At 43.7% G+C, this 144,179-nt stretch overlaps 1 protein-coding gene across 3 annotated transcripts; it reads left to right on the forward strand.

Moving 5' to 3' along the window:
• Positions 1 to 2,874: 2,874 nt before the first annotated feature.
• Positions 2,875 to 103,482, forward strand: aspg (asparaginase homolog (S. cerevisiae)). Of its 3 annotated transcripts, XM_068039019.1 has the most exons (17): positions 2,875 to 3,181; positions 12,024 to 12,153; positions 13,321 to 13,432; positions 14,370 to 14,495; positions 45,172 to 45,255; positions 45,370 to 45,496; positions 53,871 to 53,983; positions 58,920 to 59,105; positions 60,604 to 60,717; positions 67,246 to 67,365; positions 67,989 to 68,084; positions 73,500 to 73,663; positions 83,923 to 84,009; positions 93,594 to 93,693; positions 93,921 to 93,986; positions 98,866 to 98,920; positions 99,463 to 103,482. In XM_068039019.1, exons 1-16 carry the CDS (start codon positions 2,899 to 2,901, stop codon positions 98,890 to 98,892), a joined length of 1,935 nt encoding a protein of 644 aa, XP_067895120.1. In that variant the 5' UTR covers positions 2,875 to 2,898; the 3' UTR covers positions 98,893 to 98,920; positions 99,463 to 103,482. The 3 variants fall into 3 exon arrangements, with proteins under 3 accessions (XP_067895120.1, XP_067895121.1, XP_067895122.1); XM_068039020.1 differs by lacking the exon at positions 98,866 to 98,920; XM_068039021.1 differs by lacking the exons at positions 93,921 to 93,986; positions 98,866 to 98,920.
• Positions 103,483 to 144,179: the final 40,697 nt, after the last annotated feature.

Genomic DNA, 144,179 nt, shown 5'->3' on the forward strand with positions numbered 1-144,179 from the left:
ACTTGAAGGAAGCTCTGAGTGAAGAAGGGCAAGAACGTTCTCTGATCAGAACCGCCCAGCTCCAGATCTCATCACAGCCTTGAACTAGATGTGAACATAGAGCTGAATGACAGAGGAGAGGTGAGAATAGCTGCCCTTAATGTTAAGGCAATATGTAACCATGTAGAGGACCAAGGAGTCCAGATAAAATGGGACAAAGGCAAAAACCTCCAGTGGGTAGTTATACCTAATACAAATGTTAGTTTTTAAGGTTGCCAATTTGTTAATTTAAGCACAATTTGTTGATTGATTAATCAGGATTGACTGCAACCAATGTGGTGGGTATGTTGAGTTTAATTAGAGTTTGAGGGAGCCAAGCCTGGGAGGGCAGCAGGAGAGCAGAGTGATTGGGGTGTGCTAAAGGGTTGGGATACGGATTTGGAAGGGTAGACTATCCAAGAGGAGAGAAATGAAAGAAAGTGTGATGAAAGAGAGGTGTCTAGGAGGGGTAAATCAAAAAGGAGATAAAAATGGAAACACAAATGATGGGCTTGGGTCAACAGCAGCAGCCAAAACGTGCACATGGAAACATGACGTTACATGGGCCTGGTAATATAGCAAGATTAGAATACATATAACCTGGTAATAATCAGGCAATAGAAAGACAATTGGAAGGAGCCCAGAGCTAAAGTCAGAGGTCCCATAACGCAGTCATCATTGAGCATCGCCAAACTGATGTCCAAGTTTGGAGACAGGTGTGTAGACTGATTCAGAAGCTATTTTGAAAGGAGGATGCACTGCTGGAGGTATATCTGTGGGACTTAAGAGCTAGGTCGTGTGCAGAAACGATCGCAGGGCAGAAAGGTAGTGGTGAAGTTAAAGGTCACCATAAGATCCAGAGATGGTGAAGTAATGGACATTGGGCTGGGAAAGTAAACTTCTAGCCAGGAAACTGGACTGTCGCTGATAAAAAAAAAAAAGTAGACCAGGATCAGCCTGTAATAGTGGGGGGCTGGTTGTGCTGTGAATTACACCAACTTACTTTCAAATTTTAGCAACTGAGCAGCAGTTCAGAAAAACAAAGCTGAGTCTTGGGGTGCTTTCTTTTTTTGGCCTCCCTGTCTCGAGACAATGGGTAAGCGCCTGGAGGTGGTCAGTGGTTTGTGAAGCAGCGTCTTGAGTGGCTGTAAAGGCAAATTCTAGAGTGACAGACTCTTCCACAGGCACTGCCGATAAAATTGGTTGTCGGGGCTGTTACACAGTTGGCTCTCTCCTTGCGCTTCTGTCTTTTTTTCCTGCCAACAGCTAAGTCTCTTCGACTTGCCACTGTTTAGCCGTGCTTTTATGGCTGTCCGCTAGCTCTGGCGATCACTGGCAACTGACTCCCACGACTTGTGATCAATGTCACAGGACTTCATGTCGCGTTTGCAGACGTCTTTAAAGCGGAGACATGGACGGCCGGTGGGTCAGATACCAGTGACGAGCTCGCTGTGCAATGTGTCCTTGGGGGTCCTGCCATCTTCCATGCGGCTCACACGACCAAGCCATCTCAAGCGCCGTTGGCTCAGTAGGGTGTATATGCTGGGGATGTTGGCCACCTCGAGGACTTCTGCGTTGGAGATACGGTCCTGCCACCTGATGCCAAGGATTCTCCGGAGGCAGCGAAGATGGAATGAATTGAGACGTCACTCTTGGCTGATGTACGTTGTCCAGGCCTTACTGCCGTAGGGCAAGTTTGAAACACTCAGACTTTTGTGTTCCGTGTCAGTGCGCCATTTTCCCACACTCTCTTGGCCAGTCTGGACATCGCAGCAGATGCCTTTCCGCATTGAGAGACAGGTTACTGGTGATAGTTGAGCCTAGGTAGGTGAACTCTTGAACCACTTCCTGAGCGTGGTCGCCGATATTGATGGCTGGAGCATTTCTGACGTCCTGTCCCATGATGTTCGTTTTCTTGAGGCTGATGGTTAGACCAAATTCGTTGCAGGCAGCCGCAATCCTGTCAATGAGTCTCTGCAGACACTTCAGTGTGGGATGTTAAAGCAGCATCGTCAGCAAAGAAGAGTTCCCTGATGAGGATCTTCCGTACTTTGGTCTGCGCTCTAAGACGGGCAAGGTTGAACAACGTGCCATCTGATCTTGTGTGGAGGAAAATTCCTTCTTAAGAGTTGAACGCATGTGAGAGCAGCAGTTAGAAGAAGATCCCAAACAGTGCAGGTGCGAGAACACAGCCCTGTTTCACGCCACTCAGGATAGGAAAGGGGTCTGATGAGGCACAGCAATGCTGAATTGTCCCTTTCATATTGTCATGAGGTGATGATACTTGGTAGCTTTGGTGGACATCCAATCTTTGCTAGTAGTTTGAAGGGACCACATCTGCTGATGAGGTCAAAGGCTTTGGTGAGATCTATGAAAGCAACGTAGAGGGGCATCTGTTGATCGCAGCATTTCTCCTGAAGCTGGCAAAGGGAGAACAGCATGTCAATGGTGGATCTCTCTGCTCGAAAGCCACACTGTGCCTCAGGGTAGACGCACTCAACCAGCTGCTGGAGTCTGTAAAAGCATAAAGGTTGTACGTAATGAATTGAATGCACCGTTCATATTAGAGAGGAGGGTATACAATGGATTATTGAACCCAGGGTGCATATTTGAGGTGTATAATGGAGAATTGATAGCAGTGTATATTAGAGAGGAGGGTATACAATGCAGATTTGAATGCACCCAGTATATTAGGGGTAGCATACTGAAGATTTGAAGAGTATATTAGAGAGGGATGTGTAGAGTGAAGACTTGAATGCACGGTGTATATGAGAGAAGGCGTGTTATTGAATGTATATTGACGTCAGACTCTGGTCTGATTGGTTCTGCCCACACCGCCTCCTTTTGCTTCTCCTCGTTCCTCAGTCTGCCCTTATTCTGATGGCGGAGAAATTCACTATCCCGAGTTCCGGCTCCAGTTGCAGCATTTCGTCGCTCTCCAGCGCGCTGTCCAACACCAGGCTCGACCTGCTGGACTCGGAGAATTCTGCTGCCCGCAATGGGTCGCATGTGCCCCGACCAGCCGCCAGCGTTCAAGCACAGAGACGCCGACTCCGCCGTCGCTCAAGCAGTTACAGCGTGGAGTCGACGGACAGCCCAAGTGAGGTTCGAGTCCTGGTGATAAATACTGGAGGGACTATCGGCATGGTGTACCGAGATAACGGTGAGTGAGGCGCCTGCAGTCCGGGAGTATCGGTTAGGTGTGCTGAGATAACAGTGAGTGAGAAGTCGGCAGTCAGTCATGGTGCACAAGACCCATCCAGCACACGATAAGTAAACATAGTATGTCAATCATCCTTCAGGGGCTTATTCTCATTATAATGTGGCCAAGTGGTATTTGAGGGGGTTATTCCCGTTTTAACTTGCCGACGCCTTCCTTCGAGGAAGAACCTGAGATATGAGGAAGTTAATAATCCTGTATTCGATATGAAATCCAGAGTTAGACCTGGTTTAATGGCATTTTTAATGGGACCAGTCAGGTTGGAGATGATGGACACCATTAAATTAATTGTGGGCCCTGGAACCAAGTCTTTCTGTACCATACCGTTAGGTGGTGTACTAGGGTCTATTTCACTCACTGTTCACCTTACATTGTTGTCGGGCAGTAATGTACTGTGGGCTAGTTAAATTCACTCAAATCCTAAGAGCCAAGATTGAGTGACGTATCAATTAATTGCCAACCTTGAGACATATTCTTTTGAAATAATCAACAGTACCTGTTAAATAGCAGATATAGAAAATTAAAATTCGTACTTTAGTCGGAATTCAGATCAGGGCATTATTTCACATTCATGCTGTCACGTTTCAAAGCACTGTGTACGTGGTTATTTTGAATGTTATGGTGGCATAGACTAGACTACAAGACTAATAATCCACAGGCCTGGACTAATAATCTTGGGAATGAGAGTTCAAACCCCAACATGGCAGTTTGAGACAAATACTGCGAATGCAGCAAATCTGAAATAAAAACAGAAAATGCTGGAAATATACAGCAGTGTGGAGAGAGAAACAGTTAAGTTTCAGGTCTGTGACCTTTCATCGGAACTGAGAAAAGCTAGAAATGTAATAGACTTTTCACTTGCTCAAAACCTATGACATTTCTAACTTTTCCCAGTTCTGATGAAAGGTCACAGGCCTGAAAAATTAATCTGTTTCTCTCTGCAGATGCTGCCAGACCTGCTGTGTATTTCCAGCAATTTCTGTTTTCATTATGGCAGTTTGATAATTTGAATTCAATGGAAGAAAAAGGCTGATATCAGTAAAAGTGGCGATGAAGTTGTTGGATTCTCTAATCTCCTTTAAAGAATGAAAGCTGCTGTCTTTACCCAGTCTGGCCTATATATGACTCTCTCATCACCATGGTTTTACAGCTCTCTGAAGTGACCTAAAAAGCTATTCAGTTGTATCAAACTAATCGAACTTTCTGGCTCGGAAAATCCCTCACACCTCTATTACCATCAGTGAAGAGTACAGAAGATTATGTCTGGAGCAGAATCAAGTAGATCTGAATGTGAGGCTGCAAAGCATATGTTAAACAGCCCGCTATTGATGAAGCTGAACAATCTCACAGCCAATGGCCCAGGTCAAAGTTCTGCTGCAGTCTTGCTGCATCCAATTGTGAACGATGGCAGCCAGTTAAGCAACTAATGGAAGAGAAGGCTCCATGAACATCCCCAGCCTCAATGATGGGGCCCGGGATGCGACTACAAAAGACAACACTGAAATATTACGCAACCATTTCTGGCCGGACGGTCCAAGTGGATGATCATTTTCTGTTTTCTGCTCCATAGATGCTTGTTTTTATCTCATTTGATTCACTCCTACAGACATAAAGCAATGGCTAAGTGTACTGGACACAGGAGAAATTATGGCTCCAACAATATTCCAGCTTCAGAACTAGCTGTGCCCTTAGCTAAACTGTTGCAGTAAAGCCACAACACTGGTATCTACCCTATAATGTGGAAAATTACCTAATTATGTCCTGTTCGCAAACAGCAGAACAAATCCAACCCAGCCAATTACCATCCCATCAGCCTACTCCCAATCATTAGCAAAATGATAAAAGGAATCATCAACAGCGCTATCAAATGGCACTTACCAATTATCTGCTCACCGACGCTCAGTTTGGGTTCCTCCAGGTCTCAGTATAGCCCTGGTTCAAACATGGACAAAAGAGCTGAACTCGAGGTCAGATGAGAATGATTTTCCCTTGACAACAAGGCAGCATTTGAGTGTGGCACAAAGGAGCACTAGTAAAATTGAAGTCAGTGGGAATCAGGAAACTTTTCAGTGGCTAGTCATACCTGGCACAAAGGAAAGGTGATTGTGGTCTTTGGAGGCCTATCAGCACAGCCCAAGGTCATCACTGCTGCAGTTTCTGAGCAGCATCCTCAGCCCAACCATCTTCAGGTTAGAAGTGGGAATGTTCACTAATGATTGTAGTGGTCAGTTTCATTCACAATTCTTCAGGTAATAAAGCATTCCATGTTCTCATGCAGCAAGACCAAGACAACATCCAAATTTGTCTGATAAACATTCACACCACACAAGTATCAGACCATAGCCATCTCCAATAAGAGAAAGCATAAGCCTCACCATCAATATCCTGTGATCACTATTGACCAGAAACTGAACTGAACCAGCCGCATAAATGCCATGGCTACTGGAGGAGGCCAGAGGCTTGGTATTCTGCAGCGAGTGGCTCACCTTGACTCCCCAAAGCCTATCTAAGGGGTAGGCCATTTAAGACTGAGATGAGGAGGAATTTCTTCACTCAGAAGGTGGTGATTCTTTGGAATTCTCTACCACAGAGGGCTGTGGAAGCTCAATAATTGAGCTTGTTCAAAACAGAAATCAATAGATATCTGGATACTAATGAGATCAAAGGTAATGAGGAAAGCGCAAGAAAGTGGCATTGAGGTGGATGATCAGCTCCTGCTCCGCTACGTTCCTGTGTTCCTATCCACCTCTAAAGGCAGAAGTCATGAGTGTGATGGAATACTTCCACTCACTTGGTCGGGTGCACTTCCAACAACACTCGAAGCTCAGTACCATCCAGGACAAAGCACTTGATTGTCATCCCATCTGTTGGTTTAAACATCCACTCCCACCACTACTGGCTGTAGTGTTTGCTATCTACAAGGACGCACTGCAGAAAATAGCATTCTTGCGGTGCACTGGAACTGTAAGAAGGCATCTGCTTGTGATTATCCTGTTCTAAGCCATTGTCACGGCCTAGTTGCATTCCAGATGTAGGCTTGCACCCTGACTGGGCATGCTCTTACAAATTAGCAGCCAGAGGATTCTGAATGTTTCAGATAATTCAGAGAATGTCTCTGTCCCATTTTCCTCTTGCTGTGCCTGGGGAACTTTTTTTTTAGGGACAGTGAAGAGGAAAATCCAACTTACTTTAAGCTCCTCTCACATTCTCCAACAGTACATTGCTGCTTTTATGGCACACGTGAGACCGTCTCGTCTTCTGACAAGTTGGTGGAGATGTGTGCGGGTACACGAGCTGTGAACGGACTGATACATAATGCCCTACAGGGAGAGGCAATGTAATATTTTACATAAAGCATAAAAATAGCATTTCTTTCAACATTTTTATTTAAAATTGCGATATGATTTTATTTTTAAAACCATCCCGGAAAATAGGAAAAGCTCAGACCCTCTTCTCTATTCTTTCCCCAATTCTTGAATATGTCCTTTTGTTTTTTGGTGACCAGTACTGGACACCATATTCAAGGTTTGGTCTGACCAGAGCACTAAACTGTTCGATCACAAAACATTGATTTATATTCTACTATTCTGGCTTTCTAGTTCAATTTCTATTGACTTTGTAGGCAGCTGCCCTGCATTGACAGTGTCAAGTCCACTAAGACTCCTACATTTCTTTTAACTATGTTTAGTTTAACTTTCAAAGCCATTCATGAATTATATATGTTGCCCATTTTTCTTTACACATTGTCTTTATTATATTTCAAATGCCATTGCTCTGCCCACTTTAATTTTTTTGTCCAACTTAGTGTGTTATTTCTGGGCAGCTGCCTGATTCCAGTTGCCCTCCTAATTTAGTGTCATCTGCCAATATGATCAATTTATATAGATAAGGACCGATGCATTATGTGGTATAATGGAGACTGTGTTGTGTGCTATATAGAAAATATAATAAAATAAATGCAAGTAATGGGAAATTGCAATACATTCAAAGGTTTTTATATAGAGGCTTAGAGAAAATGGGAAATGAGTTTAAAATTAATCTGAAATATATAAAATTGCATTTTAACATGTATTTATATGTAACCTATATTGTATACATGTATATAAAATTTTGTAGAATCCTTTTGTACAAAATGTATAAAATTGAAAATTTGTAATGAATATAAATCATAAAATAAAAGTAGTTTGTGTGAACATTGGTATCTGTGCTGACTGGAATGTAAGTGTGAAATTGGATATGTGGCAGATGGCTGGGAGGGAGTTTGATTTGCACAGTGAGAAGGAAACAATGAAGTAAAGGAAAAGTTTTTGTGGTGATTAATCAAAATTCTGAGGGGTCTAGACAGAGTAGAGCGACGAAAAACTGTTCCTATTAGAGGAAGTATCGAGAAACAGAGGTCACAGATTCAAGGTGATTGTCAAAACAACCATTGGCAACCCGAGGAAAAACCTTTTTACGCAGCGAGTGGTGAAGATCTGGAATGCATTGCCTGAGAGTGTGGTGGAGGAAGATTCAATTGTGGCTTTCAAAAGGGAATTGGATAAGCACCTGAAGAGAGAAGATTTGCAGGGCTGCGGGGAAAAGGTGGGGTAGTGGGACTAGCTGAGTTGCTCTTGCAGAGAGCTGGCATGGACACAACGGACCGAATGGCCACCTCCTGTGATGTATCCATTCTATGATGGTAGATGGTAAAGATAGAAAGTGTTGAAAAGTTTGTGAAGGAAATTTAGGGATACCAATGTGTTTGTGAGCACAGAAGAGGTAAGTGGATTGAGTAGGAAAGGGAGTGAGAGAAGTTATGATGAAGAGAATAGTGAAGGAAGCAGGGGTGAAAGCTAAAACACCAGGAAGGAGAGTCTTGGGAGTTTTAAAGGTATGTGGACTTGGTTAGAAAAGAAGCATAAAACAGGGATCGGGGCCAAAAAGAGAAAGAAAGCTATTTTTAAAAAGGAACAAACACCAGGAGTAGTAGTAAAAAAAAACACTGGAGTGGGTCAAGATGAAAACAAACAGAAACAAATGGTGAGCGAGTTGAAAAGGAGTAGCACTAAGAAAATGCAAATACCTGGACCAACACTTAAGAAAAAGCTGCAAACATTGAGAGTGAGCTAAAAATGAACAGCAGAGTTGTACTTACAAAAGACCACCTGAAGTCGGAGGTAAAAAGAAACAGTAGAACTCTACTTTAAAAACAAATGGTGGGCTCCACACTAAAAAAAAATACACATATACCAGGGGGGAACAGGCTCGGAGAAAGCAGGCTGCATTAGTCAGGTTGAGGCAGAGAATTTCTCTTAGCTGTCTCTGCCTTGTTTGTATTGAGGGATATATACTGGCCAGGATACTGGGACGAGCTCCCCTGCTGTTCTTCAAATTGTGCTTTGGAGTCTTTTATGTTCACCTTAGAGAGCTCGTGGAGCCTCATATCGCATCTCATGAAAGTCGAGAACTCAAACATTGCAGCACTCCCTCAGTACTGCATTGAGGAATGAGCCCACGTTATGGGCTCAGGTCTCTAGATTGGAATGTAAGTCCAGAACCAACAGATTCAGAGGTAAAAGTTCTATCACTGAGCCAAGGCAGAAAGGGTTTTGGCATGGGGCATTTGTGACTCAGATCTAAAAATGGCTTTTGACTGCCAATTGCCTCATGGACAAGGAAAATACTGTGCTTTCTGACCTTTACAAGAGTTCAAATGTTTGATCAAAGCCACCTCACATTCACATCCCATATTAGATTACAGAAAACAACATCTTCTTGACCTAAAGAATTACTCAATACCTTCCATTTTATGAGGTGCACTACCTAGAAGAACTACACTGAACCAAACTCGGCCATCCATGTTGCATACTTTTTAAGATCCGAAGCAGAAACTGATTTGGAGATTTTCTTTAGAGACAGCTCAAAGTCCTCCATGGTTACAGGCATTTGCAACTCCTCTTTGGACAAGGCTTTGATTTCTTCTGGAGACGAGTCTTGAATTCAACGTCGCATTGCCTAATAAAGCTACATCAAAAAACAATTATGTTGTTAAGGGGATAAGGAAAGTAACATTATAGAATATCAGAAAATCTTATTCGCAGTTCTTGAATAAATTAATCTTTACTGAAAATCTAATTCTAAAACCAGTCATTTTGGCTCAAGAATTTAAATCTAAGTAGATAATATTTGTTAAGAAGATACTCATAAGATTAAGACAGTGAAGTTCTTCTGGTTATTGACTTACCATTTCGTACTGGCACTGAATATTTTGTAAATTTATCAACAGATAGAATTTGGCCCCCGAAATGTCTTTGTAGATAGCTGTGCCAAATGAGCTACATCCTAGAATTTTCAAGGAAATAAATGAGGCTTTGGTACATAAAAGAATGGATTTGAAAATCTGGAGAATAGCAGATGTTATCCCGGCCATCAAAGATTAGTGAGACATGAACCTAGAAATTCTGGATCATTTAGACTTTTATCTAAAGATGCTCTTAAGCATTGAAGAATGTGTCATTTACTTGCCTGAAGAATGCAGCATCGTTAGCATAGATTAAGAATCAGTAGGCTTTACCCCTATTAATATGCTTAAATTCTTTTAAGAGTTAGCACCATCGTAAGTAGATATCTTTAAAAGACACAAAATTTCACGTGTGCAACTTTGAAGGAAGGTTGAGGTTTATTGAATTCATGACCAAAATAATTATTTGGACTGAAATTATCTTGGCAATAGAAAGAATGACCTTGTGTTTATTTAGCACTTGTCATCCTGCAGGCTTTGCTGTTGATGAATTACTTTTAAAACACATTCACTGTTGTTTTGGAGGAAAACATAACAAACTAATTTGCACAGAGCAAGGCCACACAAACAAAAGTGCAAGAAATTACCAGTTAATCAACTGTCGATAGCATTGATAGAGGTTGCTGTCAGGTTGGTCAGGTTGCTGGCAGAGTTCCCATGTTCTTCAAATAATGCCATGGGATCTTTTACATCTCTGAGTAGGTAAATGGGACTTTGCTTTACCATCTCATTTGAAGACTATCCCTACAAATGCAGCACTCCTTCAGTACTGTAATGTTTGTTATGAAATAGTAGCAATACTTTAATATAGGTAAATGTAACATAATGCATACTGGAACAAGCATCTGCACTCTCTACTGCCCTGCAAAAAAATCAATTTTCTACCCAGGAGCACAGGTGTCATTGTATCTCATGATTGTGCTATTGGCTATATGGCATCTGCAAGTAGGGGGTTGAGATGTCTGCAGTTCCATAACTCACTTGAGATGTATATATCCCTTATTTAAAAAATCTTATGCCTCACTGGGGAATTAAAGATAGCATCTTTGGGTATATGTGAAAGTTATCTCATGAATTAATTGTGAGTACTAAAATGTTTCTATCCTTAAAAGCTATAAATAAGCAACCATAAAAAAGTGTAATGTGTGGTTATAAATTGAGAGTTACGGTCAGATATAAAATATGAACTATACTTAATTACTGCATTAAATCATGTTGTTTTATTCATGCAATCTGGTTATGGGGAAAAATATCTTGTAGATACTCCAGCAATAAATTTCCAATATATAAATTTCAGCTGTTTAATTGAAGTTTTTCATCATGATAAAGTTACTACTCTGAAATTGAAATTTTAGAAGGCATAAAGTAGCAAGCTGAGATCTATCATTAGCTAACTTAATTTCTGCTAGTTGCAATACAGGCATATAAAATGTACTGAGATTTTCAATGAACTGACTTTGCAATGATAAAGCTGATCAGCTGTCTCCTAGTTTTGACGTCAGAAACACATCTGTGGTCGTTTTGAACAAAAATTAATTCAAAATTACCTAGTGCAATAGCTCATTGCATGTTGTCCAGTTTTGGGGTTGGAGAACATAACTGCCATATGCTGTGTAATCCATTTACTTTGCAAAGGGACTAATAAGGATGTAACAGAGATCTTGGGGGCAATTTTAACCTAACCTGTTTGTCAGGCAATTGACAGGATCGGGCGCAAAGCTAATTTTACACCCAGCCTGATTTTACCCTCCATTGGAGCGTAATATTAGGCGGATGGAAAAACATCTGATCCTGTGGCTTTCCCACCCGGTGAGTTAGGTTAGATTTACCCCCATGGAGGCTTACCAGTGTGTTAGTGAATACAGGAACTCACCTTGTTAATCTATTTGCATTTCGCTGGTTTTATTGTGACATCCATGACTTTTACAGTAAATAGCAATGTTTTGTTCCAGTGCATACTGGTATGATGTATGTGCTAAGTTTTCAAGTTGTTAAGAGTTGGGTGAGACAATGTAGTTCCATCTCTGGGGCTTGGCTTCAAAAAGCCGTGAATATAATGTGTCAGTTTCTTCCTCATTCAAATGTTGCAAGTGTACTGTGCTTATATGATTTCTCTCTTGCTGATTTTGATATGCATATCCATAAATGGAATTGAAGAACAAGAGATTAACAGACAAGCTGGTGAAACAGAACACTGTAAAGTTAATGTGTAGGAAACAGAAAAAAAAGATGTACATAACATGTCCTTTTAAGGGAATTTTATTGTCTGGATTTTAATACTATTTGAATTGAAAGCTGCTTGAAAATTACATAACTTGGTCATTATTAGCACTTTATTTAATAGTCTTGTATACATTTCATAGTGTGGCAGTTTCAAAGCTAAACACCTCTGTGTGTATAGGTAGGTAAGTGTAACAACTATTACGATATTGCCAAAGATAAACGCATTGTGAAAGAAGCAATTTTGACCATTTATATTTGCTTCGTTTCCTTTGATTTTAGTACTTGCACCACAAGCGAATGCCCTAGTCAAAGCCCTTCGGAAAATGCCAAGCCTGCATGATGAAGATTATGCTCAAGGAACCAAGCTTTATGATTTTTGTGACTCACCAGAAAATACTTTGGTTCTTCCGTAAGTATTTATTTCTTTCCTGTCTTCTATCAAATTCATGAAATACTAAACTCCGGAAATGCTTAGATAACAAATCCAGATTCCAGGCAGGACAATGTTGAATTGGATTTCTATCTAGATCTGATTCATTTTCAGCAATGGGATACAGATATTATACTCAGTTTGGCTTGGTTCATAGCGCTCTTACTTCCCAATCAGAAGATGGCATGTTTAAGCCCTACATCAGGACTTCAATGCATAATTCCAGCTGACACTTCAGTGCAGTATTGTGGGTGTACTGCATGTTGGAGTTGGCATCCTTTGAACGAAACATTACATTTTAAGATGGTTAAAGATCCCTATCACTATTAAAAGCAGAGCAGGGAATTCTTTTGGTGTCATGGCCAATATTCTTCCTCTGCCAACATCCCCAAAAAGAGAACTTGTGTCGTTTGTTCCTCACTTCAGCCTAGCCACTGCTCATTTTGCTGATACAAGATGCATAACAAAAAATCCCTGGATTTACTGGATATTTTCCACACCATATATTTTCCAATTACATAAAGAATGAATTATTCACATGTTGAAGCTGACTTTTGATGTCACCAGACCTACCTACATTGGAAGGGACTAACTGATATGCAACCTTCAACCTTAGCAAATCCACTGAAACCACAGGCTTGAAAGTGAGGTGATGTGATGGAAGTTACCCAATGGGGCGGTTGATTTGTTCTTTTGGTTGGTGGTACTCTATCAAGATTTTTTCCACTGAGGGGCTCAATCAAGAGAATCGTTGTTCCTGTCAACAACTTTATAAACAATGAAGTGCTTGAATTTACTGTGTGTTGATCGTCTTGTTTTGAGGAATTATCACATTCACCAATAGCATGCAAACAGAATTAACATAGCAGTATTAACATTAATACTACTGACACAATCAAGTATTTAATAATTGATGAAATATTCAAAACTGACTGCTATTTAAGAGACAGGAGATGGCTAAAAAGAATTGTATGGCGTGCTAGTAAGCCGGGAGCATACTAGATTTTATTGGCACAGAAATTAGATAGCTTTTATATTTATTGTCAAGGATGGCATGCTGCATGCGCAAGACACAAGCAAAGTTTAGTTATTGACCTTTTTATTGGTGTTGAATAGGTGTTAACTTGCTTTTTATTCCGTTTACAGCCATTGTAGGTCGACCAAAAGGATTGTATACTCAATAATTGAGTATTCACCTTTGCTGGATTCCTGTAATATGACCACAGATGATTGGGCGAAAATTGCAGTTGATATACAGGTAAGCTGAGACTTAGGTCATGTAGCTCAGGTTAGCGATTTTTGCAGATGAGCTAAGTAGTCATGTAAACAAAATGATAAAGGACTGAAATTCCTGGCATGAGAGACTGTATCTCAGGCAGATCTTGCTGTCAGACAGGAATTTTGGGCAGAATCAGGATCCACTAGTTTCTGCCGGAATTAAACTCTTGGTTGAAATCCTGAATAGGTGAGTGAGTGGGCCTCTTCATCTTCCAGTCACTCTTCTATTGCAGTAGTAGTTTGGAGTCATGTTGGGGAGCGGTAGTGGATAGTGTTCTTGGTCTACTCTGGGAATTCCATTCCAGCACATCACTCTCGGGTCCAGTAAATCCCATGACTGCTAAGTGGAGGTATTTTAAATTATTTAAGTGCGATCCCCTTACAAAGGGAGTCAGTTCACTGTTGCTTTCGTTTTGAAAGGATGCTGGCAATACCCCTCACAGTCTCAATATCTCTCCACAGTCAGCCGCTCTTCATGTTGCGACATCATGCTGAAGGCAGTTGGACCGCCTATGTCCCCATAGCTGCTGTGTATGTTAAGCTGGCAAATCTTAGCAAGGTCAGCACCAGAGATCCCAAGTGAATACATCCCAGCACTTAAATCAGATGCAGCCTCCACAGATTTCAGGGCCAAAAAGTGCTATGTCATTTAAGATATAAATGGTACACAAAGCCTCAAATGGTTAAATACATAATATTATATTTGTGCTGGATTTTGTCAGCCCTCTTTTTTCTGCTTGAAGTGCCTGGTCTGCAGCATGAAAGATGAAACTGAAATTTTCTTAATGCTGAAGCAAAATTTGACCTGTGTTCTATTCCTAACAAGCCAACCTGCTGCTGGTAGATTTCTTTAGTAGATAGAAGACCATTCTGAGTGACCTACTGCTCTCTAAGCTTTATGTTATTCTTCTCCTCAGACTTACTACCAACAGTACAATGGTTTTGTGATCCTTCATGGCACAGATACTATGGCTTACACTGCTTCAGCCCTTTCATTCATGTGTGAGAACCAAGGAAAGCCCATCATCTTGACTGGCTCTCAGGTAAGTTGCAATGTTTTAAACAGAGATTTTACCCATAGCCCTATATTTGCAAAGGAAAGGATGCAGTAATTTAAATTTCACACAATACATATACGATATTGTACAACCACAGAATTTGTACATGTGTTGTGGGGGGAACCCATATAAATCATCAGTAAGACAAATAAAATTGATTTTGTTTTCAAGAGATCTCTTTGTTGCTTCTACCCAAGAGGAATGGCAGTGTAATGCTCTGCGTTGCGCACTTTACATTAACGTTTTTTCAACACCACTTGCTGTACAGTCCTGGGCCAGATCCAATATAGTTATGTCAGAGGATGCAAATATTTTACTTATTTGCAAGGATCAGTTTAAATAATGAATGAAATTATTGACAGTACCCAGTCCTCTGGCGGCACAGTGGCGCAGTGGTTAGCACCGCAGCCTCACAGCTCCAGGGACCCGGGTTAGATTCTGGGTACTGCCTGTACGGAGTTTGCAAGTTCTCCCTGTGTCTGCGTGGGTTTCCTCCGGGTGCTCCGGTTTCCTCCCACATGCCAAAGACTTGCAGGTTGATAGGTTAATTGGCCATTATAAATTGCCCCTAGTATAGGTAGGTAGTAGGGAAATATATAGGGACAGGTGGGGATGTGGTAGGAATATGGGATTAGTGTAGGATTAGTATAAATGGGTGGTTGATGGTCAGCACAGACTTGGTGGGCCGAAGGGCCTGTTTCAGTGCTGTATCTCTAAAACTAAAAAACCGCTGATGTTCCCTGTTTATTTCTAGTGCTATTTACTGATCTAATATTTATCTTTAGCACTAATATTTAAAACATGCTTTATGATCACCTTAAAATGTTAGAACTTGGGGGCACCAGAAAAATTTCAGTATTAAAACGAATAGTGCTGCATCAAAACTTTGTTATGATACAGCTATTTCATTGGTAGTGTTTTGGATTTCACCTCAAAGGTTGGGAAAAAGTATATTTTATGGGCAAGAGAAATTAAACTCACTATGGGATGCAAATTACCAGACACTGCTATGTATGTGCTTAGTAGAAGACTTGGGAAAATTTTGGTGGGGTTGTCCTATCTCCCGCCTTGATATCAGCAGATTGGAAAAGATCCTATTGTGCTGTTTCTGCTGCTTTCCACCAAAGTTACAGTGGGAGAGCAGGAGACCGCACAGGAATTCCAGGTGATAATCATCCACTGCTCTTGGTCTGAATAAGGTATGGTAGTGTTGGGTATTTTTACCCCTTTCCAATGATTATGATTCCAATGCAGTAGTGATATTTTATTATGTTTTGCACAAGGGTCAGTGCCTGTATGTACCTTAGCAGTAGTTTACAGTACAGAATAAGAATTATATCATGCTTGCCTTGCTGGATAAAGTGTACTCAGTTGTTAGAAGGAAGCTTCCACTCCGCCTGAGGTGTCTCTCTCTGTCTGTCAGCCGGCCCAACCCCAACTGGAGTTTCCTCTGTTCATTGGCCCTTGGCTCTACTCTGCCTGGGGTTCTCTTGGATTCAGATCCTCTTCTCGTGTGCCCACTATTGCCTGGTTCTCTTCCAGGGTTAGCCCTTGCACCTGTCCTGGTGGCTGGACAGCCTAACTCTTTTGTGCTGCTCTGGCTAGCAGGTATAGGGGTGATATTGACACTGGTGTTTAATTTATTGGGGTCTTTCCCTATTTTACCCTATGTTTACCCTATTGAGGCCTTTCCAAAGGATGTGATGGCCAATTGGATGTTGAGTATCTTCTATACAAAGAAAGAAGAATCAGCCAACCCATTGGGCTGCATTTTACATGTCGGTCGCCATTTTGAAAGGGCTTCGACCCCTTCCATTTAGTTTAAATATTTAAAGACATAGTGATTTAAAATTTATTCAAAAAATTCAATAAATGTTTCCAGCTCCTCTTCCACACCCCCAATAACCATACAATTCATTCCTTGCCCTTGTGCACCCCTCCCTCCCCGACAAAATACTTACATTGTGTACCTGACCTTCCTGCCCCCCCACACAGTTCATAAACTGTGGACTTTACCCTTTTCCACCATCCCTTGCACCATTCAGATGAGTTTGACCCCGCTCCCCCCATCCCCCGCACTGAAACACTTACCTACTCCCCCCTCCCCACCAGTGTTCCGCCTCGGATCCGCGGATGCAGTCTGAAGGTGCGGGTGTGCCAGCCACTGGCAGCAATACCGGGAAGGACAGCGTGAGTGGTAAGTATGTATTCATGTATTTAAATAAATTAACATATGCAAATTCTGCTCCCATTGCCGAGCAGTGTGGGGGTGCCATCACAAGGCCTTGCCACTGCCCGCAATATCTGGCTGGGCCTTCCAGTCGTCGAGGCCCATGGCGGGCATCTGCCAGAGGCATTTTCTGACCGCCCCCCCCACCCCCAGCCCCTCATCATGAACCCCAATGTCGGGGGGGCTGTAAAATTCAGCCCTTTATCTCCAACCTTTCAGGGCAAATCAGGGGTTGAAAGGAAGGGTTGAGTGGTCCTTAAGATCCATACCCCTTTGGTTGACCAACCATAATGGGAAGGGACTGTTTCCCATCTTATCTTGTGACACTTCTTTCAAGGTTTTAATCAGCAACTTTCAGCCTGCTATCTTACATTCCTGGTTTGGTCTCAGGCCTGTTATCTCATATTTTTGCTTGACCTCAGGCTAATAATTCTGATACCCTCACATCAGTAAGGCCTGTCCCTTAGCTTGTGGCAACTTGCAATGTGTTAGTGTGGCTATAGTTACTGCTGTGTTAGCAATTTCACATTTTGTAAATTGTATTGGGGCAGAATGCTTCTTTTATCCAACAGTTTAGTAAATCATAGTTTTGTGCAGGTTATTTACTTGTTTGATTAATACAAAAAGGTAGTCATATTAAAAGCATAGAAGTTATATATTCAGAAATGGGTGTTACAATGCATCAAGTTACAATACCTCCCATCTCTTAATAGTCATCTGATATATCTTTGGTTAATACAGAAATGATTACACCAAATACACATTTGATATAAATTTAACATGTCTTTCAGTAGGAGAACTTTATTTTCCTTTTGCTACCTGCTAGAACCTGGAACCAGTTTGTACTTTGTGAGGTATTAATCAAACAGTTTTTTTGTTCAGCTTTCACTCAAAAATATGCTGTGGTTTAGCAGAGACTAAACAAACTAAAGACCAAATGATGTGTAAACAGGTTGATCCTGTTGATGGAACGGATATGCTGCATCGGTACATTTGTACACTGTGCTCGTGCCCAATGTGCTCACTGTACTGAAAACAGATGAATTCTTCTCACCCACCAAGGAGCTCTCTGAATAGATTTGTTTGAATATTACGTAGGTTCAAACATAAACCTTAGTTGCAATGTACCTTTCACAGCAGTAAATGTACAATCTATTTATGTTTCCAACTACACTGAATTTCTTTGTTAAATATAACTAAAGCTAACACTTGGTAAATTAGTTGAAGAATTAAAGTAACTTCTTTTAATGTGATGCAGATTATGAAGACTCATGATGTTGCATTAATAAGTAGAAGGTGTTGAATCTTTAGGGGAGGGAGGAATTCTAATGCACAAATTGTAATCAGATGTTGCATCAAGATTTCTTGGAATATTTCATAATGGAAATATAAACCAGAGCGTTCACTCGGTATTTTGTGATAAACCTGTATTGGATCGGCCCAACAATAACAAACACATGGAACTTAACTTTACCTACTGACAAAGAGCTGAGTAGTTTTCCACGCTCAGAATTGTTATCTTTTAAGGAATTCAGGAAGGAACGAGTTAAAAATTTTACAGTTCCAGCATTTCGGAATGTTATTAGCTCCAGGTCTGAGAAACAATTAGAGTTGCTGTCGACTGATAGGAATGTAACATTGATATTGATGTCAAAATTAGCACTCAAGATAAAAATGCCTTAGGATATTTTACTACGTTAAAAGTGCTATATAAATGCAAGTTATTATTTAATTGATGGGATGGAATCGCCACATGAATATTACAGGGTCTGAATTGATTTTGCAGACTTCCAGCCAACCTACAACAGGCTAAAATTACCAGCCTTTGCTGATAGTTTGTACTCTGGTTTCCACAGTGGGCCACATTTCACTAGTGTGTCTGTCTGACCTAGAGGAAGTGGTAGTCAGATTTATGCCTCTTCTGCGAGGCCAACTAAGGAGCAGCATTATATTTAGATGAAATTAGGTCCTAAAGACTTCCAAAGAAGAGAAATTGGGTTACGTTATAAACTAAAGGATCACTGGCTGCTAAACGCAGAGCTGCTTGTGTTACTGACCCAAATAAAATCCTTCCTCTCTCTAAGGAGCCACTTACCAGTTTGGATTAGTTTTAGCAGAAACGGTATGTTTGAGGAACGTGTATATTGCTGTCATAAAAAATTATCTCAAGATGTTTTTACTCCTGATATTTTGTTCCCCAAGCTTCCTCCTGAAAGCTTTGTCCCTTTAGTATGTTGCATATCTACTGGTACCAATCACCAAATGGCGATTTATTATGTGTGTGCCATGAAAGTGGGAGCGTGAACTGGCTACTCAATCATGGGCAGCATCGTGGCCATCGAGAGAACGTGAGAAAATTAGAAGGGGGGAGAGGTCATTGATAAACTCTGAAGAGCCACATTATTAAAAAGCAAGGAGAAAATCAAGAACTAATTTAAATTGAGAAGTTAGCCAGAAAACATAAATTGTAGGTAAAACATAAATTTAATGATTTATTTTACTTTGAAATCAGTAGCATTAGCATGCTTGTGTTTTTCTGTTTCTTCTCCACATTGAAGAAATTTCCTGAACGTTTGCTTCTTCCTTTCTTTAAAATCCCATGATATTATCTCCTACAATTTTTCATCGAGCTTTGTTGAACTGACCTCCTAAACATTAAAAAAAACTGTCAGATTCCAGATGGATTTACTGATGGTCAGTTGGAAGTGGTGCTATTTGGAAAAAGAAGGCACTGAGGGAATGCTGTGGTGGTCATAAAAGAATTGAAAAGAAGTTTGAGAAACAGTCGAACAATTTTTTTTGATAGGCTCCTGGAAAATAAATGTTTTCATTATCCGCTTTGGGAAAATAAATAAATCGTGGAATATAATAGCAGTTGTTACATATGACAACAGCAGAGTTTAAAAAGTTACTGCTTTATATTGTTTTAGTTCCATTCCTCAACAGTTATCTTTTTTATTGGAACTCTTGGCTTGCATTGTGAATGCTCAGACTTGCTATCAATCACAAAGGAATTGCCCCACCCCACCCCCACACCAACCAGCTCCAAAGTCTGGCTACTTTCATTAGAGTCAGAAGGGAGCTAGCTCGAGTGCGTGCAGGGTGATGTTCCCATGGCCTTCTTACACAGAGTCACACTGGTTCATGCTGGACGTTGTCATCTGCCTGGAGTTTCCATTATTCAAGAAGGGTAGCAAGGATAAACCAGGTAATTACAGGCCAATGAGCCTAACATCAGTGGTTGGGAAGCTGTTGGAAAAGATTTTGAGGGACAGGATTAATCTCCACTTGGATAGGCAGGGATTAATCAAGGATAGCCAGCATGGCATTGTCAGGGGGAGATCTTGTCTAACAAATTTGATTGAATTTTTGGAGGAGATGACTAGGTGTGTAGATGAGGGTAAAGCAGTTGATGTAGTCTACATGGACTTCAGTAAGGCTTTTGAGAAGGTCCCGCATGGGAGATTGGTCAAGAAGGTAAGAGCCCCTGGGATCCAGGGCTATTTGGCAAATTGGATCCGAAATTGGCTTAGTGGCAGGAGGCGGTGGTGATGGTCGAGGGTTGCTTTTGTGATTGGACGCCTGTGACCAGTGGTGTACCGCAGGGATTGGTGCTGGGACCCTTGCTGTTTGTAGTGTACATTAATGATTTAGATGTGAATATAGGAGGTATGATCAGTAAGTTCGCAGATGACATGATAATTGGTGGTGTCATAAATAGTGAGGAGGATAGCCTTAGATTACATGACGATATAGATGGGCTAGTAAGATGGGCAGAGCCATGGCAAATGGAATTTAATCCTGAGAAGTGTGAGGTGATGCATTTTGGGAGGACTAACAAGGCAAGGGACTGTACAATGGATGGTAGGACCCTAGGAAGTACTGAGGGTCAAAGGGACCTTAGTGTACTTGTCCATAGATCACTGAAGGCAGCAGCACAGATAGATAAGGTGGTTAGGAAGGCATATGGGATACTTGCCTTTATTAGCTGAGTCATAGAATATAAGAGCAGGGAGGTTATGATGGAGCTGTATAAAACGCTAGTTAGGCCACAGCTGGAGTATTGTGTACAGTTCTGGGCACCACACTATAGGAAGGATGTGATTGCACTGGAGAGGGTGCAGAGGAGATTCACCAGGATGTTGCCTGGGCTGGAGCATTTCAGCTATGAAGAGAGACCGGATAGGCTAGGGTTGTTTCGGTAATGCTTGGGTATTAGGCTTGGAAGAAGCTAGAAGCAGCATGAGAGGTGCGCTGGCCAGATAGGTTTGTGGAGAGTGTAAATAGTTATATGTGTGTAATAATGAGTTATTCTTTAGCCTTATAAAGACTCCGAGACTTCTATAGACAACACTCAATCTATGCTACTACACTACACAACATGGAGGCAACAGTGAACAACCAAAGATTTTAAAGAAAAGTGCTTGCTGGTACAGTCGTGTCTGAAGACTGGAAAAAATTGTTTACCTGCAGAAGGGACTATGAGGCGCTTCATTATTGCTCTAACATGGACAGTCAGGGCGTCAGTGCACGGAAATACAGGCTGCACCACAGAAGCATAGTGGCGTGCAACAAGAATCCAGCAATCGGGTGAGTCACAGTGCTGATGGCCGGGGAGCGGGTGAGAAGCCTTTGAAAAGGTTGCAGCAATTGTGCATTGTGCATAGAAAAAAAAACAGATAAACCAAATCCTGCACTCGAGGAACACCAGGGCAAAGAACGGAAAAACCCCGATAAAGTACAGGAGATGCCAAAGAGTGGGAAACCCCTGAAAAAGTGTAGGCATCTCCATTGAAGCAAGCAAGCCTAAAAAGGAAAAAAAATTCTTAGAGACAACCACCCTGAAAAAAAATTAAAGTTAAGCAAAGAATGGATTTGAAACATGTGCCTGAAAGCTTCCAGAATTGGGAAGGACCCAATCAGATATAGAATTGGTCAGTGTGGAGAAAAAGATTTCTCAGGTTTAGAATAGCTTCTCAACTATACACTAAAACAGAGGCTGAGCAAGTTAATACTCTTTTATACTCGGCCAGTGCCATTGCTGATGTCTTGTGATCACGGCAAGGCATAAATGAAGCTTCAGACAAATTTGAAGACATGTTACAAGCATTCAACAAATGTTTTAATTTGAGAAGTAGTAAGATCCTGGAAAGAGCAAAATTTAATGAGAGTTCAGAAGATAAGCGAATCCGTGGATGCTTTCATTAATGATTTGTACAGATTAGCTGAGGGCTGCGAGCACGGAGAACTGAAGTCTGAGTTGATCAGGGAGCATATAGCAGTTGGAATAGCTGACGAGTCCTTATCAGACCCCTTGCAGTCCAAAGATGATCTCACACTCGAGAAAGTGATTCAAATGGTGCGACAGGCAGAGGTCCGAAGCCAAAACGGAGCCATTTCGTCTACTGAAGAGAGGCCTTGGATCAGAAAAAAATCCAATGGTAGTCCAGTTCCTGAAACCCAGATGAAAAAGCAATTCCTGGATAAGAAGGTACTCACAGGTGAGAAGGGTGCAAGACACCATGAAACCGAGCCAGGCAGATGCACAGATGTGATCAGTGTCCTGCTAATAAAGCAGAATGCAAAATGACAGGCCACTTCAGAAAGATTTGCCAGAGCAAGACCTCTTCTCTCAAATTTACAAACCAAAAAGCTTTCACACATCGAGCAGTGAATGAGGTGGAACAACATCCAATGGAAGATAAACCAGGAGACTTTCTAGGGGAAATTAACGACACCAATCAAGGATTTTGGATGGCAGACAGACCCCTCGATACATTGCCCACCTGGTCATAACAGAAATTGGGTGCTAGCGTCCGGATTGTTACCCACAGATGAATGAGTGAAATTTGAAGTCGGAAGCCAAATTGTTCCTAATCAATACAGGTTTTCTTGTGGTTGTGTGTGATTGAATACTAAAATGTCTGCAACTGAAGTGAGTAGCTCTCCAATCCAGGGTGAAGTAACTTGGGATAAGTTGAAAGCAGTGTCTATGGAGGAGTTGAGAAAAATGGCTGAGCAGTGGGGGATCAGTGTACGTGGCAAGGCTAGGAAGTCTGAACTCTTAAGGCTAGTGGTCAACCATTTTTCCCTTGAATCTGAAGAAGCAGGGTTAGAGGCAGAATCCGATAGGGTATTGTTAGCAAAGATACAATTGGAATAAAGGAAACTTGAATTAGAAAACAGGGAACGAGAGAGAGAGAGGGTGGCACAGTGGCGCAGTGGTTAGCACCGCAGCCTCACAGTTCCAGCGACCCGGGTTCGGTTCTGGGTACTGCCTGTGCGGAGTTTGCAAGTTCTCCCTGTGACCGTGTGGGTTTCCTCCAGGTGCTCCAGTTTCCTCCCATATGCCAAAGACTTGCAGGTTGATGGGTAAATTGGCCATTGTAAAAAAAATTGTCCCTAGTATAGGTAGGTGGTAGGAGAATTGAGGGAAGGTGGGGATGTGAGAGGGGAAAATGGGATTAATATAGGATTAGTATAAATGGGTAGTTGATGGTCGGCACGTGAACAAGGTTTACGAAGAATACTGGGCCCCAACGAAACGCAATACCATATCTTCAATCAAGGACTACAGCAAGCTACGTGGTTGAAGAAGAACAAAGATCTTCTGACTGCATTGATTAACTGCCGATCTACTGCATTGTTGTGAGGACTATCACCTTCTGAGCTCTTGACGGGGAGGAAGATAAAAACCCAACTTCCCATTTTGCCTAGAAAACTACTTCCGGGGCTAAATGTCAAAGACTACCAAAAAGTTCAAGATAGAGAGAAGTGCTACAGGAAACAACAAGCTCACAACTACAATAAAGGATTTCGTACTAGAAACTTAGCTCAGCTCAAGGAAGGCACGAAGGTAGGGATACGAGACCTAGAACGGGAAGGTGTTGTCATCCAAAAAGATGAAAATTGTCAGACATTGTATCTAGTATGCACGGCAGAGAGTACGATACGATGAAATAAGAGAAACATTATCCCTATTCCACAGAAGCAACAATCAATCATTTATCTGGACAAACCAGATGATGATCAAGAAACCCAGAGAGAACAGGATACTACAAACATTGGGCGCAAGGCCATCCAAGCCGTCCAAAAAGACTTTCAAGCAAGATTACTGTTCTTCAGACCCCAAAACGAACACAATCAGGGAGAGTCAGGAAGCTTCCTGATAGGCTAAATTTGTAATGGACAGAGACTTGGCGGGAGATGAGTAGTATGTTAACTCAGAATGAATGAATGTATGTACAACAAAAATAGAGAGGGACAAAGATTTGGGGGGAGATGTATAAGGGTCTGAAGGGGTAAATGTTTGAGACAGTGAGAGTAAACCCCTCGCATTGAATTGATGGATAATAGTCACTTGGGTAATAGGCTTGGAAGAAGCTAGAAGCGGCACGAGGTGTGCTGGCTAGATAGGCTTGTGGAGAGTGTTAATAGTTATCTGTATATAGTAAATGAGTTATTCTTTAGTCCTATAAAGACTCCAAGACTTCTGTAAACAACACTCTATCTACGCTACCGCGATACACAACACATGGTACTTTGAGATTTTCAGTGGTACTTTGGAGATTAAATACTGCACCTGCTCATTTATCTGCGAAAGCTCTAATTCAGTAGCCTTGATAATTCTTACATTCATATATCCCTTTTGGTCTTCTATCTATGTATTCAATTTTTATCCTTTTTTTAAAACTGAGAATATACCAGAAGTTGTTATGGAATATGTGTGCAAGGATGGATAAAGGTACATCATGTGCATTGGCAGTAGGATCGTCTTGACATTCAGCAACTTGGTATGGGGGTGCTAGGGTTTGGCAGCGTGGGTGATGTCTGGGGTTTGTTAGAACTAGGCAACGAGTGGAATGTGTGGTTTGGATTATTATTGCTATTTCTATTAGATTTCTACCAATTGTTGGATTTCAGGATCATAAATACATATTTTAAATGTGAATATTTGCAGAGTAATGTGATTTGGTAGCATTATGCACTTTTCTAGATTATGATTCAAATATGAAAGCTGAAAAAGTAGTGTAATTGGCAGAGTCTGTCACTTGAATTAGGACACGCACACATTTGTAAAAAAATAATAATTTTAAAAACCCCAATATAAACCTTAGCTGAGATTGGCCCTTCAGCTTTACTCTGGTAGCTGTGAGTGCACTGTGTGAAATTGCAAAATGTTAATTACAGAACTTAAGTTGAGTAAAGCTGTGAGTGAATGCCCTTCTTCAAAAATTCCACTTTAACGGCTGTGTCAAAGACCTTGACCTTATTAACTTTAAATGCACAGTTCTAACCCCCAAATGTACTGAACTCCATAAGGATCTCACTGTGCATACCTGCAACTGCTTGTATTGCATCACAGTACAAAAAGCTATTGATAGTTTGTGGAGTCCAGTAACAATTCTTTTTGAAGATTCTACCACCTTAGTCAGCCCGCATTTAAAATTGTGTCTGTCCAAATGACGCGATCAGACCAACTTTTTGGTGTTTAAATTAGGTCCTCTCTTGTCCGGCATGGGCACCATTCCCGAAGCAGAAAAGTGGCCAGTTAAAATAACAACCAACATAAATGGTTTGAGCGGACAGGGTTAAAATCGATAATTAAGATTAAAGTAGATACGAACATAAAAATGTCTGTTTTGAAAACCTGCAATAAGTCCTGAAAATTTAAATATGGAGGGAATTTTGTGGGGCCTACAAGAACGGGAAACGTGGGGTGACTTCATCAGGCAGGAATCGAAATTTATTTTCCAGACAGCAGTTTGAGCATCTGAGATTAAATCAGTGGTGTCTTTGTGGCGGGTCAGGCTTCACACTGTCCCATGGTGGGTTTCAACTTTAAATACAGTTGCATGCAATGAATACTCATTTGCTTAGAATTAATTGCAATTAAGTCCTACCTTCCGGATTAATTGAGCGTATGGAAATCTTGTGGCACCTGCTTCACGTTCATTTCAAGGTGGCGTTCAACAGTCACCTTTGTGCAGTTGTGTCTCAGGTCAGCGATTAGTTTATTGAACTCAGCGGCACAAGAAAGGACAACAGGAGAGTGGCAGTTTGGCTGGAGTTACGGGAACGATAAGGATGGGGGGGTGGTTGGAGGTGAACAGAGGAGCGGCAGAGAGATTCAAGGGAGGACAAAGCGAGGGGTTGGGTTAACGGAAGAGTGGCAGAGGGATTCAAAGGAGGACCGAAGGAGGGGTTGGGTGAATGTAGGAGTGAAGTGGGAAGGGCCTGGTGTCCTGGGTGTGCTGTGGTGCGGGGGCGAGGGCTGTGGGTACAGTCAGTTAAGGTAAGGGAAATGCGGGCCTTAAATGGAGGGGTCAGTATGCTGGCGGAGAGAGGGAACGATCACAGTCACAGGGGGAAGTTCAGTTCGGTAGGGGGGCAGGTCCAATCCGATAAGCATGACCCGAGCTTCCGGTTGCTTGCCAGTTCAACACACCATCCTGCTTTCATGCCCACATTTCTGTCCTTGGCCTGCTGCAGTGTTCCGGTGCATAGCAACGCAAACTGAAAGAGCAGCTGCAGCTCTTTCGATTAGGCACTCTACAGCCTTGTGGACTCAACATTGAGTTGAACAATTTCAGACCATGATTGGCCTTTTTTTACCTTTTAGTAAATTAAATTTTATTTTTTAACCATGCGCCTGTTTTTCATGATGTGCTTTTGGACCGAGCTGCTCATTATTCTGCCATTAACACTGTCTCTGGACAAATGCTTTGTCTTTCATCACAAGCATTAACACTCTCTTTGCCTTTTGTCCCATGACAGCTTTGTTATTTAATCTCCTGCCCTCTGCCCGATCACACACCTTCCCTTTTGTTCTCATGCCCACCACCACCACCCCCTTCACTTGCTTGAAACCCCATACTTTTCTTACCTTTGCCAGTTCTGATGAAAAGTCACAGACGTTAACATTGTGAGTTCCACATTAAATGCAATATCTGTACCTCCTCTGTAAGCATCAAAGTGCCAACCATGAGGCATTCCATTACATTTAACTCTCCAACTAAACTCGTCCAAACAAAATGAAGTTAATGCACACTTGAGCAATTTTAAACAGATGTATTGTGAAGTATTTACATGTGAGAAAAATAGTTGAGGGACACCCGTGCCACCTTCGTGCTCTCAGTAACTCGCATGTTTACATTTACGATCACTACATCGTGGTGCAAGCCCAACATCAGCAGCTGAGATGGAGGCCGTCTGCTCTGTGCACTGCCCTGTTGCTTTTGATGACTGTGATCTATCTGGCTACCCATGGCAGTCGCCAACCTCTCCATGGACGATGCCATGCACTCGCATGCCTGAGACATGGCAGAACTCATGGCTTACTTGGACTACTCCCTCATTCACGCCAAGCTGCACATGACCTCCGGCATCTTGAGGTATGTTCCCCTACCTTTTGTTGCGTGCCCAGCAGCCTCCTTGTGATCACTACCAGAGGCCCATCATCAGCATGGGTCTCAGCAGTGGCCTGGTCCCCAGCAGTCGTCCAAGGGTCAGGGGGATCCAGCTGTCAGTCTCCGTCTGCTGCTGCAACGTGTCTGTGTTGTGATCACCAGATTGTGATCCCAATTTTAAATGCAACCCCTCTGTGACCTGTGTGGATGTAACTGCACTGGTAGAGGTTGATGAAGAGGCAGGCGACAGTGTATCCTCTGGGACGTTGGATGGCCGCTTTAAGGAAATAAACTTACAGGGTTATGGGGATCGAGTGGGGAAGTGGAATTGACTTGATAGCTCTGTGGCGAGCCAGCATGGACCTGAAGGCCGAATGGCCTCCTTTTGTGTTGCAAATGACTCTCTGATTCTATGACATTGGTTTCATCGTCCCCAGAGGTGGTGTCGTCAGGTTCTTCTCGCGGTTGCGGCCAGAAACTGGGACTGGAATTGTGATTAACTGCAGTAGAGAGCAAACAGAACCACATTAAGGCTCATCACAATATGCGAGCGAAACATCTCTTAGTATATGGCACACAGGTGGAACACAATCACCAGGTTGAATGCATTTCAACATTTCAAAATGGAGGGGTCCTCTCTCCAACTCTTTTACACTTAAAATAAAAAAATGTCCTTTCCAGCCTCACCATCTGCTGCAGCTCTTCCTCCGTCCTCTCCTGCGAGCTGCAGGGTCTCTTCCTCAGCAGGCGTGAGAAGCCTCAGCTCTGGGACACCACCTCCTGTCTTAGATCTTTCTCTCGCTTTGTGTCTCTGTTTGTCCTGCATGACAAATGCAGAGTTATTTATACCTCAAATGATACCTTACCCTGTTGTCTGCATGCATTCCCATCACACCTGCTGTCGCATCAGTCACAAGTTGCATCCAAGCGTTCACATCTGCCAGACTTTCACTCCATTTGACCTCAATTGCCATGCGACACTGAGGCTGACTATCCATTCCAATGCCTGGCATACCTGCCCATTCGCAAATTTACATTGTTGTCAACCCCACGGGAGACCCTTCAGTATGGTGCGACAATCACACTTACCCTAGCGGCTCAGAGCAGTCATTGTCCCATTTCCTACACTGCACCCATGAACCCCACCTCCTCTGCTACCTCCGTCCAGGCTGCGTTGGTCAGACAGGAGGGTCTCTTGGTGCCTTCTTGAGGAAATAGCACCTCCCTCCATTCCCCAACGGCCCGGAGGAGAACCTGCAGGGAGGCATCACTGAACCGTGGGGCCCATCAATGTCTACTCACAGACATTGGATGTGATTGAGGGAGAACAATGACAATAAATAACAGTAGGAAAATGAATGATGGAGGAGAGGTTTGAGTGGAGATGAGGGACACGCACTGCTGCTTGGAAAAAATAGATCCTTTACTAAGATTCTGGAGCTATTCAATAACATTGTGACCATGGTGCCGAGCATTCCTGTTTGTCCAGGGGGCTGTTTAATAGCCTGGCCATACCTTCTCATTTTTAAATGATGGCTTTCACCAATGAACAGCTTTCCTCTGACATTGACCCTTGATATTTTAATTTTTAATCCTGTGGGAACCAGCTCCTGACACAAAAGCGAAGTCCCGCCCACTGCTGCTTCCACTGTTGGTAATGACGTGCCATTAATAAAATTCCGCCCATATTCTGTAAAATGGATTGTTCATGATTCGGACAGAAACTAACCTGAGTGATCTGAGACTGCATGAGGTTGCGACTGATCTTCAGAATGAAGTACTATATGTACAGTCAATCTGGTTTTGTCAATTTCTGCTGTTAAATCTCTGCTTTCACTGCCTGGTTCATTTTAATGCACTGTATTTGCCAGATCACATCTCTCTCTTGCCCCCACCCAAACTAGAAATTAGAACTGAAAGTAATTCAAAGATACCAAAACAAATAAAGTCAAAAGTAAATTGCAGAAATACCAAGTCTGACAGTGGAAAATGTGACCTTAATGTCTTACACTCACAGGTCATGCAATGTCAATCTCTGGGCAACATTAAGGGATCTTTTGAAGAGGTGTACTTCTCTAGGAAGACTGCAGATCCTTTAGTGAGCCTGTTGAATTACTTTGTGACTTTTGACTGTGCACGTTACAGCTCTAGAAGCTGTCTTCGATGGATCAAATTATATGGGTCATGTTGGTGATGTCATAGAGTCATACAGCACAGAAACAGGCCCTTCGGCCCACAGTGTTAGTGCTGGCCATCAAGCCCCTATCTATCCTAATTCCATTTTCCAGCACTTGGCCCGTAGCCTTGTATGCTATGGTGTTTCAAGTGCTCATCTAAATACTTCTTAAATGTTGTGAGGGTTCCTGCCACCCTCTGGTGGCTTTTCCTCAAATCTCCTCTAAACCTCCTGCCCCTTACCTTAAATCTACGTCCCCTGATTATTGACACCTCCGCTAAGGGAAAAAGTTTCTTCCTATCTACGCCCCTCATAATTTTGTGTACCTCAATCAGGTCCCTTCTCAGCTCTAGCAAAAACAACTCTAGTCTATCCAGTCTCTCTTCATAGCTGAAATGCTTCAGCCCAGGCAATATCCTGGTGAATCTCCTCTGCACCCTCTCCAGTGTAATCACATCCTTCCTATAGCGTGGTGACCAGAACTGTACACAGTACTCCAGCTGTGGCCTAACTGGCGTTTTATACAGCTCCATCATAACCTCACTACTCTGATATTCCATGCCTCGGCTAATAAAGGCAAGTATCCCATATGCCATCCTAACCACCTTATCTACCTGTACCTTCAGTGATCTCTGGACAAGTACACCAAGGTCCCTCAGACCCTCTATGCTTCCTAGGGTCCTACCATCCATTGTATATTCCCTTGCCTTGTTAGTCCTCCCAAAATGCATCACCTCACACTTCTCAGGATTAAATTCCATTTGCCATGGTTCTGCCCATCTTACCAGCCCATCTATATCATCCTGTAATCTAAGGCTATTTATGACACCACCAATTTTCGTGTCATTTGCAAATTTACTGATCATACCTCCTATATTCAAGTCTAAATCATTAATATACACTACAAACAGCAAGGGTCCCAACACTGATTCCTGCGGTACACCACTGGCAACAGGCATCCAATCGCAAAAATAGCCCTCGACCATCACCCTCTGCCTCCTGCCACTAAGCCAATTTTGGATCCAAATTGCCCTGGATCCCATGGGCTCTTAGATTATTAACCAATCTCCCATCGGGACCTTATCAAAAGCCTTACTGAAGTCCATGCAGACTACATCAACTATACACTACCCTCATCTACACACCTAGTCACCTCCTTGAAAAAGTCAATCAAGTTTGTTAGACATGATCTTCCCCTGACAAAGCCATGCTAACTATCCATGATTAATCCCTGGCTCTCCAAGTAGAGATTAATCCTGTCCCTCAGATCTTTTTCCAATAGTTTCCCAACCACTAATGTTAAACTCACCGGCCTGTAATTATCTGGTCTATCCCTGCTACCCTTCTTGAATAATGGTACCACATTCGCTGTCCCCTAGTCTTCTGGCACCTCTCCCATGGCCAGACAGGATTTGAAAATTAGTGTCAGAGCCCCTGCAATCTCCTCCCTTGCCTCACATAACAGCCTGGGATATATCTCATCTGGGCCTGGCGATTTATCCACTTTTAAGCCTGCTAAAACCTCCTCCCTTTCAATACTAATTTGTTCAGGTATATCGCAATCTTCCTCCCTCGTCCTTCTCCATAGTGAACACAGATGAAAAGTAATCATTCAAAACCTCACCTACGTCCTCTGGCTCCACACACATATTGCCACTTTGATCCCTAACGGGCCCGACTCTTTCCCTGGTTATCCTCTTGCCCTTCATATACTTGGGATTTTCCTTTCTCTTGCCCACCAGTGTTTTTTCATGCCCCCTCTTCGCTCTCCTAATTACTTTTTTAAGTACCCCCCCGACACTTTCTATACTCCTCTAGGGCCTCCATTGTTTTCAGCCCTCTTAATCTGCCGTAAGCCTTTTTTACCTTATCCAATCTTCTGTATCTCTTGACATCCAGGGTTCCCTGGACTAGTTGGTCCTACCCTTCACCTTTACGGGAACAAGTTGGCCCTGAACCCTCACTATTTCCTTTTTGAATGACTCCCATTCGTCTGATGTAGATTTTCCTACTAGTAGCTGCTCCCAGTCCACTTTGGACAGATCCTGTTTTATCATACTGAAATCAGCCATCCTCCAATTCAGTACCTGTATTTCTGGTCCATCTTTGTCCTTTTCCATAACTACCTTAAATCTTGCAGAGTTATGGTCACTATCCCCGAAATGCTCCCCCACTGACACTTCTACCACTTGCGCAGCTTCATTCCCTAAAATCAGGTCTAGTACTGCCCCTTCTCTTGTAGGACTTTCTACGTGCTGGCTCAAAAAGCTCTCCTGAATGCATTTTAAGAATTCCGCCTCCTTTAAGCCTTTTGCACTAAGACTATCCCATTTAATATTGGGGAAGTTGAAATCTCCTGCTATTATTACCCTATTATTTTTACACCTCTCTGAGATTTGCCTACATATCTGCTCCGCAATCTCTCCCTGACTGTTTGGAGGCCTGTAGTACACTCCCAATAAAGTGATTGCCCCTTTTTGTTTTTAAGTTCTACCCATATGGCCTCATTTGAGGAGCCTTCTCGGATATCATCCCTCCTTACTGCAGTAATTGACTCCTTGATCAATAGTGCAATGCCACCTCCTCTTTTACAACCCCCCCCCCCCCCCCCCCACCCCAATAACACCTGAAGATTCTATACCCTGGAATATTGAGCTACCAGTCCTGCCCTTCCCTCAACCAGGTCTCTGTGATAGCAATAATATCATATTCCCATGTGTTAATCAGCGCCCTCAATTCATTTTTTGCTTGTGCCTTAACAGGTCTATATTTGCTCTGCCTTCCAGACTGACTTTGTTTCTCTTCTATATTTGGCTGTGTATCACCCCCTACAGTACCTTCACTCTGTATCCCATCCCCCTGCCAAATTAGTTTAAACCACCCCCCTCTTGCACCAGCAAACCTCCCTGCAAGGATGTTGGTCCTGTTCCGGTCCAACTTGTACAAGTCCCACCCTCGCCAGAAACAGACCCAGTGATCCAGGAAACTAAAGCCCTCCCTCCTGCACCATCTCTTCAGCCACGCATTCAGCTGCCCTATCCTCCTATTCCTATACTCACTAGCACGTGGCACTGGGACTAATCCAGAGATTACAACCTTACAACCATGTCCCCAGAATTGACCAGTCCAATATGTTTTCTTGCCCATTTCTCCGCCTTCCTGATGAAGGTGTGGATTATACTGAAGTACGTTCTCTTTTTCTGACCCCCTTTAAATATAGCATTTAGCTTGTATTGTGCCTCCTCATTGTTTTTAAAGAAGTATCATTTTCTGCATTGAATTTCATCTGCCATGTGTCCTCCCATTCCAACAGTCTGTCTATGTCCTCTTGAAGTCTGTTACTATCTTTCTCACTATTTACTACATTTCTAAGTTTCATGTTACCTGAAAATTTCAAAATTATGCCCTGTACCCCCACTATTGAATGTCATAAAGAGCAGTGGTCCTCGAACTGGACTTTGGAGGAATGCCACTGTCTACCTCCCAGCCATCCAAAAAGCTGCATTCACCACAACTCTTTTTTTTCTAATCCCTCATTCAACTTTGTATCCATGTTGCTACTGCCCTTTTTATCCCATTTTTGCTAACAAGCCTATTATGTGATACTTTATCAAACGCCTTTTGGAAGTCCATATACACAACATCAACTGCACTGCCCTCTCTGTTACCTCATCAAAAAACTTAATCAAATTAGTCAAACAGGATTTGCTCTTGGCAAATCCATGCTGCCTCTCCCATACTTGTTCAAGTGGCTGTTAATTTTCTCTGAGATGATTGTTTCTAAGAGCTTCTCCAATGAAAGCTTAAAAAGGATGATTTTTTTTATGCAAAAAGTTATTGAAGTGTGGAATACATTCTCATAAGTGACGTTCACAATGCAGTATATGATGCACAGAGGGAGTTGCTTACAGTTTAACTAACATTAAATTTAAAGAAGGAATTTTCATTACTTAACATTGTTAGCCTTCCTCACTGAAACAGATAAAATCCAGTAACACTGCAGTGTTGAACAACCTTGAAAAACAACACTTGGATTTTTTTGAAGAATTTGAATACAAGGAAATTTCTGTAAAATGAGTAGTTATTTATTCACTTTATTAGTTTTGTAATTTAAGTTACAGAGCTTTACCATGAGAATGTAATGAAAACATTATGCGTTTTTCAAACTTTCATACTATGTCCATTTCAACTGTGAGCAGTTAACTAAAAAGTAAAATTTTAGGCCATGGATTTTACTTCCCCAAACTTGTGTGGTGTTTGTACTTGGTATTTTGAGCTTTTCTGCTTAAACGTAGGCTTGGTCCATGTCTGTCACTGGTGCCGAAATGGTGAAATATATTTGCTCTGTTCTAACAATGTTATTTCACTCACCTTAGAACACACTGAACCCGTGCAAATTCTTCTACTACTTCTTAGATTAGCTATTGTTATGTTTGCCCATATAGCACTGAACTGTATACAGTTTCCTGCTGTAATGAGTTAATAATACCACATGAATAGGGTATTCATTTTGTAAGTTATTTTTGGCTCAAGTGTGATGACCTTTCTCCCCATAATGTATTAGTACCAATGTGCATTGACACCACAATTGTCAAAGCAGTGCCAGGCAGGGTTTGCGCTGATGCAAAAGTCAGGGTCTGTCCAAACTCTGAAATAAAGCTAAATAAGACTCATTGAAGGAGAGATTCTCACACTGCTTCACTCTGAATTCAGATCAATTTCTGACCCTGAATTTGCACTATTCTTTCTTAAAATTTGTTGAGCAGAAACTGCTACATTTAAATTGCAAATGCAACATAAGTAATTCTAATGACAGTGGGGTGGGGAAAATGCAAATGATCCTGATCACAGAAGTTCCTTCATGAATGTTTAGCATCCGTGAATCACAGGTGGCACGGATACAAGTGATGTGTTTCCCATAAGTAAAGCAATTTTGCTGACATTTATTGTACAGATGTGCTTTGAATCAAATAACTGGCTGTATGTAGTCCTCCACTTCCCAATCATTGACAACAGCAAAAACACTTAAAAATACATTAGTTTCCATCTTTTGAAATAATTTATAAAATTCAAATTCCAAATACTGCAATGCAAATAGCCATGTTTCATCATCTCACAACTTCTCACGCTCAGCAACTTCTCCAAAACATCTTAAAGCAGTCGTATTGCTTTCAATGTACATACATTTCAAAATGAAAATTAGGCTTTATAAATAATTTTGAAAGTAGTCACAAGATCACAAGAATTCTAGTAACTGGTGGAAAGATTAGAGGGGAGTTGAGGAAAAAATCTTTTCATTCAGAGATTGGGGGATCTGGAACTCTTCCTGCCTGAAAGGGTGGCAGAGGCAGAACCCATCATCACATTTAAAAAACATTTGCCTATTAGTAATGTTGTAACTTAAATGGCTACAGAGCAAGAGCTGGAAAATGGGGTTAGGTGGATAACTGGATAACACAAATGGGCTTCTTTTGTGCCGTAAATTTTTTTTGTTTTCTAGATAATGAATGGATAAAACAACAAAGAAGATTGGATTTATATGGTGCCTTTCATGACCACAGGATATCTCAAAGCGCTTTACAGCCAGCAAAGTGTAGTCACTATTGTAACTTAGAAAATGTGGCAGCCAATTTGCGCACAGCAAGCTCACACAAGCAGCAGTGTGATATTGACCAATGATTGAGCAATAAATATTGGCCAGGACACCAGGGATAACTCATCTGCGCTTCTGTGAAATAGTGCCGTAGGATCTTTTGCATCTACCTGAGACAGCAGATGGGACCTCAGTTTAACATCTCATTTGAAAGACTGCACTGCCAACAGTTCAGCACTCCCTCAATACTGCACTGCAGTGAGAGCCTAGATGTTTATTCTCAAATTATGGAGTGGGACTTGAACCCATAACCTTTTGACTCAGAGGCAAGAGTACGACCATCTAAGCCACAACTGACACCTAAACCAATTAAAGCCTTTGGTCCTGGGTAGCTAAGTAAATCCAATTGGCCCATTTTAGCTCATCCATTAAGAAAGACCCTACAGTCCCCGCATTACGGCATTTAACTGTTTCTTAAATGATTCCAGGGTTTTTAGATTCACTACCCACCCACAAGTCAAAACCATAGGGTGATCACTGTATGAAGAAGAATTTTCTAACATCAGTCTGAAATTTACCTTAATTTAGCTTAAAAAAAAGGGGAAAGTTTTTTTGTTGAGAAAAACCTCTAGTGATAAGGTGAGTACTACTAAAGTGTTTTTTTTTAATTCAGTGTAACTTATTAAGGACTTTAGATTGTAATGGGTAGAGCAAGGCCCCTAGTGTAATTAGTATTTTTTAATTAAGGGAGTAACTAATTAATCTAAGGGTAAGCCATGGGAGGAGAGCTCAGCCCCGTGATATGCTCCTCCTGCGCTATGTGGGAAATCAGGGACGCTTCCAGTGTCTCTGCCGACCATGTGTGCAGGAAGTGTATCCATCTGCAGCTACTGGCTACCCGCATTACGGATCTGGAGCTGCGGGTGGATTCTGTGTGGAGCATCTGCAATGCTGAGAGCATCGTGGATAGCACATTTAGCGAGGTGGTCACACCGCAGGTAATAGCTGCAGAAAAGGGATAGGTGACCACCAAGCAGAGTAGTAGGTGCAGGGAGGTAGTGCAGGAGCCCCCTATGGCCATTCCCCTCTCAAACAGATATACTGCTTTGGATACTTTTTGTGGGGGGGGGGGGGGTGGAGAATGACCTCCCAGGGGAAAGCAGCAACAGTCAAGTTTGTGGCACCATGGAAGGCTCTGCTGCACAGCAGGGGAGGAAAAGAGGTGGAAGAGCTATAGTGATAAGGGGTGCAGATAGGCATTTCTGTGGCTGCAAACGAGGCTCCAGGATGGTATGTTGCCTCCCTGGTGCTAAGGTCAAGGATGTCACGGAGCAGCTGCAGGATATTCTGAAGGGGGAGGGTGAACAGTCAGAGGTCCTGATACACATTGGTACCAACGATATAGGTAGAAAGATGGATGAGGTCCTGCAACAAGAATTTAGGGAGCTAGGTAGCAGATTAAAAAGCAGGACCTCAAAGGTTGTAATCTCTGGATTACTCCTTCTGCCATGTGCCAGCGAGTATAGGAATAGGAGGATAGAGCAGGTGAATGCGTGGCTGAGGAGATAGTGCAGGAGGGAGGCCTTTAGGTTCCTGGATCACTGGGTTTGTTTCAGGCAAAGGTGGGACCTGTACAAGTTGGACGGGTTGCACCTGAACCAGAACGGGACAAACATCCTTGCTGGGAGGTTTGCCAGTGCTATTGGGGGGGGTTTAAACTAATTTGGCAGGGGGATGGGATACAGAGTGGAGGTACTGTAGGAGGTGAGGCACAGCCAAATATAGAAGAGAAACTGAGTCAGTCTGGAAGACAGAGCAAATATAGACCTGTTAAGGCACGTGAAAAATGCAAGGCTGGGTTGCATTTGCTTTAATGCAAGGAGTCTTACTAATAAGGCAGATGATTTGAAGGCATTGATTCACACATGGGATTATGATATTGCTATCACAGAGACATGGCTGAGGGAGGGGCAGGACTGGCAACTCAATATTCCAGGTTATATAATCTTCAGGCGTCTTAGGGGAGGGGATAAAAGAGGAGGTGGCATTGCACTGTTGATGAAGGAGTCAATTACTGCAGTAAGGAGGGATGATATCTTAGAAGGTTCCTCAAATGAGGCCATATGGGTAGAAATTATGAACAAAAGGGGGGCAATCACTTGGCTGGGCATGTACTACAGGCCTCCAAACAGTCAGGGAGAGATAGAGGAACAGATATGTAGGCAAATCTCATAGAGGTGTAAAAATAATAGGGTAATAATAGCAGGGGATTTCAACTTAACTAATATCAACTCGGATAGTCAGTGCAAAAGGCTTAAAGGGGGAGGAATTCTTAAAATGCATACAGGAGAGCTTTTTGAGCCAGCATTTAGAATGTTCTACAAGAGAGGAGGCAGTACTGGACCTAATCCTAGGGAATGAAGCTGGACAAGTGGTACAAGTGTCCGTGGGGGAGCATTTCGGGGATAATGACCACAACTCTGTAAGATTTAAGGTAGTTATGGAAAAGGGCAAAGATGGACCAGAAATAAAGGTACTGAATTGGGGGGGAAGGCTGATTTCAATTTGATAAAACAGGATCTGGCCAAAGTGGACTGGGAGCAGCTACTTGTAGGAAAGTCTACATCAGACCAGTGGGAGTCATTCAAATAGGAAATAGTGAGGGTTCAGAGGCGACATGTCCCCGTTAAGGTGAAGGGTAGGACCATCAAGTCCAGGGAACCCTGGATGTCAAGGGATATAGAGTATTGGATCAGGAAAAAAAGGAGACTTCTGGCAGATTCGGAGCGCTGAAAACAGTGGAGGCATTAGAGGAGTATAGAAAGTGAAGGGGGGTACTAAAAATGTAATTAGGAGAACAAAGAGGGGACATGAAAAAGAATTGGCGGGCAAGATAAAGGAAAATCCTAAGGCATTTTATAAGTATATTAAGGGCAAGAGGATAACCAGGGGAAGAGTAGGGCCCGTTAGGGATCGAAGTGGCAATCTGTGTGTGGAGCAAGAGGACATAGGTGAGGTTTTAAATGATTACTTTTCATCTGTTTTCACTATGGAGAACAACAATATATGTGTAGTGATCAGGGAGGGGGATTGCGGTATACTTGAACATGTTAACATTGAAAGGGAGGAAGTATTAGATGTTTTAGTAGGCTTAAAAGTGGATAAATCCCCAGGCCCAGATGAGATGTATCCCAGGCTGTTATGTGAGGCAAGGGAGGTGATAGCAGGGGCTCGAGCACAAATTTTCAGATCCTCTCTGGCCATGGGAGAGGTGCCAGAGGATTGGAGGACAGCGAATGTGGTACCATTATTCAAGAAGGGTAGCAGGGATAAACCAGATATTTACAGGCCGGTGACTCTAATATCAGTGGTAGGGAAACTATTGGAAACAATTCTGAGGGACAGGATTAATCTCTACTTGGAGAGGCAGGGAATAATCAGGGATAGTCAGCACAGCTTTGTCAAGGAGAGATCATGTCTAACTAAGTTGATTGAATTTTTCAAGGAGGTGACTAGATGTGTAGATGAGGGTAAAGCAGTTGATGTAGTCTACATGGACTTCAGTAAGGCTTTTGATAAGGTCCCACATGATAGATTGGTCAAGAAGGTAAGAGCCCATGGGATCCAGGGCAATTTGGCAAATTGGATCTGAAATTGGCTTAGTGGCAGGAAACAGAGGGTAATGGTCGAGGGTTGTTTTTGTGAGTAGAAGCCTGTGACCAGTGGTGTACCACAGGGATTGGTGTTGGGACTCTTGCTGTTCGTAGTGTACATTAATGATTTAGAGGTGAATATAGGAGGTATGATAAGTAAGTTCGCAGATGACACGAAAATTGGTGGTGTCATAAATAGTGAGGAGGATAGCCTTAGATTACAGGACGATATAGATGGGCTAGTAAGATGGGCAGAGCCATGGCAAATGGAATTTAATCCTGAGAAGTGTGAGGTGATGCATTTTGGGAGGACTAACAAGGCAAGGGAATATACAATGGATAATAGGCCCCCAGGAAGTACAGAGGGTCAGAGGGACCTTGGTGTACTTGTCCATAGATCACTGAAGGCACAGGGAGATAAGGTGGTTAAGAAGTCTTATGGGATACTGGCCTTTATTAGCCGAGGCATAGAATATAAGAGCAGTGAGGTTATGATGGAGCTGTGCAAAACGCTTGTTAGGCCACAGCTGGAGTACTGTGTACAGTTCTGAGCACCACACTTTAGGAAGGATGTGATTGCACTGGAGAGGGTGCAGAGGAGATTCACTAGGATGTTTCCTGGGCTGGAGCATTTCAGCTATGAAGAGAGACTGAAAAGGCTAGGGTTGTTTTCATTCGAACAGAGAAGGATGAGGGGGTAGCATGATTGAGGTATACAAAATTATAAGGGACAGTGATAGGAAGAGACTTTTTCCCTTAGCGGAGGGGTCACTAACCAGGGGGCATCGAATTAAGGTAAGGGGCAGGAGGTTTAGAGGGGATTTCAGGGGAAAAAATTTCACCCAGAGGGTGGTTGGAATCTGGAATACACTGCCTGAAGAGGTGGTAGAGGCAGGAACCTTCACAACATTTAAGAAGTATTTGGATGAGCACTTGAAACACCATAGCACATAAGGCTATGGGTCAAGTGCTGGAAAATGGGACTAGAATAGTTAGGTGCTTGATGGCTGGCATGGACACAATGGGCCGAAGGGCCTGTTTCTGTGCTGTATAACTCTATGACTCTAACTTTTAATAGTTTGAATCTCTGTCCTTTAGTTCTACTCCCACAGTTTCGTTTGAAGGAATTTTTTGAACCTATCATTTCAGTCCTCTGTGCCTCTATATAGTCACCTCTCAGTTACCTCCTCTCAGCTGAAAAGCCCAGGTTTTTTTGCTGTCTCCCTAAAACTTAGACTCTAATGCTAGAGATCAGCCTCATGCCTGAATGTCTTGCTGATAGAACTGAACAGAGTATTGAAGTTTGACCTGATTAAAGTCCAGTGCAATTTTAAGATGACTTCATCATACTTGAACACTCTTATTTGGCAACATAGTTCCAAGCTTTATATAACATGGTTGATTGCTGCCCTGATGGGTGGAGCATTTTGAGAAGAAAATCTATTGAATTTTTTTTTAGTTTTGCCTTTTGCTATTTTGACAATTTTATGGGGAGATCATTTCTTTCCTATGCACTATTTAAAGTAGTTCAATTAAATTTGATCAATTGGCTTAGGTTTCTCCAATTCATTAATCTAAATTTGAAGTGATAGGAGTCTAATCCTGGGGCACACCATTCACCAACTCTCCTCTCCCTGACATAAAACCTGTAAGTAGCACCTGTTACTTTTTGCCCTTCTATCAATTTCTTACCCATTTTCACGCTATATCCTGAAATCTATTGCTTTTAACTTATAATTGATTAACTTTGTCAAATCCTTTTGATAGTTTAGATACATCACATCATAGGGTTTTCCACAGTTCCATGGAAAAGTTAACAAAGTTGGTCAGTCATAATTTTTACCAATTGAATCCATCCATTTAATAGATTCAAATACTTTGGAGTTCTTGCAGTCAAATGGGGGTGGGGTGGTGGGGATGTCAGAAGCCCGCATTCTGTGGGAAACAGTCATGCCTTGTGATTTTCCCCGACTTGGCCAATTAGTGGCCAGGTTGGGCTCGCTGTCCAATTAAGGATGGCGGGCAGGCTGTCAAAGCTGGAGGGCCAAGAGGAGGCCCTCTTGGGTTGTGGGGGGTGGGGGTGCGGTTTCTAAGCCTGCCAAGACGCTGGCCCTCCCAGTCTGCTGCTAGGAGGCTGCCTCCAAGCAGCTAAACTGTCTCCAGCCACCTGTGGAGATCTGGAGGCCAACTGGAATACCCCAATCGGCCTCTGTTAGTGGGCCTTAATAGTCCTTTAAGTGGCTTAATAGGCACAATATTCCACGCCCGCCCACTGCTGTTTATGCCTCTGGCGGGTGCTGAAAAGTCTGTCCCTTGTCTGCAAATTGGCTGCTGCATTTCTTACATTACAACAGTGACTATACTTCAAATGTACTTCTTTTGAGTGAAGCACTTCTATATGTCCTAATGTCATGAAAGGTACTCTATAAATGCAAATTCTTCCTTTTCTTGCTGTAATTGCCTACACCTTCTTTGGTCACTGCTTTTGAAAATGGGTACCATGTTCATCCATTACCATTCCACCAGAACATTTCCACAATTTATTGAGACGGTCATAATGACTTTTGTCTCTCAGTATTCTGTATTTGTATTCTTATTGATTTATTTGTTTTGAGCTGCTCTTGGACTTCAGTTCTATTGAAGTCATTAATTCTCCTTGAGTTATCACAATTTGGAGAGGGTGTGCTGTTCAGGGTCCAATCTTGTGAATACTTGGAGGAAGTCATCACTTAATTTGTTAATCTGGCTCTGACGCAAGATAATTAAGAAAACTAGAGCTCTGGACATCAAGAGCATTAAGGGCCCCCATGCACACCTCACACAATGTTCCACCCCACCCTTCACTAAAACACAAATGTGAACTGCAACCTTCTCTATGTCTCATCCTCCTCTTTCTCAAAACAGAGAAACAAGAAAATTCCTAAAGCAAAATCCATAGTTTACCAAAATTGTGCATAACTGTTAAAGTACTCACCAGAATCTTGCAGGCAAACATTACTGTATAAGGACTCAACAGGTTCAGGAATTCTTAGTCCATTTGAGTCTTGGAATGACGGGCAGATTTCAAGCAGTGTTTCAGCAATGGCCTCGACTGTGCTGTGATGCACATAGGAAAGAATACCAATCATGACAAAGCCACAGGCTTAGGGGCAGAACAGCAGGTAAATAACATGGAGAGTGAAATCATGCCAATCTGCCAACATTTATATGTGATCAGGCTCAGGGTGGGTGGGTACATTCTTAGACATTGTATACAGCACAGGAAAGTTCTAATGGACATTTTTTGTGGTGCGGTTTCAGTAGAAAGCCTCCATGTCCCATTTACCTCTGTACCTTCTGAAATTAGGTGTTTGGAAAAAAATCAAGGCTTAAACATCCATTGTGAAATTAGTTTTGATGGTCTTAATCCAGATTCTAGTGACTGTGACTGGACAGCAAGAAACTGCTCACAATTTGTATTATTTTAGTACTAATTAATTGGTATCATACTGGTAATGTTACTCAAGTGACCTTAAGGATTGCTGATATGAGAAATGGAGAAAGTTACACTGGTCCATTGCATTCTAAGGTTGAGGTTAATTTTTTCAATGTGGAATGCTGTCACGGGAGAAGTGTTTAATTCCCCACCACTGAAATCATCGTGTTGACGAGTGCCAATATTGACTAAAATACCACGAACGATAATTCAGTACCTCTTAACAGAAATGCATTAGCCAGAGTGCATACCATTAAGTGTGAGATCAGAATTGTAGCTGTTGAACAGTAGGTAGCTGGAATGTGGAGCTCATGTGTGAGGATTTTGTAGATTAATATTTCTGATATTAAAATAAGATTCACTGATTGTACTGCTCAGATTTGTATATAAATTAGATGATGGCAGCTCTAGCTTCTATCTATCCATTTATTACTCTAAAAAAGCAAAAATGAGCTAGCCGCAGGATTTTCCCCATCCGCTAACTTCAGTGAAAAAGCAGACAGGAGTATAAAGTGTTTCCTGCTTTGTACTCATATTTACATTTCCAACAGGAAAAAAATTGGTGCAATTTGGGAAAATGAAAATTTCAGAAATACAACTCTGGAAAGCAGAATGTCACTTGTCAACCTTTTGAATACAGTCAACTCCTGATAATTCAATGTTACTTTTTATTTTCAAAAAGTTCAACCTAGCCAATAATTAAAATTAAGCACTATAAATAACTAAGCAAAGTGGGAATTTAGTCCTTAAAGAAAATTCAAATTTTCAGATCATTCAAATTAAGTGACCTTGAGTTAAAAGTAATGTGATCATGTTTTGTGTGACACAATTTCTGGCATCGTATTTCTAAACAGCAAGGACTTTGCCTAAGAAATATGCAGCCCAGTTTTTGTTTTAATTTTTTTCCAGTTGCAAAGGTATGCGAGAGCCTCTTGTATATATTTTTTTAATGTGGCAAACTACTCTACCTGCCTGGCTGGAAATCATTTCTAACCACCTTGCCTCTCCATTCAGAATGAGGAAGTGCCAATGCTAGTGTCCATCTCTACTGTATGCTACCAAAGGTGAAGGTTACCAACAGAATTATTACTTGGTCAGACAGGTCACTTCTGTGCATGCGCAGACTTTGCCAACTTGCACCAACATAACAAGACCCCCCTGGAGGCTTGTGGTACAAAAAGATAGTTTACTGAAACTAAAATCTGTGCTGCCATATTTAATAGGGCAGAGAAAACTGAGCCAATCTTGATTTTTTAATTTCACAGTGGTGACACCCTCCTAAACATAACCAAAAATGGAAAGGAGAAAATTTTATTTTAAATGAAATAAAAATGAGTAGGTTTGAAAATCCATATCTCACCTTTATGTATAAACAGATCTTTTTTTTTTGTTATAATCTAATTCCCATTCATGATTTTTCGCTCACTACCCATCTCCAATAATTTTGAAACAGGAAGGTTTTGCATTCCATCGAATGCTTCCCTCTAGCTTCCTCTCTGGAGAACTCTTTTACCACTCACTCTAAACTTTGGATAGCAACGTAAGAATAATGGCAACAATAACTTGGATTTATATAGCACCTTTAATGTAAAAAGAAAAGTCCTAATATGCATCACAGAAGGACAATAGAAAGAAGAGAATAAAGGAGTAGAGATGCTGTGCTGTTGTTGTGTAGGGATGTGGGATGATATCTCTGGTCTCACATTGTCCAGCTATGCTTTTGTGGGATAGTTCAGAGCAGAGGCAATCATTTTCCCTGAGGGAATTGGAAAAATTGGGGCCTCATCAGTGAAAGTAGGTCACTCACCTGTTAGTTTGGCCACAACTAATGTGTGGTCTGGTGCAACCAGAAAAGAGCAAGGAAAAAATAACTCTCTCTGGGGAGTTGGGGAGGAAATAGTGGGTTATGTAGTATAACAAAAACAAAATGTAAAACAATGATTCAGTTTGCTCCATAATCGCTAACCAATAAATCTAGTATTGTGCTGTGCCCTGTAGGAATAAACAGGTCTTTTTCCAGGTGGCAGGCAGTGACTAGTGGGGTACTGCTGGGATCATTGCTTGGGCCCCAGCTATTCACAATATATATTAATGACTTGTGTGAGGGAACTAAATGGAACATTTCCAAGTTTGCAAATGACACAAAGCTGGGGGGGGGAGGTGGGGCAGGCGGGTGGAATGTGAGCTGTGAGGAGAATGCAAAGAGGCTCCAATGTGATTTGGACAAGTTGGGTGAGTGGGCAAATGCATGGCAGATGCAGTATAATGTGGATAAATGTAAGGTTGTCTACTTTGGTTGTAAAAACAGAAAGGCAGATTATTATCTGACTGGTGATAGATTGGGAAAGGGGGAGGTGCAACGAGACCTGGGTGTCCTTGTACAACAGTTGCTGAAAGCTAGCACTCAAGTGCAGCAAGCATTTAGGAAGGTGAATGGTATGTTGGCCTTCATTGCAAGAGGATTTGAGTACAGGAGTAAGGATGTCTTACTGCAGTTATACAGGGCCTTGGTGAAACCACATCTATTGTGTGCAGTTTTGATCTCCTTATCTGAGGAAGAATGTTCTTGCTATGGAGGGAGTGCAAAAAAAGATTTACTAGGCTGATTCCTGGGATGGCAGGATTGACGTATGAGGAGAGATTGGGTCGACTAGGCCTATATTCACTAGAGTTTAGAAGAATGAGAGGGTATCTCATAGAAACCTGTAAAATTCTAACAGGACTAGACAGGCTAGATGCAGGGAGGATGTTCCCAATGGCTGGGGAGTCCAGAACCAGGGGTTACAGTCTCAGGATATGGGGTATGCCATTTAGAACTGAGATGAGGAGAAATTTCTTCACTCAGAGGTCGGTGAACCTGTGGAATTCTCTACCACGGTAGGCAGTGGAGGCCAAATCATTACATATATTCAAGAAGGCGATAGATATATTTCTTAATGCTAAAGGGATCAAGGGATATGGGGAGAAAGCGGGAACAGGGTACTGAATTAGACTATCAGCCAGGATCTTTTTTGAATTGCGGAGCAGGGCCGAATAGCCTACTCCTTTTTTCTATGTTTCTGTGTCCCCGTTACATACTTTCTGGCTTGCCAAATTGGATTTTATGGCTGTCCCTTTTCTTCTAGGTTCCTATCTATGAAATGAGAAATGATGGCCATGATAACTTACTTGGGGCACTGCTGATTGCCGGCCAATTTGTAATACCGGAGGTAAGTGTGCAGTCTCCATTGAGTGCAGATGTCTGATCTTGTTTGGTGTGATAATTCGGCAGCCTATGTATTACCTTTGATTTGCATTACTGACTTTTTTGTTCAATTATTTAGGTTGGTCTATATTTTCAACACAAATTATACAGAGGAAATCGGGTGACAAAAATAGATGCTGGAAGCTTTAGTGCATTTTCTTCACCTAACCTGCATCCACTTGTCAATGCTGAAGTGGAAATTAAAGGTAATTTACAGATATAATTTGATTGCTTTCCAATTTTGAGCACTTCTCTCTCTACACACTGAGGAGGAAGAGTTTGTAAAAAGAAATTAATCAATATGGTCTGTTAAGTATGACTCTGACTTTGAAACATGATTTTTTTAAATGATAGAAATCTGACATGAAAAGAATAATTCCTGGAGATGTACAACATGTTTTGAATAGAGATCTTTCATCAAAATTATTAAAATCAGTAATTTTTCTATATGCTGAAACATTTGGAATGCCGTTATTGTAAATCTGCAAAATGAGGTAGTAATTCCCTTTCAATTCCATAGTCCTGTCATGGGAAACCACTGACCATTTCTCTGACTTACAGATGCTACAGTTTGAGTCACAAGAACAAAGGTGGGGAGTAAAGTAAGAAAGAATAATGAGAGGAGCAAGATGGTGATCAAGACGTGGGGAGAGAATGATGATGGGTGAGATGGGAATGAAAGTTGATAGGCCAGGGGAAGATCGGGAGGTGTGTGGACCATAAGCTGGTGGGTGGTGTGGAAATTTGGAAGGAATTGCAAATACGAAAGGTTAAGTTTTAAGTAACTTCAGAGCTGAAAATAACTTGCAAATGGACAGTTTACTTCGCAAATGGTCATACTGCTATTAACAACAACGCCTACTTACATTTATATAGCACCTTTAACATAGTAAAACATCCTAAGGTGCTTCATAATTTGACACAGAGCCATACAAAGAGATAGTAGGGCAGATGAGAGTCATGGCCGCCATTGGTGGAGGAATTAGAATCAGGGTTTCACAAGGTCAGAATTGGAGGAGTACAGCAATGTCAGAGGGTGGTGGCCTGGAGGACGTTACATAGATAAGAGGGGAGAGACTATGGAGGGATTTGAAAGCAACGGTGAGAATTTTAAAATCAAGTCATTGCTGGACTGGAACTTAGTGTAGTTCAGCAAGCACAGGGGTGTTGGGTGAATTCACCCAACTTGGTATGAGTAAGGACACAGGCCGCAGAGTTTTGGATGACTTCACGTTTGCACAGGGTAGAATATGGGAGGCCAGAGTGTGTTGGAATAGTCAAGTCTAGACTGTTTAAGAATTTAGAATACTGTGGTTATTGATTAATGTGGATGGTATAATAAGCATCATTAAAATTGCTTATCAGCTTTTTATATGCCAGTCAAAAGTTAAAAGAACCAGGAGCAGGAGTAGGCAATTCAGCCCCATGAGCCTGCTCCACCTTTCAATACAATCATGGCTGATCTCATCTCGGCCTCAACTCCACTTTCCTGCCCGTTCTCCATAACCCTTCAACCCATTACTAATTAAAAATCTGTCTATCTATCGCCTTCAACTTACTCAATGTCCCAGCATCCACCGCACTCTGGGGTAGTGAATTCCACAGACTCTCAGCCCTTTGAGAGAAGTAATTTCTCCTCATCTCTGTTTTAAATCTGCTACCCCTTATCCTAAAACTATAACCTCTCGTTCTACATTGCCCCACCAGAGGAAACATCCTCTCTACGTCTAAGTCCAGTGCACTGCTGATTCATTTATACATTTTGCTGTAAAAACAAAACTTTCAATCTGAAAGCTGAATAAATACAAAATACTAAAAGCACTGTAGCAACGAAGCCATTATCTCATGACCTTTTACTTTTGAAGTCAGTAGTATGATGGGAGGCAGGAAAACATGTGGAAGCTGCAAGATCAAGGGGATGACCTGTGAGTAGAGGTTAGGGCCATGGAAGATAACCTCCATAGCAAAGATTAATAGCAAACATTAAGGCCACACTGGGAACGTGAGGGAAAAAAAGAATATGAGATATAACAGGGAGCCGGAACCAATGTCACTCGGCCCCAATACTCTGTTCTCTTGTATTCATGAGGAACTTACAGTTGCCTGTTTTCCCTTTATACAAGTTCTGGAACAATGTGATTCCAAACAGATAGCAACGGGGTTGTCAAAATTTAAATAGAAATTAAAGTTCAGTAACATTCGACATGTCACGAAGTGACTTTGCCATTTTAACCTAGCTGCTAGGTTATTTTAAACCACATGGTTAAAGGCTTGAGGCAGGGTTCGGTGTGGGGGGGTGATGTGGCACATTACAATTTTTGTCTTATATGGGGGGGCCCGTGAGACAATTTTGGAAAGATGAAGGCATTAAAAATTTAGCTTACGACTAATCAAAACAACAAGAAATGTACATTTTTGTGAAGAAGCTTTAAATGAGAAGACTAATTAATTGGCTTAATTTTGTCGTCAGTATGTTAGATACTGATTTAATGCGATACCTGACATTTGTTTGCTTGCAGAAGTAATCACTGTCTGCCCCCGCACTACTTGTAGCGATGTGGAGTATTCTGGACAGATGTCCATCTGTCAGGAGTGATCCTGATCGCTCTCCCTCCCTCCTCTCTCTGTCTGTCTGTCTATCTGTCTGTCTCTCCCTCTCTTCACCCCCCCCCCCCCAGTTTGTTGTCGATCCGCCCCCCCGTTTGTTGTCGATCCGCCCCCCCGTTTGTTGTCGATCCGCCCCCCCGTTTGTTGTCGATCCGCCCCCCCCAGTTTGTTGTCGATCCGCCCCCCCCAGTTTGTTGTCGATCCGCCCCCCCGTTTGTTGTCGATCCGTCCCGCCCCGTCTGTTGTCGTTGCGCCCGCCCCGTCTGTTGTCGTTGCGCCCGCCCCGTCTGTTGTCGTTGCGCCCGCCCCGTCTGTTGTCGTTGCGCCCGCCCCTCGTGCGTTGTCGTTGCGCCCGCCCCTCGTGCGTTGTCGTTGCGCCCGCCCCTCGTGCGTTGTCGTTGCGCCCGCCCCTCGTGCGTTGTCGTTGCGCCCGCCCCTCGTGCGTTGCCGTTGCGCCCGCCCCTCGTGCGTTGCCGTTGCACCCGCCCCCCGTGCGTTGTCGTTGCCCCGCCCCGCCAGCCGTGTGTTTGTGTGTCGTTCCCCCACCCCATGTGATGTTCCACCTCCTGGGACTTGTCACACCTCCCCCCTCATGCGTTATTCCTCCCCGCCGTGTGTTGTTCCTCTTCCCCCACCCCATGTGTTGTCGTCCCCCACCCCATGTGATGTTGTCGCACCCCGCCTTGTGCATTGTTCTCCCCCCCCCTCGTGTGTTGTCGCCTCCCCTTCTCTGTGTCGTCCCCCACCCCCAGTGCTGCACCCTGTCTTTCGTTGTCACCCCCCATGTCGTTCCTCCCACTTTGTGTCGATTCCACCCCTCTCTGTGCCATTCCCCCCAAGTCATCCTCTCTCTCTCTCTCTCCCTCTCCCTCTCCCTCTCTCTCTCTCTCTGACCCTCTCCCCCTCTCTCTGTCCCCCACCTCTCCCTCTCACTCTGTCCCCCACCTCTCCCTCTCTCTCTGTCCCCCCCCTCGCTATCTATTCCCCCATTCCCTTTTCTCCCTTTCTCTCTGTCTGTCCCCTGCTCTCCCTCCATTCTCTCTCTCTCTTGCCCTTTCTCCCCGCTCTGTCTAAACACCCCCCCATACACACACATACACTCTCTCTCTCCCCTTCTTGCTTTCTCTCTGACCGTTGCTGAGAGCGGGAACAGTGCTTCTGAACTCTGGACAGCTTTGTGGTTTTCTGGCGGACTTTTAAAAAAAAAAAAATCGAAACCTGCCAGAAAACCCCAAATCTGTCCAATGTTGGGAAGCACTGACTCTGCTTCAGCACCTGTCAGCTGTGAAACTGACACTTGCAATTTTTTTTTAAAAAGCCGGTCTGAAGAAGCCAATGGGAAATTTCTCATACGTGAAGTTACCAGTCATGGGCCCCAAAATTGTTTACCAAGGATACTGGTGTCTGTGTACGGACACGTTGCTGACCCCTGAAAGGGTTTCAGCAAAAGTTTAACTGAGACAGAGGTGGAGTGGAGCGGTGTTAGTGAAAATATGCAGTCGGAAGCTCATCATGGGCTCAAATATGGCACCAAAGTTGCAAACAGTCTAGTTCAGCGCCAAATTGTTGCGAGCGAGAGGGATGGAGTTGGTGGCTAGGTAACAGAGTTTGTGGCAGAAATTGAAGATGATAACTCAGTCTTCCCAATATTTAGTTGGAGGATATTTCTACCCATCCATTACAGCATGTCTGACAAGCAGTCTGACAATTGAGAGACAATGAAGGGGTCAAGAGAGGTGTTGATGAGGTAGGGCTGGGTATCATCAGTGTGCATGTGGAAACTGGCGTTCTGTTTTCGGATGATGTCACCAAGGGGCAGCATGTAGATGAGAAAAAGGAGGGGGCCAAGGATAGATTCTTGGGGGACACCAGAGGTGACAGTGCAGGAGCCATTGCAGGTGATTCATTGGCTACGGCTGGATAGTTAACAGTGGAGTCAGGCGAGTGCAGTTCCACCCACCTGGACAATGGTGAAGAGGTGTTGGAGGAGAATGGTGTGATTCACCATGTCAAAGGCTGCAGACAGGCCAAGAAGGATGAGGAGGGAAGGTTTACCTTTGTCCCAGTGACTTCAGATGTCATTTATGACTTTGATAAGAGACGCTTCAGTAATCTGGTAGGGGCAGAAACCTGATTGGATGGATCCAAAAACAGAGTTCTAGGAAAGAGGGACATAGATTTGGGGGGGGTGGGCGACAGCAGGTTCAAGGACTTTGGAAAGGAAAGGTAAGTTGGAGATAAGGCGGTAGTTTGCAAGGACAGAGCGGAGGTTTTTTTTTTGAGGAGTGGGTGATGATGGCAGATTTGAAGGAGAGGGAAAGAGTCGTAGGAGAGAGAACCAGTAACAATATCATAGAAACATAGGTTACAGCACAGATGGAGGCCATTTGGCCCATCGTGTCTGTGCCAGCTCTCGGCCAGAGCAGCTCAGCTAGTCCCACTCATCCCGTCTTTTCCCCATAGCACTGCAGTTTTTTGCTATTCAAATAATTATCCAATTCCCTTTTGAAAGCCAAGATGAATCTGCCTCCAGTACACACCCAGGCAGTGCATTCCTGATCCTAGCCACTCACTGTGTAAAAGAACTTTTCTTTACATTGCCTTTGGTTCTTTTGTTCGGTCACATGAAATCAGCAGCCTCTAGTTGTCGACCCTTCTGTCAATGGGAACAGTTTCTCCCTATCTACACTCTCCAGACCCTGCATGATTTTGAACACCTTTATCACACCTCTTCTCAACCTTCTCTAAGGAGAACAGCCCAAGCTTCTCCAATCTATCAACATAACTGAAGTCTCTCATCTTTGGAACCATTTTCATAAATTTTTTCTGCACCTTCTCCAACACCTTCACATCCTTCCTAAAGTGTCATGCGCAGAATTGTACACGTTGGACTGGATTTTGTATAGGAGGCATGTCTGCTGGCACCAGACTGAAAAGGCGGGGGAACCCCCCCCCCCCTGCCTGTTCATGCCCCCCCCAGAGCGATCCTCCAGTCTTTTACCATCAGTTTCACGGGCCGGGATCGCCGTCCCTTTAAAGATAAGGATCCTGCCTCCTTTGAGCAGCCAGCCAATCAGAGGGGCGGCAGGTCAGCAGTGCCACCGGAGCAGTGGCCACTTCCAGTACTGCAGATGCCTCAGATCCAGGCCCAGAGGTAGGTGAGTCAGGGTCACCAGGGCCAGTCCGTAAGGCCCCAGTGTGGTGGTGGGGGGTGTCAGGGGAAAGAGAGAGGGTGGTCGTGCAGTTCAGAGGGAGGGGGGTGTCCCTGAGGGGTGAACCTTTTCGCATCGGGGTTCTTCCATGGGCCACAGATTGCCCACGAAGGAGAGACACCCCACAACAACCAATGACACTCCCCACCCCCACCCAAAGACTGTCGTGAGTGCGCCTCATGTTACAAGGTCCCAGTGGCTGTGGGAAGAGGTCCTTAATAGGCCACTTAAGGGTCTCAATTGGCCTCTGGGCAGGAAGGCCTTATCCGCCTCGGGCAGATGGCTTAGTGACGGGGAGGTGACAGGCTCTCCATCCCCCGCCACCCATTGCAATACTCCATGCACCCCCGCTACCCTCCCCATCCCCAGCCTCCAACCCCGCCAAACACAGCCAATACTCCAGTTGAGGACAAACCAGTATTGTACTCTTTGCTTTTGTACTCTATTTATAAAGCCCAGGATCCTGTATGCCTTATTAACTGCTTTCTCAACCTGCCCTGCGACCTTCAATGATTTGTGCACATAAACCCCAGGTCCCTCTGCTCCTGCACCCCCTTTAGAATTGTTCTCTGTATTATCTCTCCCTTCATTCTTATGCCAAAATGTATGACTTCACACCTCTACATTAAATTTCATTTGTCATGTGTCCGCCCATTCCACCAGCCTATTTCCTCATGAGGTTTTTCACTATCCTTCTTATAGTTACCAATACTTCCATGTTTTGTGTCAGTCTGCAAATTTTGGAACTGTGCCCTGCACATTCAAGTCAAGGTCATTAATATATATCAAGAAAAGCAGTGAACCTAATACCAACCCCTGGGGAACCCCACTATATATCTTTCAATCTGAGAAACAACCGTTTGCCACCACTCTCTTTGTTCTGTCACTCAGCCAACTTTGTGTCCATGCTGTCACTGTCCCTTTTATTCCATGGGTTTTGACTTTGCTGACAAGCCTGTTACGTGGCACTTTATCGAATGCTTTTTGGAAGTCCATGTAACCACATCAACCGCATTACCCTCATCAACCCTCTCTGTTATCGCATCAAAAAACTAAGCGCAGTTTGTCTTCAACAAATCTGCTGGCTTTCCTTAATTAAGGAGGGAGGACTGCACTTTTGGAGATGCCCTCTTTTGGAGGAGACCTTAAACTGAGGCCCCATCTGCTTACACAGGTGGATGTAAAAGATCCCATGGCACTGTTACGGAGGAGAGCAGGGGAGTTATCCCCGGTGTCCTGGCTAATATCTATCCCTCAATCCACATCACAAAAACTGATTACCTGGTCATTCTCACATTGCTGTTTGTGGGAGTTTGCTGAGTGCATACTGGCTGCCACATTTCCTGCATTCCCACAGTGACTACCTCAAAAAATACACTTTTGGCTGTAAAGCGCTTTGAGACGTCCGGTAGTTGTCAAGGGCGCTATGTAAATTATTTTTCTTTCTTTACACCCTCATTTGAACATTTTCAATTCTCCAGTCCTCTGGTACCACCCCTGTGTCCAAGGAGGATTGAAAGATTATGTCCAGTGCCTCTGTAATTTCCACCCTTGCTTCCCCCAGTATCCTTGGATGCAGCTGATCCCATCCTGGTGGCATATCCCCTATTGTACCCTAACAATGTGCCTAAACTCCAACCTCGGAGAAGCCCCTAACAAGGCCGGTATCACATTTTCCATTTCGCACACCATCTTGTTACCTGTGATTGAGATGAACAGTTTTGTGCTGATGCCCATGTTAACCAGGAATTGGATTGAAACTATACAAACTCATGTCACATAGTATCATAGGATAAAAGTCTTTTTTTTTTTTTAGAGATACAGCACTGAAACAGGCCCTTCGGCCCACCAAGTCTGTGCCGAACATCAACCACCCATTTATACTAATCCTACACTAATCCCATATTCCTACCAAACATCCCCACCTGTCCCTATATTTCCCTACCACCTACCTATACTAGTGACAATTTATAATGGCCAATTTACCTATCAACCTGCAAGTCTTTTGGCTTGTGGGAGGAAACCGGAGCACCCGGAGAAAACCCACGCAGACACAGGGAGAACTTGCAAACTCCACACAGGCAGTACCCGGAATCGAACCCGGGTCCCTGGAGCTGTGAGGCTGCGGTGCTAACCACTGCGCCACTGTGCCGCCACCCAATTAGTTTGGGCTTAAGTGAGAGCTAAGCCCCAAAGCTGAAAGCACCAGTCCGATGAACCACCCTGCTTTTATGTAATTATAGTTTTTGCAAATGACATTTTATTTCTGCACTTAGTCTGCTTTATTCATACAATAGAATTGTGGTGTCAACTGTGGCTTAATTGGTAGCTCTCTTGCTTCTTAGTTGTGGATTCAAGCCTCATTGCAGAACTAGAGCACAAAAATCAAGGCTGACACTGCAGTACAGCACTGAGGGAGTGCTGCAGAGTCAGATGTGTCTTATGTCTGCCCTCTCAGGTTGTACGTAAAAGATCTCATGGTACTATTTTGTCAAAGAGCTGGGGAGTTATCCTCAGCGTCCTGGGCAATATTTGGTCTACATTTTAAAAACAGATTATCTGGCCATTATCATATTACTGTTTATGGGAGCTTACTGTGCACAAATTGGCTGCTGCGTTTCCTACATTCCAACACTAACACCACTTCAAAAGTAAAGCGCTTTGGGATGTCCTGCGGTTGTGAAAGGCGCTATTAGAAATGCAAATTTTTTTGTTTTTTTAAACTACGGGTGTAGTGAAATTGTGTTTGTTTTCTTTATAGTCAACTGGGACACTGTTTGGAGACCAAATACAACAAAGAAGTTTAGGGTACACACCGATATGAATCGGAATGTGGGATTGATAAGGTTATTCCCAGGAATCACTGTTGCCACGGTAAACTGCTTTTTTCAAACTAATTTACTAAGGATTTTCTAATGATCAAAATGAAATTGAGAATACATATCAGAATCAAAAAAGGGGCTATGTTATATATTAGTATTTTTAAAACAGTGGTGACAGGTACAGTTACAAAATGTCTGGTATTGGTAATACCAGCATGAGATATGAAATCTGATATAAAGCAACAGAAAATTATTTGGGAGTAAGCAAAATTCTCAGCATTTAAATGACACCAAGAAACGTGTATCCGAGTGGAAGATGAGCTAGACCAAGATTTACAAAATCTGGCGACCAGAATGCACAATCTTAAGATTTCAGGTCAGTATCCTTGAGTTGTTACCTTTTTTAATCTATTATTCTGCATGGGTTTGCAAATAAGCCAATTATCTTATTGGTCTGTCTTAAAAATATTTAAGCTAATTATGTTGTTCTCTATATTAATTTTTGATTACATCAAATGAAATTGGAAAAATATATGTTGCATAAACTTATTTCTTGGATTTGAGCAAACAGCTGATGTTTTTGTGACAATATTCTGGAGAAAACTTACTCCAGAACCCTGGTGCTGTTGTCTTACAGCTCAACCCATTACAAAATCATCTCCAAAAGAGGCACATCTTTTTGAATTGGTATGAATGGATTTTGTATCTGAGCACCTCATCACTGCGTAACAACAGAACTATATTTCAACAGAACAGAGCTTTTTTTCCCCTTTATTTAAGGTGCTTCCTCATGTGGAAAGAACATTATTGAACAAGACCATGTCCTGTACCAAATGACATAACCAACGGATGAAATCTAAGCTCTGCCGTCCTGCCACATCCAGCCGCAAATGGTTGTGGACAATTAAACAACTAACTGGAGGAGGTGGCTTCACAAATATCCCCATCCTCAATGATGGGGGAGCCCAGCACATCAGTGCGAAAGATAAGGCTGAAGCATTTGCAACAATCTTCAGCCAGAAGTGCCGAGTTGATGATCCATCTCGGCCTCCTCCTGAAGTCCTCAGCATCACAGATGCCAGACTTCAGCCAATTTGATTCACTCCGCGTGATATCAAGAAATGACTGAAGGCACTGGATACTACAAAGGCTTTGGGCCCTGACAATGTTCCGGCAATAGTGCTGAAGACCTGTGCTACAGAACTTGCCGCGCCCCTAGCCAAGCTGTTCCAGTACAGCTACAACACTGGCATCTACCCTGCAATGTGGAAAATTGCCCAGGTATGTCCTGTACACAAAAAGCAGGACAAGTCCAACCCGGCCAGTTACCGCCCCATCAGCCTACTCTCAATCATCAGTAAAGTGATGGAAGGTGTCATCAACAGTGCCATCAAGCGGTACTTGCTTAGCAATAACCTGCTCAGTGATGCTCAGTTTGGGTTCCGCCAGGGCCACTCAGCTCCTGACCTCATTACAGCCTTGGTTCAAACATGGACAAAAGAGCTGAACTCGAGGTGAGTTGAGAGTGACTGCCCTTGACATCAAGGCAGCATTTGACTGAGTATGGCATCAAGGAGCCCTAGCAAAACTGAGGTCAATGGGAATCGGGGGGAAAACCGTCCGCTGGTTGGAGTCATACCTAGCGCAAAGGAAGATGGTTGTGGTTGTTGGAGGTCAATCATCTGAGCTCCAGGATATCACTGCAGGGCTTCCTCAGGGTAGTGTCCTGGCCCAACCATCTTCAGCTGCTTCATCAATGCCCTTCCTTCAATCATAAAGTCAGAAGTGGGGATGTTCGCTGATGATTGCACAATGTTCAGCACCATTCGTGACTCCTCAGATACTGAAGCAGTCCGTGTAGAAATGCAGCAAGACTTGAACAATATCCAGGCTTGGGCTGATAAGTGGCAAGTAACATTTGCGCCACACAAGTGCTAGGCAATGACCATCTCCAACAAGAGAGAATCTAACCATCTCCCCATGACATTCAATGGCATTACCACAGCTGAATCCCCCACTATCAACATCCTAGGGGCTACCATTGACCAGAAACTGAACTGGAGTAGCCATATAAATACCATGGCTAAAAGAGCAGGTCAGCGGCTAGGAATCCTGCGGCGAGTAACTCACCTCCTGACTCCCCAAAGCCTGTCCACCATCTACAAGGCACAAGTCAGGAGTGTGATGGAATACTCTCCACTTGCCTGGATGGGTGCAGCTCCAACAACACTCAAGAAGGTTGACACCATCCAGGACAAAGCAGCCTGCTTGATTGGCACCCCATCTACAAACATTCACTCCCTCCACCACCGACGCACAATGGCAGCAGTGTGTACCACCTACAAGATGCACTGCAGCAATGTACCAAGGCTCCTTAGACAGCACCTTCCAAACCCGCGACCTCTACCAATTAGAAGGACAAGGGCAGCAAATGCATGGGAACACCACCACCTGCAAGTTCCCTTCCAAGTCACACACCATCCTGACTTGGAACTATATCGCCGTTCCTTTACTGTCGCTGGGTCAAAATCATAGAACTGCCTTCCTAACAGCACTGTGGGTGTACCTACCCCACATGGACTGCAGCGGTTCAAGAAGGCACCTCACCACCACCTTCTCAAGGGCAATTTGGGATGGGCAATAAATGCTGGCCCGGCCAGGTACGCCCGCATTCCATGAATGAATAATTGAAAAAAAACTTAACCCCACTGCCAGAGGCCTGCAAGAGGACATTCAATGGGGAATGATGTTGCATGCAAAACATAGAGCGGAAATTCATTAAAAATAGAATTGAAAATAAATTAAAAATCACAACATTTAACCCCAGTTGATATGTGGACAACTTATAAGGAGCAGAGCAAGACTTGGGGCCTGAAATTCTGGTAGAATGGAAGGACACAGCCTGAGAAAATCTTCAAGGGAGGTGGACAGGAATTTGTGGCAGTACCTGAATCTACCTCCTTTCCACCCCAATCAGGGTGGGGTGGGGTGGGTGAAGGCAGGCAGTTTTTCCACCTGTCCCTCCTCGTGTTCTGTTTGAGGTGGAGGTGCCTGGGGGACATTCTTGAGCTACTTGGGAATTCCAGCCAGTGCGTCCATTAGGCTCCAAACATTGGTGCAAGAAAAGCTAACTGAGCCCAGAGGGATCAGTTACATAATAATGGCCAATATTATTCCCCTGCAGGAGTAAGTAATTTTGCACTCTTTAATCTTTGACCCGTTAAGGGCCTCTGGCTCCCTACGGGGTGCTGTGATGGGGCAGGTGGTTCTACATCCACTTACTCCAGTTATATAAATGATTCCATATGTGGGGTAAGGTGGCCTGATATATTCAAGAAGGAGATAGATATATTAATGCCAAAGGGATCAAGCGATCTGGGGAGAAAGCAGGAACGGGGTACTGAATTAGACGATCAGCCGTGATCTTTTTTGAATGGCGGAGCAGGCCCGAAGGGCCGAATGGCCTACTCCTGCTTCTATGTTTCTATGAAGCAGGGTCCCCAAAATTTCCAATCTACAAGTCCATGGCTATTATCCAATTCTCTAGTTACACAAGAGAAATTGAAAATAACTAGATGACTATGGGTTTCTCCAAACGATACCATAGTTATTGTTTGACGTAAGGATTATTAGATTTCACGAAAATGAAACCATGCATAGGATAATTGAAGTTGCCAATGCATTGCCACTTTACTACATTTGGCATCTATTTCACATCTTAATCAATATGACCTACCTGATAGTGTACTCCTTTAGAGCTGCACCATCTTAAGGATAACATTGAGCATGAAATTGTGGGAATTGTCTTGGAAGCAGCTTCTGCCGTATGATTATGTAGTGTGGATCAAGTATAGTGTAAGCAGTTGACTGAACTTTTTTTTGTTCATTCTTGGGATGTGAGCATCACTGGAAAGGCCAGCATTTATTGCCCATCCCTAATTGCCCTTGAGAAGGTGGTGATGTGCTGCCTTCTTGAACTGCTGCACTCCATCTTTTTTTTTTATTTATTAGTTTTTTTGTGGGATGTGGGTGTCGCTGACTAGGCCAGCATTTATTGCCCATCTCTAATTGCACTTGCTAGTGACATGCTAGGGCATTTAAGAGTCAACCACATGCTGTGGGTCTGGAGTCACATGTAGGCCAGACCAGGTAAGGACAGCCGATTTCCTTCCCTAAAGGACATTAGTGAACCAGATGGGTTTTTACAACAATCGACAGTGGTTTTGTGGTCACCATTAGTAGAGCTTTTAATTCCAGATTTATTAATTGAATTCAAATTTCACCATCTGGTGCGGGTACGCCCACAGTGCTATTAGCGAGGGGGTTCCAGGGTTTTGACCCACTGACAGTGAAAGACCAGCAATATATTTCCAAGTCAGGATGGTGTGTGACTTGGAGGGGAACTTGCAGGTGGTGGTGTTCCCATGCATCTGCTGCTCTTGTTCTTCTAGGTGGTAGAGGTCGCAGGTTTGGAGGATGCTGGAAAAGGAGCCTTGGCAAGTTGCTGCAGTGTGTCTTGTAAATGGTACATACTGCTGCCACTGTCGGCTGGTAGGGAAGGGAGTGAATGTTTAAGGTGATGGATGCGGTGCAGATCAAGCAGCCTTTGTCTTGGATGGTGTCGAGCTTCTTGAGTGTTGTTGGAGCTGCACCCATCCAGGCAAGTGCAGAGTATTCCATCACATTCCTGACTTGTGCCTTGTAGATGGTGGACAGGCATTGGGGAGTCAGGCAGTGAGTTATTCACCACAAAGTTCCCAATCTCTGACCTTTTACGACATGAACCTGCTGCCTTTTTGATAGTGTACATTTAAAATAATCTAATTTTGCTTTCAATGGATTCACTTAGTGGTTAAAAGTAAAAACTTTATTTGGATTTTAAAATTATTTTGATGCATTCTAGTTCAGTGTTGCTCCAAGACATAACACAGCAGCTGTAGTTTGAGGTTTATGTGCACTTTGCATTAATGGCTGCATCCTCTTTCCAGGTAAAAGCATTTCTGCAAGCACCAATGGAAGGAATTGTGCTGGAGACATATGGAACGGGTAATGCTCCAAATAATCGTCGAGATATATTGGAGGAGTTTCAGAAAGCCATTGAACGTGGACTGTTGATAATAAACTGCACTCAGTGTTTGAGAGGCTCCGTTAGTCAATATTATGCAACAGGAAAGGTTAGTAAGTGATTTACTTCAAGATCATGGCAAGGATTTCCTATTGCTGCACTCTCCAGCTCAGGATTTTCCATTTTTTAATTTTAATGAGCAGATCATCATTGGATGAGCAGCACAGGAGCAAATAATCTTTCCAATCAATCAATGAATATTATTTGCTCCCCAAAAGATTGATTGAATTAGAAAATGATTTTCAGATTAATTAGATAAAGGATGGATAATTCTGCAACCTGGTTCTTTAAGTAACAACGTTATGACCTGGGCTTTTCTCTGGGCCGTGGTATCAGAGGGAGTGAGGCGGGCAATTCTGTCTTTCTCTGAGATGCTATCCCTGACCTAACTGGTTTTCCAGCACTGGGGTTATCACCATACTGGAGGTAGATCCTCTGTCATGTCTGTCTGAGAATAGAAAGGTGCAACTGCAGCACCCAGCAGTGGTGGGGGACCCATCGCTCAGTGGCTTTCACTCTTACCGCTGAGTGAGAAGGTTGTGGGTTCAAATCTCACTCCAGGGCTTGAACGCAAAAATCAAGGCTCAGAGTACTGTACTGTCGGAAGGTCCGTCTTTCGGATGAGATGTTAACCGGAGGCCCTGTCTGCCCTCTCAGGTGGACATAAAGGATCAAAGAAGAGAAGGGGAGTTATCCCATGTGTCTTGGCTGATACTTATCCCTCAGTCAACAGCACAAAAGCAGATTGTTTGGTCATTATCACATTGCTTTTTGCTGTGTGCAAATTGCCTGCCACATTTCCTACTTTCCAGCAGTGAATACACTTCAAAAGTACATCATTTACACTTGTACCATGAAATTGTAATAGGGGCTTTGTGTACCCCAAATTGCATATTACAGGTGAACAATCACCTGAAACAGGCATGTACTATGACCACCCTTCTAAAGACCCTCGTCAAGATGGTGGAGGCAAAAGCATTGGTGTAAACAAGACAATAAGCGACTCCATTTTTGGGCCACAAGTGACCTATTTATGCTTGATGAAGGGTATTAACATCAACCCTAAGTGTTTGAATCAAAATTGTTGATCATAGAACTGCTAATAATGTGATTTTTGTTTTCAACAATCTGCCAATTAATAAAAATAGTAGAACTATTACCAGTTAAAGAATGCTTCCACTGCTCTGTCGGCACAGCCATTTAAAAGGTGGCTGGGCTAAGCAGAGTGCATTTCCGTGTTCCTATTTTGACAGTGCTTTGATGACAGATGTGCAAAGCACACCACTGAAACTCTCACTGCAGCTGATTAAAGGACAGGATATAGTGGAGAAATGGTTCCAAAATTATCCTAAGTTCAGTAGCTCTGTGGAACTTGTGTAGTATTTGTAATAACTTTGATTCCCATTGACCATTAAATCCAGCATTAATTCCAAGGAATTATACTTACAGGTCTATATTCCACACTTTTTCAAACTAATTTCATCATGGTATAAGTTTCACTTAATCCAGCTGAATTTGTTTCAAGACCTGTGAACTTTTGATTTTAGGCTCTCACTGATGTAGGTCTCATTCCTGGATGCGATATGACACCTGAAGCAGCTTTGGCCAAATTGTCCTATGTGCTGGGCAAGACTGAACTGACAATAGTGGAGAAGAGTAAGGTAATGTGTTGCAGTCACAAAATAATGTTCTGGTGCTGCGCACACAAATGTTTTCCAAAAGCTTACTTTTTAACTTCATTGAGCACTGAACAGGATGAGCAGGCATTTTCCTCAAAGGATCTGTGCCGTATTTTTCCTGAGCTATTCACTGCAAAGGCATCCAATATCTCATGGGTGGATATCTTTTTCTCTTCGATCCCTGCGATGAAACATGTAGGGCAGGACTTTCGCACTGTCGGGCTGAAATGTAGGTCAGAAGCCTGCATTGTTCAGGAAATAGTCACTCGTTGTGATTGTCCCCAGGGCAATCAATTAATTGTCAGAGGGTGGGCTCGCTGTCCATTTAAGGACAGCAAGCAGACTCTTGAAGCTGGAGGGCCAGTCAGAGGGCATGCAGTTGAAAGGAGCAGCAGGCTGAAATGGAAGGTAAGTAAGACAGAAGGTGCTTCAATATGGAGGCAGCCTCCAACTTTTTTAAAGGCAAAGCAAAAAATGGCTTTTGCAGCCAGTGGGGTGGGAGGGCTTGGGAATCCCTCTGCAAGGCATTTGCGGCTGCAGCAGCACACAGGCAGGCAGAGAGGGCCTCTGGGCCTGATGGAATTCTGGCCTCCCCCCGCCACTGGTCTGTTGCCGGGAGGCTGTCTCCAAGCAGTTAAACTGGACAGCACTGCCTGCGGAGACCTGGAGGTCGACTGGGAAAGCCCAGTTGGCTTCCTTTTATTGACCCTAAGTGGCTGTTACCAAGTTGAATCGGCCGCCCACCATGTGCAGGCGGATAGCCCTGCTACCCCCTCATCCTGCCTCCACAAAAATGGCCCTGGGGGAAGGATGGAGCCAGCGAACCGGCACATAGGCCGGCAGTGCTATTTTGAACACCTGCCTGCATCCAGTTCCCGTCCTGGCAGGGCCTAAAATTCAAGCCTGTAGTCTATTATTGACAACAGTTTAACAAGATAGGAACCTGGCATATGCTGTATCATGGGACATGGTTATACTTAATTTTACACAGCACTGTACGTTGTATGTTTCTGTCGCATGGACAACAGATTTGTGTGAGGAGCAGAGCTTTTCTTTAGAATCAGATAGTGGCCCTGAAATTCTTAAAATGGTGTAAGCAGCAAGTTATGTCAGAATTTTCACCAATAGTCTCTTGGCAGGTTATGCTGAACTCATTAGCACACATGGGAATGTTAAAAAAAAAGAAGTGCAAAATCAGTGGAGAATGACATAAACAATCAGGACACAAGGAAAAGGGGCACAGAACTTAAATCTTGTTGCTTCTTTAAGTCCTTTTAAGTCGAAAGCCATCAAATCATCATTTGTGTACATTAGGCACAACTTTTTTTTTTAATCCATTCATGGGATGTGGGTGTCGCTGGCCAGGCCAGCATTTATTGCCCATCCCTAATTGCCCTTGAGAAGGTGGTGGTGAGCTGCCTTCTTGAACTGCTGCAGTCCATGTGGCGTAGGTATACCCACAGTGCTGTTAGGAAGGGAGTTCCAGGATTTTGACCCAGCGACTGTGAAGGAACGGTGATATAGTTCCAAGTCAGGATGGTGTGTGACTTGGAGGGGAACTTGCAGGTGGTGGTGTTCCCATTTATGTGCTGCTCTTGTCCTTCTAATTGGTAGAGGTCGTGGGTTTGGAAGGTGCTGTCTAAGGAGCCTTGGTGCATTGCTGCAGTGCATCTTGTAGATGGTACACACTGCTGCCACTGTGCGTCGGTAGTGGAGGGCGTGAATGTTTGTAGATGGGGTGCCAATCAAGCGGGCTGCTTTGTCCTGGATGGTGTCGAGCTTCTTGAGTGTTGTTGGAGCTGCACCCATCTAGGCAAGTAGAGAGTATTCCATCACACCCCTGACTTGTGCCTTGTAGATGGTGGACAGGCTTTGGGGAGTCAGGAGGTGAGTTACTCGCCTCGGGATTCCTAGCCTCTGACCTGCTCTTGTAGCCACAGTATTTATATGGCTACTCCAGTTCAGTTTCTGGTCAATGGTAACCCCTAGGATGTTGATAGTGGGGGATTCAGCGATGGTAATGCCGTTGAATGTCAAGGGGAGATGGTTAGTTTCTCTCTTGTTGGAGACGGTCATTGCCTGGCACTTGTGTGGCGCGAATGTTACTTGCCACTTCTCAGCCCAAGCCTGGATATTGTCCAGGTCTTGCTGCATTTCTACACGGACTACTTCAGTATCTGAGGAGTCAAAAATGGTGCGGAACATTGTGCAATCATCGGCGAACATCCCCACTTCTGACCTTATGATTGAAGGAAGGTTATTGATGAAGCAGCTGAAGATGGTTGGGCCCAGGACACTACCCTGAGGAACTCCTGCAGTGATGTCCTGGAGCTCAGATGATTGACCTCCAACAACCACAACCATCTTCCTTTGTGCTAGGTATGACTCCAGCCAGCGGAGGGTTTTCCCCCTGATTCCCATTGACCTCAGTTTTGCTAGGGTTCCTTGATGCCATACTCTGTCAAATGCTGCCTTGATGTCAAGGGCAGTCACTCTCACCTCACCTCTTGAGTTCAGCTCTTTTGTCCATGTTTGAACCAAGGCTGTAATGAGGTCAGGAGCTGAGTGGCACTGGCGGAACCCAAACTGAGCGTCACTGAGCAGGTTATTGTTCAGCAAGTGCAGCTCGATGGCACTGTTGATGACACCTTCCATCACTTTACTAATGATTGAGAGTAGGCTGATGGGGCGGTAGTTGGCCGGGTTGGACTTGTCCTGCTTTTAGTGTACAAGACATACCTGGGCAATTTTCCACATTGCAGGGTAGATGCCAGTGTTGTAGCTGTACTGGAACAGCTTGGCTAGGGGCGTGGCATGTTCTGGAGCACAGGTCTTCAGTACTATTACCAGAATATTGTCAGGGCCCATGGCTTTTGCAGTATCCAGTGCCTTCAGTCATTGCTTGATATCATGCGGAGTGTATAGAGTTGGCTGAAGTCTGGCATCTGTGATGCTGGGGACTTCAGGAGGAGGCCGAGATGGATCATCAACTCGGCACTTCTGGCTGAAGATTGTTGCAAATGCTTCAGCCTTATCTTTCGCACTGATGTGCTGGGCTCCCCCATCATTGAGGATGGGGATATTTGTGGAGCCACCTCCTCCATTTAGTTGTTTAATTGTCCACCACCATTCACGGCTGGATGTGGCAGGACTGCAGAGCTTAGATCTGATCCGTTGGTTATGGGATCGCTTAGCTCTGTCTATCGCATGCTGCTTACGCAGTTTGGCATACAAGTAGTCCTGGGTTGTAGCTTCACCAGGTTGACACCTCATTTGAGATATGCCTGGTGCTGCTCCTGGCATGTCCTCCTGCACTCTTCATTGAACCAGGGTTGGTCTCCTGGCTTGATAGTAATGGTAGAGTGGAGGATATGCCGGGCCATGAGGTTACAGTTTGTGGTTGAGTACAATTCTGCTGCTGCTGATGGCCCACAGCGCCTCATGGATGCCCAGTTTTGCATTGCTAGATCTGTTCGAAATCTATCCCATTTGGCACGGTGATAGTGCCACACAACACGATGGATGGTATCCTCAATGTGAAGGCGGGACTTCTTCTCCACAAGGACTGTGCGGTGGTCACTCCTACCAATACTGTCATGGACAGATGCATCTGCAGCAGGCAGATTGGTGAGGACGAGGTCAAGTATGTTCTTCCCTCGTGTTGGTTCCCCCACCATTTGCCGCAGACCCAGTCTAGCAGCCATGTCCTTTGGGACTCGGCCAGCTCGGTCAGTAGTGGTGCTACCGAGCCACTCTTGGTGATGGACATTGAAGTCCTCCACCCAGAGTACATTTTGTGCCCTTGCCACCCTCAGTGCTTCCTCCAAGTGGTGTTCAACATGGAGGAGTACTGAGTCATCAGCTGAGAGAGAGCGGTTGGTGGTAATCAGTAGGAGGTTACCTTGCCCATATTTGACCTGATGCCATGAGACTTCATAGGGTCCGGAGTCGATGTTGAGGACTCCCAGGGCAACTCCCTCCCTACTGTATACCACTGTGCCACCATCTCTGCTGGGTCAAATAACTCAAATAAATGTCCTTGTGAAAGTTTTTCCATTTTTAATGTAAATCCTTCTGATGCTATAAAGGTGTATTCGAAGAGACAGAAAATATATTGCAAGTCTCATTGAGGTGATATTAAAGGAATCACTTTAAAAAAGAAAATGCCTTAAAGCACCAGAAATATGAATGTGGATCCTCTTATGCCAGGAAATTTGTGTGAGCTGCAATTTTGGGGTGGGGCTGTTTCAATTAAGGGCAGAGAATTTTGGTGTTGATTTTGTGAAATCGGGGTAACAAATTGAGGAAATTTGGGCACTGTGCCAAAAAGAGCCATTAGGCTCTTGATTCAGTGCAAATTTACAGGAAATTTAAACCAGTAATATATTTATTTATGGATAAGCAACAATATGCAAGTATAGTAATATATATGTCTCTGTAGATTTAGTGAATAATCTTGATTTCTGGTATGGCATATCTTCTTCTTCTTTGGCCTCCTTGTCTCGAGAGACAATGGGTAAGCGCCTGGAGGTGGTCAGTGGTTTGTGAAGCAGCACCTGGAGTGGCTATAAAGGCCAATTCTCGAGTGACAGACTCTTCCACAGGTGCTGAAGATATGGCAAATACAGTTAGCTTTATTTCAGCATAAACCATCTTCTATTCACATATTGGAGTATTGCGTGCAGTTCTGGTCACCACATTACAGAAAGGACAAAATTGCTCTGGAGAGAGTCAAGAGGAGATTTACAAGAACGTTGCCAGGGATTGAGGGTTGCAGCAATAAGGAAAGATTGGATAGGCTGGGGTTGTTTTCCCTGGAATTGAGGAGGCTGAGGGGTGACTTGATTGAGGTGTACAAAACTATGAGGGGCCTAGATAGAGTAGACAAAAAGGACCTGTTTCTCCTGGCGGGGAGGTCAATTACCAAGGGACACAGATTTAAAGTGATTGGTGGAAGGATTAGAGGGGGCATGGGGAGAAACTTTTACACCCAGAGGGTGGTGGGTGTCTGGAATTCAGATTGGATTGAGAGAGAAAAAGGAGACATAAAGGAAAAGAAAGAACAAAGATTTAAAAATTTAAAATCCTCAACAACTATTCACTACCGAAGGAAGCAAGACTCAATACTTCTAATTGTTGAATTTCTGGGCCAGAAAGGTTGTTTGGCAATCATAGAATCGTTACAGCACAGAAGGAGGCTGCTCGCCCCATCGTGTCTGCGCCAGCTCTCTCCGAAAGAGTGGTTTGCCTAATGCCACCTCCCAGCTTCCTCCCTGCACATTCTTCCTTTTCAGATAACAATTCAATTCCCTGTTGAATGCCTCGATTGAACCTGCCTCCACCACACTCTCAGGCACGCCATTCCAGCTTCTAACCACTCTTTGCGTGATAAAATATTTTCCTCATGTCGCTGTTGCTTCTTTTGACAATTACTTTAAATCTATGCCCTTTTGTCCTCGATCCCTCCACCAATGGGAACAGTTTCTCTCTATCTACCCTGTCCAGACCCCTCATGATTTTGAATACCTCTATCAAATTTCTCAATTTTCTCTTCAAAGAAAACAGTCCCAACAACTTCTGTCTATCCACATACCTGAAGTTCCTCGAACCATTCCTGTGAATCTTTTCTGCACTCTCTCCAATGCCTTCACATTCTTCCTACAGTGTGGTGCCTAGAACTGGACACAATACTCCAGTTGCGGTTGAACCAGTGTTCTGTATAAGTTTATCATAGCTTCCTTGCATTTGTACTCAATGCCCTTACTAATAAAGCCCAGGATGCTGTATGCTTTATTAGCCACTCTCTCAACCTGTCCTGCCACCTTCAATGATTTATGCATGTATATAGCCAGGTCCCTCTGCTCCTGCACCTCCTTTAGAATTGTACCCTTTATTTTATATTGTGTCTCTGCGTTCTTCCGAACAAAATAAATCACTTCACACTTCACTGTATTAAATTTCATCTGCCACTTGTCTGCCCATTCCACCAACCTGTCTATGTCCTTTTGAAGTTCTGCACTATCCTCCTCACAGTTCACAATGTTTTCAAGTCATTAACAATTATCATGTCATTAAAAGGGTACTTACACTATTAATGATTAGACTTGCCTATCTGTGGCGAGTTTAATGGGCAAATGCAGCAACTTCATGAAATTCACGGGTAGGTTAAGGGCGAGGTGCTGTTTTCACAAAGCTAACTGAAGAGTGGCGGAAATTGTCCAGCAGCTTGTGGCGATATTTCTTCCTCGCTGTAAGTTGCTGGGTGATTTTCACATTAATAACAGCGTTCATCGTTCACATGCGGTTATTTTTTCAGCAAATTTTGGTCCAATATTTTTATCCTGTTTTAAATGTTACTGACTGGGAATCTTAACCATATTTTATTGCTGTTGATAAAATGTAACTTAATTGTGTTGATCACCAGTTAAATGAATGTTGGAAAAAATTGAGTGTTCTTGCAGTGAGATTTTGCAACGTTGGACTAATGATGTTTGTTTTGCTTTCCCCCAGATGCTATCTGAAAACCTGAGAGGTGAAATGAGTGCAACACTTAGGGAGGCAAAGATCTCTCTTCGAGACAGTCGATTTATTCAAGCCATTGCCAGGTCTCTCAGTGTCAGCTGCAAAGAGGTAAACTTTATGGTCCAGATGCTGTAAATTACCTTAGTTATAAAACTGAACCTGTTATTTGACATTCTGATAAATTTTTTTTTACCCCTTTAAAGATTGCACTGCTTTTGTGCCAAAATGATCAGATCAGAAACTTATAAGTGTGTGAATACCAATACCAATAGGGCGGCACAGTGGCGCAGTGGTTAGCACCGCAGCCTCACAGCTCCAGGGACCCGGGTTCGATTCTGGGTACTGCCTGTGCGGAGTTTGCAAGTTCTCCCTGTGTCTGCGTGGGTTTCCTCCGGGTGCTCCGGTTTCCTCCCACACGCCAAAGACTTGCAGGTTGATAGGTTAATTGGCCATTACAAATTGCCCCTAGTATAGGTAGGTGGTAGGGAAATATATAGGGACTGGTGGGGATGTGGTAGGAATATGGGATTAGTGTAGGATTAATATAAATGGGTGGTTGATGGTCGGCACAGACTCGGTGGGCCGAAGGGCCTGTTTCAGTGCTGTATCTCTAAACTAATATGTTTTGCTGCTTTATGTAAAAGGGTATTTAATGTTTGAAATTTGTTTTAATCAAAGAATATTGAATGATTTTATATGGAACAAGCTTCTGTTCTCTTTTAAAACAACAGGAACTGGAGGCTATCCGAGATGCTCTAACTCCTTCATTGGCTTGTGCGGCTGCAAAAGCCGGTGATATCAACGCATTGGAAGCTATACTGGATATGGTAAAGAAAGGAAAACAAAAACAACAAAACCAGAAAAATCTGAAACAAAACACAAAGTGCTGGAACCACTCGGCAGATCAGACAGCATATGGGAAGAAAACAGGAGATAACAATTCCAGCTTGGATCCTTTGTGAAAATTGTTTTGATGAAGGGTCCAAACCTGAAACGTTAACACCTCTGTTTTCTCCCCCTGATGCTGTCTGACCCGCTGAGTGTTTCCAGCACTTTGTGTTTGTTCTATGGCAAAAAAGATCTTATTAGGTGGCTTTGTAGTTCCTGAATTTTCCAGCACATTTTGTAGTTTAAGCTGGCTTCATCAACTAACAACTACAAGACTCAAAACTATTTACGTAGAAATCACACAACAGAAATTGGTCATTTGGCCCAATTAGTTTATCTTCTGTATGAGCAGTAGCCCTAATCACATTTTTACATAGGGCTTTTCCACTGTGGCATGTTGCCATACAGGTTTTTGTCTAAAAAGGTGCCATAGAATGTGAGATTAATATGTACAGGAACTGTGTGCCATATATATTCATATGAACACTCTTGGAATTCTGTTCTGAGGCACACTTAGGGAGTGATGTGGGTAACATTGACACAAGCCTTCAATTTAACAAAAAGGTCGTGATAAGTCAAAAAGACCAAATAACAAGTGAACAAAAATATATATTAAACAATCCATTACCTTTGGTCTTAGATGGATGTTCTAATTCTAGCTAAAAGAATTAGTTTTAGCATCCCTGAGTTGAGGAATAAAAGAAAACCAGACTGTGTTCCCACTCCTGATTGCTGTTCAACAACCTCTGCGAGGAAGTGTATGCTTGTAGATGTTGGATGAAGATATGATCAGTTTGCTACTGTTGAGCAGCCTGTTGATACTCGAGGTCTAGGCTCACACATAAAGGGTGGCGGAGTGAGTGAGGTACCACAGAATGCCGTTGGAACTGTATCTTGGTGTGAGTCAGCACCCTGAAGAGTGGAGAGAGAAGTAATCTGTATTTGTGAGGGAGTGAACATGGGATCAAAAGCTTGTAGTGGGGTTCAGTCCGGCACTGAGTTTGCAAACTGTCTGGTTCAGCCTGAGACACTGGACGTTATGGCCGGGACTGACGTTGATGACTTCAATCTTTCCAATGTTTGGCTAATTGTGGCTCATCCAAGACTTGAGGAAACCACGAACAAGGAAAGTCCATTTGATGCATCAAAACTGCTTCTTACACAAACCATTTATAGTCTGCTTACTCATTACTTTATCGCACCTTAGTTCCCTGAAGGAAAATTCTTCATAAACACGTCCTCATCTTTGAAGGTAATCCAGGGAATTGCTAAATATGTATTTATTGTCACATCCTCATTATTTAACCCTTGTCTGTTGCTCCCAAGCCAATACTTGCCCCCAGCCCCAGCAGCAATGGATTAATGTCCAACATGGAGTTTGTGATTAATTTAGACAAAACCCATCCCTTTAATGTCCAGTCCTGCTCTCAGCTAGGTATTTATCCAGCTCTTAAAGGAGTCAAACAACACATATCTGATTTTGTTGGGAGTCTGTTCAATATTTGCGCTATTTTCTTCGAATAATGACTGGAATTTTACGTGGAGGCGGTGGCCATGCCCACTGCCTGGAAAGCCAGGAGCAAGCCCGCCTTCACAGGCCTGGAAGCCACATTGCTATTTTGCGAGGCTCAGGCCCTTAGTTGTCTGCAGTCGTGCCTTCCACCCTTCTGGGACAGGAAGCCTCCAAGAGGCTGCCTGCAGGAGCTTCCAGCCAGTCAATGGGCCGGCAGCTCTTCAGTCCCGGGAGTGGTGGCCACTGCTGAAACTGCAGCCAGTCAGGACCAGCAGCAATGGAGGAGGCCCCAGAAGATAAGAAATAAGAGCAGGAGTAGGCCATTTGGCCCCTCGAGCCTGCTCCGCCATTCAATAAGATTATGGCTGATCTGATTGTGGCCTTCCCTCCACTGTCCTGCCTCCCCCCCATAAACCTGGACTCCCTTGCCAATCAAAAATCTGTCTAACTCAGCCTTGAATATATTCAATGACCCAGCATCCATTGCTCACTGGGGAAGAGAATTCCAAAGATTAACTTCCCTCTGAAAGAAGAAATTCCTCCTCCATCTTAAATAGGAGACCTGTAATTTGAACCTGTGCCTCCTAGTTCTAGATTGCCTGAGGAGAAACATCATCTCAGCATTTACCCTGTCAAGCACCCTTAGAATCTTATATGTTTCAATAAGATCACCTCTCATTCTTCCTGACTCCAATGAGTATCGTCCCATCCTGCTCAGCTTTTCCTCATAAGACAAACCCTTCATCCCAGGAATCAGCTAGTGCATCCTTCTCTGAACTGCTCCCAATGAAAGTATGTCCCTCCTTAAATAAGGCGACCAAAACTGTACACAGTACTCTAGGTGTGGTCTCACCAATGCCCTGTACAGTTGTAACGAGACCTCCCTACCTTTATACTCCATCCCCCTTGCAATAAATGCCAACATTCCATTTTCCTTCCTAATTACTTGCTGTACCTGCATGCTTTTTGTGATTCATATACAAGAGCACCCAGGTCCCTCTCTACCTCTGCTTGTTACATCCTCAAATGACTCTTAATAAATTTGTCAAACATGATTTCCCTTTCATAAAACCATGTTGACTCTGCCTGATTGTACTGTGATTTTCTAGATGTCCTGCTACTACCTCTTTAATAATGAATTCTAGCATTTCCCAAGGACAGATGTTAGGTTAACTGGCCTATAGTTTTCTACTTTTTGTCACCACCATCCCGCCAACTTTCTTGAATAGAAATCTCACATTTGTGATTTTCCAATCTACTGGGACCTTGCCAGAACCTAGAAATTTGGAAGATTCTAACCAATGCATCCACTGTCTCTGCAGCCAGAAAGAAGACCTCCCTCCTCTCCCTCACTGCCTCGGAGGATCTCTGGTTTACTTTGGAGAAGCAAGGAAGGAGCAGCCCTGCCCCGGGTGCCAGCTCTCTGCCTCTCTTACCCGATTCCTGGTGCTTCCATTTTCTCCAGCAAATGGCTGGGCAGACGCAGGAGCTGAGGTGGGACTAAAGTGAGGGGCCCCATTTAAACACACCATGGCAGCCACAGTAATGGCTGGGCAGACGCGGGAGCTGAGGTGGGACTAAAGTGCGGGGCCCCATATAAACACACCCTGGCAGCCACAGTAATGGCTGTCATGGTGTGTTTAAATGGGGTCCCGCACTTTAGTCCCACCTCAGTTCCCGCGTCTGCCCAACCTGCCTGCATCCGCAATAATCATGGGCTGTGACTACATCCGACAAACCCTGTTTCCACCTCCTAAGGCAGTTTCAGGACCCTGAAACATTCCGGACATTGGTTTTCTGACCCCTGAGGGAAAATCCTGCCCAAAGATTTTGATTACCAACAGCTGGGTTCTGTTGATAGTTAAAAATGTAAACATTCTAATTAATCACAGCTATACTGTCAATGCATCTAGGTGCAACGTGCTAGCAAGTGTTCTGCTGCCTCACTCTCCAGTACCCACTATTCCAGAACTCGCATTGTTTCCCAATGCCCATTTCGCAACTATTTATTTTCCCTAGGTGCTGACTGTCCAACACCTCTCCATCACCTTACTCACTACAGCTGTATTCATTATAACTACAAATATTAACTACTCATCGAATACTGACTTGCCCTGCCACTAATCTGTATTCTATTCTGCCCCTGACACCCATCCCAAAATCTTACTATGCCAATTCACCAACTACTCATTAACTTTAAGACTTTCTAGATCCTGCCTCTCCTTTACTCATTCCTCCACCCCAAGTATCACTACTTCTAAATCATCATTAGTCTTCCCAAACTACTCTCTACGATCACAATTGACAAAGCTCTCCAGCAACTTTGACTGCTTGCACTTCCCTTCCCAAATCCTTAGAAATTTAAGACCTCCCTCCCAAACATATCACTTCACTTACTGTGAGCAATGCACTTGAGGATCCACTTCCTTATGAAACAATTTCTTATGAGCAACACTAGGGGAGCTAAGCTGATATGTATAAAAATCTTGCGTTTATCATATCATCACAATTCCAAATGTACAAAAATATGTTAAGTGATTACCTGACCTAAATAGCCTAGCCCCTCTCCAAGCTAAAGTCAGGAATTTATCAGAAGCTGCTAACGCCCAGAATGTTCCTCCATAACCATCCCTAGGTTGTACTATTTAGACCAAGTCCCTGTAATATTACTTGTTCCTTTGTTATGTGAACTATTGTAAGGCGCACAAGACTACAAGTGATATCCAAAGAGAACATGGGTATATGTGTGTGGGGCCTTGCTGGGGACAATCAGCTCGGCCCTGGTGAGGCAGGGTGGTCAGAGTGTCGGACAGGAGGTTGGTGTTTCAGCAGGGTCGGCTCATGCTGCTGGGCGGGGGGATGTGAAGGGTGGGCAGGCTGCCTGCCACCTTCCCACCACAGGTAATATAGCAGCGGGGGCAGGTAGGCAACATGCGTGGCACCCCTGCCTCCCACCCTATTTTACACCGCCCCCAACACACTCCATCCCCTCCCCACCACCACCTAGCCTGCTCCTGTGGGAGGGGGAGCATATAAAATTCCAGCCAAAGTTTTTTTCTGATCTCTGGTCCCATATAAGGCTTGTTTATTTTAAACCGATGTCAAAATGTCATCTTCAAGATGAGTCCGTATCTGATAGAGAAAGATGCTTTCTGATGAAAAATTACACTCAGATGTTAACCAATCTTTCTCCTTCATGTACTTCATCTATAGGATATTTTGTGCATTTGCTGTTGTTATTTCAGACTGACAGCACTTTTTATCTATTTTGCATCCTATTCTTCTCACCTTTTTCAAAGGCATGGTAGAATGCAGATTGTCCAACTCTTCATTCATCGTGTGTGAGCTTATACATTGAGTATCAACAGGCTATTGAGACATTGAATGCATCAGTCAGGCTGAACTCTATGTTCACCAGAGATCCACTCTTGCACGCTGACCAGCAGGAATCTTGGGTTAGCAATCAAAAGGAGATAGGGTTATATGAAGTCGGTTGGGAGGAAGCTCGTGGAGAGCATAATCACCAACCAGTTGGCCCGAATGGCCTGTTTCTGTGCTGCAATTACTATGTAAGCTTTGACTAATTTTTCTACTCAATTCAGGAATGTTGAGGCCAGTTCAGTATTCCAACAGATTCATGTCACGATGGGGAGTTGAACTTGACCTCTGGTCAGTCGAGCTAGTTACAACACCACAACGTGCATTTAACATTCTCCTATCTATTTAGAATTAATATTGTGTTAAAGAGTAATACCTAAAATAACAATATAAAAGGTTTTAGGAGAGCAAAGTTGCAATTCACTTTTTTTCTAATGCTTAATTATAAAAACCTGCTTTTCAGGGCGGGAACTTGTGCAGTGAGGATTATGATGGACGAACCCCATTGCATGTGGCAGCTTGTGAGGGACATCTAGAGGTTGTGCAATATCTACTCAGACATGGAGCCACTGTTTATGCCATAGATCGTTATGGCGATACACCACTGAAGAATGCAGTGAGATTCAGGTACACAAAGCGTTTGGGGAAACTGAACAATTTACTGCAAGTCAGAGCCTTTGAACTGTAACTCATTGTGTCGTGAAAGTTTGTGCGTTTGGCCCTATTTCATAAATCTCAGGAATTCAGCACAAGTAGATCTTTACTGAATGCTTGCTGTTAGTGCTTTCAAAGATCATGGGCATGAAATCAGGTGAGCTCATGGCTGAGAATGATCTAAAATTTGAGCAATGAAGTTTACCCCTGCCTCATTGTCCCAACTGAGATACCCTGACTTCTCCTATTCTATCCACCCCACTTACCACTGCTTCCCAGAGCCACCATGGGAATTGTATACCCCAAGAAGTCACAGTAAAGACTCTTTCTTCCCTAGTAAAGGGAGTGTACTTTGTAGTGGCCTCATCACCCTCCATTCCAGCCCATACTGATCTTTCAGTGTAGACCTATTCCAGATCCCAGTTTTTACCTCCTTGTGTAGGCCTCCACCTCTGCCAAGTCCTAATCAGAATGCTGAATTTCAGGATGCATTTACCTCTTTGACTGTCGGTCAGCTCTTCCAGTGGGAATTCTGCAGCAGTGGGCTGCCTCCTGATGGCAGCAATGCCACAAAGAGTCCACTGTGCATGAGCGTTGAACCTCAACCCAGTTTCCTGGGTATTGTCAGAAGGCTTTGTTTTTGTGAAAATCCATGAAATAACTTTCAAAGTTTGAAGAATTTAAGCTTAAAAAAGTAAACCATCTTCTCAAATATTACTTTTAGTGTCTGCACTAGAAGTGTCCAAACTGACTAGATTGTGACGTCAAACAGTCGTACCGGCTGATTTGATGCACATTTTTAAACCTGAAACGCGTGAGTCCACTAACCACATGCACAATCCACTCATATCCACTCCCCCTATTTTAAGGGGCCACCATCCAACTTACTGATGAGGTCCTTTGGATCACAGCTATTGGAAAGTTTGTGGAAGTACTGTGGAGTGTTTTTGGGGATGTTGTGGTGCGTTGCTGGATTTGGCCTGGAATGTTGCTGCATCCTCATGAGATGGCAGAAGATTTAGTGACCTGTCCATGTAAAGACTGCAACAGGATTGGGCTGCAGTTGCAATGCCTCTGGGTCAGCAACACAACAGGAAGATGGAGCAGAGGCTGTGAGAGCGGAAGCTCTGCATAGAAGGAGGAAGAGGAAGAGGCATCGGGAATGCCTTTGCTCAGACAAGTTGTCCCTTAGAGCCTACGCAGATGTTGATTCCCTTAGGATGGCATTCCTTCACTACCATTGCTCCACAATATCCCACCTTCCCATCTGTGATGATGTATCACAGCATCCTCTTGGTTAAAATCGTGCAAAAAAGCCACAACAAAAACATTGCCATAACAGCTTTATCAAACAACATATCCAATTATACTAGCAAAGATGTGCTAATCATCCTTGTGCATTCCCTTAGGGCCTGTCTCACAGATGTCCTTGCCTTGCCTAGCCTAGTTCTCCTACGCAGTGTTATCCCAGTGACTGCAGCATGGCTGATGGAAGGCTGCTGACTTTCACCAGCAAAGACTGCAGATCGCTGTGCAGGATGTACTTGATCAGCTCTGGCTTTGGACTGCACCACCTCAGCATGGGCAGCAGCAGTCTGGGCTGGCTGGCTGACAGGCAACAGCAAGGGCAAAGCTGGAGTAGCACAGATGGGAGCAAAAAACAGTCATCCAGAGTGGACAGCTGATTCATGCTCCATGGTACCATTGCCACTCCCTCAGGGTGGCACCTCGGCAATCCTAGTAATCTGATGGAGGGCAGATTACTGAACTGCTGTGTGAACCTACATGCCCCTTTGTGCCCTGGGATTTGCAGCCACAATGGTAGCCGTCTGAGCCTGCAGGGCAGCAAGCATGGAGCTCGTGACCTCCATCTGAGCTTCTACTGCAGCATTCAGAAGTTGGGTGGCTTCTGGTTGTGCTGCAGTGGAAACTGATATAGCGGCCATGGGTGGGTCTGCAAGTATTGCCACAGAGTTGGCCATCTCTTCCACACTGGAAAGCTCTGCATGAGGCTCTGTGCTAAGTTGGAGCTGGACTCTTCCATGCTCCTTGACAGTGACAGGAGGCTATCTGGCAAGCCTGCCAATGCACCAAGCATCTCGGTGTGCATGCTGATCTGATCAGCGTTCTCCTGTCTGCCACCCCCGGAAGTCTTCATCCTGGTTCTCTGAAGCAGAACTCATGCGTGACCTCGCTGTCCAAGGAGCTGCCCCACGTGTTCTCCTTTCCTCTAACCCAGCTGCAGCCCACGCGTTCCCTGTGACTCAGCATGTCCAAATCCTGACTCTAAACTATTGCGAAGGTGCATGCTGGCCAGTATCTGAGCTGATGGCTGCAAGTGTCAGGTCAATTGACAGGGCTTCTTCATCAAAGCAACAGTGTTGCACTCACTCTTCCTTCTGAGTTTGCCATGGCTGGACAAGCAGCAGTTCTTGGGTACCTGAAAGCAGTAAATCAGAAGGGGAAGATTGGAGTGAGGGAAGGGGAGTCGATTGGAAAGCAAAAGGGTCCATGGTCACACCATCAGAAGCTTGCACATCATGCCAGGTAGCAGGATGAGGGTGAGGTGGGATTTTGGAAGGGGCATATGGCAGGAACATACCATCATCCTCAATGTTCTCAGCAAAATTGAGTGGTGCTAGCTCCTCGTAATATTGGCACCCTGCTGGTGTGTTCAGTCAATGAACAGCACGGTTAGTGCAGACTGGACACGGAGATATTCAAATGAGCAGGCAGCATGAAGCTGCAATCTATAGGTGCGGGATAATCACACATTATGATCCCTGTGTCTGTTTTCGGGGGCTATCCAATTTATCCCCCTTTGATATTTGCAAGCATGGGAATGAATCTCCTTGATTTGATCACCCTTGTCTCAGAGCCTCTGGGGCCTGCCCACAGTCTTCAACAGAACTCACCAGCTCTCAGCTGACAACAGTACTGGTGAGGCTTTATATGGTGGAATGAGTTGAAATCCTGGGATAGTCCAGGAACTTTCCCAGAAACCACCTGTGAAAGATGGCAACATATTAATAGGAAGAGGCCATTTTTCAGGCCATTTGAGCCTGTTCTGCCATTTAATTAGATGACAGCTGATCTGTATCTTAATTCCATCTACCTGCCTTTGGTTCCATAACCCTTAGTATCCTTGCTTGACAAAAATCTCAGTTTTAAAATTTTCCAATGATCTAGCCTCAATAGCTTTTTGGGAAGAGGTTTTCTGCTTTCCAACCAACCCTCTCCCTTGCCCCCCCCACCCCCATCCCCATATGCGTGCACACATGCACCCCCTCCCAAAACTCTCACCTCACTCACTCACTCACTCACTCACTCACTCACTCACTCACTCACTCACTCACTCACTCACTCACTCACTCACTCACTCACTCACTCACTCACTCACTCACTCACTCACTCACTCACTCACTCACTCACTCACTCACTCACTCACTCACTCACTCACTCACTCACTCACTCACTCACTCACTCACTCACTCACTCACTCACTCACTCACTCACTCACTCACACTCACTCACTCACTCACTCACTCACTCACTCACTCACTCACTCACTCACTCACTCACTCACTCACTCACTCACTCACCCACCCACCCACCCACCCACCCACCCACCCACCCACCCACCCACCCACCCACCCACCCACCCACCCACTCACCCACCCACTCACTCACTCACTCACTCACTCACTCACCCACTCACTCACTCACTCACTCACTCACTCACTCACTCACTCACTCACTCACTCACTCACTCACTCACTCACTCACTCACTCACTCACTCACTCACTCACTCACTCACTCACTCACTCACTCACTCACTCACTCACTCACTCACTCACTCACTCACTCACTCACTCACTCACTCACTCACTCACTCACTCACTCACTCACTCACTCACTCACTCACTCACTCTTTTAGTACCAAAGCTTCAGTCCCTTCATCCAAGGTCATTTATATAAAGGCTGACAATGCAACTGCTCGGTGGGGCTGCTGTGTCACATGCGCAAATGCAGCCTGTGCCACTACAAGGTCATAGTCTGCGATGTTCAGGCAACCGCCAGGACTAAAGATGGCGCTGCTCAAATAATCACACAAAGACAAAGTAAACACATGGCAGCACACAATGGCCAGAATGGGCGGTGGGGGGGAGAGAGTGGGGTGGCGGAGGGGAGGAGAGCACATCCGTTGCCCTAAGGTCTTCGGACGCTCTGCCCCCCCCCCCCCCACTCTCTCGCCGCGTAACACAATGAAGTCATCTGCACATGCGCCAACTAGTCCTGGCAATCCGGAACGCAGCGCATGCGCAGAGAGCAGGAGCCTGTTTGCGCATGTGCGCAGCTTGGTACAGTCTAATGATGTCAGCGGCCGGCTGCATTGTCAAGAATCACTCTGTTATATAAATTGTAATGGATCAGCACTGATCCCTGTGGCACACCACTCATTACATCTTGCCAACCCGAAAATGACCCATTTATGTCTACTCTCTGTTTCCTGTTAGCTAGCCAACCTTCTATCCATGCCAAAATGTTTGTTTATTTTATAGATACAGCACTGAAACAGGCCCTTCAGCCCACCAAGTCTGTGCTGACCATCAACCACGCATTTATACTAATCCTACATTAATCCCATATTCCTACCACATCCCCTCAATTCCCCTACCTATACTAGGGGCAATTTATAATTGCCAATTTGCCTATCAACCTGCTAGTCTTTGGCTGTGGGAGGAAACCGGAGCACCCGGCAAAAACCCACGCGGTCACAGGGAGAACGTGCAAACTCCGCAGAGGAAGTACCCAGAATCGAACCCGGGTCGCTGGAGCTGTGAAGCTGCAGTGCTAACCACTGCGCCATTGTGTTACCCCTATACCATGGGTTTTTATTTTCTGCAATAACCTTTGATGTGGCACCTTATCAAATTCCTTCTGGAAATCTAAGTACACTACATCCCCTTTATCCACAGCACATGTTACTTCTTCAAAGAACTCCAATAAATTGGTTCAACATGATTTCCCTTTCACAAAAGACTGCATTTGTTGACAATGCTATCGGTAGGTGGCGCTGTTTTGGCACATGCGCAAATACAGCATGTGCCACTTAAACGTCACAGCTTGCAACTGTAGCGGCTGCCAGGACTAAAGATGGCGCTGCTCAAAGAATCACACAGAGGCAACCTAACAAACACGTGGCAGCATACAATGGCCGGAGTGAGAGAGTGGAGCGGGCCGGGGAGAGCAGCGGCGGCGCAGTGGGAGAGAGCTGGGGGAGGGAGAAAGGGGGAGGGAGGGGGGTGGAGAACTGGGGGAGGAGAGGGTGGGGGAGAGCGGGGGGAGGGCGGCAGTGGGGGAGAGTGGTGGGAGGGGAGGGCGGCGGCGGTGGGGGAGAGTTGGGGGGGGAGCAGCGGAGCGCCTTTTTCTGTGCATGCGCCATAAACACAACAGCAAAAGACTTACCGGCCAGTCCCTGCACCCGGCGACACCAAGGTCTTCGGCCGCTCGCTCCCTGCGGCTCTCTACAGCCTCTCGCTTCCGGCCCCCTCCATTCAGCCATTCCCTCCAGTTGCTTTCTCCCCTATCCAGTTGCTTTCTCCCCTACTTCTTAACAGTACTTCAGGCATTGCAACTGTCTGGTCCCTGCCGTTTGCATGCTCCCTCTCCCCACCCCTCCCCGCTCTCCCCACCCATTCCCCCTCTCCCTCTTCACCTCCCCCTCTTCACCCACCCCTCCCTCTACCCCCCTACCTCCACCCCTCCATCACAGTTGAATATCTGAAGTGCAGTTGCAAAGTCGGGGAAATAGCGTCCAAAACAAAACCTCAACAATTCTGGTTTTAATTATTGAGAAGTTTTATTAAGTTCATTAAGCATCTGAGGAACTGCTGTGCATGGATACATGAGTGTTGTGTCCAGCATTCCCGTGAGACAGACAGGCCGAGTCTCTGCTATGCACAGCTAAAGAGATTGTTCCTGGAGAGCCTTGTGGTGAATGAACGCTTGGCTCTCTATTCCACTACTGTATTGTCCATGTGAAGAAGGCAAAGTCACAAGAGTCTGAGCTCAGTCTATTCTTGATGAATGTTCCCCAAGCGCATCCCAATGTGCACTCCCAATTCATCCAGAAATGCAATGTTCCTTTCCACATTGTGATAAGCTCCGCAGCATGATCTAGTTGCCTTCGTTGCTTGAATGCTGACCTTAAGTCTCAAGGATTGTTTTCTCGACGGCATGTTTTACATGAAAAGAAATAAAGCAAATCAGAGTCAGAGCTTCCCTCCCTCCATCCACTGAAATTACTGTTGTGCACACCTTTTTAAGTTCTGCAGTGAAGGCACCAATTGATAACGTCGCCAATGAAGCACTTATTACCCACCTCAGATGCAGGAATCAGCACATCCTTGCGTCCTCTCCTGCACTGCCTCCTTTGCTTGAATGCCGTCCTTAAGTCTCAAGGATTGTTTTCTCAAGGGCACGTTTTACATGAAAAGAAATAAGGAAAGAACAGGAGTGTCAGAGCTTCCCTCCCTCCAATGAAATTACTGTTGTGCGTGCTTTATGCTCTGCAGCAAAGGCATGTACTGATAACACCGCCAATGAATCACTTCGTACCCACCTCAGCTGTAGGAGTCAGGATGATGTAACTGCCCCTATCTCGTGATAGTTCAATGCTGCTCTCGGGGAAAACATGAATGATGTGAGGGTGCTGGAAAAAGAAGCACATTTCTTTTGGACTATGAACATAAAGCAGGCCATTTAGCCCAGCTGTTCCCTGCTAGTGGTTATGCTACTCCTGCGCCTTCCCATACGCTCCCGTTTAATCCTGCCTACTACTATCAGCATCACCTTCCATTTCTTTCACTCTTACCTACCTTTGCCTTCAAGCAACACTGAGGATGGAGAATGGTGTGGCTGCACTCCCACCTCACCAGTTGTGTACGCAGCAAGAGTATTCACGTTTGTGCTACCACTGGACACGGCATGAGGTGGCTGTGTGTCCATGTGCACTGCTCGGATGGGTGCAGGAACAGGTGACTGTGTAACTGAACAGCAAGGAGAGGGTACCGCAGGTGGGGGAAGTGGAGCTGTGAACAGGCAGGCGTATGTTCAGAAAGGCTATTAAGGGACCACACGGGATACAGGAGAAGAGATAAGAAATACAGAATGCACTCCATTGAAACGTTACAAAAACGAAAGTGACCGTTTAGATGGAAGGTTGTTCGCTGCACTGCAGCACATGTACTGCCTGCACACAGCAACTTACAACAGGGACTGGAGCACATGCAGTGCCCCAGACAATGGAAATGTTTTCAGAGCAACTTACCTTGGAACAATCTCCTCTGTCTAATAAAAATGAAGCAAATCTCCAAAACGACTAAATAATTAAGATAAAATGTGAGAAAATGCCCGACGAAACCTCTCCTCCTCCACTTTCAAAAACTCGCGCCGAAGCTTTGACGCATGCGTGAATATCGGAAGATTGACGCATGCGTGAATATCCGGTGGCGTTGCATGAAGCGCATGCACAGAGGCCAACCTGGCGCGCTGCCCGAGGAAGACGACGTAACGCGATAACGTCACCAGCGCATGCGCAAACTGGTCCTGGCAAGCCGGAACGCAGCGCATGCGCAGAGAGCAGGAGACCGTCTGCGCATGTGCGCACCGCGGCGCAGCCTGATGACGTCGGCGCTGGCCAGCGTTGTCAGGAATCACTTTGTTCACAAAACCATAGCATCACTAAAATGGCTTCATTGGTCGTTTATCTCATTGCTATTTGTAGAAACCTTGCTCTGCACAAATTGCTGCATTTTGCTACATCACAACAGTAATTACAATTCAAAGTAATTCCTTGACTCTAAAATGCTTTGGGACATCCTGAAGTGGTGAAAAGTGCTATACAAATGCAAGTTCTTGCTTTCTTTGCGAAACAATGCGGAGGTTCATCCATATTCACATTGTCAGTTGTGTGAATTGTAATCTACTGTTTGCCTGTGAATTCCAGTCCAATTAGTTTAACCATTATCCTTTAATCTCTTAAAGCAATCCTCAACTTTATATTATTGTGAATATAGATTAGTTTTTGTCCTACAGCCCAGTTTGTCAAGTGAAAAGTCCTCATCAGTATATACAGGGTTGTGGTAAAACAGTTACGCACAGATATGCTGTATTGTGTGCTTTATATATACCAGCTCCAGAAGCTGGCCGAGCGCGTCTACCCTGAGACACAGTGTGGCTTTCGTGCAGAGAGATCGACCATTGACATGCTGTTCTTCCTTCGTCAGATACAGGAGAAATGCCGTGAACAACAGATGCCCCTCTACATTGCTTTCATTGATCTCACCAAAGCCTTTGACCTCGTCAGCAGACGTGGTCTCTTCAGACTACTAGAAAGGATCGGATGTCCACCAAAGCTACTAAGTATCATCACCTCATTCCATGACAATATGAAAGGCACAATTCAACATGGTGGCTCCTCATCAGAGCCCTTTCCTATCCTGAGTGGTGTGAAACAGGGCTGTGTTCTCGCACCCACACTTTTTGGGATTTTCTTCTCCCTGCTGCTTTCACATGCTTTCAAATCCTCTGAAGAAGGAATTTTCCTCCACACAAGATCAGGGGGCAGGTTGTTCAACCTTGCCCGTCTAAGAGCGAAGTCCAAAGTACGGAAAGTCCTCATCAGAGAACTCCTCTTTGCTGACGATGCTGCTTTAACATCTCACACTGAAGAGTGCCTGCAGAGTCTCATCGACAGGTTTGCGGCTGCCTGCAATGAATTTGGCCTAACCATCAGCCTCAAGAAAACGAACATCATGGGACAGGACGTCAGAAATGCTCCATCCATCAATATTGGCGACCACGCTCTGGAAGTGGTTCAAGAGTTCACCTACCTAGGCTCAACTATCACCAGTAACCTGTCTCTAGATGCAGAAATCAACAAGCGCATGGGTAAGGCTTCCACTGCTATGTCCAGACTGGCCAAGAGAATGTGGGAAAATGGCGCACTGACACGGAACACAAAGGTCCGAGTGTATCAGGCCTGTGTCCTCAGTACCTTGCTCTACGGCAGCGAGGCCTGGACAACATATGCCAGCCAAGAGCGACGACTCAATTCATTCCATCTTCGCTGCCTTCGGAGAATACTTGGCATCAGGTGGCAGGACCGTATCTCCAACACAGAAGTCCTCGAGGCGGCCAACATCCCCAGCTTATACACACTACTGAGTCAGCAGCACTTGAGATGGCTTGGCCACGTGAGCCGCATGGAAGATGGCAGGATTCCCAAAGACACACTGTACAGCGAGCTCGCCACTGGTATCAGACCCACCGGCCGTCCATGTCTCCGCTTTAAAAACGTCTGCAAACACGACATGAAGTCCTGTGACATTGATCACAAGTCGTGGGAGTCAGTTGCCAGCGTTCGCCAGAGCTGGCGGGCAGCCATAAAGGCGGGGCTAAAGTGTGGCGAGTCGAAGAGACTTAGCAGTTGGCAGGAAAAAAGACAGAAGCGCAAGGGGAGAGCCAACTGTGTAACAGCCCCGACAAACAAATTTTTCTGCAGCACCTGTGGAAGAGCCTGTCACTCTAAAATTGGCCTTTATAGCCACTCCAGGCGCTGATCCACACACCACTGACCACTTCCAGGCGCTTACCCATTGTCTCTCGAGATAAGGAGGCCAAAGAAAAAAGAAGACCACTAGGTGGGCAGTTTGATACCCTGAAATACTGACTGGAGCTTGCATATTGCAAGTGCTGATTGGGAAAACAAATTCGGTAGTCCAGATCTGAAATGAGTACAGGAGCTTCAATTCAGTATTGAAGTCAGGCCTGTGCTCATTTCAGGTGTTGGGAGAGCAGAAACCAGAAAATGGCTGCCTTAAAAGAAAAGGACCCCGACCAATTTAACAGTGACCCAAACTACCATGCAGACCAGACATGAGTCTCTGCACTTCTAACTTGGTTATCAGTGCGGCAGCTTTAGGCCCATAAAACAGGCGCAACAATTTAAAATTTATACATTAAAGTGTCAAGATACAATTCTCCTGTGAAAGGGAAGTTAAGTATAATAGATTTTTAATCCTGTGATGACAGCCCTCACTGAATGAGAACAACTTACTGTCCCTAGCAGTTCTGATGTTTCATGTTAATAAAGAATCGGTTCTGCTGTACTTTTTTAGATGTTTTGCTTCTCAGTTGCTACAGTGACTCTATTTTCCTTCCGCAGGCACACTGAGGTCATCAAGTTATTGCGGCAGACTGGTGCCCATTTTGCAAACAACGAGCTTGTAGATGTGGGAACTGACTTGTGCAGGTAAAATTTCTCATATGCCGTGTGACGACAGATTCACATACATTGTTCACAGAAAGCAGTGCCCCCCGGTGGGCACTGCCAGAACAGGAGATTGTGATAGTGTGAACAATATTAATTAAGATATAACTGGTTTTGTGTCCCTCTAAAAGGAGGCAATTTTGTTCTTTTTCCATTTGATGACATTGAGGCAAGCCATTGTTTCCTTATAGTATTAATTAACAAAGGAACACTGGTAACATTTCATTATTTCATTAGAGATACAGCACTGAAACAGGCCCTTCGGCCCACCAAGTCTGTGCCAACCAACAACCACCCATTTATACTAATCCTACATTAATCCCATATTCCCTACCACATCCCTACCATTCTCCTACCTACACTAGGGGCAATTTACCTATCAACCTGCAAGTCTTTGGCTGTGGGAGGAAACCGGAGCACCCGGAGAAAACCCACACAGTCGCAGGGAGAACTTGCAAACTCTGCACAGGCAGTACTCAGAACTCAACCCGGGTCGCTGGAGCTGTGAAGCTGCAGTGCTAACCACTGCGCCACTGTGACGTCCAACCTACTTAAGTGGAAGAGTAATCTATAATTCCTATAAGGTGAATAATTATTTTTCCCCTCCCCCACCACCAGACCAGAATTTAAAGGGCAAATTGCTGACGCTTCAGGTACAGGTATAATTGACGTTCTATACACATTTGTAATCACTTCGCTTTGGTTTTTGTTTTACTCATTCATGGGATGTGGGCATCACTGGCTAGGCCAGCGTTTATTACGCATCCCTAATTGCCCTTGAGAAGGTGATGTTGAGCTACCTTCTTGAACCACTGCAGTCCACGTGGGGTGGGTACACCCACAGTACTGTTAGGAAGGGAGTTCCAGGATTTTGACCCAGCGACAGTGAAGGAACAGTGATATAGTTCCAAGTCAGGATGGTGTGTGGTTTGGGGGTGAACTTGCAGGTGGTGGTCTTCCCATGCATTTGTCATCCTTGTCCTTCTAGGTGGTCGAGGTCGCAGGTTTGTTTAAGGAGCCTTGGTGCACTGCTGCAGTGCATCTTGTAGATGGTACACACTGCTGCCACTGTGCATTGGTGGTGGAGGGAGTGAATGTTTGTAGATGGGGTGCCAATCAAGTAGGCTGCTTTGTCCTGGATGGTGTCGAGCTTCTTGAGTGTTGTTGGAGCTGCACCCATCCAGGCAAGTGGAGAGTATTCCATCACACTCCTGACTTGTGCCTTGTAGATGGTGGACAGGCTTTGGGGAGTCAGGAGGTGAGTTAATCGCCGCAGGATTCCTCGCCTCTGACCTGATCTTGTAGCCACAGTATTTATATGGGTACTCCAGTTCAGTTTCTGGTCAATGGTAAACCCCCCCCAGAATGTTGATAGTGGGGCATTCAGCGATGGTAATGCCATTGAATGTCAAAGGAAGATCGTTAGATTGTCTCTTGTTGGAGATGGTCATTGCCTGGCACTTGTGTGGTGCGAATGTTACTTGCTCACTTATCAGCCCAATTGTCAGGATATTGTCCAGGTCTTGCTGCATTTCTACACAGCTGCTTCAGAGGAGTCGTGAATGATGAACATTGTGCAGTCATCAGCACACATCCCCATTTCTGACCTTATGATTGATGGAAGATCATCGATGAAGCAGCTGAAGATGGTTGGACTTAGGACACTACCCTCAGGAACTCCTGCAGTGATGTCCTGGAGCTGAGATGATTGACCTCCAACAACCACAATCACCTTCCTTTGTACTCGGTATGACTCCAATCAGCGGAGAATTTTCCCCTTGATTCCAATTGAATCCAGTTTTGCTGGGGCTCCCTGATGCCATACTCGGTCAAATGCTGCCTTGATGTCAAGGGCAGTCACTCTCAACTCACCTCGAGTTCAGCTCTTTTGTCCATGTTTGAATCAAGGCTGTAATGAGGTCAGGAGCTGAGTGGCCCTAGCGGAACCCAAACTGAGCGTCACTGAGCAGGTTATAGCTAAGCAAATGCCGCTTGATAGCACTGTCAATGACACCTTCCATCGCATGACACCTTCCATCGCTTTACTGATGATTGAGAGTATACTGATGGGGTGGTAATTGGCCGGGTTGGACTTGTCCTGCTTTTTGTGTACAGGACATACCTGGGCAATTTTTCACATTGCCGGTTAGATGCCAGTGTTGTCGGTGTACTGGAACAGCTTGGCTAGGGGCATGGCTAGTTCTGGAGCATAGGTCTTCAGTACTATTGTCGGAATGTTGTCAGGGCCCATAGCCTTTGCAGTATCCAGTGCCTTCAGTTGTTTCTTGATATCACGCGGAGTGAATCAATTGGCTGAAGTCTGGCATCTGTGATGCTGGGGACTTCAGGAGGAGGCTGAGATGGATCATCAACTCTGCACTTCTGGCTGAAGATTGTTGCAAATGCTTCAGCCTTATCTTTCGCACTGATGTGCTGGGCTCCCCCAACATAGAGGATGAGGATAAATGTGGAGCCACCTCCTCCAGTTAGTTGTTTAATTGTCCACCACCATTCACAGCTACATTAATAACTGTGTTTTAGAACATTACTGTGCTGCTTTTACTCCATTCAATTCTTCACGAGTTCTCAATCTCGACCTTAACCTCAGTAGGGGACATGGAGTGCAGTCCTTTACCACAGTGGATTATTGTCTATTATGGCAGTTACTTTCACATCAAATGGCTAATGTCATTTTTATTGTCAAAGAGCGGTTGATCTGCCCGACTTTTCTAAGAATATATGGGGTGGGTTGGGGGTTTGGGGACAAGTATGGGGAGGATTGTCAACTGTCACCTGCTTGTTTCTCACCTGAGAATTGGACAAGGGAGCACCTCAGCCGTCTCATAGGTTTCTAAAGCTCACCGGATGCAGCTTACAGGAGGACCTGCAAGTGGAAAGCAGAATGAGAACAAGGCATCTTAAATATGCAAATCAAGGCCATGTTCTGATCTTCGGATTCTGATTTGTAATTTTCAAGTACAAATGGATGGAGTGTGCACTGAGCACCTACTGCCAATTTGTACCAGGTGGTGAACGGCCTAACTAGCAAACTTAAACGGAAAGGCTGGTGGCTACTAAGGAAATATTTTTGAGGGAGCAAGAGGAACAAGAGTGCTGCTGCTGGCTCCCCAAAAATACTGTGATCAGCTGCTGACCCCTGCTGGACCACTCCCCCACCCCAGGACTGGCTACTACGGATTGAATATGGAAGCTTCCTGACCAGTACAGTTCAATTGCTCACTGCTTTAATCAGCTGAATAATTGGAGATGCCTGAAATGGGTATTTGACTTAGTTCGAGAAAGGTTCATGACTAGTCAGCTTGAAAATAAGATTGGAACATGTATGCAATGGACCTGCCTCTTACAAGTATTATGACCAGGTGAGAAAGGGATCTTAGAGTTCCCTCTCAGCCTTTGCCTAGTTTAACCTTTCGCGGGTTTAATTTTAAAAACACTATGTTTTTAGCTCCCCCCTCAGTGAATCCTTGTTCACTGCTTTCCAATTGCAAGGCAAAGAAATCAGTCAGACAGGTTTTCTTAGATTTAAACAAGAAAGGTGGAAGTTTATTAATCTTAAACTCTAATTCGGTTAATGCGACCATGCCAGCATGCATAAGCAATAAACACACACGCAGATGGAGACAAAAAAAGTAAAAAGAATAAAGGGGAAAAGTTTGAGGCAATAGCTGGGGGGGGTGCGGGTATAGTGCTCTTTCTTACATCGCCAAGACGTGGATCACCATTGCCCAGACCAATCTCTGTTAATTGAATCAATGAGCAGTTCCCATTATCTTTTCTTAGGCGATTGTCTCTTAGAATGAAAATTTTTTTGCCAGCCACTGCTGATCTCTTTAAGTCATCTTTCCACTTTAGCAACAGTTTAAAATTAATGTCCGTGTGACAAAATTAATATGCCTCATTCTTGGCCGGTGGGGGTCTTCATGACAACAGAAAGATGTTCCCTGCTCCGAGGCAGTTTTCCAACTTCTATTGTTTACATCATTTTGATGGGCTATCTGACCTCCACCAGGAATTCTGCCTGTAACTGAGGTGGAGGACAATTGCAACTGGCCCCAGAGATCTATTAAAGTCTTGCAAGGCAGCCTCCCTCTGAAGTGGTGCTGAAGACATCTTTTTTAAATTTTGTACCCCAGCCTTTTCAGTCAACTGCTTTGTGGGCGAACGCACAGGCTTTTTCGTTTCAAAAATTAAACCTCATAGAAACTTTGGATGCCAAACCTTTGCAATGATTTAGTGTTGCTGTGATGCGCATGATAGAAATGCGTCTCATTGGCATATGCTTAAAATATGCCTGCCCATAAATAGGTGGATGCATTTTGTGCCACTGGTCTGTGCCTGTGGGAAATTGAGGAGATGTGTAAATAGCAGTTGTGTGCCAGAGAATGTCTTGTGATCTTTTGGTTGCCTCCCCACTCACCATAGTTCCACTGAAAAATTGGATGGGAAATCTACATTCTATCATTTTGCTTAGGGTGAACATGGAGGGGTTGGGGTGGTCAAAGAGCAACTTGTTGAACCAAGTAGCAAGAAATCTTGACATAATCTGACAAAAAAATTAATTAAAATCAGGCTGGCATTTTGCGTTCTGGGTGAGTCCACCTCCGCTGGGCCTGGAAGCCGTGCAGTGACTTTGCATGGCCCAGGCCCTTAATTGACCTAGGTCGGGGCTTCCACCCCTCAGAGGCAGGACATCCTGCCTCCAAGAACTGCCGGCCAATTGGAGGGCTGGCAACTCCTCAGTCCCAGCAGCGCCACCAGGAGCGGTGGCCACTGCTAGCACTGCATCCAGCCAGAAGAACAAGAGGGACGCCAGCCCCGAAAGAGGTGCATGAGGTTTCGGGCCTCACTGGGGATAATTGGCTGCGCCCTGGCAAGGGGGTGGGGGGTCAATTGAGGACAGGGGGAGGTGCTGCATGGGGCACAGGGTGCCCGATCAGGAGGGTCCCAGCCCTCCAGCAAGAGGCCATCCAGGCAGCCTCCTCAGCTGGCGAAGTGCCCAGCCACCACTGGTAATACACCCAGCAGAGGCAGGAGGAGGCCATTAAGTGGCAACTAATTGGCTGTTTCACCTGCCCCGAGGCTGGTAAGTGGCAGCGGGGTTGGGTAGGTGACAGGAATGGCACCCCCCACCTCCCACTCAATTTTACACCCCGCCTCTAACCTGCTCCCAGGGAGGGCATAAAATTCTGGCCCATGTGTCAGGGAGGATCCATGATGTTTGGTTAATATGCGTCCTGAGTTGAAAATCTATAAATCATAATCAAGTCTTAATTTTGACCTTTGAAATGGAACCGTCCCTCCCTGTTCTAAGTTTCAAAGGAGTGGCTCTTTGAGTAGATGCTTAGTCATAAGTCATAAAACCCTCCTGAACCAGTCTGCTGTCATTCATCATTCTTGTTCAACCTGCTTTCTTCATGACAGCCGATAGCGCAGGTGGAGCTACTGTGTAGAAAACTGGAATGAGGCTCCAGGTATACACTTCTGAAAGTTTCATTTCCATTTGACGGAACTGCAGAAACTTTTAAACAGTAATCCGGGCTGATTAACAAATTGTATATTCCAGTGGGATACTCCAAAACAGTCTTTCATCTGCATTTCTCCTGCATTTTTTAGAGAAATTAATCTTGTAACTTAAAGATTGGTGTCATAAGATTGGTGGCATTTCTTACAATTCAGTAGGACATTGATTCCTCAGGGAAGATTATATGAGTCACGATAACAATACCAAAATTGATCTATTCACCACTGTTCACTATGAAAAACAGGACATACACCATTTCCCCCCCGAAGCTGTTCACGGAATCAAGTAGGAACCCAATATGGTGCCAACTGCAGCTACCTCATCCTCACCAAAGTTGAGAGAGGAGCTAGATCTCAGTGACCTCAGTCACCTAGCAGTTGAAGAGAAATGCAAGTGCTGAGCAGTCCTTTAGGCAGTCATAAGCTCCAAAAAAAAAACAAAGCGGCATGGTTACTAGGGACAAATAAATCCAAAAAAACCCACAATGTGGATTAGAATGGACTTTACTTCTAAAACCAAAAGCAACATTCTACAGATATTAGACATCTTAAATAAAGGAGCCCAATGTCTATTATGTAAACAACAATTTCATATCTTATCATTCCTCTTAAGTTGCACAATTTAAAAATGTCCTTATTTACTGGTTTAGATAATTTACATTCCTAATCTGGTAGGCCCCATGTACCTGCGTGTGTAACTGGGTTGCAAAGAATTAATTTTTAGTTTCTGCACAGGTCAGCGTAGTAGTGTGGAATCACAGAGTTGCAATTGTCTTAATCTGTGCACTTTTAATGTGATTTGAAATATGTATTTTTATATGGTGGATTGCCAATAAAAGTCCTAATATTGGTGATTCTATTACCAGAAATGTGGGGGGCGCAAAATCAACTGGGCCTCAAGTTACGGCGATCAGGGGTTTTGCTCCTCACTGCCCAATTGCCACTCTGGGTTACAATCAGGGCTATCATTTAGGCAAATACGAGTTTTTGAGTCCTACCTCAGTGCAGCAACTGGTTTTAATTGTAAATGAAGATACTGAAAATTATACACAGACACTTTTCCTGTATCCCGTCCTTTCTTCCATTGGTACTCAGCATTTGGTGCCTGTGTGGTATAATACCTTCCACAACAGTGACACTGAATGTACAGTATAACACCACTGATTTCACAGAATTTGTCAGTTTGGCATCAGTACTGAGACCACCTGAGAAAGATACTTTGTTGTTAGTGTTTCACATCGTCTGCACTATAACTGTAGCTCGTGCACAACTGACCTTTTAAATGTTGGGCTTAAATTTTACAAACAATTCTGGAGACTGGTTATCCTGGTTTTAATACATTTCTATTGCAATCGTTCTTTGATTATGTCCATAAACTAGTATACATGAACAAGGCGACGATGCGTGAGCCATACAAAGCGAGTTGCCACTGGCCCTGGAGACTACTTCTGGGGAATGGTAGCTGTGTTCAGGTCCCTGCTACATGTGGTTACTGAATCACAGTCTGGTGGCTTTTGGCTGTGCTGCTGTAGATTATGGGTTACTGTAGTTGAGGTTAAGTATCTCCCTCTGATTTTCATTGTTTGAACACTTTGGCACCCAGCTCTGCTTCCCCCACCCAACACCCTTGTCAGTCAACAGTATAACAGTGGCTGTCTGATCAAAGCAGTTTAAAACATTGAGTTGATACTCAGAAACTCATTGCAAACCAACAGTTACTAATCAATCTACCTCTGGAAAACTCCTCAGATTGTCCCAACTTTTTATCATTTATGAACTGTATTTTGAATTAATGGGTTCATTCTTGCAATACAAATATGTATCTGTGGTATGTTTGATGTTGAGATCCGGCCCTGCCATAATTCTAAAACTTGCTTCTGATATCAGGCAGATTAACTTTAACCTGCCATGTTTACGTTACAAATCGCAGCAGGATAGGATCCAATAAATTCCCAGTTGGATAATCCCAGTCATGTGCAATATGTTACAAAACTAAAGAGCTTGTTATTTTTATCTACTGTTGTATCTTTTTTTTGGTTGACATAATTCAGAGAACGGCTGAAGATATCATAAAAGCTTATTTGTATGAGCCAATCGCCGTAGCAACAGCTGTGTGCGGTGATTAAAAGTACAATTGCCTTATTCAGTTGACTTAATTGATTTTAAGTGCACTATATTAAGCTCTGTCATTGGCTTAGCAGATAAATGCACCACTTGGTTTACTGACCCATACAGACCAAGAAAGCCCCCTGAATGGGTCCCTTTACTGTTTTGAGCTGGGGTAGCTTTAGGAGCTCTTCAGTTGGCCTCATGGCCTCAGCCTGGAAGGGAAAATTACCCAGGATTCCCAGTCCTGATTACTTTCCAGTTCCCTCCTGCTGGCAAGTGAGTGTATGTTAATATTCCGTGAGAACAGAATTGGGTTGATCATGATGTCTCCCAATGAGTCAACTAACTTGAGAACGCTCACTGTTTGTCCAGGCTTACACAGCCATGTAGGCAACATGCAGGAAGGTGGCTAATCAAGTTTTTTTAATCAATAATTTAAGATTGCATGGGATGCAGCGGGTACAGATTTTTTGTCGTCTTTGTGATTTCTTCCATTACTGATATACATTGTACCACTTATCAATTCAAAGCTGGTTTGTGCCAAGGATTGTCAGTTATTATCATTGAATACTTCACTGTGTTTACATCTGAAGCTGGAAAATTGCACGCGTTTTTAGTAGTGTAACATCCCCATTGTAACTGGAGCCCATATTTAAGCTGTTTTGCAGGATACATTTCCATCTCTTTTGCCATCTTTAATTGCTGAATCGCTCCATTTTCCAAGCAATTGTTTCACTGACTTTGAAAATATGACCTAGAAAATGATAAGTTGAATATTAGCACTGGGTGGGGAAAAGGTCTAGCAAAGTGGCTCTTTATATGCAGCTCCATGCTTTAAAGTAGTAATCCAGCTTGTCGATAGATATGTATATTGAGGCAGTGGGTGACCTCTCAGACACCTTCCTATGGCACAAGTGAACCAGTCACCAGGAAGTAGAAGAGAGCAGCCCATTTTAACTTCTTTTCCAATTTTCCTGCCTCTCTGTGGGGAATTACTGCTTAGAATTTGGCATTCACCCAATGGGATTTGGTGGTCATCCATTTCCCATTATTGCGTGGCACACTATGTACCCACATAAAATGGACTGTGCCAATAGATTTCCACTATTTCTTTGTCAAGTTGAAAGGGTAGTGATTGCTCATAATAGTAAACAAAATGTTCATCTCCCATTGGGCACGTTATGAGAGGTGAAGAGTATGAACAATGTAAACATCCTTTCTGTGTAAAAATGAAAATGTTGTGACAAATACTGAGACTTGCTGTTGTATCCACACATTGTGAATACAGTACAGCACAGACACACGGCCATGATCTCCCTCTCCACCCACCCCCCACGCGTACACACATAGCAGAAGGTTGGATAAAAAGTGGGGGTGAGTCACTGCAGACTGCTCACAATGTGGCATTGACAGAGAGATGTGGGACCAGACCACTTGTCTGTCCTGTTGGCAGGAAAAAGATGCACGATAAAGGAATAATCTCAAGCCTGGATGAAAATTGATTTGAAATGGGGGATAAAGGAGAAGGGAATACTGTGAGGTAAAATGTTACTGTTTCTGGGGGGTTTGTTTTAATATGGGCAGGATCCATTCTCTTTTTTAAAAATAAATAATGAACTTTAAATGATTTTAAAAAAGGGATAGGCCTTTTCTCCACCCAGTTGTTATGATGAATGGCCTACTTCTGCTCCTAATTAGTATGTTTGTATGAACCTTTAATGTGGATAATTTAATTACTGTAAAGTTCAATAGGTTATAAGTTGACTGAGGATGACACTTGAAGTTTTGCAGAATATATACAAACAGGGTGTTTCTTTTTGTTTAAAAAAAATGAGCTGAACCTCCCTTTCTATATTTACTGCTTCTGTCGCTGTCTCTGTGTGAGAGAAACATAAAACACTGTTTGTTGTACACAGCATGGCTGCAAACGGTGATGTGGAAGGACTGCAGGCTTGGCAGCTTGCAGGGTTGGACTTGGACCAATACAGCTACGATGGACAAAATCCTCTGGAAGTTGTAAGCAAAAATTTTGAACTGTATTTGTGAGAATCTCAGGAAAGCCACATTAAAAATCCTAAGCTGACATTCCTCCCAAATGAGGCACACATGATACTTAGACATTCTTAGCTGAATTACTCATTAGCTGGTGTTTTAAAAATAGCTTTTGGCACTTTCATGATATGAATCACATTTTTTAGTTGGGTGAAGCTAAGTTGTATGAATGTTTCTGCCTTTGCCTCCAGGCTTTGGCTGCTGGGAATGAAGAGGTGGTTGCATTCCTACAGTCAGCACTCAAGCAAAACAGGCTGGTAAGAGTTCACTAACCACAACAATCCCACATTGAACTGAAATTCTGAATCATACATTTTGGTAATATTTTGATTCTTGCTTTAAACCAATAAATAGAGTCATAAAGAAATTTGCGGCATAGATGGAGGCCATTCAGCCCATCGAGTCTGCTGGCTCTCCACAGAGCAATCCAGTCAGTCTCACTCACCACTCGATCCCTGTAGCCCTGCAAGTTTATTTCCTTCAAGTGTCCATCCAATTTCCTTTCGGAATTATTGATTGTCTCCACTTCTATCACCCACATGGGCAGAGAGTTCCAGGTCATTACCACATGCAGCGTAAAAAAGTTCTTCCTCACATTCCCCTGCATCTCTTGCCCAAAACCTTCAATCTGTGTCCCGTAGTCCTTGTACCATCAGTTAATAGGAATAGTTTTTCCTTGTCTAACTTCTCTAAACCTGTCATAATCTTGTACAGCTCTATCAAATCTCCCCTTAATCTCCTTTGCAGCAGGGGTAACAACCCCAGCTTTTCTAACCTAACCTTGTAACTAAATCCCCCATCCCTGGAACTATTCTGGTAAATCTCCTTTGCACCCTCGCAAGGACTTTCCCATCCTTCCTAAAGTCTGATGACTAGAACTGGATGCAGTACTCTACTTGGGGTCTAACCAGAGCTTTATAAAGGTTCAGCATAACTTCCCTGCTTTTGTACTCTATGCCTCTATTTATGAAGCCCAAGATCCCATATACTTTGCTAATCATTCTCTCAATATGTCCTGTCACCGTCAAATATCAATGTACATGAACCCCCAGGTCCCTCTGTTCCTGCACACTCTTTAGAACTGCACCATTAAGTCTGTATTGCCCCACCCTATCCCTTCTGCCAAAATGCATCACCTCACACTTATCTGTATTAAATTCCATCTGCTGCTTGTCTGCCCATTCTGCTTGCCTATGTCCTGTCACAGGTGGTTCATATCATCCTCACTGTTTGCCACTCCAAGTTTGGTATCATTGGTAAATTTTGAAATTCTACTCTGTTATTCCAAGATCCAAGTCATTTATATATAGCAAAAAAAATTGTTTTTCACATTACTTTGAGGGATATATGCAGCATATGTTTAGAACTGATCCAGAGGGGCACTGAGTTATACTATTGCGTCATACAATGGATATTTGCTGGTTGTAGGTTCATGTACCTATTCCCATGGAATGGGGCTCTAAGTCATGGTCGTATCTTCGGGAAAAGGTGGGCAGATCAGTGATGAACTACACTTGGCCAACTGCACATGACTTTTAACAGCATGCTACTGAGTGGCATTTGGGAGGGTCTTAAGGCGGCAGAAAAATAACTTTACAGTAAGGAAAACTATAAAGAATAGAACATGTGCAAGTGCTGTTGGACAAACATCAAAATAACTCTCAAAAAATACCAGATCCAATTAATATATTTTTAAATGTCCTTTGCATTGTTTCTCTTCATTGCTGTGTTCTCTTCCATTGAAAGTTTACTTTTTCCCTCTTTTGTTCACCATTGTCCTCCTTTATCCTTCATACTGTCCTTTTTAGTGCAATCTGAAAGATACCTTTACTAAGTTGTTTCTCTGTATCTTCCTTTTTTACTGCTTCTCGGGTTGAAATATACAAAATCATAATTTATGAGCTCCCTATGCACAAGGAAATTTGCTAAATCCATAGCATGAGCCATGCTAAACATTAGGCTTCAAATTTGGGAACTGCAGTAGGTTTTAGTACAGTTCTCATCTCCAGGGTCTAGAAATCAATCCATTAAAAAATGAAGGTCTTTTCTCCGATGACTCTTTGAAGTCATCAGAGAAAACAAGTTTGTTGGTCTGTAGAAAACTTAAAATTCATAGAATAAAACTTTGCATAACTAGTACCAATTAAGTACTAGGTAACTTTCCCTTAAGCCTACAGATATACCTGTGCTAGCAGAAGTAATGCATACTTGATGCTGGTACACTAAAAACGCACAGAACATTAAACTCAGCATTAGTTTAAGAGTAGGCAGCAAACTATCTTGACTGTAAGTGATTCTATCCAAAGCAATGTGAAAGCAAGTTGAAAGCGAAACACACTGAGGGTTAGGATGTGACTGGCATCAATGTGATGCCAAGCTAAGCAAACCTGTGTAGGCCAAGGATCCCTTTTTGTTTTTTGGTTTAAAAGGTGAACATTAATTTACTACTTGCCTGTAATCTGAACGTTATTAATGGTGCCGGATTCTTCTTCTTTGGCCTCCTTATCTTGAGAGACAATGGATAAGCGCCTGGAGGTGGTCAGTGGTTTGTGAAGCAGCGCCTGGAGTGGCTATAAAGGCCAATTCTAGAGTGACAGGCTCTTCCACAGGTGCTGCAGAGAAATTTGTTTGTCGGGGCTGTTACACAATTGGCTCTCCCCTTGCGCCTCTGTCTTTTTTCCTGCCAACTACTAAGTCTCTTCAACTCGCCACACTTTAGCCCCGTCTTTATGGCTGCCCGCCAGCTCTGGTGAACGCTGGCAACTGACTCCCACGACTTGTGATCAATGTCACAGGATTTCATGTCGCATTTGCAGACGTCTTTAAAGCCGAGACATGGACGGCCGGTGGGTCTGATCCCAGTGGCGAGCTCGCTGTATAATGTGTCTTTGGGGATACTGCCATCTTCCATGTGGCTCACATGGCCAAGCCATCTCAAGTGCCGCTGACTCAGTAGTGTGTATAAGCTGGGGATGTTGGCCACCTCGAGGACTTCTGTGTTGCCTGTAATCTGAATCATCAGAGTTATAAATGGTGCCTGATTGACATTATCCAGTTTCTATTTAGTTAAGTAGCAACAGCTTTCAAGTCATTCAGGAGCTACCATACCAAAGAGATGAGGAGCTTGTTTTGTATTGTTCGTATTGGTTTCAGGATTTGTGGTATGAGTTGCAGGTCAGGACAAACCTGATGAGCATGATTCTTTCCCAAGTATGGCCCAACCCAGTTAAGGAATGGCTTAACAGTGCCCACCTTCACATTCTTCATGGATTTGGCGGGGGAGGGGGTGGCGAGGTGGGGGAGGTCTATAAATCTGGAACAAACAAGTCCATTCACAGCAATTACCACATGCTGAGTGCTACTTTCCTCTTATAACAGCATGTGCTTCTGTGAGGAGGAACTGCATTTAAGTTCATTTATAAAGCTACTGTATAATGTTGGCCTACATCAAATAAATAAATCAAACAAAGAGTTGAGGGGACATCAGGAAAATCCTTTGACTTGAATTGAGGGACATGGACTTCCTCACTTATCTTGTGACATAACCTATACCAAAGAAATCTGGGAAAGAACTATTCCACCCTCGCAGATGGAAATCTTAGAAATCACTGAATTGACATGAACTTGGATGTTTTAAGCTATTATTCTCATTGTAAGCCCCTTGAAAAGGTTATGCCTTGTTGAATGAGGTGTAACCAGGTTTTTACAGTGAACCAAGTCAGAATTACTGCTGAGCAACTTCTCTGACCCCCCAAAATTAATTTTATATTCATGGAATATCAAATTTCTCCATTATGATAAAATTCCATAGAGGTATAAAAAAATTTAAGGTTTATGATATTTCAGCTTCTGCATTAATCCCCATGTGTATGTCCCAATCTTTATTTCATACGCTGTAAAATAATTCCAAAGTTAAGGATTATCAGTGCTTTTTACTTCCTGGTTTGCTGTTTGTGAGAATTCTTCAATGTGATTGACTACTTAACCTGTTTGGTGACATCATTGTGGCTGGACACCAGAGATCCCCTGTCGCTGGCACCAGAATAAAATTAATGTCAGGAAAGGTGTAATCCATGCCACAGAGATCGCTAGATATTTGTGGGCAGCTTTCCTTGAGGTCAGTGGTGATTTTATTTAGTTCTCAGTTTAAAACATGTGGAAATATGGCACAATAGGCTAATTGTATTGTTCAATTTGTGATTTGTTCTACGTGTTCTTCTAGCTGGTACCATTTCAAAGCAATTATTTTGGCTCTGAAAATTAGTGGGCCATGTCCTCCAGTGTTAACACTTTCCAGAGTTTACAGTGTTGGAACAAAGGCACCTCATTTGCATGGGATCAGCAGATGCCTATGCCTCTATGGATGCATTTACGGCACTTGCCCTATCAAGAGGTGGGTACCCTTAACCCTGCCATGTTTGAGACGCGAAAGAGATCCTGTCAGCCTTGTATGTAAAGGACCCAATTCAATATTTTTTTTTAAATGACACCTTGCATGTGGCCTACTTCCCATCTGGAGTCCAGTACACCTCACTTCTTTATTCTTCGGAACTGGAGAAGCAGGACTCTCAGTTGAGTGAGTTCCCACCCCTTGTTCTGCCCCCACCCCCCCTCCCCCCCCCCCCGCCTACCTTAGCATAATTGGCTTTGAAAGAGGTAAGAGGAGGTTCTATCATTTGCAAGGCTGGTTAGGAACTCCTAGAGTTGTTGGGGACCCAGCTTAATGGAGTCCCTGCCTATTCCTGATCAGTTATGCTGAACTCCTGCTGGAGTTTGGCAGGAGTCTGACTAACTCTTGAGTAAATTCAGGATAATTTCATTTTAATCTAAGAACAAACCCAAACTTGACATGTGAAATTACATGATCTAATGCCCAGTAATCTTGCTTATGGACTCGTACTTTAACAACCAGTTACACATAGGATTAATTTTTCAGTAGATGTTTAATGCCAAACAATCAACAAATTATTTGGTCTCAGAAGCTGTCTTTTCATTGAAGAGATTTGAGAGAAAATCTGGCTTGGAATTTAATAATTTAAGCATCCTCATTAATCCCCATTATTAATTGTCATAAGTGAAAGGTTGCATTTCAAGTATATTCTGAAAGTCATAATGTTAACTGTATACTTAATGCAGAGATATCTAGGATTGAGACCAGTGTAGAAGATGGAAATACCACTTGATGCAACAGGTTTGGGTTAAACCGTGCTGTCTGGCACTGTCCTCAATGAATTACAATATTTCACTGCACAATATCAGAGTGTTATACTTGAATGCCAATAGATGAGGGAGAGATGATTTTCATTGCTAGCTGGCTATGCGTTGTCCTTCTACAAAATCAGAGAGCATGATAAGTGATTTGGTGTGGTGTTAAAGCACAAATCCCTTTTCCCCAAACTAATTTAGCATGAATAAGAAGCAAATTTTGTGCATGAATTATTGTAACTGAAGATTTGCAGCAGTTTATTACTCCTCTTGTTCTTGAAATTGTAAATGTTCAATAAAAACTTGATATTTTGCTGAAATAAAAACAAAGTGCTGGAAATACTCAGCAGGTTTGGCAGCATCTATGGAGAGAGAAACCGAGTTAACGTTTCAGTTCTGTGACCTTTCATCAGAACACCTGTTGAAGTACGCTGCTGGGTATTTCCAGCACTTTCTGTTTTTATTTCAAATTTCCAGCATCCACAGTATTTTGCTGACATTTTGCTGATTTTTATTTCTATTTTTCAGCTTTAGGCAACCACCATCAAGAAAAATGACAAAGTTGCATTCTGGACTCCTTGTATAATCAAAGGTCAATAATGTTAAATAATGATCTTCATCCTGGTACAAGATCACCTCGTTTTTAAAAACTAGATATTTCACCACAAATTGATTTTAATGCAGCAGCAATCATGTTTTGAATGAATTGTAAAGTTACCAACACCAACTAATTTGGATCAGTAACACAGAAGGATGGTCTGCACCAGGGAATGCAAAGGTTCGACCTTGAAGTCGTAACACTATGAATATCTCATGTCGTTTGGAGCTGTGGTGGAAGTTACAAGTTAAGATAGAAATACGTAGGGAGTTGCATTGGCAACGCCTTAGAGTTTGTTACTGTCTGCCCTCGATTGGACAAGGACATGTGAAATAGTGGGCACTACACTGGGAAAAAAACTGATTTAGAATATTTCTCCCCACTATTATTTACCACATGGGGGTGTTTTTTTAAACAATCTGTCAGTTTTTCCCCATGTAGTAATAGAAAATAAATTGCAATATGCAATTGCCTACCTAGTTGACCCTCTGGTCATTTTTTATCATAACCGATGCAATCTGCCCACAGTGAGTGGACCTGTACCAGTTCTGCTCTTTGCTTTGTGCAGAAATGCCCTGCTGGATTTGTATTCAGCCAATAGCAGAGGTGGAAAGAAAACTGGCCCAGTTATGATAACCAGGTAAAATTCATCCTATCTCTACCAACTATGGTAGTAACCACAATCAAAGGACAAAACTGGTGTGGCAGGTTGCATTGCTTCTACTTTCCTTACTGTTGTCAGCTTAAACAAAGTGGTACCACTGGGGATTGCACCATTGTAGATTGCATTCAGACCATTGATTTCATTATTTACAATCATACACTCCTGCTAGATTTTATTTATCTTTTATGCATGTGTGGACTATTTCCACAAAGTTAGGCTGAATAAGGAATAAGGGGCAAAGCTTTGTTCTTTGTTAATGCCTGTGCCGGTTCTGTCAGACAAAAGTTGACCCTCCCCACCCCCGCAGCAACAAGTGACAATTTTGGAAATTCAGGGGTTATCCTGGATATTCGGGGAACAGTTAGCATTGCTCAACATATCAACAGATAATGAGAAAAGAAAGAAGAGCTAAAATAATCTTTGTAATACGTGATGGAGTCAAAGTTTAAAAGAATGTAACTACATAAACCTTGAAATAATGCCTGAAGATGCTAGTCACTTGTTTAAGTTAGTTAACATTGGGCTGAAATAGCAGGGAGAGGAATTTCAAACAAATGCATTAAGCACACATGGTGTAATGTTATGCCCTTAATTGAATGAAATTTGTAAAGTCTGTAATCTGCTACAGGAAAAAATTAAACCTTATATGGTTTGTAAGTTTTTAATCAATTAATTTTTCTTAAGAGATAGGATACCAACACAATAACCTGCTACAGTGTCAACAATTTGCATTCAAAAAGAACCTTTCATGTAATGAAATGTCCCAAGACACGTCACAAATAGGTGAAAGATGGGGACCATTGAGCCATAAGGGAGAGATTAGAAGGGGTAACTGAAAGTTTGGTGAAAGGGTAAGTGAAAGCCAGCTCCAGGATTCCGAGTCAGCTTAGTTAATTTATTGATTCGAATTGTGGAGAATGCCCATAACCTCACTATTGGGCTCCCAGTGATGATTTCCTTAGAAGAGGCATATTGTTTGATCTGATATATGCTGCACTACAGTCCAATCATAGGAGGCGGTGGCATAGTGGTATTGTCACTGGACGAGTAACCCAGAGACCCAGGGTATTGCTCCAGATTAATAAATCTGGAATAAATAGCTAGTCTAATGATGGCCATGAAACCATTGTCGATTGTTGTAAAAACCCATCTGGTTCACTAATGTCCTTTAGGGGAGGGAATTTGCTGTCCTTAGCTGGTCTGGCCTACATATGACTCCAGACCCACAGCAATGTGGTTGACTCTTGCACGCATCTGAAATGGCCTAGCAAGCCACTCAGTTGTATCTAACTGCTACGAAGTCAATAAAAAGGAATGAAACCGGATGGACCACCCGGCATCGACATAGGCACCGGAAACGACAACGACAAACCCAGCCCTGTCGACCCTGCAAAATCCTCCTTACTAACATCTGGGGGCTTGTGCCAAAGTTGGGAGAGCTGTCCCACAGACTAGTCAAGCAACAGCCTGACATAGTCATACTCACGGAATCATAACTGACAGACAATGTCCCAGACACTGCCATCACCATCCCTGGGTATGTCCTGCTTAGCAATAACCTGCTCAGTGACGCTCAGTTTGGGTTCTGCCTGGGCCACTCAGCTCCTGACCTCAATACAGCCTTGGTTCAAACATGGACAAAAGAGTTGAACTCAGGAGGTGAGGTGAGAGTGACTGCCCTTGACATCAAGGCAGCATTTGACCGAGTATGGCATCAAGGAGCCCTAGCAAAACTGTCAATGGGAATCAGGGGGAAACCCTCCGCTGGCTGGAGTCATACCTAGCGCAAAGGAAGATGGTTGTGGTTGTTGGAGGTCAATCATCTCAGCTCCAGGACATCACTGCAGGAGTTCCTCAAGGGTAGTGTTCTAGGCCTAACCATCTTCAGCTGCTTCATCAATGACCTTCCTTCAATCATAAGGTCAGAAGTGGGGATGTTCGCTGATGATTGCACAATGTTCAGCACCATTCGTGACTTTTCAGATACTGAAGCAATCCGTGTAGAAATGCAGCAAGACTTGGACAATATCCAGGCTTGGGCTGATAATTGGCAAGTAACATTCGTGCCACACGTGCCAGGCAATGACAGTCTCCAACAAGAGAGACTCTAGCCATCTCCCTTTGACATTCAATGGCACTACCATCACTGAATCCCCCACTATCAACATCCTAGGGGCTACCATTGACCAGAAACTGAACTGGAGTAGCCATATAAATACTGTGGCTATAAGAGCAGGTCAGAGGCTAGGAATCCTGCGGCGAGTAACTCACCTCCTGACTCCCCAAAGCCTGTCCACCATCTACAAGGCACAAGTCAGGAGTGATGGAATACTTTCCACTTGCCTGAATGGGTGCAGCTCCAACAACACTCAAGAAGCTCGACACCATCCGGGACAAAGCAGCCCACTGATTGGCAACCCATCTACAAACATTCACTCCCTCCACCACTGATGCACAGTGGCAGCAGTGTGTACCATCTACAAGATGCACTGCAGCAACGCACCTAGGCTCCTTAGACAGCACCTTCCAAACCTGCGACCTCTATCAACTAGAAGGACAAAGGCAGCAAATGCATGGGAACACCACCACCTGCAAGTTCCCCTCCAAGTCACACACCATCCTGACTCGGAACTATATCGCCATTCCTTCACTGTCGCTGAGTCAAAATCCTGGAACTGCCTTCCTAACCGCACTGTTGGTGTACCTACCCCACATCGACTGCAGCGGTTCAAGAAGGCAGCTCACCACCACCTTCTCTAGGGCAATTAGGGATGGGCAATAAATGTTAGCCTGGCCAGCGTCGCCCACATCCCATGAATGAATTTTTAAAAAGCCAGTGTTTCCATTGCAATCAACTTGGATATAGGCATGTGAGCTAAATACTCGTTTAGCAAGATATGTGCTTTCTCCATCTCTATTAGAAGTAGTTCTTCCAGATAACATTATTCTTTTTAGATTACTGTGAGCAGTGTGTGCAAGACACTTTTAGTCTTCAGTTTTATCAGATGCCATCTGGAGAGCTTGGAACTGAGAGCAGAGGGCTCATACTTTTAGTCTCTTTGCTGGAAATGATCTCTTACACCATTCTTCTGGTGAGTACCTACTATGAATTCACTCTGGTGTGAAGGATTTGTTTTCTTACCATCGATATGCTTATTAGTCTGAAATTGTCATCAAGCTCTTCTAGTTTTTATTTGCATTGTTGGATGCATTTGTATCATCTTTTGCTGATTTGTTTATTCTTGTTTGCTTGAAAAATGTAAATAAAATGCAGTTTTTAAAAAAACACTTGTTTATGCCTGTGGATGCATTGTACAACCTAATGGGCTGGATTCTGTGCAGGAGGTGGGGCTCCTGGTGCCAGGCCAAAAAGGCAGGGAGAACCCCGCTTCTGCATTTTTCAGCCCCCTGGAGCGATGCTCTGGTCTTCTGCTGTCAACGTTTAAGGAGGTGGGATCCCCGTCCCTTTAAAGAGTTGATTGGGACGGGGATCCCACCCCCAAGAGTTGCCAGCCAATCATAGAGCTGGCAACTCAACACTATAGGCAGTGCCACCAGGAACGGTGACCAGTGGTGGTACTGCAGAGACCTTGGACCCAGGCCTAGCATTGGAATCCCGGACAAGACGTCAGTGAGGTGGAGTCGCCGGGGCCAGTCTGCAAGTTCCTGGTGTGTGGAATGGATGTTCAGTTCAGGGGCAGGGGGGTCCCAGGGGAACAGTTGTTCCTGGTGGGGGTTCCAAGATATTCCCCCCCCAACACGGTACGATCCCAGTAGCAGCAGCAGGAGGCCCTTAAGTGGCTATCAATAGGCCACCCAAGTGCCAAAATTGGGCTCTGGGCGGGAAGACCAATGTCTGCCTATCCTGCCCCCAGGAGAAGCGGAACCATGAATCCCAGTGTCAGGTTCTGTGGTGGGCAATTCTGCCCCCATTCTCCAGCCCACCTTTCTCCACCTTCCCCCACCTTCCCCACCCCCCCCCCCCCCCCCCCCCCCCCAATGAAACCTGCCATCTGGTTGAGAACCAGATCTGATCCATTCTGCCAACAAGAATTTTTAGGGCTTAGCTTCTTCTCAATACCAATTTGTTTATCCACTGACTAATATATTTTGGATTAATTAAGGCATGTCCCGGTATTGTAAGGTTTGTTTTGAATTACTACTGCATACGGTCATATGATGCTCTGTACATTTCTGTATTTACATGTAACTGTAGGAAACTACTGTTTTGTATTTTTTACATATGAATATCAAGTATAGTTTCAGGTTCTGTTTTCTGTAAGGTAAATGTATTTAAGGACTGTTGTATATTAAAACTGTTTGGAACACCAGTCATTAAAAAAAGTCATGCATTTATTGGCTGATTTATATTGTTTGACTGTGATGTAGACCTGCTTTCTGAGTTACTTCAGCACATCCATGTTTGAGTTTAATTGCTGGCTGAGAACAAGCGAGCAACAGGTGGCGTGTGTCCACTGCCTGTCCATTCCTGCCAGCAGGAGGCCCCGGTCATTTAGAGACGTAGATTTCATTTTGAGTCTGGCGATGAGCTGTCCGCCTCGAATGAATCACAGAATTGTTACAGCGTAGAAGGAGGCATTCGACCCATCATGTATGCACTGGCTCCCTGAAAAAGCAATTCACCAAATGCAAATCCCCCGTCTTCTCCCCATAACCCTGCACATTCTTCCTTATTAAATAACAGTCTAATTCTTTTTCGAATGCTTCCATTGAACCTACCTCCACCACACGCTCAGGCAGTGCATTCCAGAAGTTAACCACTCGCTTGGTGCTTCTGCTTCTCTTACCCATTACTTTAAATCTGTGCCCTCTTGTTTTCGATCCTTTCATGTGTGGAACAGTTTCTCCCTATCTACTCTCTTCAGACCTCTCATGATTTTGAATATCTCTATCAAATCACCGCTCAGCCTTCTCTTCTCCAAGGAAAACAGTCCTAATTTCTCCAGTCTATCTTCATAACTGAAGTTCCTCATCCCTGAAACCATTCTCATGAATCTTTTCTTTACTTTCTCCAATGCCCTCACATTTTTCCTAAAGTGCGGAGCCCAGAACTGTACCCAATGCTCCAGCTGAGGCTGAATTAGTTCTTATACAAGTTCAACATAATTTCCTTGCTCTTGCGCTCTATGCACCTATCAATAAAATCCAGGATACTGTATGCTTTATTATTCGCTCTCGACCTGTCCTGCCACCTTCAATGACTTATGCACATATACACCCAGGTCCCCCTGTTACTGCACCTCCTTTAGAATTGTATCCTTTATTCTATATTGTGTCTCCATGTTCTTCCTACCAAAATGAATCACTTCACATTTCTCTGCATTAAACTTCATCTGCCACCTGTCTGCCTATTCTGCCAACTTGTCTATGTCCTTTTGAAGTTTTACCCTATCCTCCTCACAGTTCACAATGCTTCTAAGTTTTGTTTTATCTGCAAACTTTGCAATTGTGCCCCGTACACAAGGTCTAGGTCATTAATATATCAGGAAAAGTAAGGGACCCAACACTGACCATTGGGGAACTCCACAGCAAACCTTCTTCCAGCCTGAAAAGTTTCCATTAATCATTACTCTTGTTTCCTGTCACTCAGCCATTCATATCCATTTTGCGACCGTCTATTATTCCATGAGCTATAACTTTGCTGACAAGTCTGTTGTGTGGCACTGCATCAAAACACCTTTTGAAAGTCCATGTACACCATATCAACAGCACTGCCCTCATCAACCTCTCTGTTAACACCTCAAAAAACTCCAGCAAGTTAATTAAACATGATTTTCCCTTACGAAATCCATGCTGGCTTTCTTTAGTTAACCTGCATTTGTCCATGTAACTATTAATTTTGTCCTGAATAATTCTTCCTAGAGGTTTCCCCATCACTGAAGTTAAACTGACTGGCCTGTAGCTGCTGGGTATATCTTTACACCCTTTTTTGAACAAGGGTGTAACATTTGCAATTCTCCAGTCAGGGCGGCGCAGTGGTTAGCACTGCAGCCTCGCAGCTCCAACGACCCGGGTTCGGTTCTGGGTACTGACTGTGCGGAGTTTGCAAGTTCTCCCTGTGATCGCGTGGGTTTCCGCCAGGTGCTCCGGTTTCCTCCCACAACCAAAGACTTGCAGTTTGATAGATAAATTGGCCATTGTAAATTGCCCCTAGTGTAGGTAGGTGGTGGGGATGTGGTAGGGAATATGGGGTTAATGTAGGATTAGTATAAATGGGTGGTTGTTGGTCGGCACAGTCTCAGGCTGAAGGAACTGTTTCAGTGCTGTATCTCTCTATGACTCAGTCCTCTAGCACCACTCCAAGTCTAAGGAAGATTGAAAAATAATGGCCAGTGCCTCTGCAATTTCCACTCTCACTTCCCTCAGTATCCTTATAGTCATAGAGAGATACAGTACTGAAACAGGGCCTTTGGCCCACCAAGTCTGTGCCAACCATCAACCACCCATTTATACTAATCCTATATTAATCCCATATTCCCTATCACATCCCCACCTTCCCTCAATTCTCCTACCACCTATCTACACTAGGGGCAATTTACAATGGCCAATTTACCTATCAACCTGCAAGTCTTTGGCTGTGGGAGGAAACCGGATCACCCGGCAGAAACCCACGCAGTCAAGGAGAACTTGCAAGCTCCACACAGGCAGTACCCAGAACCGAACCCAGTTTGCTGGAGCTGTGAGGCTGCGATACTAACCACTTGGATGCATCTCATCTGGTCCTGGATTTTATCCACTTTAAGTACAGACAGCCTATCTAATATGTTCTCCTTATCAATTTTAAACCCTTCTAGTGCCTGAATTACCTCCTCTTTCACCATTGCCTGGCTTGCAACTTCTTCCTTGGTAAAGACAGCTGCAAAGTATTCACTTAATACCTCAGCTATACCCTCTGCCTCTATGCGTAAATCCCCTTTATGGTCCTTAATAGGCCCAACTCCTCCTCTTACCACCCTTTTACTATTTATATGTCTAATGAAAACTTTTGGATTCCCTTTAATGTTAGCTGCCTGTCTCTTTTCATGTTCTTTCTTTGCTTCTGTTATTTGCTTTTTTACTTTCCCTTGGGACCTTCTATATGTAGCATGGTTCTCAATAGTATTTTCAATCTGGCGTCTGTCATAAGTACACTTTTATTTCTTTATCTTAGTCTCTACCTCTTTTGTTATCCAGGGAGCTCTGGATTTGTTTACCCTACCTTTCCCCTTCTAGGGAACATACCTTGACTGTTAGAACTATCTGTTCTTTGAAGGTAGCTCACTGTTCAGTTACCGATTTTCCTGCCTATCTATGATTCCAATTTGTTCATCCCAGATCCGGTCTTACCCCAATGAAGTTGGCTTTCCCCCAATTAATTATCCTTACTTTGGATTGTTCTTTATGCTTTTCCACAGTAAGCGTAAACCTTATGATACAATGATCACTGTCCCTTAACTGATCCACTGATACTTGATCCACTTGGCCCACCTCATTCCCAAGAACCAGGTCTAGAAGTGCTTCCTTTTCCTCCAGCTCTGAGCCGGCACAGTCCGAAGCAGCGTGGATACCAAGCCTGTCTGCAATCAGATTCTGAAGGAAAGGAGTACATGGAAGAAGGCAAGCCTAGGCCTAGAGCGATTGACAGTATTTATGTGGACTTGTGCTCCTCTTGGCTCCACAAAAATATAACCCAGAAACCTTTCTGGCCCTTTTTTGGAACAGCCAGCAGCATTCCTCACAAGGACAGTTTATAGTTCACTTGGTACAACTGGGTGGAACATGCACATCACACACTCTGTTTTTTTGGGGCGGCGCAGTGGTTAGCACAGCAGCCTCACAGCTCCAGGGACCCAGGTTCAATTCTGGGTACTGCCTGTGCGGAGTTTGCAAGTTCTCCCTGTGACCGCGTGGGTTTTCGTCGGGTGCTCCAGTTTCCTCCCACTGCCAAAGACTTGCAGGTGATAGGTAAATTGGCCATTGTAAATTGCCCCTAGTGTAGGTAGGGGATATGGGTTAGTATAAATGGGTGGTTCTAGGTCGGCACAGACTCGGTGGGCAGAAGGGCCTGTTTCAGTGCTGTATCTCTAAATAAATAAAAAATAAAATAAGTTTGTCCAGATTGAACCAGGATACACCATAGGACCTCAATTTGCCTACCGTAATGAGGTTGCTGCCTGTTCCACCCTCTGCCAAATTGGCAAGAGTGGAATCTGAACGGGAACAGGCAGCAAGTGAAGCATTTTGATTATAGGGCCATGACCACCGCAATTTTACCTGGTGGATGAAGTTAAAATCTCCCCTCTACATTCTTTAAGCTTGTACTGTCTATTTTTGTTAATTCAGTTGTGTTTTGCTTAAAAGAAAGAAACAGAGCTATTCATTATTATTTGTCTTTTATTATAATTATTAGCACTCCTTTTGCCTTTGTTCCATGACATTTCTGTCATTTAATCTCTCCTCCTTCTGCCCTATCACACATCTTCCCTTTTGTCCTTCTTCCCCCCCCCCTCCCCTCCCCCTTTTCACTTGCTCAAAGCCTATTACATTTCTAACTTTTGCTAGTTCTTAAGAAAGATTGCAGACCTGAAACATTAACTCTGTTTCTCTCTCCACAGATTCTGCCAGACCTGCTGAGTATTTCCAGCACTTTCTGTTTTTATTAAATTAAGTATTATAAATAAAACTGTTCAGGAGTCTTTTTCGCTGTTGCATGATTTCAATTCATATTAACAGATAATTCAAATCAAGTAATTTTGAGTTAAGAGGATTAGACTGTGGTCAGTTTTGCCTTTAAACCCTCATTATTCATTATAATATTCATTACCCTCTGCAATTCCTGTAGGTTAATTGCAAAGTAGCTTAATTCTGGATGCTGCTAAAATCCAAAATAGTAATTCTCCGCTGTGTCACTGAACAGTGCATAAATGTAGACTTTATAGTTAATAAAAGCAGTGCTCCATTTTTCAAATGTTTATCCCTCACTTTGATGAGCACACAAACAACACATTTGGCCTGCTACTTTTAGCACAAGTACATCTCTGTTCCATAAGAGCCAGTTTTCTGGATCAAAATATCAGCTGACCCATAGTCCATTACTATGTTGTGAATGTGGTTCAAATGAGATGTAGATAGAAAATTTGGATTTAGAAAATTGCAGCTGTAAGTGTCAAAACACAGAAAACTACTGTTTTTAGTAAATAATTTATATTCAACTTCGCCTTTTGTTTCCCTTCCATTTCCACCTTTATGAAGGAAAGAGTGGATAGGTGACTTTCTCTTAAATTTCTAACTATTAAGTAGTGGGGAAGTGACTCTTTGACAAGATTGAGGTTGGGTGCTGTGTTGGTCTCCTGTTAAAGAGGTGCAGGAGACTGGCGTTCTGAGGTCCGGTTGACCAAAAGCTGATTTTTTTTCCCCTTACTCTCTGATTTAAAAAAGGTAAATAAATCTGTCTTTCCTTGTATGTAGTTTAAAAAGTTTACATACACAATGCTTGATGCACAAATAATTTGGTAATTTTATGACAAGAAACTCACTTTAAAAAATTGCAAGACACTAAGGTTTAAGCTGGGCTCACTTAGTAGAGTCAGAAGGTAATTCTTGCAATTCGAGTGCTGTGTGCAGTATTGGACTCCATGCTATAGGAATGACGTTGAGGCTTGAGGCACGTATATGGGAACAGGGTTGGTAAATGTGATTAGAACTATTTGCTTGTGTAAAGGGATAAATGGTGACATGGACTAGTTGGGTCAAATGTCTTGTTTCTGTGTAATAGAGTGCAGTACTGAGGGAGTGCTGTATTGTCAGAAATGCTTCCTTTGGGATGAGGCATTAAAGCACCATCTGCCTTCTGAGGTGGATGTAAAAGATCCCATGGCACTATTCAAAGGAGAGGAGGGAGTTTTCTTGACATTCCTGCTTCAACTTCATGGACTCAGGGAATTTGGGGTAACATATTAGCATAGATTGAGGATAGGTTAAAGGACAGAAAACTGAATAGCAACAAGCGGGGCATTTTTGGTTTGCTGTTATAACTAGTGGGTGCCGCAAAGATCAGTGCTGGGGCCTCAGCTATATACAATCTATATCAATGACTTAGAAGACATGACCAAGTGTAATATATCCAAGTTTGCTGACTATATAAAGCTAGGTGTGAAAGTAAGCTGTGAGAAGAATGCAAAGGGACTGCAAATGGATATAGGCAGGTTAAGTGAGTGGGAAAGAAGTTGTAAGATGGAGTATAATGTGAGTAAATGTGAAATTGTCAACTTTGGTGGGAAGAATAGAAAAACAGTATATCTTTTAAAAAGATGAGAGACTAGGAAATGTTGCTATTCAGTGATTTGGATGTCCTTACATGAATCTCAAAGTTACCATGTAGGTACAGTAAGCAGTTAGGAAGGCAAATAAAATGTTAGCCTCTGTTGCAAGGGGTTTTGAGTTATATAGACCTTTGGTGAGACTACAGTGGAGTACAGTTTTGATCTCCTTACCTATGGAAAGGTATGCTTGCTTTGGATGTGGTGCAAGAAATATTTACTCAATTGATTCCTGGAATGACAGAGTTGTCATATTAGGAGAGATTGTGTTGAATGGGAATATGCTCTCTGGAGTTTAGAAGAATGAGAGGTGTTCTCATTGAAACATATTCTTAGTGGGCTTGACAGGGTAGATGCTAAGAGGTTGTCTCCCCCGGTTTGAGAGTCTAGAACCAAGGGTCATTGTCTCAGGATAAGGATTGAGCCATTTAGGACTGAGATGAAAAGAAATTTCTTCACTGAGGGTTGTGAATCATCGGAATTCTTCACCCCAGAGGGCTGTGGATGCTCAATCAATAAAGTATATGCAAGTCTGAAATTGTTAGATTTTTGGATGTAGGGATAGGGCAGGAAAGTGGAATTGGTGTAAAAGATCAGCCATGATCTTATTTAATGGCGAAGCATACTCAAGGGGCTGAACGTCCTACCCCTGCTCCTATTCCTTATGCTCTTGTGTTCTTAACCGCACCACCAAAAGCAGATTATCTAGTTATCTCACTATTCATCTTGGTTACTGTTCGTGAGACTGTGCATTTGCCTACATAACAGTGAATCCAGTGCATTCGTGACACACTGGTTGTAAAGCACTTTGCCACATCCTTGTGGCTGTGATAAGGCAATGTGGGACTGTGAATGCCAATTCTTTGTTTCTTAAAACTTTGGATTTTTGAATCAAGATGATTTGTTGCTAGGAACACTGGTAGGTGCATGTAGATATATCAGGTTTGATGTTTCTCTTTATAAACCACTTGATCAAAGGGAATTTATGGTTATGAAAAGTTGAATATACAGAGTGACAAGCCTATATCAATCAAAAACATAAATGTGTTCATTACTAATCTTGTACCTTGGTGAATAAGTAATTTCTCTGAGGAAATCACCAGCATACTGTAATTAGAGTTTTGTAATCTTTGCTGGGTGGGGAGCGGATTCTGCCTTTCAAATAATCCTAAAGTATATGTTACCATTAATACCTTTTTTTCCCAAAACTCTGAGCACTCAGTTACCTCTCTCCCCCTTTCCGTAAACCATATATTAGGGCTGGCAGTGAAGGCCAAGGTCAGGGAAACAAGAACAGCTTCTCACTCCACCAGATCTGTGTACTGCAACTGTGCCAGCACATTCCCATCTTCTCCCTATTCAGTTTCCTGATTGTATCTATGCCTTTGTCATATGCTATCAGCCTGGTACTGCATCTATCAGTGGATCTGCTTCAGAACAGTCAAACTGGTCTCGTCCAACCACTTAAAGGTGTAGTGCACTGAGGAAGTTGTTTTCAGAAATAAAACAAATATTGCAGGTAAACTGTCTGTAAAAAGTATATATTGAATTCAATTATTGCAGGCCAAGCATTTACTGATCATGCTTATTCCATAAGCACATACTTGTGGTGATACAGTGGCGCAGTGGTTAGCACTGCAGCCTCACAGCTCCAGCAACCCGTGTCCGATTCTGGGTACTGCCTGTGTGGAGTTTGCAAGTTCTCCCTGTGACTGCGTGGGGTTTTTGTCGGGTGCTCCGGTTTCCTCCCACAGCCAAAGAACTTATAGGTTGATAGGTAAATTGGCCATTATAAATTGCCCTTAGTATAGGTAGGTGGTAGGGGAATTGAGGGAAAGGTGGGGATGTGAGAGAGTAATGGGATTAATGTAGGATTAGTATAAATGGGTGGTTGATGGTTGGCACAGACTCGGTGGGCTGAAGGGCCTGTTTCAGTGTTGTATCTCTAAATAAATAAAAATAAATAACATTTAATCCCAGGACCTTGCTCAATTTCCTGATCTTATCAATGGCAGTTGTAACACTATAACTGGCAGCTTTGCTCTGGCTTAAAGAATGGAAAAGTAGCCAGACTTCCCACTCATGATTCTACTATTGAAAGTATGAATGTGTGGACATTGGTGAGGCAAAATTAGTTTTTTTTTCATGTCCTCCACAGTCAAATAACTCACCAACACTCATGATCTAGACTGGCACATTGAGAGTGTCCACCTCTGCAAGGTGCTGCATAGTACCTCTGCCCCTGCCTCACATTTTCTGCTGCCAAAACCCTCATCTATGCCTTTGTTACCGACAGACTTTACTGTTATAATGCACTCGCACTGGCCTGCCACATTCTTCCCTCTGTATACTCTGCTGCATGTGTCCTAACTTGCACCAAACCTGTTCATCCATCACCCCTGTGCTTGCTTACCTACACTGGCTCCAGTTAAACAACGGCTGGGTTTTAAAATTCTCATCCTTGTTTTCAATTGCTTCATGGCCTGGCTCTGTAACTTCCTCATGCCCTATAATCCTTCGGAATATCTGCGCTCCTCTAATACCAACCTCTGGAGCCTCCCTGATTTTAACTGCTCCACCACTGGTGGCTGTTGCCTTTAGCTGCCTAGGTCCTAAGCTCTGGAATTGCCTCCCTACACCTACTTTCCTTCTTTAAGACACTCCTTTTTCTCATCCACATCTTGCCCCTTGGCAACATCATCTGAAAGCACAGCGTTAGTTTTCACATGTACGCTGATGACAGTCCAGCTCACCACCACTTCTCTCAACTCCTCCACTGTTGCTAAATTGTCAGATTGCTTGTCTGACATCCAGTACTAGATGAGCAGAAAATTCCTTCAATTAAATATTGGGAAGATTGAAGCCATAGTTTTCAGTCCCTGCTACAAAATCCTGTCTCTAGCTACCGACTCCATCCCTCTCCCTGGCAACAGTCTGATATTAAGCCAGTCTGTTTGCAATCTCGATGTCACATTTGACCCAAGGTGAGCTTCTGACCTCATATTGCTGCCATCACTAACACTGCCTATTTCCACCTCCATAATATTGCCCTACTTTACCCCTGTCTCAGCTCATCTACTGCTGAAATGCTCATTCATGTCTTCCTTACCACTAGACTTGACTAATTCCTGGCTGGTCTCCCACATTCCACTCTCCATAAAGTTTAGGTCATCCAAAACTCTGCTGCCTGTACTTTAACTCGCACCAAGTACCATACCCCTATCATCCCTGTGCTTGCTGACCTACATTGGCTCCCAGTCAAGCAACAACTTGATTTTAAAATACTCATCCTTGTTTTCAAATCCCTCCATGGCCTTGCCGCTCCCTAGCTCTGTAATCTCCTCCAGCCCCACAACCCTCCAAGATATCTGCACTGTAATTCTGGCCGCTTATGCATCCCTAATTATAATCACTCCACCATTGGTGGCTGTGTCTTCGGTTGCCTAGGCTCCAAGCTCTGGAATAATCTCCCTGCACCTCACTTTTCTTCTTTAAGACACTACCTCTTTGACCAAGCTTTTGGTCATCTGACCTAACATCTCCTTTTGTGGCTTGGCGTAAAGTGCCTTTGGACATTTTATTACCTTAAAGGTACTATATAAATGCACGTTGTTATTGTTTAATGAAAAATAAAATATTGAAGAATTTACTTGGGTTATCGGGGTTGTATCTCATTCATTGATTCCACTTAATCATGCTTCAATAAAGCTGGTATAATTTTTCTTTCTCTCACAATTAGTTTCAGTTTCTATTGGTAAGTTAAACAGACCAATTGTTATTGCACAAGATTGATTCAATAAGAGTCATCTGAATGTCAATAATCAGCATTCTCACTGAAGTCGAATTTCACCCCTGCTATCTCAAGTCTGTTTTCGTGATGGATAAAATTGATTTAGGTCTCTCAGCAGGTGCTGCAGCAGAGTGCTGACTTTGACAAGTTTTATAGGCTTCTTGCACTTGAGAAATTGGATCAGGCAGGGAACGTTTAGGGCCACTGCTTAAAGGCTAGGGTTTTTTGATCTGGCAAAAAAATCAATGTGAGAATTAGTGATTGCTTGTTCAAAAGTTTGTACAAGTCTGCATTGACAAAATGTATGCAAACAGGAATGTTAGAAAAAGATGTCCCCCACCCTGTCCCCATTTACTGCCAATCCTACTGCAGGGCCTGCAGCAAATAAAAGGTAGCCTCTTTTGCAATATAAACAAGAAATGCTGGAAATACTCAGCAGGTCTGGCAGCATCTGTGGAGAGAGGAGCAGAGTTAACGTTTCAGGTCAGTGACCCTTCATCAGAACTGGCAAAGGTTAGAAATGTAATAGGTTTTAAGCAAACAAAGTGAGAGTGGGGCAAGAGATAACAAAAGGGAAGGTATTGATAGGACAGGGTCACAGAGAATAACTGACAAGAAGGTCATGGAGCAAAGGCAAAGGGTATGTTAATGGGGTGCTGAAAGACAAAGCATTAGTGTAGAGAGGGTGTTAATGGACAGAAAAATGAACAGCTCTGGCCCAAAGCACAAACATGCAAAAAAAGCGAGTAGGCACAAGGTTTAAAAAAAAAAGGATGAAACAAAATAAAAAGGAAAAAGAAAAAATAACTACGAATAAAAAGGGGGCCACAACATGCTGTGAAATTATTGAACTCAATGTTTAGTCCAACAAGCTGTAGCATGCCTAATCGGTAAATGAGATGCTGTTTCTTGAGCTTGCGTTGATGTTCACTGGAACACTGCAGAAAGCCCAGGTCAGAGATGTGAGTGGGGGGTGGTGTTGAAATGGCAAGCAACCGGAAGCTCGGGGTCATGCTTTCCGCCTGGGCAGAGGTGTTCCGCAAAGTGGTCACTTAATCTACGTTTGGTCTCCCCAGTAGTGTTGGCAATAAATGGGGACAGGGTGGGGGACATCGTAAAGGGAACAATCCCTTTGAATGCTGACAAGGGAGGGGACGGGAAGATGCCACTGAAGGGTGTCTCTTGAAACAGAGACCCAAGCTGGTTGGATCCAGATAGCTCAGAGAGTCTGTAAGACTTGAAACCAAATATGGGAGTAGTTTCCTGATACCAAGAGCAGTGCCAAGATAAGCTGACTCACTTTTGAAAATATATTGTTACTGAGTACGCAGAAACAAAAGTTATGAGCTGCTACATCCTCTGAGGGGCAATCATTTCCCTTTCTTATACTATTATATTGTACAAAGGTAGTAGGGAACATTTTGGGCTGGATTTTGTGCAGGAGGCAGGGCTCCCAGCACTGGCCAAAAAGGCGAGGAGAACGCCATCTCTGCATTTTTTCAGACTCCCGGAGCGATCCTCTGATCTTTTGGGGTCAACCTTTAAGGAGGCAGTATCCCTATCCCTTCAAAGGTTTAATAGGAACGGGGATCCCGCCCTCGAGCTGCCGGCCAATCACAGGGCTGGCAGCTCAGCAGTATCAGCAGTGCCACTTGGAGCGGTGGCCACTGCCAGTACTGCAGAGGCCTTGGACCCAGGCCCAGCACTGGAACCCCGGAGAGGAGGTAGGTGAGGTGGGGTCACCGGGGCCAGTCCAGAAGAAGTGGGCTCTGGGGGTGGGCGTTCAGTCCAGGGGAAGGGGTGTCCCGGGGAGGTACAGTTCCTGGTGAGGGTCTTCCTTGGGCCACAAATTGCCCAAGAAGGAGGGACCCCACCCCCCACCAAGCCCATAAGGAGGGTGCCTAATTTTTCATGGCATCCTCCCCGCGTGGCAAAGGCCCCCCTCCCCCCCCACTGCTGATTAGGTCCAGCGGTGGCGGGAAGAGGCCCTTATTTGGTCATTGGGCGTTAAAGTCGTCGTCAGCCAATTCCACCCAGGAGAATCGGAACCTGGATTCCCAGCATTGGGTTCCGTGGCGTGCCCAGATTCTCTGGCAACCCCCCTGCCACGAAACCCGCCATTGGGATGAGCACAAAATCCAGCTCTTTGTGTGGGGCATACGGGACATAATTTTTAAAAATTCTTTCACGGGAAGAGGGCATCGCCAGCAAGGCCAGTATTTGTTACCCATTCCCAATTATGAACATACAAACATATGAATTAGGAGCAGACGTAGGCCATTTAGCGCCTCTAGCCTGCTCTGCCATTCAGTAAGATCATGGCTGATCTGTTTGTGTCTCAAATTCCACACACCCATCTATCCCCAATAACTTTTGATCCCCTTGCCTAACAAGAATCTATCTACCTCCACCTTAAAAATATTCAATGACCCCGCTTCCACCACCTTCTGAGGCAGAGAGTTCCAAAGTCGCACAACCCTCAGAGAAATAATTTCTCCTCATCTTCGTCCGAAAAAGGTGACCCCTAATTTTGAAACTGTGCCCCCTAGTTCTGGACTCACCCACAAGAGGAAACATTCTTTCCACATTCACCTTAAGACCGTTCAGGATCTTATAAACTTCAATCAAGTCTCCCCTCACTCTTCTAAACTCCAGTGAAAAAAAGCCCAGTCCGTCCAACTTTCCTCATAAGACAACCTGCTCATTCCAGGTATCAATCTAGTAAACCTCCTCTTAATGACCTCCAATGCATTTATACCTTCCTTAAATAAGGGAACCAAAACTGCACACAGTATTCGAGATGTGCTCTCACCAATACCCTTGACACCTAAGTGGCTTGCTAGGCCATTTCAGAAGCCAGGTAAGAATCAGCCACCTTGCTGTGGATCTGGAGTCACATGTAGGTCAGACAAGGTAAGGATAGCAGATTTCCTTTCCGAAGAAGATATACTGGGAACCAAAATTGCCAATAGAATCTATAGGCAAATTACATTGGAATGCACTCTTACAAGGAAAGATGTAGTAGGGGCATATAAATGCCTACCTGGATATTCTGGCAATCCTAACACTTAAATATCTTGGGTGCACTTCTTGGAGAAAACAACTCACAACCGCACAAAGTAAACACGTGCTAACAAATTGGAAGGAGCTGTTTCCAAAGGCATTTTTGGACTAGATGGTGGAAAGAGTAAGGGAAGGAAAGCAAGTATCAGCAAGTATCTACTTTTTACTGTCACATTGTTACCCTTGCTCACTTTCTCAATCAGTAACATGGAAACAACAAACAGTAGCATAGCACACATTAAAATCCAGGTATCCCAGGGTTGATAAATAATGATTTTTAGGAGGAGCAAGGAGGTGGTAGCCATGAAAAGAAGGAACTTCCATTTATATAGTGCTTTTTCCATATCCAAAACATCTGAAAGTGACTTGCAACAAATTAATGGGCCGGATTTTGTGGTCAGCAGCCAAGCAAAGGCACTTGCTGTTAACCTGGAAGAAAGCTGTGTTGAGAGATTTAGCAATCGGTGCGGGGAGAACTTTAACTCTTTCGTCATGCAATGGATTGTAACGTAATTTAATGGGAATTCTCAACAAGGAGCTGTCGAAGCAGCCAATCACATTCAAAGATTCTCTGTCAGCCAGGAAATGAAAAGTTCTAAAATCAATCACTTCTTAAAAATATTACATAGAACAAAATAAAGACTGGGTCATGCACATGGGGCTAAGATAGAAGCTGAAATATCAACAAACTTTAAAAAAAAATTATTATTTTAAAATATCAAGTTTAAAAAACATCAAGTAATTAATCGTAATGGAGACATTTAACAACATTCCACAAATATAAAATATTTTTTTCAGCGACAGATCAGTTTTTCAGTCGTAGTTATTACTCAGATCGCAATTAAAAAATCAGTCAGGCCTCATTGAACAAGGCTTAACTTTTTATGGGGTTTCTAACAGCGATATGAGAGTGGAAAAGGGGGCATTCTGACCAAATCAATTGATTTCACTGATTGCCAGCTCTGGAGGGTGGGGGGATTCCACTGCACAGGCTGTGGTGGAGCAGTGAGTGACAGACTGCAACTTTAGAATTTCCATGTTGATCTGTGCTTTGCTAAATCCTGAAGTTGCAGTCAGATTCAGAGGGGGAAATGATGCGGATGCTGACAGTTCACCTTTAAAAACCGCACAAATTCTGGGCCAATTCGTTAGGAACTGCAGTTGCTGTAGTTACACAGGCAAAAACAACAGCCAATTTGTGCATGGTAAGGTCTTACAAATAACAAATGAATGACCACATAATCTTTATTTGTTAGTGTTACTTGAGGGATGGATTTTACCCATGTTGCTTATCTCCAAATAGTGCCGTGGGATCTTTTACATCCATTTGAGCAGGCAGTCAGTTTGATACTTCTGAAAAATGCCACCCCTAGCAATGCAGCACTTCCTTAAAACTGCACCAAGGTGCCAGCCTAGACTGTGTACTCCACTTTGTAGTGGGGCTTGAAACCAAAATCATCTAACTTAGAGGTGAGAGTACTGGACCAAGTTGCAAAAGGAACAGGAAGCAGCTGACCAAAGTTCCATCCTGAGTCAAGTCTTTCCTACAAAATCCACTGATTGTTCTCCCACTGAGCCTGTCTTCAGAAGGGTGTTGATTGATGCGATTGGATTTCATGATATCTTCTAAGCTAATGCTGAACATTCTGCAAAGTTTGTTGAAGCATGTGCACTGCTAACCTCTCAACACCAATATCCAGATAGACGTTCATCGTGGGACATGTGATGACTTCCCAGAGAGCTGTGGGGGTTCCAAGGACAATGGGATCTAGGCGACATACTGTTTCTCCAAAAAAACGCTGGGAGTGAGACAACTGAGATCTAGGGTTCCAGCTCTAGGGTGTCAAAACTCAGGTAGCTAGGTGATGAAGGATAGAATACTCGACCCTGGTCTTTATTCACATAAGCTTTTATGTCCAAAGACAAACATTGCATACCATGCACCTCCAACAAAAACCCCTCTTTCAACCTTCTCATATGTGAACGCAGGTGAGTTTCCAATTAATACCCACCACCTGAATACAATTAACGTCCAATTGATAGACATTGAACAAAGGGTGACTGATTTGATAAGCAGAGCAATCAGCCTGAGACTGCCGTAATATCAGGCTACCTACTGCACAGTGGTATCCTGCTGTCCACCTTCATACAAATCACTGATCATTCTGCTGGAATTCCCAGCACCAGCAGCATGACAGCAATGGCACAGATGAGACAGCTTTCTTCAAAGAAAACAGCCCGCAATTTCAAAGGATTGAAGGAGTGAGTGCCAGTCAGTGGGTCAGCACTGGTGGTCTCTGCCTTATTGGACGCGGCTTCAGCTGTAGCAGGGCTGACTGCACCTCCATCCCTTGAAGGCTACAAAATAGTAGCCTGTCATTACACTTGCTCCTCTCATTAGGTAAAAGAAATATACCTTACAGCATCACGAAGGGGAAACATGATAGTAGACACTAGAAGCACCTCTGTAAGTAAATATTACTTAATACATTTTTCAAACTTTATTTCCCTTTTGTCAGAGAGTTTCTGTTGGAAAGTATTTGTAGAGGATGATGTAAAATAAGCTAACGTAGATGGAATGTATAGCACGTTGTTTATGGGAACATTGTGTGGTGCATAACCTGTCAGGAATATTTGTGGAGGGACCAGACCTAGGAATTATGGGCAGCAATAAAACATAAGTGCCTGCCACACCAATCATCTTGGGTGCAGCTCTGCTTGCTGTATTATTTCCTCAATGCCCTCTGCTATTGCAGCATCATCAGTCTCTCCTTCATCCTGCGGCCTACTTCCTTTGCATTGTGAAATGTTACAACAGATTTATTTTGGATATCTGTGCTAGATTATGGAGCAACCGAAACTAATGTCAGCTTCAAAATGCAACTAGAGTATCAATGCTTATTGAAAAAAGATTTTGTAGTAAGTTTTCAATGTCAACCTCATTTTTAAGAATCCAACTTCGATAAGCCAAACCAGTGTCCAATTTTTCAGGTTAAGCAGACCTCACCAGAAGAATACAGGCTTCAACTCGGGACCTGTTTTACATACATCTGGTACACAAACAAAGCTTGTGCCAATCACTAAAGAGCCTCCATTTGCCTGGCTCTTTTCTTTGTGCTGTGTGCAGAACTTTGCATCCAGTTTTGTACCTTGCAATCATCCTTAATGATGTGCCACATTGCAAGCAGAGCATCTTGAAATTTTCTTTAATATTTGATTTGCAGAGTGAGGATATACCTGCAATATGTTTTGAGAAAAATTGGATTGACGTTCAAGTGTAGCTGGAACCTGCAGAATATAAAAATAAATTGACTTTTTTTTTCAAATGTGCAGTTAACATTTCTGACAAGAGTGTTGTTTATCCTTCGACAGGAGGAGTTCTAACAAACATCTGTGCATAAAACACCCATGTATAGTTGTGCACCGATGCAGCTGATATTTCAGTGATGCAATGGTTTCTGTTTTGATCAGAAGTTTGAGAAAAACACTACAATCGAAGCAGTGTCCATTTAAAGTGCAATAAATAGCTGTTATATTAATATTTCAATTCAGCTGTTAATCATTAAACAGCAATCAGAACAATATTTGAGAATGCTGTCATAGTTATAATGGCACAGAATAAGGCTATTCGGCCCATTGAATCCATGCCAGCTCTCTGTAGAACAATGTAGTCAGCTCCATTTCCCCACTCTATCCCCCATAGCCCTGCAAGTTTATTTCATTCAAGTGCCCATCCAATTTCCATTTGAAATCATTAATTGTTTCTGCTTCTACCACCCTCATGGGCAGCGAGTTCCAGGTCATTACTACTTTCTGCATAAAAAAGTTCTTCCTCACATCCCCCACATCCCTTAAATCTGTGTCCCCTAGTTCTCATACCATCAGCTAATGGGAACAGTTTTACTTTGTCTACTTTATCCGAACCTGTCATAATCTTGTAAACCTTTATCAAATCCCATCACAATCTCCTTTGCTTGAAGGAGAACAATCCCAGCTTCTCCAACCTAACCTTGTGACTAAAATCCCTCATCTCTGTGTTATGACCAGGTGAGAAAGAGATCTAGGGTTCCCTTTCAGCCTTCACCTGGTCTTACTGTAACAGGGTTTAATTTTAAACACAACGTGTTTTAGCTCCCCCTTAGTGAATCCTTGTTCACCGCTTTCCAACTATAAGGCAAAGCAACCAGCACAAACAGGCTTTCTTAGGTTTAAAGAAGAAAAGTTGAAATTTATTAAACTTAAACTCTAATTTGGTTAACGTCTACGGATACACGACGCGCAGCAGTCCAGCACGCATACGGGATACACACATGCAAATAGAGACAGAAAAGAGCAGAAGAAAAGTAAAATGGAAAAGTTTGAGGCAATATCTGAAGAGTTGTTGTTACGGTTCTTCAAGCTCATTGTAGAGTCCTTGATTATGGGTAGATCTTGCTTTTCGTTGGGGCGCAGTATTCTTCTTAAACCTTGTTCGCTGTAGGAGACTTTTCTCTCTTGGGGTTCATGTGTCTTCAGTGGATTCAGAGGCTTGTGAGAAAGAGATGGGGTGCAGGCAGACAGGAGAAGCTGTGGAAAGCCAGGCAGGAGAGATCTTCTCAGTCCAGGAGCACTCTGCTTTTTGCCCAAACTGTTGGCACAAATTCAAAAAACTCAGGTTGCCCAGCAGGTTAGTCATGTGGCTAGCTGGTTTCACCATATCTGTTTGTGCATTTGGCCATCTTAGCAGTCAACCTGGAATGCGTGCTCCCCCATCTTCAACGTCTGGTGATAAATAGTCCATTGTGGGTTGAATGTGTCAGGGAATGGCTGCTTTGTCCTTCCAAACACTGTCTGTTAATAAGCAAATATCTTTTCCAGCCACAGCTGATCTGTTTAACAAGTCCTTTCTTCATTCCAGTAACAGTTTAAAATCAATGTTCATGACAAAATTAATGTGCCTCATTCTTGGCAGGTGGGGACCTAGCATGTCACCTGGAACCATTCTAGTAAATCTCCCCTGCACCCTCTCAAGGACCCTGACATCCTTCTTAAAGTGTGGTGACCTAAACTGCACTTAATAATCTGGTTGTGGCCTAACCAGAGCTTTATACAGGTTCAGCAAAACTTCCATGCTTTTGTACTCAATGCTTCTATTTATGAAGCCCAAGATACCATATGCTTAGCTGACCACTCTCTCAGAATGTCCTGCAGCCTTCAAAGATCTATGCAGATGCAACTCCAGGTCCCTCAGTCCCTGCAAAGGCTCTAGTACTATACCATTTAGTCTATATGGCCTCTTCCCATCCCTTTTGCCAAAGCGCATCACCTCACAGTACTCTGTGTTAAATTCCATTTGCCACTTGTTTACCCATTCTGCTAGTCTAGCTATGTTCTGTTGCAGTTGATTTGTATTAACCTGTTTGCCACTCCTCCAAATTTGCTATCATCTGCAAATTTTAAAATGTTACTTTCTATTCCAATATCCAAGTCATTTATATATATATATCAAAATAAGCAGCAGTACCAGCACTGAACCTTGCGGAGCACCACTTGTCTATCATCGTCCAGTCTGAAAAATACTCATTTACCACGACTCTCTGTTTTTTGTCCTTAAACCAACTTTTTATCCAAGCTGACAGTGATCCTCCTATTCCACGAGTCTCAACTTTGTTAACCAGCCTTTGATGCAATATTTTGTCAAATGCTTTCTTAAAATCTAAACAGACAATATCAATTGCATTCACTTCATCAACCTTCTCTGTTACTTCATCAAAAAATACAATTAGATTAGTCAAGCACAATCTGCCTTTTACAAATCCGTGCTGGCTCTCCTTTATTAGCTCAAAGCTCTCTTTTTGTTTTTTTTCCCTCATTATTGTTTCTAAAACCTTACCCACCACTGGTATTAAACTGACTGACCAGTAGTTACCAGGACTGTCCTTACACCATTTCATAAATAAGGGTGTCACATTTGCCACTCTCCTATCCTCTGACACCTCCCCGTATCTAGGGTAGACTGGAAGATTATGGCAAGACCTTCTGCTGTTACCACTCCCATCGCCTTCAGCCTTCTGCCCCAGAACTGGTCCCAATGCCCCGAGAATCTGAAGCTCTCCTTCCTGTACCATGCTTCAAGCCACACATTGATCCTCCCTGCCTTCCTATTTCAATTTTCGCTACATCGTGTCACGAGGAGTATTCTACCTTTAAGGTCCTACTTTTTAACTTCCTGCCTAACTCCTAAAAATCTGGCTGTAGAACTGTACTATCTCTATATCGTTGGTACCAACATGTACCAACTTCTGGGTCACTCCCTTCCCCCTGCAGAGTACTGTGCATCTTCTCCGTGATGTCCTTTACAGAATTGCCTGTCTGTTCCCCTAACTCTGGAATCTCCTATAACGACTATGTTTCTATTCTTTGCTGTTCCTTCCTGTGCAGTTTGCCTATTGGTGCCATGGTCTGGTCTGCACTGCTTCAAGGTGTCATCATTCCCAGCAGTCTCCAAACCTGAGTACTGGTTTGAAAGTGGCACACACCCCGGAGACACCTTTGCCACCCATCTACTATCCTGAGCTCTTACTGCCTGTGGGGTGACTACCTCTTGGAATGTAGCCATATTTTAAAAACATTTTGAAATGAGAGACTGTAGGCATTGCTCGGGAAAGGGTGGAGATGAGGAAGCTGTATTCTACCCATGAAAGGGCAGAGATGATGAGAAATAAACTACTCGAGAGAAGGCAGAGACAGGGGTCGGACAAAGTCTTTGCTTGAGAAGGACCAAGCCATGATCTGAGATACAAAGTATTTATGAGCATGGATGGGAATAAAGTAAGGAATACATTTTGTTTTTCATATGCAGAGTATAAAATATGTTGACTTTGGAACAATTATTATTCCTACGTGGTCCTAATGCATTTAAGATACAGCTGTCTATTCTCGCCTGTAAAATGAAAGCTCGAGCTTTGACAATAAAGAACATCAACCCACCTATTCCAACTAACAGCTAAACAATCTTAATTTCATATGTGTAGGAGGTATAGAATTTCTTAGTAATTATTTAGTAATTCATTACTGACAAATAATTTGCTTAAGGAGCAAAAGAGGAGCTGTTACATTGCTGGGTGTATACCTTTGACCACCAAATAGTGGGAGGAAGATAGAGGAGCAAATCTGCAAGCAAATATCAGAAAGATACAAAAACAATAGAGTAGTAATAATGGGGGACTTCAATTATTCTAATATAAGCTACGGAAAAACATTGTATAAAGGGCAAGGAGATGGAGGAATTCCAATAAATTGTACAGGAGAATGTCTTCAATCTGTATGTTTCTAGCCCAACTGGGAATGAAGTAGTGCTGGAACGAGGACTTGGGAATAAAGTGGGACAGGTGGAGCATGTTTTAGTGGGCGAGCATCTGGGAAACAGTAATCACAATGTCATTAAATTTAGAGTAGTTATGCCAGACAAGGAAAAATAAAAGGAGAAAATACTGAACTGGAAGAGGGATAATTTCAGCAAGATGAAAAGGTTTCTGGTGCAGGTGGATTGTCAGAAATCATTGGCAGTTAAAATGGTAAATGAGCAATGGGAGACTTTCAAGGCAGAGATAGTTCAGGTACAGACTAAGCATATGCTCATGATGGGGAAAGGAAAGGCATTCAAAGCTAGAGCTCCCTGGATGACTAAAGAAATTGAGATTAAAATGCAACAGAAGAAGGAGGATTATGATGAATGTCAGAGAACTTCTCCCACTTCTGACTCAAGGTCATCAACCTGAAAAACTGAGAGGAATTTTAACCTCAAAAATGGGCAGGTTTGAGCTGAGTGTGGGTTGGTTTGGAGATGCAGGGTTAAAATATTAAGAGTCTGAATCCCGACCCCAACCCAGTTCCAAACCACTCTGGTTTTAATGGAGCTGGGACAGGCAACTGACCTGCCCCAAGGAGGTGGGTTGACACTTTAAATATTATAATGAGGCCATGTGCCTCATTTGTATTCACCATTTGAAATTTAACACTGGCTTTGGTTAAGTTAAGAATAACCTGAAACATTAACTCTGTTTCTCACTCCGCGGATGCTGCCAGATCTGCTGAGTATTTCCAGCATTGTCTGTTTTTATCATGGATTTGTTAAAGGCAAGTTTTACATAACAAACTTAATTTATCTCTTCAATATAATAAAAGAGAGCATTGATGAGGTTGGTGTTGTGCATATGGACTTTCAAAAGGCTTTTGATAAAATAGCACATAATAGACCTGTGAGCAAAATGAAAGCCTATGGGATTAAAGCAGCAGTCACAATAACGATATGAAATTTGCTAAGAGACAGAAACACATGAGTAGTGATGGATGGCTGTTTCTCAAGGAATGATATGGTGGTCCTCCATGCATCAGTATTCAGATCATTGCTCTTTTTGATATATGTTAATGATCTGGACTTGGGTATATGGAACACAATTTCAAAGTTTGAGATGGTATAAAATGGGAAACACAGTAAATAGCGAGGAGGATTGTAGCAGACTTTAGGAGGACATAGACTGGTGAAATGGACAGGTGACAATTAGAATTTAATGCAGAGAAATGTGAAGCAATGCATTATGGGAGAAAGAATGAGGAGAGGCAATATAAATTAAATAGTACAACTTTAAAGGAGGTGCAGAGACAGAAACACCTGGGATACAATTACACTAATACTGGAAAATGGCAGGACAAGTCGATAAAAGTGTTTTTTAAAAAACACAAGCAGATGGAATTCTTGGCTTTATAAATAAAGGCATAGAGTACAATAGTAAGGAAGTCTTGCTAAACCTTTATAAACCACTGGACAGGCCTCAGCTAGAGTCCTGTGAACAGTTCTGGGTACCACCCTTTAAGAAGAATGTCAAGGCTTTGGAGAAGATGTAGAGTGTAAAATTATAACAGAGGTGAAATACTTCAGTTATGTGGAGAGATCAGAGAAGTTGGTATTGTTCTCCTTAAAGCAGAGACAGTTAAGGAGAGATTTAATAGAAGTTTTCAAAATTATGAGGGGTTTTTGTAGAGTATATAAGAAGAAACTTTCCATTGGCAGGAAGGCCTATAACCAGAGGGTACAGATTTTAGATAATTGGCAAAAAAAGTGAAGGTGGCAGGACAGCTAGGTAGAGTGGTGAAGAGGTCATATGGAATGCTTTCCTTTATTGGCCAAGGTATAGATTATAAAAGCAGGGATGTAATGCTGGAACTGTATAAAATGCTGGTTCGGCCACAGCTGGAGTAATACGTATAGTTCTGGTGAGTGGCGAGTTCGGTGAAGGGGGGAGGAGGTGCTCCATTTTTCTACTTTTTTTCATACTTTTTTAGCCCTCCAGTATTTGGTTTCTGTTTTGGTGCAGTGGAAGGAGCTGTTTAGTGGGTACCTGGTAAGCTATTCTACTTATAATAAATAGACTGTAAAGTTAAGGTATGGCAGGGCAGCTCTGCCGAGTGGAATGTACATCCTGCAGTATGTGGAAAGTCATGGACGCACCATATGTCCTCAACGAACACATCATCAGGGAGTGTCACCGGCTGCAGAAGATGAGCTCTGGGTTTCAATACTCGAGCGATGGCTAGAGTCACTGTTTTGCATCAGTGAGGCGGAGGACTACGTGGATAGCATGTTTAGGGAGGTGGTCACACCGCAGGTTAGAAATATGCAGGCAGATAGGGAATGGGTGACCGCCAGGCAGTCTAAGAGAACCAGGCATGTAGTGCAGGTGTCCCCTGAGACGATCTCACTCACTAATCGGTTTTCCTTTTGGATACTGGTGAAAGTGATGGTTCCTGAGAGGAGTGCAGTCAGAGCCAAGTTTGTGGCACCAGCTGCACAAGAGGGGAGGAAGAGGAGTGGAAGAGCAGTAGTGATAGGGGATTCGTTAGTTAGGGGAACAGACAGGCATTTCTGCAGCAGTAAATGTGACTCCAGGATGGTGTGTTGCCTCCCTGGTGCCAGGGTCAAGGATGTCACGGAGTGGCTGCAAGGCGTTCTTTGGGGGGAGGGTGAACAGCCAGAGATTGTGGTCCACTTTGGTACCAACGACATAGGTAAGAAGGGGGATGAGGTCCTGACTTTAGGGCATTAGGAAGGAGACTAAAAAGCAGGACCTCAAAAGCAGTAATCTCAGGATTACTCCCAGTCCCACATGCAAGTGAGCATAGGAATAAGAGAATTGAGCGATTGAACATGTGGCTGGAGAACTGGTGTGGGAGGGAGGGCAACAGATTTCTGAGACATTGGGACCAGTTCTGGGGCAGGTGGGACCTCTACAAGATGGACGGGTTGCATCTTAGCAGGACTGGGACGAATATCCTTGCAGGGAGATTTGCTAGTGCTGTTGTGAACAAAGAACAAAGATAATTACAGCACAGGAACAGGCCCTTCGGCCCTCCAAGCCTGCGCCGATCCAGATCCTCTCTCTAAACATGTCGCCTATTTTCTAAGGTTCTGTATCTCTTTTCTTCCTGCCCATTCATGTATCTGTCTAGATACATCTTAAAAGACGCCATCGTGCCCGCATCTACCACCTCCGCTGGCAACGCGTTCCAGGCACCCACCACCCTCTGCGTAAAGAACATTCCACGCATATCCCCCCTAAACTTTTCCCCTTTCACTTTGAACTTGTGTCCTCTAGTAATTGAATCCCCCACTCTGGGAAAAAGCCTCTTGCTATCCACTCTGTCTATACCTCTCATGATTTTGTACACCTCAATCAGGTCCCCCCTCAACCTCCGTCTTTCTAATGAAAATAAACCTAATCTACTCAACCTCTCTTCATAGCTAGCGCCCTCCATACCAGGCAACATCCTGGTGAACCTCCTCTGCACCCTCTCCAAAGCATCCACATCCTTTTGGTAATGTGGCGACCAGAACTGCACGCAGTATTCCAAATGTGGCCGAACCAAAGTCCTATACAACTGTAACATGACCTGCCAACTCTTGTACTCAATACCCCGTCCGATGAAGGAAAGCATGCCGTATGCCTTCTTGACCACTCTATTTACCTGCGTTGCCACCTTCAGGGAACAGTGGACCTGAACACCCAAATCTCTCTGGACATCAATTTTCCCCAGGACTTTTCCATTTACTGTATAGTTCACTCTTGAATTGGATCTTCCAAAATGCATCACCTCGCATTTGCCCTGATTGAACTCCATCTGCCATTTCTCTGCGCAACTCTCCAATCTATCTATATTCTGCTGTATTCTCTGACAGTCCCCTTCACTATCTGCTACTCCACCAATCTTAGTGTCGTCTGCAAACTTGCTAATCAGTCCACCTATACTTTCCTCCAAATCATTAATGTATATCACAAACAACAGTGGTCCCAGCACGGATCCCTGTGGAACACCACTGGTCACGCGTCTCCATTTTGAGAAACTCCGTTCTACTGCTACTCTCTGTCTCCTGTTGCCCAGCCAGTTCTTTATCCATCTAGCTAGTACACCTTGGACCCCATGCGCCTTCACTTTCTCCATCAGCCTGCCATGGGGAACCTTATCAAACGCCTTACTGAAGTCCATGTATATGACATCTACAGCCCTTCCCTCATCAATCAACTTTGTCACTTCCTCAAAGAATTCTATTAAGTTGGTAAGACATGACCTTCCCTGCACAAAACCATGTTGCCTATCACTGATAAGCCCATTTTCTTCCAAATGGGAATAGATCCTATCCCTCAGTATCTTCTCCAGCAGCTTCCCTACCACTGACGTCAGGCTCACCGGTCTATAATTACCTGGATTATCCCTGCTACCCTTCTTAAACAAGGGGACAACATTAGCAATTCTCCAGTCCTCCGGGACCTCACCCGTGTTTAAGGATGGTGCAAAGATATCTGTTAAGGCCCCAGCTATTTCCTCTCTCGCTTCCCTCAGTAACCTGGGATAGATCCCATCCGGACCTGGGGACTTGTCCACCTTAATGCCCTTTAGAATACCCAACACTTCCTCCCTCCTTATGCCGACTTGACCTAGTGTAATCAAACATCTGTTCCTAACCTCAACATCCGTCATGTCCCTCTCCTCGGTGAATACCGAGGGTTGTGGAGGGTTTAAACTAAATTGTCAGGGGAATGGGCACCTGAGAGGGTCCTCAGATTGAAGGGAAGCAAAACTGGTAACTTGTCTGGGTTGTGGGAACCAGGAGCAGGTATTAGAGAGGAATACCAAGATGCACAGAATACTGGGGGCGATAGATAGCACAAGAGTAAGGAATAGTACGTTATTACGTGGGTCAGGGTAAGGGAGAAAATAATAAAGTCTGAATCAGGGTTAATGTGCTTGTATGTGAATGCACGGAGTGTGGTTAATAAGACTGGTGAGGTACAGGCACAGATTGCCATGTGGAAATATGATATTGTGGCTATAACAGAGACCTGGCTCAAAGAAGGGCAGGACTGGGTGTTAAATATTCCTGGATACAAGGTGTTCAGGAAAGATAGGAAAGGGATAAAAGGGGGGAGGGGTGGCAGTATTGATTTAAGGAGAGCATTGCAGTGCTGGAGTAAAAGGATGTCCCAGAGGGGTCGAGGACAGAATAAATTTGGCTTGAGCTAAGGAACAAAACAGGTGCAGTTACATTGCTCAGTGTTGTATATAGGCCACCAGCTAGTCGGAAGGAAATAGAGGAATAAATTTGCAAGGAAATTACAGACAGGTGCAAACATTATAGGGTAGTTATGATGGGGGACTTTAATTATCCAAACATAGATTGGGATAATAATAGTTTAAAGGGCAGTGAGGGGCAAGAGTTCCAAGAATGTGTTCAGGAAAATTTTCTACTGCAGTATGTTGCTAGTCCAACGAGAAAGGACGCACTGCTAGACCTGGTTCTTGGGAATGAGGTGGGCCAAGTGGATCAAATATCAGTAGGAGAGCATTTAGGAGATAGTGATCATTGTATCATAAGGTTTAGGGTGACTATGGAAAATGACAAAGAGCAATTCAGGGTAAGAATAATTAACTGGGGGAAGGCTAACTTCAATGGGGTAAGAGTGGAGCTGGGGCAAATAAATTGGAGTCAAAAGCTGGCAGGAAAACTGGTAGATGAACAATGGCTACCTTGAAAGAAGAGATAGTTCAGGCACAGTCAAGGTATGTTCCCTCGAAGGGGAAAAGGAGGGCAAACAAATCCAGAGCTCCCTGGATGACAAAAGAGGTAGAAATTAAGATAAAGAAGAAAAAGTGTGCTTATGACAGATGCCAGGTAGAAAATACTATTGAGAACCAGGTTGAATATAGAAGGTCCCGCGGGGAAGTGAAAAAGCAAACAAGAGAAGCAAAGAGAGAGCATGAAAAGAGACTGGCAGCTAAAGGAAATCCCAAAGTTTTCTATAGGCATATAAATAGTAAAGTGATTATGTCCCCTGATTTAGATTTGAGGGGGGTGATCTTCTTGATGGTTGGCCCAAAAGCTCTCTCAATGCCATCATACATTCCTCTGATGTTTCCGGTGTCTGAGGCCAGCTGAATATGACTGCATAGGTGTTGCCAGTAGTCATTTGCGCAGCGCCTGGCTGTTCTTTGTGCAGTGCTTCTGGCTGCTTTAAGTGCTACGGATGTTAACTCGCTGGGGGCTTTCTTGTAGTTCAACAGTGCAGTGCGCTTAGCGGCTATGACAGGTTCTAGCTCTTCAAAGTGTGATTGAAACAAGTCTGCATTCCGCTTCGCACGTTTGCCGTAGGTGGTCAAAGCTGACTCATAGATGACGTCTCTGATGTGGGCCCACTTGGTCTCAGCATCCCCTGTGGGAGTGTTTTGAAGGGCTGCTACAAGTGAATTCTGCTCGTGTTGATGCGCGGGTGGCCCTTCTGCGTGGAATGATGCAACTTCTTTGGTCTGAGTCTGACCTTGCTGCATACCAGGGAGTGGTCGGTGTCGCAGTCCGCACTGTGGAAGCTGCGTGTGATTTGAACACTGTTTAAGGAGGCTCGCCTTGTGACCATGAGGTCTAGCTGGTGCCAACGACCCGATCTTGGGTGTCTCCATGAAACCTGGTGACAGGGTTTAGTGTGAAAGAACGAGTTGGTGATGCAGAGGTTATGATAGGTACACAACTCAAGCAGTCTCTGCCCGTTCTCATTCATCCTTCCAACGCCATAACGCCCAAGGCAGGAGAGCCATGAGTCATGGTTGGCCCCAACCCTGGCATTAAAGTCCCCCAGCAGGAATAGGTGTTCGGTGTTGGGGATGCTGCTAATGATGTCATGGAGTCCCTCGTAGAACTGGTCTTTAGCTTCAGGTGGGGAGCAGAGTGTTGGAGCATAGATGCTGAGTAGGTGTACTGGACCAGAGGTGGTGAGCAGTCGGATGGACAGTATGCGTTCCGATCCATTTGAGGGAGGCTCTATCATGCTGAGCAAGGAGTTTCTAATGGCGAAGCCCACTCCATGCTGTCTTGGTTCTTCAGGATCCCTGCCCTGCCAGAAGAAGGTGTAGTCTTGCTCTGCTAGAGATCCACTCGCGGGGAGGCGTGTCTCCTGAAGTGCTGCAATGTCCACATTGAGTCTACTGAGCTCCTTGTTAATGATGGCGGTCTTCCAAGAATCGTTGAAAATCAGGGGACATAATCATTGACCAACGCAAACAAATGGACCGCTGGGTTGAGCACTACCTAGAACTGTACTCCAGGGAGAATGTTGTCACTGAGACTGCCCTCAATGCAGCCCAGCCTCTACCAGTCATGGATGAGCTGGACATATAGCCAACAAAATCGGAACTCAGTGATGCCATTGATTCTCTAGCCAGTGGAAAAGCCTCTGGGAAGGACAGCATTACCCCTGAAATAATCAAGAGTGCCAAGCCTGCTATACTCTCAGCACTACATGAACTGCTATGCCTGTGCTGGGACGAGAGAGCAGTACCCCAGGACATGCGCGATGCCAATATCATCACCCTCTATAAAAACAAAGGTGACCGCGGTGACTGCAACAACTACCGTGGAATCTCCCTGCTCAGCATAGTGGGGAAAGTCTTTGCTCAAGTCGCTCTAAACAGGCTCCAGAAGCTGGCCGAGCGTGTCTACCCTGAGGCACAGTGTGGCTTCCGTGCAGAGAGATCGACCATTGACATGCTGTTCTCCCTTCATCAGATACAGGAGAAATGCCGCGAACAACAGATGCCCCTCTACATTGCTTTCATTGACCTCACCAAAGCCTTTGACCTCGTCAGCAGACGTGGTCTCTTCAGTCTACTAGAAAAGATTGGATGTCAACCAAAGCTACTAAGTATCATCACCTCATTCCATGACAATATGAAAGGCACAATTCAACATGGCAGCACCTCATCAGACCCCTTTCCTATCCTGAGTGGCGTGAAACAGGGCTGTGTTCTCGCACCCACACTTTTTGGGATTTTCTTCTCCCTGATGCTTTCACATGCGTTCAAGTCTTCTGAAGGAGTTTTCCTCCACACAAGATCTGGGGGCAGGTTGTTCAACCTTGCACGTCTAAGAGCGAAGTCCAACGTACGGAAAGTCCTCATCAGGGAACTCCTCTTTGCTGACGATGCTGCTTTAACATCTCACACTGAAGAGTGCCTGCAGAGTCTCATCGACAGGTTTGCGGCTGCCTGCAATGAATTTGGCCTAACCATCAGCCTCAAGAAAACGAACATCATGGGGCAGGACGTCAGAAATGCTCCATCCATCAATATTGGTGACCACGCTCTGGAAGTGGTTCAAGAGTTCACCTACCTAGGCTCAACTATCACCAGTAACCTGTCTCTAGATACAGAAATCAAAAAGCGCATGGGAAAGGCTTCCACTGCTATGTCCAGACTGGCCAAGAGAGTGTGGGAAAATGGCGCACTGACACGGAACACAAAGGTCTGAGTGTATCAAGCCTGTGTCCTCAGTACCTTGCTCTATGGCAGCGAGGCCTGGACAACGTATGTCAGCCAAGAGCGATGTCTCAATTCATTCCATCTTCGCTGCCTCCGGAGAATACTTGGCATCAGGTGGCAGGACCGTATCTCCAACACAGAAGTCCTCAAGGCGGCCAACATCCCCAGCTTATACACACTACTGAGTCAGCGGCGCTTGAGATGGCTTGGCAATGTGAGCCGCATGGAAGATGGCAGGATCCCCAAAGATACATTGTACAGCGAGCTCGCCACTGGTATCAGACCCACCGGCCGTCCATGTCTCTGCTTCAAAGACGTCTGCAAATGCGACATGAAGTCCTGTGACATTGATCACAAGTCGTGGGAGTCAGTTGCCAGCGTTCGCCAGTGCTGGCGGGCAGTCATTAAGGCGGGGCTAAAGTGTGGCGAGTCGAAGAGACTTAACAGTTGGCAGGAAAAAAGACAAAAGCACAAGGGGAGAGTCAACTGTGTAACAGCCCCAACAATCAAATTTTTCTGCAGCACCTGTGGAAGAGCCTGTCACTCTAGAATTGGCCTTTATAGCGACTCCAGGCGCTGCTCCACAAACCACTGACCACCTCCAGGCGCTTACCCATTGTCTCCCGAGACAAGGAGGCCAAAGAAGAAGAAGAATAAATAGTAAAAGGGAGGTAAAAGGAGAAGTGGGACAGATTAGCGACCAGAAAGGGGATTTACACATGGAGGCTGAGGGCATAGCTGAGGTATTAAATGAATACTTTGCATCTGTCTTTACCAAGGAAGAAGATGCAACCCAGGCAATGTTGAAAGAGGAGGTAAATCAGACAGTAGAAGTGTTTAAAATTGATAAAGAAGAAGTATTAGGCTGTCTATACTTAAAATGGATAAGGCACCAGGGTCGGATCAGATGCATCCAAGGATACTGAGGGAAGTGAGAGTGGAAATCGCAGAGGCACAAGCCATAATTTTTCAGTCTTCCTTAGACTTGGGGGTGGTGCGAGAGGACTGGAGAATTCCAATCATTACACCCTTGTTCAAAAAAGGGTGTAAGAATAAGCCCAGCAACTACAGGCCAGTAAGTTTAACTTTGATGGTGGGAAAACCTATAGAAAAAATAATTCGTGACATAATCAGTAGTCTCATGGACAAATGTGAGTTAATTAAGGAAAGCCAGCATGAATTTCTTAAGGGAAAATCATGTTTAACTAACTTGCTGGAGCTTTTTGAGGAGGTAACAGAGAGGGTTGATGAGGGCGATGCAGTTGATGTGGTGTACATGGACTTTCAAATGACGTTTGACACAATGCCACACAACAGACTTGTGACCAAACTTCCAGCTCATGGAATAAAAGGGACGGTAGCAACACGGATACGAAATTGGCTGACAGGAAACAAAGAGTAGTGGTTAATGGATGTTTTTTGGGCTGGAGGAAGGTTTGTAGTGGAGTTCCCCAGGGATCAGTGTTGGGACCCTTACTTTTCCTGATGTTTATATAGACTTAGCAGTTGGCAGGAAAAAAGACAGAAGCGCAAGGGGAGAGCCAACTGTGTAACAGCCCCGACAAACAAATTTTTCTGCAGCACCTGTGGAAGAGCCTGTCACACTCGAATTGGCCTTTATAGCCACTCCAGGCGCTGCTCCACACACCACTGACCACCTCCAGGCGCTTACCCATTGTCTCTCGAGATAAGGAGGCCAAAGAAAGAAGATATTAATGACCTAGACCTTGGTGTACAGGGCACAATTTCAAAGTTTGCAAATGATACGAAACTTGGAAGCATTGTGAACTGTGAGGAGGATAGTGTTGGACTTCAAAAGAACATAGACAAGTTTGTGGAATGGGCAGACAGGTGGCAGATGAAGTTCAATGCAGAGAAATGTGAACTGATTCATTTTGGTAGGAAGAACATGGAGAGACAATACAGAATAAAGGGTACAATTCTAAAGGGGGTACAGGAGCAGAGGGACCTGGGTGTATATGTGCATAAGTCATTGAAGGTTACAGGACAGGTTGAGAGAGTGGTTAATAAAGCATACAGTATCCTGGACTTTATTGATAGGTGCATAGAGTACAAGAGCAAGGAAGTTATGTTGAACTTGTATAAGACACTAATTCGGCCTCAGCTGGACTACTGAGTTCAATTTTGGGCGCCGCACTTTAGGAAAGGCGTGAGGGCATTGGAGAGAGTACAGAAAAGATTCACGAGAAAGGTTCCAGGGATGAAGAATTTCAATTATGAAGATAGATTGGAGAAGTTTGGATTGTTTTCCTTGCAGAAAAGAAGGCTGAGAGGTGATTTGATGGAGGTATTCAAAATCATGAGGGGTCTGGACAGAGTAGATAGAGAGAAACTGCTCCCACTTGTGAAAGGATCGAGAATGAGAGGGCACAGATTTAAAGTATTTGGTCAGTGAAGCAAAAGTGACACAAGGAAAAACTTTTTCACGCAGCGAGTGGTTAAGGTCTGGAATGCGCTGCCTGGAAGTGTGGTGGAAGCAGGTTCAATTGAGGCATTCAAAAGGGAATTAGACAATTATATGAAAAGGAAGAATGTGCAGGGCTATGAGGAGAAGGCAGGGGAATGGAACTGAGGGAGTTGGTCTTTCAGAGAGCCGGTGCAGACACGATGGGCCGAATGGCCTCCTTCGGTGCTGTAATGATTCTGTGATTCTGAGTAATGGTCACCACATTACAGGAAGGACATAATTGCTCTGGAGTGGGTAGAAAGGAGATTTACAAGAATGTTGCCAGGGCTTGAAAGTTGCAGCTATCAGGAAAGATTGGATCGGCTAGGATTGTTTTCCTTAGAACAGAGGAGGCTGAGGGGTGACAATTGAGGTGTACAAAATTATGAGGGGCCTAGATAGAGTACACAGGAAGGACCTATGTCCCCTACCGGAGAAGTCAATTACCAGGGGGCACAGATTTAAGGTGATTGGTAGAAGGATTAGAGGGGACATGAGGAAAAACGTTTTTACCCAGAGGGTGATGGGTGTCTGGAATTCACTGCCAGGAATAGTGGTGGAGGCAGAAACCCCCAACTCTTTTAAAAGGTACCTGGACATGTACCTGAAGTGTTGTAACCGGCAAGGCTACAGACCAGATGCTGGAAGATGGGATTAGATTGGGCGGCTAGTTTTTTTGGCTGGTGCAGACAGGATAGGCTGAATGGCCTCCTTCTGTGCTGTGATTTTTCTATTTTTTCTATGGTTCTAAACAGTGGGGAGGTGAGGAGAATTTTTTTATGTGGCAAGATGTAATGATCTGGAACGCACTGCCTGAAAGGATGGTTGAAGCAGATTTATAGTAATTTATAAAAGGAATTGAATATAAACATCTTCCCCTAAACCTAAATGAATACAAGATCTCCGATTCTGATTTGTCCCTGCCCCTGCCACTCCTCTGGGCAAACTGACAGTTTATTTTCTATGTTGGCACTTCCCTCTTCTTGGAACCACTTCTCATTGCAGACTCACCCTAAATGCTGCCACTGATACCACTTCTCTTTTGCAGGCTGCCCTAAAAACGCCACTTCTATTTCCAGGCTGTCCTTTCTGCCCTTGGTTGCTGCAGGGTTTCTTCCAAGCCTTTGTGTTACAGTTCTGTAAGGTCCCAGCTGCAAATGCAATAAATTCACTAGAAATTATAGCCAAAACATCTTGCAGCAAATTACAAATTTATTCATCTGCAGGTTGTTCAACCCAGATAAAAATATTAATAAGGGCAATGAGCTGGACTCACCCAGATACTGCATTCCAATTTCAAGCAGCTCAACAAGATAGCACAGACTGATCTTTATGGCAATAAGACCTGATCTTCAATGGGATCATGGGATGTACTCATGCTCATTCTGTGCTTTCATTAATTCATATGGTGAAATGTTTACAAATGGTACAAATAAGAGAAGTGGATTTTCAATACTTTACTCCTACTTGGATTGTAGAAACAGAAGGCACGATCAGAAGCAATGAGAAAGATTTATAACTGATGCGTGATGGCGTTGTGCTTTCTTTATATATTTGTTCCAATCTAACTCATTCTTTAAGTATGCAACATATGATGGCTATTTCCCTGGAGTTTGTACTGCACAACATTCCTGCTTTGCCAATATAATTTTATTGAAATGTCATTAAACAAAACCATTTATTTTTTTCCTACCCATTTATCTTTGCCTTTTGCTCATACTGCCTCTGATACTTCCTGATTGCTTTGTTATTTTGGAAAGTAAGTAATACAGCTCAGCAGCTATCCTTTTTGAGTTTGATGGGCAGTGGAAAATGAACAATTTCCTTGATCCTAAATTTAAAAGCAGGGAATAATTGCAGAACTGTTTTCTGGATTTAAGTTGAGGGAGATACAAGTCTAACATTAGTCTATTAGGTTTATTTGACTGTGATGATTCAGTTAATCTGATAGTAACATATTTTCCCTCAAATCTAATTTCTATGCCATTTAACATTGTGTACCAGCTGAAGTAATTTGTCTTTTTGCCATGTACTGTCCTGCTGCTGCCTTTAGTTTTCAATGCTGATGATGTGGTGTTTAGTCTCCTGCATATAATTTATTGCTGTGGCGAGACATTCATTTATGTTACTTATGGCATGCAGCACCTCATCCATTTGCATTATTTATGGTGCATAGCAAGTTTTCAATAAGCTCTTCCTTTTGTAATCCCATACTCTGAAACTCACCACCAATTTCCATCAAACTTGACAGTTTATCACCTTTCTTGTAGACCAGCTCCAACCCCAGCAAGGTTAGAGGCCAGAACAACCAGCTCTAAATTATGAAAAAAACAATATTTTCATTGAAATATTTAGTGGGATCTAACTGAAGGAGCAAGAAGCCAGAATGGAATTAATTCACTGCTGTCAATCCTTCAGGTATTGCTGCTTGACCTTCTGAATCTCCTGAACATGGTCAATTCTATAAATATTTCCATTTCGCTACATTTACACAAATACATTTCCCATTTATTTTAATTCCTCATGGTTCATTTATCACTTTATTTGATTTACATTTTCACACAAGGAACATTGGATAGTATGTCTGTTAGATGATGAGGGCTAATCTATTAAGGTAAAGCATTATCCAATCTCATTTCTCTAGGCAAACAGTTCTAATTGGAAAATGAAATACATGGAGTTGATTCTGACTTCGAGATGTTTGCTGCAACGGCAAAGACACGAACCCTGCCCACCTCATCCCACAAGTTTAAGGCTCAGCATCATTTACATTGGGCTGCGGGGCACCAGACAGGTGGATTGAAGCTTAAAGATCAGGCTGGGGCAGCCACCAACATGGTGAGTTATGGGGGGAGTGGGGTTGTGATCACAAAGAGTAGACCCCACGGGTGGCAGCAGCCCAGATTACTTTTGTGGGCCCTGAAGAACCACATCTACTCTTCCAGGGCCCATAAAAATAATTTGATACTTACTTTTGGCGTGCCTACTTGGGGCCACCGCCCATGTATCTGGTTAACAAGTCCCAACCTCACATAGTGATTGGGGATCTATTTGCATCATATGACCCTGCTTTCCATATTAAAAGGGGTTTATCACCTGAAACCGATGGGCACTTTGGACACTTGTGGTAGGGCCCTTTCAAAATGGAATCAGCTGCATTGTGTACTGTAGTGTAAATGAGGTGGTTAGGCTACTGACCCCACTTTAAGGCTATTACTTGCCCGTTAACACCAGGTGGTGGTAGTGAAAATCGACCCCAATATAAATGAATACCTTGCAGTCCTATAATTCTGAAAGTATAGTTTTGTGTCATTAATGATGACCTAATAGTGTTAATTAGATCGATATTGAATGTTTAAATTAACTTAAATAAAAACAAAATACTGCGGATGCTGGAAATCTGAAATAAAAACAGAAAGTGTTGGAAATACTCAGTAGGTCTGGCAGCATCTGTGGAGAAAGAAACAGAGTTAACGTTTCAGGTCTGTAACCATTCATCAGAACAGATGAAAGCACTTTCTGTTTTTGTTTAAATTAGCTTAATTTCCTCACTTTTGTATTCCAGCCCCTTTGGGATGAAGGCCAACATTCCATTATCCTTTCTGATTACCTTTTGTACATGTGCATTAACTTTCAGTGATTTGTATACATGGTCACCCAAAACTTCTTGCTCCTTTACGAATCCTAGCCTCTCACCATTAAGAAGATATACCAAGTTGTCATTCTTGGATCCAGAATGGATGGCCTTACAGTACATACAACTATTTTTTCATCTAATTCATTGATATATATGGTTAAAAGCTGAGGCCTCAGTACAGAACATCCAATGAATGACATTTTATCTGCTGAGTGTTGTGTGACTGAAGCAGTTTTGAATTAATAGTTATCTGTCAACTTGGATGTATTTCTAAACCTTTGAACATGCCATTTGCTGCATTTGGGGAGAGTACCGTCGAGGAATTGCCATAAACAGGCTGTGGTTAAAATATCTATTCTGCTTTCTCACCTCTTCATTTATTTAAGGCTTTAACATGTATTTTTTTAAGTAATAACAATAGCCCAAAAATAATTTGGAATTCTTATTTCTCTAGCAATAGGATGCACCAAAGATTTCCTGAATACTGACAACATTAGAGTGCTTTTCAAGGAGAACTGACATTTCAGGTTAGAAGGAAGTTGTGACGGAAGCTAAGCTCTGTCCTGCTGCAAATTAAAGAACCGTGGCACCAAATATTTATTTCATTAACTTTAATTATAATTTGGGAAATGTGAATAACTTTAAACTAACTAGAGTTAGCATGGAAGCAGTTTTTTTCTCAGGAGACCAATTGCATACTGGATGATTATGTTTGTGAGGAAGTAGACCAGAATGTTTGACACAGGAATTAATCAGACAAAGGAAGCCATGAAAAGACAAGCGATGAAACATCTGCAGGACTTGGCTGTTCCTGGTATCTGGGACCCAGATGAGGAATGAACCAATGTTCTTCAAATAGTGTCACGTTCAAGGTGCAATATTATATCTTTGAAACTGGCTCAATTGACAGCTCAGTGCTCAGGGGCTTCCTAAACTATGATGAATACAACTAGCTACTGGCCAGTTCTTAATTTTATAGCTTGAACCGGTCAGTTCCATGTAGCAGTGTTGATGTATATACGATCCCAATGCAATTTTAAGGGGCAGCAAAGGTGTTCTGTACACACCTCATGCAGTTAAATTGGGAGTGAAACTGATGAGCCCCAAATTCCTTTTGCGGCCCAGGAGAAGCAGGAGTGCCCCACGGGACTACTGTGGACTGCTGCCTCCCTGTGCTCGACCCCCACCCACCAACCCTCCGACCCCCTACACTGCCACTTCATGAGCAGTCCTCCCTAGATCTACGAGCTTGCCAAACAGCTCGGTCTCCAGTCATTGCTCATCTGTTCCATGACTGGAGTTTAATCGATCCCTAAGAATTCAAAACATTTTGCTATTTTGTTTTTGAAAGAGACAAGTAAGTACTGTCAGACAATTATTCTCTCTTGTATTTTGGTACAAAGCATCGAGAAAATCAGTGGGAGGATCACAGACTCATAACAGATCCTGTCTGTCTTTCCGTCCATTAATTTACATTCAAGTACAGAAAATGAAAGTCCACCCCTATGTTGCTATTTAATCACATTTTTTAAGGAAAAAATTGACAAATAGCTTTAGGCTAATATGATCTGTCAGTATGATTTTACTTTGAAAGGCTAGGTGCATATATAGTGGATAATCTGTACTATTTCCTGTATATGCCCCAGTTGCACCAGGGTGTACTATTAACCCTGTGATATGCCTTTTCTGGTTATCTGATGCATAACATCAAGTTTCGGTTCATTGCAGGTCTGTATATGGAGGCTACGATTTGTGCTAAATGTAGGGAGATGATGATAAACTAGAACAGAGATCCTAATATATCCTCAGCAAATACAAATGAACAGCTTCATTTACTCAATAGGAATTGGTGTCTTTACATTTCTAGCTGTTTGATCCAAAACTGTCAACTATTAAATATGTCAGCACAAGAAGTATGCAAGGCACATATAAGACTGTTTAGAACATGGAATGTCTCTTGTATTAAAGTTACATTGATGAGCACCACAAATCAGCTGATGCTGTAATCATCCAATTTAAAGTCAGCATGTCTGCTGACATCAACACTGTGTAGCTGCTGACTTTACTCAGAGTCTGCCAATTTAAATGCACTCCTGTGTCAATGAACAGAGTACATGTTCACTGTAATAGTAGCTGATTATTACAATAGCCGGTGATATGTTCAACACACACTTTGTTCACCAGTACAGGAGTGCACTAAAACAGGCAGGCTCTGTAAATTCAGCAGATTCACAATGATGTGTCAATGAAGCTGGTGAATTATGGTGGTGTGATCCTGGAGGAGAATGGCATGGTCATTGTGGAAGGCCATTATTGTAGTTACACAGGATTAGGGTTGCCAACCCTCCAAGCTTGTCCTGGAGTCTCCAGGAATCCAGATCAATCTCTAGGATGCAGTTGCAAGCAACCCAGGAAAAAAATCATAATCCATTAAAAAAAAAGTTTTTTTCATTTCTTGTTTTTAATTTCATTCATTAATTAGAAAAATGTTGGAGATGGGGAAAATGCCATTTGGCTAACAGTCAAGATTAATCCAGTTGTGTATCAAACCGTCTGCTAACTTTCCAATTGGAAGGAATGCAATGTGCCTGGAGGATGAACCATTGGCGGGAGTGGGGTTTGAGACCCTTTGTGGTGGTGGTGGTGGTGGGGGCACATGATGACACTTCCAGGAATGCATCCAATCAGAGTTGGTAACCCTACACAGGCTGCTGTCTGTGACTCTGCACATCACAGTTTCAATACAACAGGAAGATTGAAACTCTGACTGGAGAATCTTGATCAGCAAATCATGGGATAGATGAGAACATATTTGTGAAGCAACAATGTGCTTCAGTATTTTCAAAAGCAAGAGAGACCTAGAAATTCAATCATGCTGCATTTCTTAGGCATTATATGGAGACATCTATGGGTCCAATATGGCAGTCAGTGCTGTGTACCCATTCTGCTGCAGGAGAGAGCTGTCTGCCATATTGGATCAGAGGTCCAGGGCGTGTGCCAGAACTATGCAGGAAGCTCTTTTAATTACAATAAGGGACAGGCTCCACAACTGACTTCTCCATTGCAGTTTTGAAAATTTCTGTCCCTCTCCAGCCCATTAACAAGCTCTTCAAAACCTTAGCAGCCAGTTAATTGGAGGGGAGTGGGTTCACAGACTCATAGAGAGATACAGCACTGAAACAGGCCCTTTGGCCTACTGATTCTGTGCTGACCAACAACCACCCATTTATATTCATCCTACATTAATCCCATATTCCCTACCATTCACCTACCACCTACCTGCACTAGGGGCAATTTACAATGGCCAATTTACCTATCAACCTGCAAATCTTTGGCTGTGGGAGGAAACCGGAGCACTCGGTGGAAACCCACGCGGTACAGGGAGAACTTGCAAACTCCGAACAGGCAGTACCCAGAATTGAACCCGGGTCGCTGGAGCTGTGAGGCTGCGGTGCTAACCACTGTGCCATGGTTGACTGCTCCACACCCCCCTACCCCGCTGCTTTGCCTCAATGCCACGTGCAGTGATCCCACATAGGTTGGAAATAGACTCTTTTAGAGATACAGCACTGAAACAGGCCCTTCGGCCCACCGAGTCTGTGCCGACCAACAACCACCCATCTATACTAACACCACAGTAATCCCATATGCCCTACCACCTACCTACACTAGGGGCAATTTGTCACAGCCAATTTACCTATCACCTGCAAGTCTTTGGTGGTGGGAGGAAACCGGAACACCCAGAGGAAACCCACGCAGACACAGGGAGAACTTGCAAACTCCACACAGACAGTACCCAGAATTGAACCCGGGTCCCTGGAGCTGTGAGGCTGCAGTGCTAACCACTGCGCCACTGTGCCGCCCTACTCTTTGAACTGGTTTTTCAAAGCGGGGTTGAGAACGAATTCTAGGACCCAACCCCACACCTCCACTGCATCATTCACACGATGCTATTTTTAAATCCAATGCCCTAATTGGGCAGGAGGCAAGCTCAGCGCCCAATTAGTTATGCTGATGCCTCCAGGAGGCGGGAGCTGCCTGCCTGGTGCCAGCGGCAAAGGCAAATGGCAGCTATGGTGGGGTCTGCTGCTGCCTTGCCAAAGAAAGCAGGCAGTTCCTCAGAAGGCCAGCAGTATAAGGGAACATGACAGAGTGGAAATGACCAAAACACAGGTGCTGCACATGTTCTGCTGCAGGCTCCTAAAGGAGCTTAATGAGCCGTAATTGGAGGCAAACGGGTTCCCTGTTCCCTCCTCCCGCCAGCACTTTGACTATTGCAGACTGTCCCAGGGACATCAGGATCCAGAGACAACCTCCAGGATTGCGATTTTTAAATCGTGCCCGCTCCAGGTCCCGACCCCGCTGGCATTTGAAAATCTTTCACACTATCTAACATGGTGCAGAGTTTTCCCGGCAGGCCATCCAATGCTTCAGACAATTAGTGATGTAAGACATAATATTGGGAAGACTGAAGTCATTGCCTTCAATCCCTGTCATAAACTCTGTTCCCTCGCTACCCTGATCCTGGCACCTGGCTAAAGCTGAATCAGACTGCTTGCAATCTTCATGTTGTATTTGACCAAAGAGTTTAGTTTCCATCTGCCTATTTCCATGTCTGTAACATTGCCCAATTCCACCCTTGCCTCAGCTCTCCTGCTGTTAAAAACCTCATCCTTATCTTTTTTACCTCTGGACCTGACTATCCCAATGCACTCCTGATCAGGCTTTCATCTACAATGCAAAAAGTTAAGCTCATCCAAAACTCTGTTCCCTGTATGCTAACTCACACCAAATTCCAATCTCAAGTCACCCCTGTGCTCGTTGACCTAAATTGGCTCCTGGTTGAGCAACACCTCAATTTTAA

The sequence above is a fragment of the Heterodontus francisci genome, chromosome 9 (genome assembly GCF_036365525.1).
Source record: "Heterodontus francisci isolate sHetFra1 chromosome 9, sHetFra1.hap1, whole genome shotgun sequence".
Lineage (NCBI taxonomy): Eukaryota > Metazoa > Chordata > Chondrichthyes > Heterodontiformes > Heterodontidae > Heterodontus > Heterodontus francisci.

Bases quoted from the DNA above. Each gene is read 5' to 3' on its own strand.
- aspg (XM_068039019.1), top strand. From the start codon at position 2,899: ATGGCGGAGAAATTCACTATCCCGAGTTCCGGCTCCAGTTGCAGCATT. The intron at 67,366-67,988 runs GTAAACTTTATG...TTAAAACAACAG, and splicing joins TCAGTGTCAGCTGCAAAGAG to GAACTGGAGGCTATCCGAGA. The intron at 68,085-73,499 runs GTAAAGAAAGGA...CCTGCTTTTCAG, and splicing joins TGGAAGCTATACTGGATATG to GGCGGGAACTTGTGCAGTGA.